At 39.9% G+C, this 144,179-nt stretch overlaps 5 protein-coding genes across 6 annotated transcripts; 2 read left to right on the top strand and 3 right to left on the bottom strand.

The window, feature by feature from the left end:
* Window positions 1–76,193: 76,193 nt before the first annotated feature.
* mrpl22 (mitochondrial ribosomal protein L22) lies at window positions 76,194–83,526 on the bottom strand. Its single transcript, XM_040032557.1, has 7 exons — window positions 83,457–83,526; window positions 83,306–83,348; window positions 79,036–79,168; window positions 78,890–78,955; window positions 77,336–77,413; window positions 77,051–77,120; window positions 76,194–76,503 (listed from the first exon to the last, which is right to left on the bottom strand). Exons 1-7 carry the CDS (start codon window positions 83,479–83,481, stop codon window positions 76,295–76,297), a joined length of 624 nt encoding a protein of 207 aa, XP_039888491.1. The 5' UTR covers window positions 83,482–83,526; the 3' UTR covers window positions 76,194–76,294.
* A 172-nt stretch (window positions 83,527–83,698) lies between these two features.
* Window positions 83,699–108,965, top strand: gemin5 (gem (nuclear organelle) associated protein 5). Its single transcript, XM_040032544.1, has 28 exons — window positions 83,699–84,007; window positions 85,830–85,984; window positions 86,661–86,842; window positions 87,298–87,449; window positions 87,647–87,739; window positions 88,062–88,194; window positions 88,765–88,930; window positions 89,374–89,586; window positions 90,032–90,117; window positions 91,354–91,436; window positions 98,305–98,441; window positions 99,647–99,720; window positions 100,567–100,748; window positions 100,919–101,058; window positions 101,207–101,378; window positions 101,455–101,673; window positions 101,758–101,814; window positions 101,889–102,014; window positions 102,198–102,293; window positions 102,439–102,576; window positions 104,118–104,265; window positions 104,410–104,529; window positions 104,636–104,846; window positions 104,931–105,185; window positions 105,397–105,559; window positions 106,248–106,752; window positions 106,994–107,081; window positions 107,606–108,965. The coding sequence occupies exons 1-28, from the start codon at window positions 83,866–83,868 to the stop codon at window positions 107,768–107,770; spliced, it is 4,401 nt and encodes a 1,466-aa protein (XP_039888478.1). The 5' UTR covers window positions 83,699–83,865; the 3' UTR covers window positions 107,771–108,965.
* Window positions 108,949–115,348, bottom strand: cnot8 (CCR4-NOT transcription complex, subunit 8). Its single transcript, XM_040032555.1, has 7 exons — window positions 115,269–115,348; window positions 112,506–112,737; window positions 111,897–112,090; window positions 111,142–111,303; window positions 110,390–110,534; window positions 110,132–110,242; window positions 108,949–109,765 (listed from the first exon to the last, which is right to left on the bottom strand). Exons 2-7 carry the CDS (start codon window positions 112,620–112,622, stop codon window positions 109,637–109,639), a joined length of 858 nt encoding a protein of 285 aa, XP_039888489.1. The 5' UTR covers window positions 112,623–112,737; window positions 115,269–115,348; the 3' UTR covers window positions 108,949–109,636.
* A 1,323-nt stretch (window positions 115,349–116,671) lies between these two features.
* fam114a2 (family with sequence similarity 114 member A2) lies at window positions 116,672–128,006 on the bottom strand. 2 transcript variants are annotated; one of them, XM_040032552.1, is made up of 14 exons: window positions 127,744–128,006; window positions 125,856–126,098; window positions 125,116–125,215; window positions 124,846–124,947; window positions 124,247–124,362; window positions 123,989–124,123; window positions 123,644–123,808; window positions 123,384–123,507; window positions 123,216–123,301; window positions 122,876–122,971; window positions 122,617–122,741; window positions 122,447–122,519; window positions 119,274–119,327; window positions 116,672–118,337 (listed from the first exon to the last, which is right to left on the bottom strand). In XM_040032552.1, the coding sequence occupies exons 2-14, from the start codon at window positions 126,072–126,074 to the stop codon at window positions 118,236–118,238; spliced, it is 1,497 nt and encodes a 498-aa protein (XP_039888486.1). In that variant the 5' UTR covers window positions 126,075–126,098; window positions 127,744–128,006; the 3' UTR covers window positions 116,672–118,235. The 2 variants fall into 2 exon arrangements, with proteins under 2 accessions (XP_039888486.1, XP_039888487.1); XM_040032553.1 differs by having other exon boundaries at window positions 124,247–124,347.
* Window positions 128,007–128,574: 568 nt separating this feature from the next.
* Window positions 128,575–132,267, top strand: LOC120734009 (microfibrillar-associated protein 3-like). The gene is made up of 3 exons (XM_040032556.1): window positions 128,575–128,677; window positions 129,657–129,942; window positions 131,324–132,267. The coding sequence occupies exons 2-3, from the start codon at window positions 129,702–129,704 to the stop codon at window positions 131,938–131,940; spliced, it is 858 nt and encodes a 285-aa protein (XP_039888490.1). The 5' UTR covers window positions 128,575–128,677; window positions 129,657–129,701; the 3' UTR covers window positions 131,941–132,267.
* The last annotated feature ends 11,912 nt before the right edge of the window (window positions 132,268–144,179 follow it).

Below are 144,179 nucleotides of genomic sequence, written 5' to 3'. Positions count from 1 at the left end.
GTCATTAGTGAGCTTCCGCTGAATGGTGTCTGGCTCTTTCTCAGAGATGGCTTGCTTAAAAACACCTCGGCGTGCCCCTGGAAAAGCTGAAAAAGGTGCATGTAAGGAAATGCTTATCCGGCTGTGATCCAGACCTGGGTAAGCAATAGAAAATGGGTTGAATGATGGATGGATGGATGGAATGGCTCACAGGACACCTCAAAGTTCAGAGAGCAGCTAGTAGTGATAACATATATACGCAGACATGGTAGTATCTGTTGTTACTTGCTCCTCTGAGTTATACTGACTACATTCTTTGTGTGCTGGGTGACCGGTGACTTACAGTAACAGTAACATCAGAGTCTCCCGTTTCACTGGTCTGGTGCTCTCCAGAGCTCCACATGTCGGAGATGTAATGGAATTTTCTGTATTTGCTTCGATCTTCATACTTCTGGCTGTTGTTGTTCATTTTATATTTGATCATTTTAAATTGTGTTTACATTAATCTCTTGAACTCTCTAAGACATTTCACATGAACTAGAATGCTGAAGGTTACGTTGATGGTGAAAGATGCATCAATCATTAAACCTAATTTTACAGTTAGTTAATTTTGTGGATATGGTATCATCATGGACAATTAATTTACAAAAGTCAATTCAAGTCAAAAGTCAGTTTATGTCAACATAAATGAATCAAAAATATTTTTCTTGGATTTAGCCATCATGAAAATGGTGCTGTAGTTAGTCGCTAACACCTCTGGTCATTTCAGCTGTCAATTCCCTTTCGCCACTTCAAAAGTTCATCAATTGGTTTTATAGATCATTAAGTTACAAAGCTGTCAGACCCACTTGAGCTTTCGCTGGCCTCAGGTTAAATCATGCTGAAACCCCTGCTGTCTCGCTAATTTTATTGCTGAGACAGAGTAGGTGGAATGAACTGACCAGAGACCTTTAAAATATATCACATCGGCTACACTCTGATGGCACGAAGACAAAAGCGACAGCTGGCGGCATAAATGTCAAGAGAAAAAGAAAAACTAGACGGAAATGTGATATTTAATTTACATTTTTTCCACTTTTGTTCTCTTTTTCTGCCCTCTGGTTTCCTCTCAATAAGAATAAACTGACAGAATGAATGAAATGTCACACAATCGGTGAATTGTCTCGCCTAGATCTTAAAGCCAGGTTTGGTAGAGATTTGTTTCATAATTTCATAGTCTTATAACTAGTATTGTTTTTGAATACATCACACCCATACAGATGAAAGGATTAATAAATGAGTGGAGAAACATAAACATATCCACATAAATGGACTTCATGCTACAATTAAGCAATTACCTTCCAAATCAGGCTCTGTGGTGTGTATTAACATGCTGAACAGGTCCAGTGGATTTAGTTTCTGATCAAACTGATATTGAAATGAGCTTACAGCTTCAGTCTAAAAGACTCCTCCACTGCCTTGAGTTTCAACAGTAGGAAAGACCCGGGTAAATAAGGTCAACCGCCCACATTTGATGACTATGATGCTCATGCATTAGCGCGATATGCAGTTGCAGAACGTGATCTGACTCTCTAATCTAAAACAATCTGTCCCCAACTGCATAGAGAGGGACATAATAGTAGGGTTGTTGTGCATAACCCATTATTACAAAGATGAATGCACATTTGAGAGTTGAGTGGAGCAAAAACCAGAAAAGGCACATGGCCTTCAGAGATGTGGATTTAAGCAACTTGGTCAGAAGAGCCATCCATCACAATTTTCTTGACAAGCATGAAAATACACATGTAGCTTATACCTAGATAACAGTAGAGTCCTGAAATACAGTAAGGTGGCTCTGTAGGGGTCCTTCGGCGATATTGTTTGGATTCACGTACAATAAAGTGCCTCTGCAAAACACTTCTGAGTTGTCCTGTTTGGTCCTGACCATCTATTTCAAAATGACAATGCCCCTACACATAAATGGTTTGGTGTGGATGAAATGTGTTTTTCACTAACCCTAGTAGACAAAATGAAGCTGTTCCTATTACGCCTTAAAAAGACACTTAATGTTATTAATTTTAACTTAATTGGTCATCTGCCTGTACATCAATCATTTATTCATGGAGGCTGAAGAAAAAAGTATCTCCTGGAATATAATTAAAGTTCTCTTCAAGGTGATTATCGTTGACCTTGTCTCTTGAAGGCAGTTTTGAGACAGAAGGTGAAATGTGAACAGAAAAAATAAAAGCAGAGCATCCCCTTCCATTCATGCTCTGCTTCCTCTGGCTTGACAAACACCTTACTAATGACTTCTTCCTGATGCAGACCAGCTGTTCATTTTTTTTCTCCTATATTTTAAGCTCTATATGTTTTTTTCTTTCAGATAATTCAAGGGAAATCAGGGCTAAGCAGAAAGACAAAGGCATATGGAGAAAACTAAATAATATAAATCCAGAAAATGTAAAAAGAAGGAATGAAGAAGAAAGAAAAGCAAAGGTCACAGAACAATCAACTGGCAATTACCTACTAATGACTCAGACTCCAGGAAAAATGCATGATCTAAATGAGCTGCTCAGATCCTAAGTCTACTGATGCTGCATATATATTCAGTGAAGACGCCCCTGAGGCAATCCAGCATGTAACAGCAGGGTGCAAGATGCTAGCAGGCAGGGCATACATGGAACGCCATAACAAAGTGGCCGGTATAGTACACAGAAACATCTTTGTACTACATTCCAGTATGGCCTGGAAGTCCTGAGGTCAAAATAATATAAGCTAAGGATGACCGAGAAAAAATCTTGTGGGAGCAGATGCAAACAGACAAACTGGTGAAGGCTAAGCAACCAGATTTAGTAGTTGTGGAAATGTAGAGGAAAATGGCCGTAGTGATCGATGTAGCGACACCGAGTGACAGCAACATCAGCAAGAAGGAACATGAGAAGCTCGAAAAATACCAAGAACTGAGAGAAGAATTCAAGTAGATGTGGAGATGAAGGCAGTAGTGCTCCCAGTGATAATCGGAGCCCTTGGTGCATTGATGCCCAAGCTAGGCAAGTGGCTCCAGCAGATCCCAGGAACAACATTCCAGATCTTTGTCCAGAAGAGCGCAGTCCTAGGAACAGCTAAGATACTGCACAGGACTCAGGTTGGTTGGTTCTGTGCTTTCCTTAAAGCAAAAACTCCAAATAAGTTATGTTTGGAATAGTCAAATTGGTTATTTTGATAAGGAGAACTGTTTGGTTTTTTTGTTTTTTTTTTATTATTTTCCAGTTTTTGTTGTTTTCACAAGAGCAAACCTCTACCTCAAGTCAAAGCAGAATTCTATACCACCAGGTATCATTGCACTCGTAGCAGGCGTGAGGCCAAGTGAAATGTCAATATATATTGATTTTAAAACGGCACATAGTTTTGCTTGACAGTATCTGCCAAAATAGAATTAAAGTAGACCGTCATAAATACAAGAAAAAGAACTGGTTACAAAAAGAAAACACAATGTATGGATCATATGATTTGCATACTAACCCCTAACCCTAAACCAAGTGTGAAACATTGGGAATGAGAACTATCACCTTCAGGTCCAAGCCAATTGTTCTCAGCTGAAACCACGGAGTTGCTGTCCCAAGTGGAGGGGTTTAAATAATCTTGGGGTTTTGTTTGTCAGTGAGGAGAGAGAGAGAAGCGGGAAGCATGAAAGTGAAGCTCCTGGATAGGCTGCTGACCCCCACATCCAGATAAGCAGCACAAAATGGACAGATCGATTTTTTTCTACTGACTCCTTTTTTATTAATGACATCCCATGTGAATAAAGCAATTTCAGATGTCATTTTAAAGATATTTGAATGAATAGCTACCGTCCAATGAGCAAACATATCAATATGAATCAAAGAGGCAGTTCCACTTCAATATTTTTAAAATCTTAATTTTTAAATGTAAAGAACATCAGTCTGTAGCTACTAAACATGTACAAAAATGTAGGTATAATACATTTAAGCATCCTTTTAGATATTTAGTGATGGGCTCTAGTATAAAAAACTGAATAGTTTTATAATAGATTTTTTAAGTGGGTTCAACTTTTTTGTGTTCGTGTGGTTTGTGGAGGCATCCAAAATCATAAAAAGGGCACCGTGACCCTATCAGCAGCGAGGCTTCCCAATGTTGATGTATGATCCAATGAATCACGAAGGAAGAACAGTTCCATTGGTTTTCTCATCAATACCTTTCCTCACCGTGCTGCTGCCTTTTCATCCACAAAATGCTCCATTACTACAAACAGCCTTCTGACCTCCAAAGGATAAACACTGGCAAATGACAGCTGGCACATACAACATGTGTCAGTAATGTGGTTTGCAGATAAACTGCCTATATTCTTTAACAGTGTTGAGCTTTTAATGGAATATGTGCATTGTATTCCATAACCTCATTGAACTTTATAAATATGAATGAATTCAGTGTGGCCACTAGAATGCATTGTAGCTTCTGAATACTCTGGCTGCTGCAAATCATCAGCTCCTGCAATTCATATGCAACCAATTTACAGTTAATGTTGAAGGGTAATGTTTGCCTACAAACTTACAGGGAGCAAATATGACGTCAAATGTTGGTAGAAGTGGTTTAGGGTGAATGGAAAGGGGAATTCTATAGAAAATAATGGTTACTCAAGTCATATCTTACCATTGTAATCTTTCCAAAAGCATGGCTAATGCTATATGAAATGCTGACAGTGAATGTTGAACTAAGACGTTGTATGCGGATGATTTCACAGTTTACATTTTTATGTCCAAATGCAAAACTATTGATCATATGCCAGCTGATAGTGGGTGAGAGGCAAGGTACACCCAAGATAGCCCAATCGCAGGGCTAACTGTTAGGATGCCTGGGTCGTCGACCCAGGGCTTTTGAGTTTATATTATTTATACTGTCTAGTTTTTGGTTTCTTTGAGTTCTGTCTTATGGCTTATGTCTCTGTCTTCTTTAGTTGCTCTGTCTCCCCTATCACCTGCATCCCCTTGTCTAGTTCGCGTCTATGTGTATCTTAAGTTCCTATATCCCCGTGTTCAGTGTCTGTGTCTGCCCTGTTCCCACGTCTCTGTTCCCTTTGTAGTGCCTGCATATGAGTCTGTGTCTTTGTTCAGTCTGTGTTATGTGTTTCCTGTTTTACTTTGAAAGTCCATGTCTGATGTTAATGTGTCTGGTTTTGCTTCCTCTTGTCTCGTTAGGCCTGATTTGCCCCAGCTGTGTTTCCCTCCTGTTACTCATTCCCTGATTGCTCCCTCTGTGTATTTAAGCCCTGTGTTTCTCTGTGTCCGTGTCGCGATCTACCGTTTACTTTGCTGTGTGTTCTGTCATTTCTCTGGTTTAAGTTTGTTTTGAGCCTTTTTCAGTTATGTTATATTTTGAGTACTTAATTAAAGCCTTTTTGAGTTCACGTCTGTCTCCGGAGTCTGCACCTTGGGTCCTATTCCTGCCTGCACACAGCTGCACCTAACACTAACAGAGAGACAGTGTGAGTCACACAAGTGAATGCAAACTCGACAAGGACGCTGCTGATTGTGAGATACGTGAGAAGGTTCTGTGTGCCGTCCATAAAAGGCTTTCCAGCGATTAAAGTTATTAATATTATTTAGATTAAATTAGTTACAGATTTTTTTTCAATGTATTAGTTATACTCGTGTCATTGTTGTTGTTATTTTACACAAATGCAGAAATGCCAGAAGCTGCACAAGCTGCAGTTTGGACTGGACTGGAAGTGGACCCAAAGTGCAGGGAAAATTCATAAAAGGAGATATGAAACCAAAAGGGGGGGATACAGGAAAAAAAAGGTGCATATGAACATGCTTGCATGTAAATTGGGGAATATTTGGTTAACTTAGCAGGATCATAACCAGCTTTTGTGTAACTCCTTATCCTAGTCACCTGTTAGGGTAATGAAGGCTGTGAATCGACATAATGTAATGATGGGTGTGCTGAAGTCCCTTCATAATACATATCACAGGAATATCGCAGTGCAATAAGGCAGGTTAAACAGACGGCATGACACAGAGAGGGACAGGACTATTTATACACAGGGAACTGATTTGGGACGGTGACGGGGAACAGATTAAGACAATTAAGACCATGATAGAGGGGAGGAAGTGAAACTCAACATAACTCAACAGAGCTGACCTACAATTACACTGTAAAAAAAATCCTAATATAAAAGTATTTTACTGTGTATTTTACAGTTTTGTACTGTTCTTCTAGAATATCATTAAACTTACATCAATAGACTGTGATTTCACATTTCAAATGTAAATTAACGTAAAATCACTGTAATGTAATAAAACAATTTTCTTGTTTTGTAAATGTATTTGTCTGTACATATGCATATTTAGATTGTTAAAATACATTCATAAATGTATCATGATTTCACAAATATTTGTCCGTTATTTGAAAGATTGAACTGTTAAATTCAAATGTAATGCTATGGAAAAATATATAAAATGATTCCTATAGACTTTTTTTTTTACATCAAATAATTATTATTATTATTGCTATTTAGGGCGATTGTGGTTCAAGAGTTGGCAGTTCGCATTGTAATCAGAAGGTTGCCGGTTCGAGCCCCGGCTCGGACACTTTCGGTCGTTGTGTCCTTGGGCGAGACACTTCACCTACCACCTACTGGTGATGGCCAGAGGGGAATTATAAAGTGGAATTGTAAAGCGCTTTGAGGGTCTCAAAAAGCGCGATATGAATGCAATGTTATTTAAACCAACTGTTAACTGTATATTCCTGTACATTTAAGTATTATTATTCATATTGTCGCATTCATTGATCTTGTTTACAGGTAATTTCATTGTTTAATCACATTAAATTGTTCCTAATTTAATGTTTAAAAGCACTTGAAAAAGGCAAAATCCCATGTAAAATTAGGGCAACAAATTGTATTTTCATTACTGGAAATAACCGTATTTTTATGAGTAAGTTATTTTCTGTTATTTTACGGTATTATTTTGGAGCCCCAGCTGCCAGAATATTACTGTTTTTTTAAGATTTTTTTTCTAACAGAGACACCAGAATCACATCAGATACTGAAAGAAATGGTTCGAATAGTTTTCCCCTCATGGTTAGTGAGTGTAGTATTAGAAGTTTTTCCTCAGTAAATACATAAAAAAGCCTTGAAAAAAAATCAATAAAAAAAATGCTTCTTTTTTAATGCCACACACCATTGTATCTGTCCAGGGCAGTGATATAATAACAATAAATAATAGAATAACAATAAATATAAGGGAGTGGCACTGAAGCAGTGTGCCAGTGTAGGTGCTTTCTGAGTGAATAGCGAATGTTTCATAAATTACTAATTTTCTGTCTTTTTTGCTTCAGGAATGAATTAGGCCTCATCGTGTCTTTCACCCATGTGTGAGCTCACGGTGTATTTTCAGGACCTGCTACACAAACACAAATCTCTACATGTACAGGCTCAAATGCACACATTCAACTTATCATCTTTAAAGATGCCGTTTCAGGGCAGCTGATGACTACGCAAACATTCTAGCTTTAAGACAGGCAGTTCGATGAAGCATGGTGGATCAAGGCTGAACCAGAGAGTTAAGACACTCTGCTGAAAAATTAATGACCAAACACAAACATCTACATCATGTAAACACTACAAATAAGATGTCTCTATCAGCAGAGAGCAGAAACAGAGCAGGTTAACGATCTTGTTTTTATGGGTGGTGCTGAACAAAGGCGGTGAGCCTGAATTATGCAGCAATCTCAGCAAAAGCCATGAGCTAGTTATAGCTTGCGTTGCTCCTAATTTGAGTTTCTTGTGAAAACAAACCCTGTGAGTACACACAACAACACTTGCACTTACATGAAGACTCGTTTCATAGACACACGGGCTGATAGACACACATATTTGTGCTTAACGCACGAAGCTGGCAAACCTATGGCATAACTTTCCTCAGGGGAAATATGGTGGAAGAAAGTTTCTGTGCAAAAGTAATTTAAACTTTGTGTGTATAAAATGATCATATCTCCAAATGCAAAGTCAAATAATGCAAAATAAAACTGATTAGTAAGGCTTACAAAGAAGACTTAATTAAGACATGAAAGGGTTTAAGCAATAAAAGATAACTGAAAATAAATAGAATGAAAAGTGAGGTTTCCTTTTTTTACGGCCAACAATCAGTAGGACTAAGCATGTTTGTATATGACAGCTGAATTAAATGCTGTCATAATCTGTTTTAAATATTAAACTATTGTACAGAAGTGACTAAATATGTTTCTGTAATGGCAGATATTTATGTGTGAGTTACTGTAAACCTGTTACTGTTCACATGTGAAACAGCACGCAGGTTTTTAACATCTGTTAAGCTCTCCTTTTGTCCACAATCTTGACAGACCTACTTATATCACATCCAGTCACTAATTTAATCAAATTTTCACCACACAACCACTCAATCTAAGTCAACAAACCACTCTAGCTTCCTATTGTTCTTGCAGAAAGTAAGAAGCTAAAATGCTAAAATTATCAGCAAATGCTAGAAAGCAAGGTTAGCAAGACTGTACGGGTGCATTGTACAGACAGAGATGCCCACTGAATAGGGTTGATGCCCAACATATTTGGATAACAGTCTCTTGTTAAAAGTAAACCATACTATTTTTTTTTTTAATTACATTAAAAATACTTCCCAAGGTACAAAAACAACACAAACATATCTAAAATTAAGCAGCTAGCAAGGTTAATGAAAGCTATCCACTAACTGCTGACCATGGTAGGATCTATTTGTTAGTCAGAACCACCACAGGAAAAATTATACATTTGTGTCATCAAAAGTAACCTCTTTACAGTTACTTTTGAGTTACTTTTTCAGAATCTACATGGATATTAAAATCACCCAGGATAATTATTTTACTTAAGCTTAGCACTAAATCAGATAAAATGTTGGAGAAATCAGATAGAAACTCTGAGTAAGGACCAGGTGGACAGGTAGGTAATAACAAATAGAACTGTTTTTGAGCTTTCCAGTTAGGGTAGACAAGGCTAAGCTTCTACAAAAGACGGGCATGTCAAGACATTTGAGGTGAATTCACTCATTTGAGTGGCCATTTGACTTCCAGATTGCACATTTCCAATTTGCAGCACACAAAAATGAGAAGAAGATTTACAGTGAGCCAAGTTCTGGATCATATTTTTGGTGAAAATGAAGGAGAGGACACAGAGCAGCATAATGATTCAGATGGGCAGGTTTCTGAGGGGGAAGACAATGTGGACTATCATCCAGAAGACACAGACACATCTGATCAGAGGTGGAGGTCGCTGGTGCTGAAGCTACTCCGGCTGAAAGATTCAAGTCCAAAAATGGTACAATCTTTTGGAGCTCAGTACCTCATTATGTTCATGACAGGCCAGCTGCTGCAAATGTCATCAAAATGACCCCTGGAATCACAAGGTTTGCTCTGACCAAAGTCAGTGACATCAAGAGATGTTTTGAGCTATTCATGCCATTGTCACTAAAAAGGATCATTATTACTATGATGAACCTTGAAGGAAAAAAAAAAGTCCATGGTGACATGTGGAAAGATAGTTATGAGGAATACCTGGATACTTTCATTGGTGTTCTTCTTCTTGCTGGAGTGTACAGATGCTGCAATGATGCCACTGATAGTCTATGGGACGCATTGACAGGCAGAAATATTTTCTGGGCAACGATGTCACTTCACACATTTGATATCATTTTGATTCAAGAGTCCTCAGATTTGACAGACCAGACCGAGGTCTGACAAGCTTGCTCCCATCAGGGATGTCTGGGAGAGATGGATGCAGCTTCTTCCACTGATGTTCATCCCAGGGCCAGAGTTGACAGTGGATGAACGTCTTGTCCACTTTTTGAGGAAAATGCCCCTTCCGGCAGTACATACCCAGTAAGCCAGGGATATATGGCAGGAAAATCTGGGAAGCCTGTGATGCAAAAACCAACTATGCCTGGAATGTACAGATTTTCACAGTCAAAGCTGTGAGTGGTATCCCTGAGAAGAACCAGTGAAAATGTGTGGTCTTCAATATGACCACTGGATTGCAGGGTCACAATATCAGTTGTGATATTTTATTTTATTTTATTTTTTTACCAGATATGACCTCGGACAAGAACTTCACAAAGGCACAGCTGTATCATCAGGACGTGATAAAAAGCCCAGATTTACCCATGACTATAACCAAAACAAAGGAGGAGTGGACTTTTCTTTGTTTTTTAGTTTATATTAAAGGTCTACTGCTGAAAAAAAACTTTTTTTTGGCTTTTCTTGATGTAAATATCAATGGGTCGAAATTGACCCGTAACACCATAGATGTCATTTTAGTTAATAATATTAAAATGAAAAAAATCAATAAAACAGATTTATTTAAGAGATGTGTCCTTTACCCCTCAATAATAGTCAGGTAACACAAAAACCTTTTATTTATTAATAGGATTCTCTTGAGGTTAATTTTACTATTTTTTTTTTTAATTGAAATCGAGGGGTATTGTGACAAAAAAAAGACCCAGAGGCGCACACCAAAAGTATTAAAACCAACATTTTCATGGATAAGGAAGCCTAACAAGGTAACCAAGAGATGAGAAACAAATTGGATGATAACTTATTGTTTTTAGTATATTTTATAGCTGATTTAATTCACGGTCAAAACCGGCCCGCTAACATAAGAGATGATAAAGCTAACACAAGAGGAAGGTTAATCACTTATTAACTCAAGTAATAACACTGAGAGAGACATAATGTTTAATAATCCACTTTTTACCGTTTTATTCTTTGGTGGAGTTTTGGATATTAAAATGTTCTTATAAATAAATAATGTTCTTTCTTTGTTATTTTTATGTTTCATTTCTTTCTTTCTTTCTTTCTTTCTTGCTTAGACTTTGGGGTTTGGGGGGGAAACAGGAGAAGAGAAGTTTAAGAGAGGCTGCAACTCAGTTGAGGTGTTTAATAAATTTGGCCAGATTTCTAAAAAAGACAGCTCCTCCATCCAAAGTAGCATGGATACTAACTCTCCAAATAAGAGAGGGTTTTCTCCAGAGTTTCCCAATTCTCTAAAAAGCCCACATTATTTTTGGACAACCAGCAATTTAAGGCAAACATGAGGTTGACTTGCTGTTGGAACCAGATTCAAGTGGACATTAGATGAACTGTAACTTTGCTGCAGTTAATCAAAACAAGGCGCTTTATATTGTAAGACAAAGACCCTACAATAACAGAGAGAAAACCCCAACAGTCAGATGAACCTCTGTGAGCAAGCCAGAGGGAGAGGGCAAATTATAAACACAGAGAGTTGCTTTTGCACATTTTGATCAACATTTGATTTGATCAATTCAGCTGAATTCAGTTGTATTTATATAGTGCCAAATCACAACAAATGTTGTCCCAAGGTGCTCACAGTTGCTTCAAGCTGCTTATTTTCATTAAGTCATGGACAACTTCCATCTTTTTGTGCCACCTACTGTAGATATGCCACTTCAGCTCAGGTGCATGTTTATTCTCGAGGTTAGGTTGATGCAATATCCAGACACGACCATGGTACATTCAATCTAATTAAAAATAAATAAATAAAAAGGTGAAGAGACTGACAGTGTCCAAGAGCTTTAAATCACCTCACTGTCAAAGTGACATAAGTCTGAACTCAGTCCCCAGTTTATAGCGCAGTCCCACAAACATAAAATATCATCCTATTTGGTACACCTGTGTGTCCTAATCATGGGAGCACCGTCCTCGTCCCCGACAGAAACCTCAGGAGAGCAGCTAGCACTGTCTGCTCTTGTTTTATACATAACCAGCAGGCTAATCTAATTACTCTGTGATGGAAGGCAGTCAATTTCACAGTCAGTCAGACACTTCTGCTGCCTAAAAATTGGGGCAACCCGAGTTTGATATATGAGGCAATAACCTGTAATGTAATGAAGTCACCTTCAGACCAAGACCTCTGTCATTGAAATAATAATGAATTATAACAAGTATAATAGTATTTGGGTTTGACACGCTGAGAGTCTCTATCTCTCACCTCTTCTTTGGTCTCTCGCTCCTGCTGAAATGAATGTGTTCTGTCTGTTTTTTTAAAGTTCATGGCAGAGCCTGTTGAGTGGACAGTTTGACTGTTGGTATTAAATGAGAGATGCATAAAGTGAAGTGTCAAATACCTCCAAGACACAAAGATCACGCTAATTTATTCAGGTAAAGTGGGGGGACATAAAAATGTAATCTTGAACTTGTCATTATAAAAGTGTCATTGGTGAAAAAAGGTGCTCGTGCTGTGGAGCAAAGGAGAACTGCTCAAATGCTTTTGGAGAAGCTAAAATGCTGCCTGAATGATGATCGGATGTGACTTTTGCTGAGAATAATTCAACAGGTGAACACCATGCATTCAAAATACACATGAAACATGCAGTTTGTGCAACAGTCACAACCTCAAATCCATGGACTGGTGTTCCTGGAGACACATTTTTTGCTTTGTTGTGAATCTGAAACAGATTTTTCATCTCTCTAGTCTCATATGAACTCATGAACATGCACTTGAAATACTTTTAAATGGGGAAAAAAGCCTGGACTCCAGGAGTTGGAAGGGATAAAAATGTATTTGCCTTTCAGGATCTCCTCCAAGACCTGGATCAGGGCATCAGTGAGCTCCTGGCCAGTCTGTGGTTCTATTTGGTGGCTTTTTGTGCACTGATTAATAGCCTGCCAGAGGTCCTCAGCTGGATTGCAGTGTGGGGGATCTGAAGGCCAGTCAGTGGTATCAATGCGTTTGTCACAGTGGAACTACCTACATACTCTGACCACATGTAGCTGGAACTGATCTGTACGAGGACAAACCCGGGTCTGTGTGACCCTCCAAGGTTAAGCCTTCCCAGACATTCACTGACAGATTACCAAACCGATCAATGTGGATGATATTTCACCCACATTTGCTTGGTGTGAACCTGCTCTCATCTGTGAAGAGAATGGGATAACATTGGTGGACTGGCCATTTCTGGTGTTCTCTGGCATATATCAGTCATGCTACAACTGCTGGAACCCAATTCTGCTCCTACTAAATCTGTTTCTGACAGTCTGATCAGAAAAATGCACAAGAGTGGTCCACTGGAGGTCATTTTCTAGGGCTCTAATAGTGTTCCTACTGCTCCACATCTCACAAAGGAGTAGATACTAGTATTGGTGCTGGGTTGATGCCTTTCTGCTGCTCTGTTGAGCTCTTCTTGTGTAATGGTGTATTCGTTTATGTCCTCCAAACTCTTGAGACTGTGCCAGGAGAAACAGCAAACCTTCTTGCTACGCCTCATCTGGACACGCTCTCCTGGAGGAGGTGGACTACCTGTGCAACCTTGATGAGCTCAAAGTACCATCTCATGCTAACAGTAGTGCCAAGGACACCAACAAGAAGCAAATTCAGAGAAAAATATACCAAGAAGGGATACAGGGAGTACAGTGGTCTATAGCCACCACCCACAAAACCGTTCATTTACACCAGAGCACATATAATGGATTAGCAATAGTTTCGGTCATCAGAGAATAACACACAAGCCATTTAAACTTCAGGTATCTGAGTGTTCCTTTAAATCGGTTAAGCAGTTGTGACATTAAGCAAACATTCTGTTTGTGACAATTGCACGCATAATTCTCATGTTTTTAAACAAACTTAACATCTTTCATCCCTTTTCAGTTTATTCTTGCTGCTCTCTTCAAGCATCAAATACACCGTTTCTCTGCAGCTGCAAACTGCCCACACAAATTTAGGAACTAACTGCTGTATTGACACAATTTGTCTTCCACTTGCAATAAAATATTATCTCCAAATAAATTCTGCACTTCTGTTTGGTATTCTCTGCTTTGTCCATGTCCAGGAAAACATTTGACAAGGTTTTGATCGAGTTATGCGCAGCATCTGTCAACATTTCAAAACATTCAGCCTCTTTTTTTTCATTTTTTAATATGAAATGTGAATGAGTGCATTAATGTATGTAAATGGCTGGTAATAGTTTTCCAGTAAGGGATGATAATTCACTTTACTCTTTTTCACATTTTTCATTTCAAAGATTAGATTTAATGAAATAGTTGGAAATCCAAAACCATACAGTTTCATTAAACAGCTGAACAGGCTACAGAATAACATAAAATAAGTTCTCCTATTGGGCTTTGGAGTGTCTTTTTACAAACAATTAAGAGCCTTTTCTTCCTTTTTTGGGGTTAACTTAAATTCTATTTGAATTTATTTATTTATACATGTTGTGCCATGTCATAACAACGGTCACATCAAGGCACTTGATATTGTAAGGTTAAAGAATCCCCAACAATCAGGTAAACCTCCTATGAGCAAACACTAAGCGAAAGTGAGAAGGAAAAACTTCCTGTAAACAGGTAGAAACCTTCGGTATAATCAGACTCAGGTAAAGGCAGCCATCTGTTTCTGCCAGTTTAGGAGAAAGGTAAGACAAATGAAAAGGGAGCAACAAAACATACTGTGGGAGAGAGAAGCCAAATATTTAATGATATGCAGCATTGTCTAAGTAAAGTGTAGTACAGCCTAGAAGTAATAAATGCGTGAACTAGATTTTTTTGTTCATTTTGAAACAGTTTACATTGTGGATTTAAAAGAAAGCTGTCCTACCAATTTGTTTAATTCATAGATGTCAAACATGAGGCCAGAATCGGCCTGGCAGACTCGAATTCGGGCCACTGAGACATGAAAGAGGACAATGATTTTGGAACCAGTCCATTTACCTAAGTAATAGATAAACAATTATATGACTGAAACATTTTTCTGCTAGATGTGTTTTTGGCTTTCAAAATGTGTCCACAGTAAAAAAAAAAAAAAAAAGAAATGAAAAGAGAAAATTTTTGATCAATTAGCAAAAAAAATCAGTTTGGAATTACAAGACAGTCTGGGCAATCTGTAACTATACACATTTTTTTTTTGTGCTGACAGATTTCTTTTATTTACTGGAGAAACGTTTCTCTGTCGTGCAGGAAAACTGAGAAATTCTGTTAAAATTGTTTTTCTTATATTAATGTGTCTCGGGGATTTTAAATGTGTAGTCAAACGTCTTTATACTCACAGAAAGAGACGTTTCACCCGTCTCTGGACACTTGAGACCAGAGTGGCCTGTATGTGGCCCATGATGTAAAATGATTTTGACATTCTTGGTTTAGTTGCTCAGGATATAGCCTGGGTAAAAATTACTCCAAGGTAATGTCTTCCAGAGTGAGTCTCAGCAATAACCTGAGTTATATAACGATCCAGGATGAAAGTGTGTAAAAAGAACAAGACTGCTGTGGTATAATACACTTATAGTTTCGTCTTTCAACTCATCCACCGTCAGTCTCATTGTGTGTGTTTCTTTTTTTTTTCCATGTATTTGTCAGTCATTTTCCATTTGTGAACTACATAAAACTACATTTGTTCATGAAACTAAATTAAGATACAAAGAAATCTGCATTTAGTGCACTGGTGCATTTTCAGTTTTGCCAGCAATCAAGGCAATACACACAGTCATGTTAAAGTTCTAACATTCAACACACTCGTGAAAGTTTTCTGTTTTTTTTGATGTGATTGTATTTGCCACATAATATTAGTTAAATTAGCTATATGAGTAGCCTTCTCATCTAACGCTACATATTACTTTGGCTAAAAACAAATAATGAAACTTAAATATGTGGAACTAAAAATAACTTGAACTTTTCCTCATCAGTGAACATGTGCAGTATGTCCGATTTCTGTGTGTTTGTTTCTGCATGAAGACATTCATATTATAGCTGGAGTATGCAGTATTGTCATCGCCCCGCGGGGCAGTGTGGACAGCCAAGTTTGTGAATGCATTAACTCGAGAGGCGAGTCTCCAACGTCTGGTCTGCAAAGAGTCAAAGAGTCCAGAGAGGAGGAAACAGAACATGGTGTGATTAGCTAAGACAAATGAGATGGAAAGCTAGGCAGACAGACAGACAGAGGGATGGAAGACCTACAAAAGGAGGACTCTCTATTTTCAAATATTTTTTTGTCTTTTATTTCTTTTGTTTTTTTTGGTTCTTCAAGAATTCTGACTGTGAAGTGAAGTTCAGCGTTGTGAAATCTAAGTGGACAGTCTCCTCAATCCAAAACAAAAAGAAGAAAAAGTTGAGATGGCAAAATTAAACATATGAGTAACTGTTTGCAAATTGGACACAGACTCTGTAAAATGACACAATTATGTTGCACTAACTGGTTTTATATTCAAAGCCACCAGATTCACTGGTGATGCAAGATATTTCCCAAATATCCAAGGCATGAATACTGAATAACTTTTTTAAACCCAGGTTGGAAAATGAAGGAGTGCCAGAAGCCAAATACTGGTAATTTCAGTATTCAGTATTTTTCCTGGGGATTTTTCATCTTTTTTTAATGAAATGGGGAAGCCACTGAGATGCATTGTGCCAAATTCAATTTCAAATGTTTGCATTCAATTCAAGTGTGGTAATTGACAACTGTTCATCACACTCACTTCAACTTGGAGAGTGATCGTATGAAAGTTCCAGTGATCAATTTCCACCAGTGAGAAGGTGCAGCTCTTTATTAGGATAAAGATGTGTGCTTGGTCACGTGTAGTTAGTCTTCATATTGTTACGTTCTTTGTCTAGACGTGTATTGAACGCAACAAGAAATTGGCCCACTCCCGCTCCACCAAAGCAAGAACCCAAACAATAGTATCTTCTAAAATGCTAAGCAGCCATTTATTTGCTTCAGCAGTGAGCAGTGCCAAAAATAACAAAACAAAACTCCCTAATGGTCCCTACGCTTTCCTACACAAAATGAAAACCAAACAAAAGACAATTCACTTACCTAACTTTCTACATGAAAAACAGGAGAAAACTTAATCAACAAAAATGGCTTCTCACGCCTACTAGGCTGCTGCAGTGAACAATATATACAAGGTGAACAAAATACTCAATTGCTACTTTACAAAATTAAGATAACAACACCAGACACATACACACGGTTATACTTGCAAATCGCTGGGCACTATATAATATAACAGATAGGTAAAAAAGAAGACTGACACCCTGCCTTTGAGCCCTTTCATGGATTAGTAGGCAACGTTAGATGCTGCAGTATCAACCAGGCTAACTAGCCGAAGCTACTTGGCTTTCTTTTGAAGGAAAGCATTTTTAACTGAAAGTTTTAAGGCAAAGGAAATCAGCGCCTGCCCTTTAGCATCTTCATCAAAGGACGGGACAGAAGATTGTTTTCACTTTTTGCAAGACTTTCATGTCTTTTATTGTTCTAGAAAGAGCGAGAGTTTTACCTTCATCAACATTTTTGTTAACAAAGACCAGCACGTGGACTTCATCTTTAATTAATGCAAGCCTAAATGTAGGTTAATAGCTTCCATTTTCACAGATAGTCCATTTGAGAATATTGAAGCTCTCATGCGCCTAAGAGAAGGCGCTTACTAAAACAGTGGCTAAGTGTCACTACAGAATTTGTTGGAAATATTCAATATAATCATGCAGAACCTAGAAGCTGAGTGGTGGAGGCATTATTAGTTTTTATTTCTTTTGATTGTATTTATGCTTCAAAATGGCATCAATCAAACTTTCTAAAGCTTCTTTTCTGCTATAATATGAAAGCTTTGTAAAAATGGCTTTTTGTCAAGGGAACCCGAAAAAAGTTTTTTTTGGCCTACGATAAGATCCCTGTGGCGCACAGTAACCAAGAATGTCAAAGTGGATCATAGTTTATTATATGTCAGAGAATTCAAATCTTTCTAACTGAATAAATCGTGCTGACAGTAGTTAAATCTAACGACTAACTGAAGGCATCTGTGTCTCTGTGCTGACATCAGAGTTTGAGCACTGATTTTGCTATCTATTTTATCTACATCTACTTTTGCTGATGTTACCATCACTAAAGATAGGCGTGCCAAGGAGAAGGGGATACAGGAAGCAAGGTTTAGTGTTGCAAAGTCCCCATAAACAGGACTGAGTCACAACTGTAGTTGTAGTAGACGTAGTTAGAGGAGATAGAAGAGGAGAGTAACGATACTGAAGGGAGTAACTGCATTTGTGTATTAACACATCAAACATAATGGCTTAGTTGAGATGACACATGATCTGTGTTTTGACATTACAAGTGCTGTGTGTGTGTCCTGAAACAATGTATCTACAGCTAAACCCTGTGAGCCAAAAGCTCAAGGTTAGCACTGCCATAAACACTCATTATGATGTCAAAGAGGGGGGAAACCACAGATGCACAAAGCATACAGAGCTCTGTGCATCTGTTCAAATCTGTTGTTTGCAAATGATAGGCAGTCAGACGTCAGACTTTTTAAAACAAGCTTCCTTCTGTGTTTTTAAGCTGAGAGGCTATTTCAAAGCACAGCATGAAATACATTTATAAATATGGAAATTGGGATAAAATGTTCCCCTTTGTTTGATTTTTTTGTTTTTGTTTTTATTCTGCAATCTTTTGTCAGATCTGCCTTCCCTTTCACCTTCATTTTACTTAATTTTAATTTACCATTATTGCTTCTTTATTCAGCAGCACTGAAGGAAATCACTGATTTTCATCAGCTTTTCATGTGATTATGGAAATAACTTCTGCTATAATATCGATGAATTCACTAGAAAGAGAGCCTCTTTTAAAGCCTTCAGACCATCACTGCCATGTTGCCGTTATTCATGTCTGATGGCAGATTGTTCATGAGCATGCCGTCCTTATCCATCGATATGATCAAGGCCCCAAACAAAAAAAGAATCAAAATGTTTGTGTGAACAAACCTTTCTGGCACTTTTCCCGGGCATTCCAGCGTTCTGTAGTCTGTTTGTTTTTTGCCTGCTCTCAAGGTGCCTGAATCTTGTAGTTTGATTTTCGTCTGATCCTTTTGTCGTGCCTGCTTTCCTTATTTTTGCACCCGTTAAAATCCTCTTTGATACAAGTAAACTGTGTGTTTTGCCTTTGTAGCAGTCATGCAAAAAACTGAGAAAATTAAACGTATTAACCTTCAAAGATGAGTTCAGAAATCTTTTAGTTCTGTTACCAGTTTTGTCACTAACAGCAGACTAAAGTAACAATATGAAAATTATTCCCCCAGTTCTTGGCAATCTGTTAAAAATACAATCCAACAATCACACACCTAATTATGTTTTTCCTGAAAGTTTAATTTTCTGACACAGATGACAGGATAGGGTACTCCACTCAGACCTTTTAAATATTTGCTGTTGTTTGGTTTCTTGTAGAAACTGTTTTTCTGAAATACATTTATCGTGAAAATAGTTGATTTCAAGGAGAAGAGAGATGAGGACACAGCGGTTTATCATTCCCTATTCTAGGCTTTATCCTTTCAGAGTTTCCTTTATACACTCTTCCAAATCTACTCCTTTCTTCTGAAAAGGGAACACAGTGAAATTATGCTCCATCCTGAATTTTACAAGCTGGCAGGCCGTCCCTGAGGCCTCCACAGAGGCAAAACAGAAGATAGTAAAGAGAAGATCAGATCATCATGATCGAAAAGGGCGCCTCTGAGCTTCACCCTTTCGGGCCTTTTTACCAAATGAAGGTTTTACCAAATAGAGGGAGCCACTCAAAAACATCCTTCACAGCTCCCAGTGGAAAACAACTTTTCAGGTTCCAAATCCATCTCTTTCTTTTTCAGAACAGCACTGGATGTACTTGTCACAAATGATCTGCATCAGTTAGAAGACACTGAATGTAAAAAGAAAAAAAATCCCTCTCGTCTGCAGACAGACAATGACGGAGATTATGCAGCCACTCGGCGATCAGTCACCATTATTTTGAATCTTTTAAATGCAGCGATGAAATGCATTATTCATGTTTACCTGACAGTGCCAATTACCGAGTACAAGTGAATCCAAAGAGCTTCTCCATTATTTATAATAAACAAGAGCTGGATTAATGCACTTTTAAATGCCTTATCTTAAAAAATGCTTTATTATCATCGTGTTGTCTGTAATTATTATTTTTTTCCCCTCACAATTCTCCCCCAAAAGTTCATAAGACCATTTATCTTTTAGAATTAAGTGACCTGGCTTCAAAATTAAAGGGAGCAAAATGCACATTTTTGTCAGCGTTTGTTACTTTGTGACAAACTCAGCATCGAACCGCAAAAAGTTTTCCAGGTACGCCCAACAACTGCCAGCTCTCTGCGTCCTTGATCATATGTGAAGAGAACAAATTGTGTATAATACGCCCGTGGACTGTTTTTACTTTGACGTTACAAGGCTTTTAGCTGGCAACGGCACTGCCCCTATTTCCCATAATGCCTCTGCACAAGGTCACTGAGTTATTGAATTCAGACAGTGAACAGAAACACAGTGGGTTTCCAGAGGCCCTCCAGCAAAGAGACAGATGAAACCGAGGCTCAGAAGCCAACTGACAGGTGTGTGTGTGTGTGTGTGTGTGCATAAAGACACATTCACTGTTTGCAGTTTCATAGTCATCTGTTTTGACCTTTAGCAAACCTAATTGTCATGTGCCATGTGTAGTCGTATGACCACGTTTATTTTTAGCAGGGGGATTAACGCTGGCAGGTGAGTGTTTTCTCCCACAGACAATTTTCCTTCACTTTACTGTAAATCCTGACTTCAACCCCCTTCTTGCCAGCTAATCAAACATACAGCAGCGATCAAATGTAACTACTTAAAAAATAAAGACAATGTCAAAATGACAATTTGTTTCCGCAAGCCCGTTAATACTGAATCCATGTTATGGCCTTGTGTGTAAAAAGAAAATATATACCTACATTGAATATGCATCTTTTGTCTCAATAAAAAAAATCCTTTTAACCAGATGAAGGACAAGATGGCAGTATCATTCATTATTTTCCTGGAAATCAATTGCTGGTATTTTCTTCACAGTAAACAACAGGAAGCCATCATACATGACCAAGCAGGGACCAGCAAGTAGGCAATTATCCAGTCTGGCATCAACAAAAACTGTTAGGTTAAGGTTAGAGATGAATCAATTCATGCATGGCTAACTCTTGTTTTAGCCTCGTTCTCCTTTGAAAATGTGTTGACCAAGAGGGCAAGCAGAATAACACGACTGAGTCAAGTCACCACAGACCAAAGACCTGCCATGAACCTGTGGCACCACAGCCACAAACACATCCACTTAATGGAAGAAGTTAGAGGGAAAAGCCAAAGAGAAGAGAAGGCTTTGGATAATTGAAGGGAAACAATTCGTTTCCAGTATAATTATTCTTGAACTTTATTAGAATTACTTTGCATTACACAGTATTTAAAAACATCCTTAGTAATTTTGTACTGGGCAGCCACTCTTCTGGACAGAGATCTCCGATGTTGTTCCCGGGTTCTGCTGGAGCCACTTGGCTAGCTTAGGGGTCACTGAGTGCTCTGATTACCACTGGGACCACTGTTACCTTCACTCTCTATCTTCTCGAGCTGTTCTCTGAGCCCTTGTTATTTCTGCAGCTTCTCGTGTTCCTTCCTCCTGATGCTGGTGTCATTCGGTATAGCTACATTTATCACTACGGCCGTCTTCCTCTGCTTGCTCATCACTACTACCTCCGGTTGGTTAGCCATCACCAGTTTGTCTGTTTGTATCTGGAAGTCCCACAGGATCTTTGCACAGCCTGCACCTGCGCTCTTGCCTGGTCCAGTATAAGACACTTCTTCTACCTGCTGGTGGTACATGTCATGCCTGTCCTTGCATCATGGTTCCTCCTCTTGTTCCTCTTCTTTCTTGGGTTTCTGCTGCACGAGGTATTCACTAAGTACATGATCAGTTTTGTGATGCACTCATGAGTGTTCGTTGTTTCATCCTGGAAAGTGGTTCTGACACAGAACAATCTCAGGGTTCTAGATTTGGGGTGAAACCCTGCATGCATGGTAAGAAGTTTTCTTGTCATGATGTCAGTGGCTTCTGTCTGCGCCCTTGCCCAGCTTATTATCCCAGCAGAGTATCTGATGAGAAAAAGAACAATAGCCCCCTTTAAGGACTCAAATAAGTTGTCTCTGAGTTTTTCTTCTCCTGGGACCATTTTGAATTCCTAGTGTTCTGTGAAAATGTCACTGCAAATAATTTCAGTACAGCTCCTCACCACTGGCATCTAACTCCTAAATCTTTAAGTCAAGCTCCTTAGCAGCTGCACACTGGCGTCTGGGGATTTACTCGTCTGAAATAGTGGAAACACGGATGTGAAGCAGGAAGAGGAGATGACATTCCCTGGATAAACAAAAGTTGATAAAAAGTGTGTGTGCATCCTTGACATTGTGTGATACATTGTGTTTGCAGTGCTGGTGATGAGTGGGATACAGAAGGCATGTGAACAAGCTGTTTGCGCTGCCTCTCAGACTGCCAGGTCTGTCAGGACGAATGAGGGGTCTGTCTGCGAGAAGCCCCAGTGTTAGTTTCTGCTGAGCTCTCTGGTGCCTGATCCACCTTCATCTGTTCTGCACCTACAGATAGAAAGGAAGAGAGTAGCAAGGAGCAGTGAGACCATGATTTACAGCCGAGTTGGAATGAGATAAAGGAAGGAAATATTTCAGTGTTTTTTTGTTTCTTTGTTTTGGAGTTACAGTGAAGTATGTCATTATCTTTTTGTTTTCTTTCTCTTTTAGCTTGTTACAGTGACTGGCAACATCGACCTGCCAATTATTTTATTGTTTTCAATGATCATCTGCTCTGGTCTCATTTGGTCGGTCATTGTTAGTCTGGTTCAGCCAGAATGTTTCTATTTGCACTGTGAGACGTTTTTATCCTCTCTATTTGAAACCCTGTTATGTTTACATTTAATGCCCTCAGGATAGAACATCAACACTTGATCTGTAACTGTATTCTTCTTTCAAACCATATGAAGCATGTATGATATCTAGGCTAAAAAGTATCTGGGTGCCTGTCATCAATTACACACATTTCACATCCTGATGGTTGGATAACAGACATGAAATGAGACAGCAGGCCAGCCTTTAATAGTATTGTATTGTCTTAAATCACAAGCCAGTGAGAATGTAGTCAAGCTATTTATAAGAGAAAAAGTGTGACGTGTAGAACATTCGAGCGTAACATTAGCTGCTATAATGTTAGCTCATAATCAGCTGCTGTAGTTGTTTGGTCAGCTCTTGTGAGCTGTCTAGAGACGAGAGTGTTGCATGTCTAATCTGCTAACAATACGTACATGCAACAATATTGTAACAAATAAACATTTTTATGCATGTTTTTCTGTATTAGAGCCCAGACTTCAGTTTAATGATGCTGCTAAGGTGAAGAGAGAGTGTGACATTTTATTTAGATGTCGGTCGTGTTGTTTTCACTTCCCTGTTGAGGGGACCCCTTCTCAGATGATAAAACAGAAGACGTCTGAAGATGCAGACACAAATTGAGATTTACCTCCATGACATGTGGATGAACTCGTGTTCTTTGTCCTCCGACTTTGGCGTACTACACATGTGGTCGCTCTGCAGCCACATACATGAAATGCAGTTAGGAGCAATGGTGATGTCCATCTCGGCCACTGTATTCAAGATGGCGGGACAATATGGCCACTTCCACAAAACGACTCCCATGTATTTTTACTGGATTAATTCTAAGTTAATGAGAATGCATCAAGTTGTTGGAAGACGTAATTACACACTTAAGGTATATTTATGAGCACAACATTTAGTTTTTCTATTAAATACACTTAAAAAATGACTTTACCTTTTAAATCGAGAAGTCCTGTGGGTCACGCTGAGGTGAAAGCTGTGCTGCTTCCTGTTTCACAGTTCATATATAAATGCACAGCTGAGGTTGAAAAACACTCCAGTTCTAGATGTGTCATGTTTTGAGGAAGGATTGTGGGCATTAATACATTTAACATGCGAAGTCTTAAAGCTATATTTCAGGAAATTCGATGGTGGAAGGAAAATGCAGTTTCTTTGAGAGGTGCTGCCGGGGTTGGTGCGATCTGTGCTTAAGGTCAAATGGAGAGACGAGGAATCAGCAGGGGCAGCAGTCGGAGCAAACACTGAGAAGCTGTGAGTCCTGCACTTTGTGTGGAGCAATAGGTAGGACCCACCACTACCGGCAGCAAATACACACACACTTACAAGCAACATAAGGGTTACTTTGTGTATGCAACTCGTCACAAACAAGCTGAATTGTTAGGATTGATAAAAAGTGCTGGAGGCAAAACTAATCCTTAGTGGGTGGGTTCAAAGAGTCAGTATAATTTCCTGGTGAAAACTCCACACAGGAAGCAGATTGATTAAGAATCCTGCATGTTAAAGCTACTTAACAAAACCCTTCTATATTAAAACACACTGATCAAAATGCAGATATGCTTATTCAATACACAAGCAATGAACTCTACTAAATGGCTCATGGTTTTCCTTCAATTAATAACGAAGCAACTTGATGTGTATAATGGGTAATTAATTAGCACATTCATCACTACATGAATGCAGAGCAGATTGAGGCAGCTGTGATAAACAGAACATTATTGAAGCTCAGACACATTTTTACGTTTTCATGATTTCAAATCAATCGTCCTTCCTGAGGTCTTCTGAAATTACACTTATCAATCAGAAAACTAAACATGTCGTGTCATACGTTGCGGCCGAGGCGGTCTGGTGGATAAGGCAGCGGGCAGTAGAAATGCAGCTGTGTTTTTCTAGAGAGAGCGATGGAGATATATTCAGGTCAGCTAATTAACAGATGGGTTTGAAGTAAAGATGTTCTTGAAGTGGACGAGCGATCCAATGAGGAATAACAAAAGGAGAACAAAAAGGCTGAAGGGAAGACAGACGGAGTGGAAGAACAGCAGGGGCTGAAGAAGAGAATAATAGGTTGAGATCCAAGGGGAAAAAAAGCAAACCTTACTTAACCTTGACTGACCTTCAACCTTATTAAGGTTCAGCTTTGCATTTTATCAAAACCACAAGTGCAGTAATTAATCTCACTCAAATGTTTGTGGTCACAATTAAAGGCTTCCGTTACCCTGGGAAATCATATTGCCAGACAAGATTTCTTTTTTCTTATCCCCACTGGATAATTTTGTAATTTCCTGTACAGGTCTTCTCGCTACTGAGCTTTTTATTCAACACATCATCATCTATTATCATCACTGTACAGTGCATACGTTGCACACAGCAGAGCTGTGGTTTATTTGTTATGTCCTTTAATCTGATTTATGTGAGTTTAATTCTTTTTTTATTTCTTATTGTTTTGTGTGGAAAGACTTTTATTCCTGACATTTCACCAAAGCATATAATTGTAAAAGATATAACGTTTTGTTGCATTGCTGTCTGATATACTGAAGGGAAACATTTTCTATATGACATAAACTTTCCTTTAGATAATATAACACAAACTAAGAAAGACATTCAGATAATCTGATGAAAAAAATAAGATATAAAGTGAGTGAGTGACAGGGAGTCGGAACAACCCAGATGACCGTGCAGGACCATCTTTGGTGAACGAGGGAGAGTGATGAAGATCAGACAGACATTCAAAGTGATTTCTGAAGTCATTCTGAAAATCACAGAAAAACACTGGAAGGTTGGCTGAGGTGGATTTCTTATGTTCCTGTTTGAAATATGTCCTTTTATGTCTTTTTTTCCTTTAGAGTCTATAAACTTTAAATATCAGCCCAACGGGAATCAATTGTTTCAAGTTTGAAGTACAAGCAATCATCTAAAATTTATGTAAAACAATTTTAGGTATAGATTGGGATCAAATAACCAGGAGAACAGCCGAAAGAAGGACTTTGGATTCATGGTTACGAATAAATTACTGTTTCTAAATATTATTTTGTGATATGTTTAAATCCTTCAAGAGCAGATCATTTGTTAAAGTACAAATGGAAAACAATGAAAGGTAAAACAGCATCATTAAGTTTAAACAATGCTTTCCTTGTTTAAATGTGGCCTTGTTTTCATCTGGTAAATGGTAATGCTAGGGTTATAATGCCATACAGCAAAGTATCCTGATGTAGAAAACAGTAGATTTAAGCTTCTGCTTAGTTTTTTCTGAGACATGTTGACTGGATCAATTACTGTAGTCCAGCTCAGCACTGCCAAAAAAATTCTACACTGTGTTGAGCTGCAGCATTTTCTAGTAAACAAATCTTGGGTTTATAATCTACACACTGGCTTCGTCAGGATGTTTGGGTTGGTTGGAGGGTGGACAGAGCTAAAGATCTTCCAAGGTCAACATTTGGACAAAGGTTGAGGTATCAGAATAATCCTGGTTTTAGTGAAATAGTTCTTGAGCATCCAATAAATTTTGAGTCTGTTCTTATCAAATAAAGGCTTCTATCTTTCTGTATTCCCACACATGTACTGTAATAAATATTTATCCAAGCTGATATAGAATTGCAACAACAGAAGAAAGTCTTCTCTGCTTTCATTATCTATCAGCCCCGGTGGACTAATGAATAAAGCCCTCAAGATTACTGCTTGGACTCACATCTGGAGTTGTGGTAAATTGGTGCACTGGAGATGTACAACGCTTAACAAAAAAAAAAAAACAATGCAAAGTTTCTTTTCCAGAGTGGCTGAAGCTCAGGAGCTCGACCACATCACTCATCCTGTGGAAGGTCGGTGTTTCAGTCAAGTCATGTCACTGGACAGCCATCGTTGCAAAACCTCTCAGCAGTAATTTAGGTACCTTTAAATTTCCTGTCTAAGGGGAAGGAGAGAGATCTGTGTCTAGATTTCAGTATTCACTGGGACTGCATGCACAGGTTCACCAGTCAAAAACACTCAAAAAGACTGGATTCAACAGTTCACTCCAGAGTGGCTCATTCCACCAGCACAATGAACAGATGGCATGCTCACCTGTACAACATGAGAAGACATGCCTGAAACAAAAGTCAGAATTTTTGTGACTCTCATCTGTCCTCAAGCATCCTTACAGCTACACGACTGACTCCTGTGTTTCTCTGCTTGGCTCTTTGACAGCGGAGTCAAAACGATGTTAGTGGTACACAGCGTGACCATGGATTTCTTGTGCTCACTGTGTGCTGTGTTTTGTCCTTGCAACATGAGAGGTTTGAGGCCCAACCTCCCAGTATCTTTCCTTCCCAGTGGTGCTTTGAGTGATAACGTTAAAACGAACATTTTACGATTTATTAAACAACAGCACTTGGTTTTATAAAATCAGGCTACGAATTGGCATCTATGCTCCTAGATGTATGATGCAGCCCAGAAAACAATTTCAATACTTATTAGATTGTTTTGTGTTAACTAATTAAAAATGTGTGATCTATGAACTGCTCTTCTTATCAGACAGTTGTTTCATTTTGTTGCTAATTTAACTCAAGTAAGTTTTGTAGTAATATGATTTTATCCTGAAGGACAAGTATTTTAAGAAGCAAACTAACCTAATCATGGCTTTTTTGGCTCTTTTTTCTGCCGCTACAAAATATGAGTTTTTTGCCCCAAGATAATAGCTGAATATCACTTTAAAGTATTTTTTTTCACAACAGATAACCTTGGCTGCTCTTCAGTTTTAAGGGAATGACACCAAAAACTGGCACGGTTGTTTGTGTTTTAGGCTGATGAAAAGGTGTTCTTGGGCACTGGCTGTGCCATTGTGGATTTCTCTGTGATTTTCCAGCTCACAACCAACGGAGACAATGAGTCATGAGTCATCAGAGGTGAGCAAGCAATTCAAAGTGCCTCGTTTGGTGCTCTGCAGAGAGGCTCCCTGCAAGCCAACAGTCTTTGTGCCGTTATTTTGTTCTCTGGGTCAAAGAGCCAATAATGGAGCCATGTAGCCACCTGCTGCTCGCCGGTGCTTTCCGTCCATCACGTTGTACAATAACAGCAGGACAGTCAAAGGACGGAGCCATTTATCTTAAAAATGTCTGTAAACAGGCTGAGAGGTTGATAGGTGACAGACACAACACACAGCATTAACGTGACAAAGAGAAACGAAGTTAATTACATTACGACACATTAACAATTAGTGCAGCTGATTCTTATTTTCACGACTGATTGATGCTATTATTGTTTTCCCATTATACTAATTAAATGCAATGTCAGGAAAGTTTTTAGTATTAATTTAAAACCTTGAAGTTTATAATATCAGCTGCTTGATATGGACCTGATAGATTAGTGTCTGTTACAATGTGTTTCTGTGATACTACCATAACAGGGATTTAGGGTCTGGCCTCAGTATTATATATGTCAGTAACATTGCAAATAGTATCTGTAAATAAATTCAGTTTCTCACCACAACTACTTACATTTAACCTTCACGAGAGCACAGTTTAATGCATCTAAAAATGAGAAAAATTTAAAAATTAGGCTTAGCAATGTTTAAATTTTGAACTTTTGTCACAGCTGTGTGTTTTTAACATATCGATGATTTTTTTCATACAAATTGTTTTCATTAAATATATACTGTTAATCATCTTCCAATACTTTTGAATTTCTTTATTGGAACCATAAAGATCCACAAAGCCATAAAACCTGATATTAATTTGGCCAACTTGTCATGTTGTGTGCTGCGCGACAGACAGGATGAAGGACCCTAATGTAGGACTCAAGACGGAGGAATAAACTCAAAACGGCAGCTTTTATTGCTGGAAAAAAATAAATACAAAACTCAACTAGAAAACAAACCAGAAATTGTAAACTTGGCTCTGACTAGAAACACAGAGGGAAATAATGAGGGTATGAGACACAGGAGGAGAGCACAGCTGGGAGTAATCAAACATGACCAGATGAAGAGGAAGGAAAACTGAAAACATTAACAAAGGACAAGGACTACCAAAGTAAAACAGGAAACATGAGACAGTTCACAAAGATGCAGACTAGACACTAAGACGTGGAAACATGACAGAACTAACCCTACACTAAACATGAGGGCGACAGGAACCCAAACCTAAGAACTAGAAATCACAAAACAAAGAAGAGCTAAAGAGCTAGAAATATAAAACAGAACCCAGGACCGTGACACAATTTCCCCTTCAAGGTTATCTTCCTATCTAGTCTGTCAGAACAGTCACCCTTTAACCTGAATTTAGTTCCAGGGAAGAAGATCAACAAATAATAAATGTCCTGGCAAAAACTCTAAGTGAGAATCAATAAATCTGTTGTGTTCATTTTCCTTGCCTGTTCTTACATTTGCTTGACATTTGAACTCAGTGTTGACACCTTTCCATTTAGCACTGGGGATGACTTCATCGTGCACAACAGAACCAAAATAATATCAAAATAAAATAGTAAGTATGGCCACAGTCATCGCTCCCGTTGTGCTTGAAGTTTAGACGCTTTCACTGAAAATGTGTGGTTGGTGTCTGTGTTGTAGCTGAAAACTCAGCTTTCATAACCAGCGAAGCTCCGCAAAGGTCAGGTCAGTTTGACACAAAAGTTAATATCTGCACTCTGCACAACTTTGCAGTCTGTTATGAGATCTCAAATTTACAAGTGTGAGGGGTCATAATGAGGACCAAAAATGTAGGCAGTGGAGAGCTGCACAAAAAACACGATTTTGAAGTGGAAATGAGCCAATTTTAAATCAGGCATGCACCTAATACTGTGATAGAATATTTGAAAATACAGCAGGATGGGTAAAAGTCACAGCGTCATTAAAATTTAATTCCCCAAGTGTAATATTTTCTGTTAATAACACATTTGGTCATGGCTTTTGCTTCAAACTTATTGCTTTTGCTTATAAGGATATTGTTTTTCAAACTCAAAGCCAGTATTTGCATTTTAATGACAATTATTTGTGCTTTCTGAAGCATGCTAAAGTTGTATTATATATTTGTTAGTTGTACTCAGTACTTTAATAAGTTTTTCATGCTTTTTTTTTTTTTAAATGGGATCTTTTAGTGAGACTTTTATATAAGGAAGTTAAATAAAGGAACTAAGACCAAGATTAAAAGGCAACCATAGCAAGAAAAATAAACCAAAATAAACCAAAGTAATAGCAAGCAGCAAAAGTTAATAGAGGGAAAGCATTGATATTTAGAATATTCCATAATAAATTTCTTTCCTGTCAGTCAGACAGTTACCTGATGCACTGTAATGTTTTACTGATGCTATGCTGCTGTGCTACAGTTTTAGTAGTATTTTCTTAAACATACAAAATTTAAAAAATATACTAAAATCTGCTAATACTTTACTGTGCACACAGAAAACTGTGTTATTAACTTTGTTATTAATTTTTAACTTGTTCATGCAATCTGTGCTGCCAAACAGACATGCGAAGACAAACTCCACAGGCCTTTTGTCTTCATGTTTATTAATCCAGCTGTTGTGACAAGCCTTGCATGTAATTTCTGCCTCACTATGTTCCCGCTCTTCATCGTCAAATGCAATTAGCCGCGACCTACTTTATGAGAAGGAGAAATACTGTTCTTTAATTGCCTCGCATCCTGGAGAGCAGCGAGTGGGGTACGTTTCATATAATACTGCCAGTCAAACTGCGGGAAAAGAACTGGGAGAAATGTTAATGATGCACGTTCGGGAACACTTATCAGGAGGTTAATGAGTAATTACTAACTTTCATTTGAAAAAAAATGAGAAAAGATCTCATTTCACTCACATTATGGTTAATCACGGGAAAATTTATGGGAGAAACATTAATTGAGCAGATATATGGTAGTTGCAAATAGAAACACAGCCCCCCAGTACTCCAGCTATTTATGGCTGTCCAGAGTTTCTCTTCTTTACACCAAACTCTGCATTTCTACAAACTTTGTTATGGTTTAAATGTGCCAAAACAAGGATATCTACAGATTATTTTATTCTACATGACAGCTTTACATTTTATATTAAAAGGAAACAACGGTGATCCGTAACAGAAAAGCTACTGAAATATCTGGATCAAGAATGCAATCTATGCAATAGCTGGACTCTCATTTTAAATGATGTATCAGCTGATGATGGCACCTCGAAAGCCAATCTCTGTCAGTGAGAAGGCATATCTTTAACATGGCTCAGGCACAAAACTCTGGCTGTGAGCACAGAAGCCCCACTCATCTGCTGAGGGGCAGCCAATCAGAAGAAGGTTGGTTAAAGGGATGGAACTGGAAGCTAGAAGATGAAAAATGCAAATGTTTGCTTTAGACAACATGAACTGAGTGGCTTAATGAAAGCCCAGCACTGAGGTTTTGCAGACACGTGACCACTAACTTGACGCTAATTTGTCCAACATTTTGGACATTAATAAGGTTCCAGCAGAAAAACAGGAAGAAGGTTTAAAGTGAAAAATATGCCGTTTAGAACATGCTGTGTGCAGCTTTTCCTTTGAGTAAAAGTTGTATTTGCATCACACTTTTTCAAGTCATAGTACCGCTGAGCTAGCAGAACGTCAGATAAGGGACAACAATAAAATAAATATGGATTATTTTGACTTTTGACGCAAAGCTACTCAGCTCTAAGAATAATTGATATTGAAAATATTGAGGTGGAAATGACCAAAACAGATCCCCTTCATTGATAATCAAAGAGTAAGTCAACTCCTTACGTCCAAGAAGGAACTGTTGATGAATCTGTAGGTGGAAGCTCCTGCAGAGCCTATCAGGATATATTGATATCTCTAAAGACAAAAATACTGTATTTACTTTGGAAACTGCAGTAGCCTGAGTCATTAGGGCAAAAGCAGTTATGATGAGGACGTCTGTAAACAGCATTATTAGATGTTGTGTGTGCATGTGAACACCAGATAATTAATCATAATTGCTGCTCCCTTTTTCTGCCCATTACTTTCACTTTTCTGCTCACTAATTGCTCTAAGTAAGAGCAAGTCAGGAGGAAATATAAACCTACACTCTCAACTTCGCTTTTCAGTCGTTACTTTGGAAAACTTCAGAAGGGAAATGTTTGGAAACCAAAATGACAGGCCGTACAAACCAACTGTGTTACAAGGAAGTGAAGCGAAGAATGGGGCTGAAATTAAAACTAAAACTGCAGAGATGTTTTTTTTATGAGCACCTCTACATCCACCCCAGAGGTGTTTGACAGTATCAAGAAAATAATGTCTCAAAATGGACAAAGGTGAGCTGCACCTTTCACTGCAAGGTGGATTAGAGCCAAATGAATCAATCAGAAGTTAATACCTTCCTGGCTAGTCCTAACCGTGTTTCTGACACACACACACACACACACACACACACACACGCGCACACTATTGCCCACACTACTGCCAGATAACCCTGGAGTGTAGACTGATTCATGAGGCGAGTGTCAAGTACAAACCAAGGACACCTGAGCACCTGCTTACAGCCAGTACAGTTGAAGAGGGTGACACACACACACACACACACACACACACACACACACACACACAAACCTAAGCTTATAATATAAACTTATATAAAACACACCTGGCCAGATATGTGCCTTTGGGCTCTGGTGGAGTAACAAACTAAGAGGCACTCACACAAACGCACACATACAAACATTTAATGAGAAGTAATGAGCAGGTCCTGAGGCACTGATCTCGTACAACAGAGGCAACCTTGTGTGAAAAGCACTGCCTTGATAGTCTTAATCTGTTGATTGGAAATACTTTACAGCAGAAAACACAACACATTGATTAAAAGGCGCGTCGTGTTATTGAAAGGGTGGTGATACTAATACTACTAACGTACTACTGTTTTACTTTATTATTATTATTATTATTATTAAAACAGCTACAGACAAAAATATATTAAAAATCCACTTTTGTATACAGGTTACACAAATCTACCCCCAGGACTAATTATTAGATGTTTTTATATATTTTAAGTGCAGTAAGAGGAGAAAGTCTATGTGCAGGAATCATATCAAATGTTAAATTCATACTAACAAATTAGCATTTATTTAAATGTGACAAGGTTAGCAGAGGTTGCAGAAGTTAGCAATGTCACTTAACAATAAGAAGGCTCTGGATTTAAACGGTTCGTGTGGCTTGGTCATTGGCTTGTAATTAAGATTTGAGATAAATAAATCTTTGAGTTCTGATTAAGTGTTGTAAATGAATAATAAAAGAAAGAGATTAACACATTTGCATCATTATACTGAGGAACAGATTTGTCAGAAGAGCTGTAAGAGCTGTATCCACAAACCACAATGGTCCAAACAAGTTCCCTTTCACGGGTATGCAGTACTTCAGAGGGTGCCGCTGCTGTACTCTTACAGGTACAACATGGCATTGTTTTAAAATGTGAAGTATAATCAATAGTATATTTCTAAAACTGTCTGGTTCGTTCACAAGTTGGTAGAAACCAAAGAGCTAAAAGGAAACACAAAACCTGACAACGTAATTGAACAATGACTCACAATTAACACCATAGTTACGCTGTAGCTTCTGAATTTTAGGAAACTGCTCGAGCTTACACACAGTGCATTAGGAACCTGATATAACTCATCCCAAATAACAAAGCACAGCACAGCATATACAGCCTCAGCCTGAGAACGGCCAATAGAGAGTCAAATGAATAAGAATACTACTTCCACATGTGGACCAGCTTTGACACGCACACACAAACACACACAAACACACACACACAGATTATCGGTGCAACTGCCAGATGACACTGGTGGATGAAATCCAGAATTGGCCCAGAACTGATTGCTTTCTGGGGTCCAAGTAACCAGATTTGCCATTTGAGGGTTTGTTTGTTTTTTCCATAAAAATATTTACTGAAATAATAATAATAATAATAATAATAATAATAATAATGTTAAAATGAAATCTCTAGTGAGTTGCAGTAACTCCTTTATTTTGTTAATATCAGAAGACCAAATCCCTTTATATCAGCAATGGATGGGTCACAATAATCTCTTCAGAATCGTCTGTTTTTAATTTTTTCAGGCGCCTGGTACCTGCTTACTCACTTAATCTGGGTGGCTGCATCTGTTTACTTGGTTAAACTGTGCAGAAACTGTAGAGAACTCTTGCTGGTGACGTTAACTGAATTAGTATGTGTGCATTCAGAGTCTAAATGTGATTTACAGTCAGTGGATTGACTCGTGATCCAGGCACCGAGAGTTCACTATTAAGCCTGGAACCACATTCATGACCAATATCACTCACACAAATACACAGCTTATCACACTGTTATCACTAATGCACACAAAAAAGTAACACGTTCTCTCCTGTCTCCCTGGTCGGATAGGAGAGGTCAGAAGTTGGCACTGCATGAAATTCATGACTGTCTCCTTCCTCACTGGAAAAAGGGCGAGCATCCAATGGCTTCACGGTGAGGAGACGATGCCTATATAGCAGCTTCGTACTGTCATCCGGATTAGCGTGTCATCAAACAGCATTAAGGTCGTTGATCGTCGCGTGACAGTCGGGAAGGGCAAGCCAATTATGTGAGGTGAAGCAATGAGAACAGAACATTCACCAGGTTCTGTACTGCAGGACAACTTCAATATCTCCACCTGCACTGTCACAGCTGTTCTCTTCACTTGTCCATAAATAATGTTGGATTTGTTTCTGTTCATTCATCATCAACACATGCAAGGTTCTGCAAAAATCTCCTTTTTGTGCTCTCGGACAGGTTAGTACGGTCCATGGCTGAGAGCGTACTGTAACTCCCCTGTAATTCAATGGAATTTTAATGTAAGTAAAAATAAATAAAATAGAATAAATAAAGATGTAAAAAGTGCAGTGTATCTTAATTAAGGAAATTACAATGAAATAATTCAATTCTTTATATTACTTATAGTATTATTAGTCTGCTTTAATGTAAAAGTTATAGCTGTGCAGGACTTTACTCACACATGATGTAAAATTACTCATGCATGAATTTAATGTACTTATAGTAGAACTAATTCTTTGTTTTGTGTAAAACCCAGACTTGTTCTAGTGTACTCTACTTTAAGTATTTATAGATAGATATAATTGCAAAATAATTTAAAATGAAATTACACTTAATTACATGGGAATAATGCCCATATTTGTGGTCTGTATTAAAAAGTGTCAATCTCTGTCTCCATTTTTCAACAGAGCCTATCACAGTTTGTCTATTTCAAAAAGACAATCTACATCACTGCACACAGACAAACAAACACAGTACTTAGAGGGCATGCAAATAACAAACATTAAAGAAGCAAAGTGATTGTTTAGATAAATAAATAAATAACACAGCTATAACATTAGTTAGCGAGGCAGCAGTTCGTCTTCGTGGGGTCTTTTTTTTTTTCTTACTCCCAAAATATAAACAGGAATTATGGTTTCATAACACCATAAATCTTTTGTGGTAGACTTATGAGACCTCCTTAAAATGATCCCGCTGCACAAGCGCACACACACACACACACACACACACACACACACACACACACACACACACACACACACACACACACACACACACACACACACACAGTGTTGTGTTCTCAGGTCAGCAGCGTCACAGCATCTCGTCCTTACCTGCAGGCAGGGAGGCTGTGGACAAGCCAGGAGGGAAACAAAGGATGTTTTTTTTTCCTCAAAAACTAAGTTGTAAGACACTTCCTAAAACTCCATTTGGGTCCAGACTCCCAGAGGCTTGGACCCAAGTGAAGGATGCCAGGATGTATCTATCTGGACTTACAAAGAGTACTGACACTGTTGAGCATAGCAGGATGGAGAAAACTGAAAAGTCATCACTAGGAAATCTAGTGTATGCACTTTTCTAGTCATAAAAGCACTTTAGACCTATAACTATAGTGTATATTCACATAGCAGTTTATTCTCTACATTGTAAATTGACCGTGTATGTGAGGTAGATGCAATGTATGTAATTAGACTGTGTCAGGAGGCCCATACAGGCACATGGAGAACTCTACATAGAAACACTTGAGCCAGGATTCAAGCCAGGAACCTTTTTTTCAGTGACAGGACAGCCCACTGCAGCAACCTGCTGAAACATGCAGAAGCTTAAAAGAATTCTAAATCAGAGAGCACGACCTGAATCAAGGACGCTAACTGAATTAGTATGTGTTCTCACATCGAACTTCACAGCCAGGAGTTTACATGATAACAGTCTGTTCCTAAAATGGAGCAAACAAATCATAAAGGGAAAAGAAACACAAAGAGAGAAGATGGAAAGACAGACGTGCTGAACAAAGAAAGGACGCAGGCTTGGAATCTGAGGAGTATCTGCAGGACAGGAACTTCAAACTGAAAAAAAGAGTCTAAATCTTCATCACTGCAAACAAACAAACTCAAACAGACTCATTGTTGCCACAGGCAAGCCAGGTTTCTAGCTGAGGTGGAAGTGAGTGGCTGCCTTGGGCCATGAGTAGATGTTTACCTGACTATTAATGAAGAGTGGACTCTCAGAGGCCAGGAGGTCACAGTTCCTCACTGCCAGTATCCACTGGGGTTAAACCATTTCATCTGACTCGTTGGTTTTCATGTGAAATCCTGGTGGATGTCATTAGAGGATTCCCTGAACTTCCCTTAAAACCGAAGAAAGAGAGAAGGTAGCTTTGTTCGGTTTCATCGCAGTACGTTAATTATGTGTGAATATATAAAATATTGAATATTAAGTACTTTCATGCTGGTGTAACCACAACTTCCATTAGTGGTAATCTGTGTTACATAAGAGGACCCGTAACATTAAGAATGATCTGAATGATCTCTCAGGATACTTGCAGCACACCTGCAGTAATACTGTGGTAGTGATGTTATTCGGCACCACCTGTTGGGCAAATTTCAAAGTAAAATGAATTGCTGAGATCAGGCTCAGTTCTAATGCACACCTGCTTTCACCCTGTGTGCTCCAGCGATGACATGGACACAGACTGTGCCGTTCTACATTTTATCTTGCTTGAATACAGGATTTGGTTTCTGCAACACAGGCAGGAAATATATGTTCAATAAGGTGATAGTGCATGTAAAGTGTGCTGTGGACAAACATTACTCTCGCCCTATGGTCACTGCAGTATGAGTTATTATGGGCACTTTGGAAATAAGGAATGCTGTGGTCACTACTATGAAGACTTGAAATTAATATAAGGGTTATATATACAGACAAGAAAGGTACACTGAAAAAAAAGCATCTGACATCACTAAGATGATGCACAACTTAGCTAAACATATAATCTAGTTTTCTGCTAGCTTAATTAGCACAGACTATCTTAATGTCTTCAACCATCATGCAAAAATTATTTGCTATAAAACTGCACAGTATGAAGTCTTCACTCTAAGACTGCAGAGCCTTCAGCCTTCGGGCTCCTCTTCTGTGGAACCAGCTCCCAGTTTGGATTTGGGAGAAAGAGACCCTCTCTGTGTTTAAGATTAGGGTTAAAGGCTGGATCCAGTGATCCTATATCATTCCTTAGGTCTAAGCTGCTGAGGGCTTCCCATCATGCACTGTGCTTCTCCTTCAGTCATCTTTTCACTCACTATCTGTTTATACAGCTCTCTGCATTTAATCATTGGTTGTTATTAATCTCTGCTTCTCTTCCACAGTGTGTCTTTGTCTGTCTTCCTCCCCCCTACTGATCATGGCAGATGGCCACCACTCCCTGAACCTGGTTGTTCCATAATCTTCTTCCTGTTAAAAGGGAGTTTTTCCTTCCCACTGTCACCAAAGCCTTTACCTTACAATATAAAGTTTCCCTGGCACGTGTGATGGGTTAGAAGAACACAAGGATCTTTTTTTGTTTCCTCCTGACAACAGATAGACAGGAAATAATGCACAATGATCTGAACTGATGCAAAGCAGTGCACCTTTTCTGTACACTGCGTCTACGTTTGTCACACTACTGCTAGACTTTGCAGTAAAACCATTCATAGTTCATTCCATCCACCAGTGTCGCACTGTTGTATAACAAACACTGCAGTCTGTAAGGGTCACCAGCAGGGATTAGACTTTCAGTGTTATTTCAGTGGTCAGCCTCCAGATGAGCCCACAGTCTCCAGAGCACCAGGAGGGTGATGAGATTCAGCTGAATATATATGAGCTCATCTGAAATTCAGGTTTGAGTTCAGGGAATGGTCAGGGAAAAGGTCAGTGTTGTCAAACCTGGACTGGACACATTTTGTTCTTAGACCTTTTGTCAGTGACAGCTGAGGGAAGGAGAAGTCTGTGATTCTGGCTCAGAAGCAACATCCATAGCTTTGTGTGAAATACAGAGGCGTGTGTAATTTTCACAATATGCTATTTTTGACATCCGTTGCTGTTTTCCTTATATTCAGCATGTTGTGCAACATTAGGCTATTATTGGGACGTGATTCATGCCTGAGAATGGTTCATCTTTAATTCACTTTTGTAAAGATGCATGCTTTTTTTCCCCCAAGCAGCTTCTTTTTTTTTTCTTTTGTTGTTGGTTTTTGCTTTTGTGAAAACAAAATTAAAATAGATTAAAATAGATACTCACTAATGTGTGAAGCATAGCTCCCACCGCCTCTGTGCTGCTGACAGACTCACACCAGCAGCTACTTTAAATTTCTTTTCATATTCTTATTATTTGCGTTCAGTGACAAATTAAAACTGATTTATAAACATAATTGCTGTTTCTGACCCCATTTTCAGGAGAGAATTAAAGTAATGGTGATTTGATGTCTATTTCATAAAGCATAAAAAACGGGTTTTTTTCCTGGTCATAAACAGAAAGTGCAACATTTATAGAAGATTTTAATTATCTTTAGAATTTTGTTTCAGCAGTGAAGTGAATTTTTATTGCTAAGAAATCAGTCTCTCTCTCTCTCTCTCTCTCTCTCTCTCTCTCTCATTGGATTTCTTAAAAGGTTTTAAGAGCTAAGCACACACCTATTTTTTCCAGGTGAAATGTAAAATAATATTCAGGAAGGAAAGTTACCTGATCCTTGAATTTGAATGTTTATAAGACATAAAAACACATGACACAAAAAAAGCTATTTAGCTCACAGGGATGTAATCACTCCGCCATTGCTGGTGCCAAGCCCGGATGAAAGAGGAGGAGGGTTGGGAGTGGAGTTAGCATTCCCACCCTGGAAAAACCTCAACCGCTACAGAAACGCCAAAAAAAAAAAAAAAAAAACAGGGACTAGAAATCTCTGGAGATCTCCTTGGCGGCCCCTACCCTGGGAGGGGCGACAGGCAGTAGTTGTAGTGATTTAATCAACCAGTGTTAAGTGTTCACACATTTCGATTGGCAGCAGTGCTGCACTTTGGCAGGAAATGTCATGTGGCGTTGACGCTTCTCCTGTTCTATCTTTCTATAAAAGTCTTTGGATTTGATAATGGCTGACATAACAATTTTCTTGACAAAGCACACACGAGGAGAACAAGACAACAAGTGAAAACAATCAGGAAATCAAGGGAGGACAGACAGGAAGTGAAATTAACACAGAATCAAAAGGAAACTAAGCTTCAAAGTAAAACAGGAAATGAAAGAGGCCAACCCAGACATGGATGTGAGCCAGAGGGAGGTACGAACAGTTACCAAAGGCACTGTTACAAACGGCAACAAAAATAATGACAGGCATGAACTAAACACAAACAGTAAACATATATGAATAAGAGCTGTGGGCCACTGCTTGCACTGTCATCTCATGTGTGGGCCACAAGTAGTACAAAAAAACCAAACAAACAAACAAGAAAACACGACAAATATTTCTGAAAATGTTTCGTTTTGTTTGTTTTTTTGCATTTCAAATATTGTATAATAAGACAAAGCTGCAAATGTGAACACATTTTTTGTTTTTCTCACTCTTAACTAACTGAACCTTTCATTGAACTACCAAATAAACACATTGGTACTCTTTTTCTGGCCAGACACGCGGCAGCACTTCTGCTACAATTTTGTTCATATTTAACAAAATAAAAATGCAGACATAAGTGTACACATTAGTTTTTGACTCTGACTGAACTAACACAACCAATCCCTTAACATGTTTGTGCTCTCTGCTCATATTGCCTTCATTTTAAATCATTTTTTGCCTTTTAAAGAACTTATTTTAACATTGCATTCAACAACAAAGAAATCCTCCCTAACAAGAAAAGTAGCTTCAAGGGTCAAATTGTATTATATTTCTTCACTACAACATACGTGGGGGTGACTTGGGCCACAAGTGGCCCCCGGGCTGTGAATTTGAGACCCCTGGTATAAATAAAGTAGACAGGTTCCCCTAGGGGAACCTACAACTTCACATCAATCTGACAACCAGACATGCTTGTGTTACTCACTCAGACTCTCATCAGAACAGGAAATAACACAAAATGTAACTAAGATTCAAATATGTTAATTAAGAATTAGAAGCCAGAAACCAACATCTTAGGGACCAAAACCAGAGACTAGCACTCAAGTTCCACTCAGTGTGTTCGTTTGGTTCTGACGTTCATCAGAGGGGAAAATGGGGTAAGCTGAGTCAGTGGTTCTGCTGACTGACCTTTATCTGTTATGTGCATTTTTAGTTTGAATGAGCTCGGAAAGAAGATGAATGCATGAAAATGTGTTTGTCCTTCAGCTCTTTTTTGGCCAAACAGTTTTTTTTAATCATATTGAACTGAATGAGTTTAAAATACTTTGAGCCCCCAAATTTGTTCTGTTTACATAACAACAACAAAAAAGTTTCTTTTCAAAACTTGTGGCCTTTAGAATAAACCATTGCTTAAATGTTTGTCTCCTTTCAACTAAGCCACAACCAGTGCTTGGTCACTAAATTAATTTCAAACTGAATCCTCACTATAAATATCAATAATAAATAACTTTATAAGCCTGTTCAGCTTTTAAATTTGATGGACAGGAGGAGTTGAGACTTTTTTCTTTGCAAAAATATATTAAAAAAATTCCATGACATTTTTTTTCTTAACACCTCCGTAACACTCCTTCATACATAAGAGCTGCTGTGATACATAATTACACAAGAAAAAGAAACAGTAAAATCTACAGTTTTCTTACTTCGAGCCCTGCATGCAGTTGCAGTGCAGATGTGTGTGCACCATGTTTACTTCCTTACAAAGAACATGTTAGTGTTTCTTTGCCAGTCATATACCAAACACCCAGCACGCCCCTGCGGGCGGTTTATCCTTCAAGCTCGGGTCCTCTACCAGAGGCCTGGGAGCTTGAGGGTCCTGCACAGTATCTTAGCTGTTCCCAGGACTAATATATATATATATATATATTTTATCACTTTTATGGAAAAATGCCTTGTTAGCTGACTCAAATATTAATCCAAGACTGATATAGCAGAGTATTTGTGAGGCAGTCTCAACTGTCAACATGGTTTGGTTACCATTGTGAGAAACAGAAGCACATACTATAGCAGGGGCCATATTTAATTTCCTTTCCTCAGCGATTCTGTCTAAATAAATGATGATAAAGATCATTGTTAGCGAGAGCTGGAAACTGGTAGCAAACCGGGAGCGTACAGGGTGCAAATGTCACTCAGATATCCTGGAGGGGACCACTGCCCTTTAATGATGGATTATCGTGAGCTTTATTATGATCTGTCGTGGCTTAACTGTGAGGAAGCATTCTTTCCATGGATTCATTTTCCTGCAGGAAGACAAATAAATGAGCATCGCATAAAGGAGGGAAAATAAGTAACACAAAAGTTGGATTAGGAAAATTGCAACTGGCTCCTGCCATACTGTATAAAACTTGGGGGAAATTTGTTAAGGGATGGTATTGAATTAAAATTGTTATTCCTTCAAAGTGATATGAGAGCCCTTGACAGTGTGTAATTGCAATCAGTTAAATTGCTTAATTGAAATGGAGAACCGTGGGGAGCTGCAATTTCCAGGCAGAGAGAGAGCAGAAACGGGTAAAGGGGCGAGAGAGCGAGAGGTTTTATTTATTTTATCCTAACCACTTCTAACTTTGTTTGCATCCATCTATTCAATTAATTAATATTGCATATTATGTTGTTTTTCATTGTGAGCAATGTGTCAGAGTGACTTATGAAACTGCCATAAAATCAGCTATTATAATTACAATTAATTGTTTCCACCTCACCTTCAGTAATTTTAATAAGCGTTCAGTAATATGCTTCCCGAACGAGCACAAAGGTACGTTTTTACGTTTAAAAAGCAGTAGTGCATGCCCAGGTCAGTGGGACTGTTATTTCCTAAAGAACCTGTGTCGATGATGCAGTATGCAACAGTCTGAGGAGCTTGGAAAGAAACGCGTCTGGACTTCTTTCAGTTTCTTGAAGACGTTTCACCTCTCATCCAACAAGCTACTTCAGTTCTAAGAGCAATTGGTGGAGAGTCCCAGACTTTAAACCCTATTGGGAGTGTCCCTAAGAGGGTCGTTGACTAACTATTGATCATGTGCCTCATGACATGAGCCAAGGAGTGAAAAGGTGCGTGGGTCATTATCAGCAGAGGTTTCGGGTGAACCCATTGTGAGTCCTTGTCTCAACCTATCTTGTGACCTGTTGAGATCAACTGATGCAAGATGTGAGTGGGTGTTAATGTATCTGGGAAGGGATCTCAAAACTGGATTGTAAATAGCAGTTGGTGTTGTAAGCCACCCCCTCTGTTCGAGGATGGTTGTTCACAGTGCACATAGACGGCTTCTTTCTTCTTCCTTGCCTTCTTTGTCCAATATGTAAACACTGGCATCTTCGAAAGAGTGACCTTTGTCCTTTAGATGCAGATGTACAGCTGAGTCTTCATGGGTTTATGGAGTGGCTATTAGGTTTCTTCAGTGAAGAAGAAACTCCTCGCTGCACTGCACAGCACTATGCTGTTTAATTTGTGTTTGGGAGTTTTGTCTTTGGGATGAACCAGTGTTTGTCTGAGTGTATGGCTGGGTCTGAAGTACACTGGCATGTCGTGCTTGGAGGAAACTCTCCTGAGTTTCTCTGATATACCTGCTACATAGGGGATGACAATGTTGTTCCATTTGTCCTTCTGTTTCTCCCTAGTTGATGTCTGTTCTTCTTTACTGTCTGTCTTTGCTAAATTTGATGAAAGCCCAGTAGGGATGACCACATGTTTTAAGAGCTTTCTTTACATGTGTGAAGAACTAAAGAAGGTCCTAGAACTAAAGCTTCTCAGATGAGAGGTGAACTGTCTTCAAGAAACTTAAAGAAATCCAGTCACGTGACTTCCCAAGCTCCTTTGAGTACCATGACCTGGAGAAACATAGAGAAAAGACAAGAAGAACAAAATGAAATTTACTGGCTTTTGAACTTCCATTCTGAAGTCTTGAATTTAGCATTTAGCACATACTGCTATTTTTGTTTGTTTGTTTAGGAATAAAAGTGCCCATATTTGTTGTGAGAGACTGTGATATCACCTAATGCTAGACGGAGATATAGGCTAACTAGCAGCACTGGGAACATCAGACCATCCTTCTGCTAAATAATTTTTCTTCCCCCTGGCAATGAACCAGGCTGCTGACTGCAACATCCTACAGAAATTACAGAGTCGCCTCCCACACTATATGGAGATTTGCAGATGTGAATTTGCAAAAAAGGGGGACCTGCTGCAAATGACGCAGTGAAAATCATCCTCAACACTTTTGTCTAAGTTTGATATGAAGGCATCTTTACCATTTCATATTAAAAGTCAAAGCACAATTAGCCAAATAGCAAATGGAAGGCGATTTAAATCTTGTGTTAAATATTTAGCATATGCGAGTTACCTTAAGCTCTCAATTAGATTCTGTATAAGTACCATTTACCATTGAGATAACAAAAAATGTAGGCTACCTGATGTGAGCAAAGTTTGCTGATTACTTCTTACAAAATGAAATAGTGTTAATGTCCATATCAAATGTTACTGATTGCGCTCCATTTTCTCCTCATCTTCTACATGAGGTCAGGTGATTGTGGCAGAAAGAGCTACAGAAAACTGGCACATTGGATTTTTTTCTTTCCACTTATAGTTCAGGAAATCAAACACTTCCAAAAAAATCAAAATCAAAAAACAGCCATATTATTTGTTAGTATTGTAAATTCTCAGAAATGTACCACCACAAACATTGTTGTATTTGCACTAATGTAATCTACTCCACTCTATAATCTACTCTCCTGACAGATGTTACAGGAAACTGGCTGTTGCATACGTTTCTTCTACCCGACTGTAAACATATATATATATTTTCTCTCAAGTTTAACTTTTCAAAATACATTTTAGGGTTGGGGTTTTTTTTAGCATTATGTTGGTAATACAGCGGAGAGAAGTCAGGAATGTTGGGAGACATAGCAGGGAAAGCCATGCAGTACATGACCCCAGGGCAGACTCAAACCTGGGGCTCTACATTAACATTGTGGCATTTGTCTCGCCTGCTCAACTCAGTGAACTAAACCAGGATCCCAAGTTGAACTTTTTAACACGAGGGTATGTGGGCGCTGACACGCGTTTGAAGCCAGACTCAAGTAACCATCTAAGAAAATGTAGTTTTGGCACTTCAATGTTTTCTTAATCCTGAAGGTTGCTGCTTGGTTTACATATGATTAAATCATTTTATCGAATTTGTTTGCTGCTACGCTGATTTAGAAATACACATGGGATTCAGTGGATAAAAACCATTAATGTGTTTTATTGCAAAAAAGCTGCATTAAGGAGGTTGTTTTTGTTCCCCTCGACTATAGCTGTTTCTCTAAACTCATCAAGCATTTGAATAAAAATCTGCACTTTTACTGTATTTTTATCATTCAAGCAGCCTCACTGAAGGAGAAACAAAAAGATGTTGAAGGGGTTGAGTTTCGCTACATGCGCAATAGTGCATAATCAGGCTTTAAAACAACGTGACTTGTGATATTTCACAGGCCACAAAGAGGCCTGTGAAAGTGAGTGTTAATGTAATAAGTAGATAAAGGCAGCAAATGGAAATCTGAAATAAGAGAGGAAGAAAGAAGAAATGTAGGAAAAGAAAAGCAAGAGTTTCATCAGAGTTTTGGGCAAATCGGTAAAAGAATAAATGGAGAAAATGAGGGAGGAGGAACAAAAAGGATAGCCCCCCTCTATTAGTTCATCCAGTTTCCAGTTAGGATAGAGTCCTCTGATTGAAATAATACATTTGGAGTGTTAGTAATGCCACCTTAAGTGCTGCTTGAGGAGCAGGGCGAATTAATCGCCTCCCTGACTCGATCTCAGCCAATTACATTATCCCCTGATTTATGAAACAACAGGCCTGTATGCCACCATAACCTTGAGGGGAATAGACACTGAATAAAACAGGTTTTTTTCCAAAGGGATTCCAGAAGGAGAATAAAAGAAATGTTGAACATTAATTGTTAATGAAGTTTTATGTTAATAATCTAGCAGTGTCTCCGTGTTGTTTTTGAAGGTCCTGTTTTAAATTCTCGTCCTTGGTTTGGTGTTATGCAGGCATGATGTGAAAGCATATGCACAGGGCCACTGTTATGTATATTGATAAACAAAAGAGCGAATGCATTTGCCAAATGTAACAGTGGTATCCTGCACAATTAAATTGATCAATTGAAATCATTCCTTTAAGGTCAAAATGGAAATGATCTAGAATATAGTGCGTTTATGGTCTTACTGACTATAAAAACTACTAAAAGTTCTTTAGATTACAACCTACCATTCATTCACTCATTCATACACTCTACAAACTCTACAAACTTAAAACATCTTAATTGCCTCACATCCATTGCTAACCTTGTTGTTGTGAGGTGTTCACCACTGCACCACCATGCCACCCAAATGTGGATATACTTTTACATTATGTGAGAGAGAGACAGGAATCTGGGAATAAATTAAAAGAGCGGGCATAGAAAAACAGCTACAGTGATATAACAGGTGGATATACCAGAGGGAAATATCAGAAACTAAAACCTAGTAAGCAAGTATGCCCTATGACTAAACACCTTGTTGAACCGCATTTAGCAGCAATACATCACTGTGGAGTGATATCACGATATTGTGATTTGCAGGTATTTGTTTATGCACAGCTGCCTTAAGGTCCCACTGAGGTCTGGATGTCAACTACATCTTCCCAACGTCTTGATTCTTTTCTTTTTCAGCTGTTCCATTGGATATTTGCTGGTGTGCATGGGATCATGCATGGGTTTGTTTTTTTCTCAATTTTCTGTGGCACTAAAAGCAACATAAACTGCACTATGGCGGCTGCTGCTGCTCTTCCACATGTTACAATGACCTGTGATGCACTTAATGCTCTGTATTTCATGCATCACACAAATTGTTAACACCCTGCGTAGAAAAAAAAATGATGTTTTCTAAATGAATCCATCCATGCTGATGAAGTGTAGCTGACTTCATCAGCTCAATCTGTATATACCTCATTTTCTTTGAGACAGGAAGCAAGTTAGTCTGTATATATTTTTCTCTTAATTAAAACTCTGGGTAAAAACCTTGGCTCCAACACATACTGACATTTGGCCACTCACACCTTCTCTAAGCACATTTGAACATTTTTCCCGTCAGCACTTGGCTCGTTCTCCTCCAAATGTGTTTAAAACAAAGGGTGGTAACCGCACGCACAGAATTTTGATATATTTTGATAAGCTGGTAGTTTTAAAATGCTCAGTGAAAACCAAAGAAGGGGTAAAACTGGTTTTGAGTCTTAGTATCACTTTTGAATGAGACAAGATTTCCTTGAAAATCAATAAGATGGTAAATTTTCTCTAATTTGGTTTCAAAAGTATTTTCCAATGCAGAGGTTATGAAAAATGTGGTTATGAAAATAAAAACACATGCCACATAATGGTTCTTGTCTGCCATCGAAAACATACTTGTTTAACTCTCATCACTGCATTTTTAAACTAGTCCTCTAGATGCTTAATTGTTTGAGTGCACAACAAACTTCTATTACATCAGCATTATGCTATGAAATGCAGCCCTGATGTTCACAATCTTGACTTTACCAAGTGGTATTTGAGGAAAAGGCTATTTTTCTTTGTGCTTTTCTTTTTTCCAGTAGCACTGTGATTTGTATAGATTTATTGCACTTTTAAACTTTTTTGGTGAAACTTTTTCTCATATCTTTAATTGTCCAATTTTTCCAACCGTTGCTTGTGTTTAATTGGTTTTGACCATGTGGTATTTAAAGCTGCTTTTTTCATTGATTTTAAGCTTTTTCTCTTGATTGCTGAACTCTTCAGGTCATCCATTAAAGCCATCATGACTTTGTAACTTCTATAAAGTCAAACTGGGGCAGGGGGATCTGACTTTCAGCCTCACTGTTGGAACTTCAAACATCCAACTCATACCCAACACATGTACGTAGACAAATGTGTCAAACATTTCCTTCAGCTCCTTTTGTAAGACGACAGATTTCACTTGTAATGGCATGAGGGTTCCACGTGGAGACTTTCTATGGGGAGTTTTGATGAATTACAGAGCTCTTTTTTTTAAAGCATTTCTATACAGGAAGTTGAAAGAGATGTATGTAAAGAGATGATGCTCTTTAAACCTTTTAGTTTTCTTCACTTTTATTGTCCATTGGTTCTGCTATCATCGCCACAACTTTATTTATGGGTGCCTCTAAAGAAGAAAACCAGAAAAGTCCACGATGGCACCAGCACTTTGTCTTTTGATGGGCATTATGGGTGATTGGATTGTCTGTATCAGCGTGTTGGCGGCTGAGGCAATGGAGACCCTGAAGCTGATTAAAGGTTGGCGCCATCCGCCGCCTCCTAAACAGCTTGTGACAGGCTGGAGTCCAGCAGGCTCCACGGAGGCTCCTGCTGCAGCGAGGCGGAGGTGCCATCGCTACTTAGACTGCGTGTGACAGGAGCAGCTTCACAGAAGGATGAACAAAACCCCCAGAAATCAATGGGCGCAGGTTTGCTGCAGTCTGAGAGCTGATCTGATTACTGTTGCTTGTGGATTCATGAGAGAGAATAAAAGCTAGCTCCCCAGAACGTCCTTTTCAACCACTGAAGACGAGGCTATCTGGGTTTTTGAATGGCAGACCCACAAACAGCCACCTAAACAGCTGCACGCAACAGTAAACACACAGCATGGAGCGAACATAATGGCCCGCTACAACACAAAGTCCCTCTGAAAACAAGTTAATGGCTGCTAAAGGCATACAGAGATGGAAAGGACAAGTATCCTCACAGAATCGGGGAGAAAAGAGCTGTTAACAATAAGTCTTTAATTGTTTGACCTTTTTGTTGGGTTCTTTAAGCTCTAATGACATTGATTATTTCTATAGGTATCCAAGTGAAGCCACACAACATTTTACATTCTTTGGCCACATTAAATGAAAGAAAAATATTTAAAAAAAAAAAAAAAAAAGGGCCTTGTCATAGTTTTTCCTTTCTGTTCAGTCTTAACGATGCTTGTTTTGAGCTGACAGCTTTACATGAGCCAGTTTTGTTGTTTCATAAAAAAAAAAAGGTTTTAATAATAAAACATAATAAAAGATTAAATGCTTTGTCTTTTAATGACTCTTAGCATTTTTTTATCACATGAATGCTGGACAATGGGAGAATCTACAAAAAGTATATTAAAGATGCATGCTGCCAATTTAAAAGCGAAGCCAACATTGAAGAAACTATGAAAGACTTCTTTACACCTCACATTAACTGGCTTAGTTTGAACCGTGGTAAAAATCAGTAAAGTATGAGATACTCGTGAGCTCTTCTGTCAAGTTGAAAGAACACACCGTTGCCCATAAACCAGTATCTGCTAACTGTCCACTTGTTTTTACAACTTTACAGTTAACTGAACATGCTCACAATGAAGAGCATGTAGAGTATATGTTAGGTCTGAAGAACACAAATGTGCTGAAACTAATGTGTGTACTGTATTTAGCACAGCTGTTTCATTCTGTCTGCAATGCATGATTGCAAAGGGAGCACTGAGACATAACTTGCATAGATGATTTCTTGAAATGGAAATAGGAAATGGAAATAGGAAATAGCAATTTGAAATTTATAAGGTAGAGAAAATAGGGTGGCCCTGCTATAACCCCAACCTAGCAAACATGCACTAATGCTGCAAAACACATCGCCTGTGCTGACTCCTCTCACACAGTGAATCATTAGCAAAGACAAAAGCTTGCAGTCCAGACAGTATATGTCCAAATGAACTAATAGCATCAGTGTTTCCAACTAGTACTCTGCAGATATGCAGGTGAATCAGCTCAGTGTGAGACTTTAACAATGGCTGCCCCTGTACAGGGACTCCTTGCATTCCCCCCTGCTAAGAATGGCTGAGTTGACAGTGCAGGCCACATTAGGCAAACGACCGTTTTCACATACACAGAGACTTACACTCAGGGTCAAGTGTTGGAGTCCATTATCGAGATCAGCCTGTAGAGGATCCAGGTGTCTAGACACAGAGTGCATTACATGATTAAGGGGAGTTAAGCTGCCGCGCAGGTCGAGTGTGTATGTGCAGACCTGTTTGTGTGTACTGTGCGAGTGTGGCGAAGATGAGGAGTTAAATTTTGTCCAGCTGCATAGAGCTCTCTTTGGACCAATCCCTGGTCATCCAATTTAGGTAGTTTCCAAAAAGACTGACAACAGCTACTGCAGCATATTTTACATATGCAAAATATATATATATATATAAAACAATCTTACATGGTTATTAAATCTGGGAAAAAACAGAAGTGGAAGCAAATAAGCACAAATTGACTGTAGGCTGCACAGTCTGCTGCAAAGATGTACCTGTGCAAGATGGAAATATTTCAGTTCTAGTGAAAAATTAATACTTTTCCTGAGGCTGTATGACTACACTGCAGGAATGTACAGTGACAAGACGAAATGAGAGAGAAATTTTTCGAGAAATGGCACACCAAAGTGCAATTTATTTAGTTATATATGTTTTGTCTTAACTCTTCCTCATGCACACATAAAGCTTGCTTGCTCTTCTCTATAGAAGATGGAATATTTCAATACATTAATCCATGCAAGTTCAAATAAAATGTACTTTTATATTAAAGTGAATCAAATTAATTTCAGCCTGAGGCAGCTCATTTTCATGAGGTATTGGGGAGACTAAGAAATTACTATGTACCTGTTTAGACCAGTAGAGGGCAATATCTATAAAAAGTCTTGGCTGGTAGATGGCAGAAGATAACCTTCAGCAATAAAAATATACTCCCAATGTATCATAAGGAGTAATGCAGTACTGTGACAACAACCATTGTTTTAAAAGATATGACTTCATATTTTGGCTCTAGTGATCTGGGCCTGTTGATGCCAGAAGCTAGCATGCTAAATAATCAGCAAATGCTAGGAAATCTGATTAGCTTCAAAGTGAATGCAATAATTGACGAAACAGGTGTACTTCCGAATTCTTCAACTTCACTTCAAACAGCTTTATAGTTAAAACTAGGACAGTGATCCCAAATACACATCAAAACTGGTTTTGGAATAGATAAAGCAGGCTAGCATTTAGCTTCTCGCGTCTTTGTCTTTCCAACTTTCTAAGGGACAATTAACCAAATTTTAGTATTTATGCATGTATATATTTAAGCCTGCCTGTATAATTAGACCCTGTGTGCATTAGAGAACGTTCAAAATGAAGTAAATCTTGTGGCTTAGTTCTTTTTTTTAAAAAGTAATTATGGATGCATGTTGTAAAATCATTCCACCCCCCGGAAAAAGAATAGTGCAAAGAATTCATTAAAAGCTCAAACTTACTATGAGATTCATGGTCATGATGGGATTATGCAAACTTCTGCACAACTGTATATTTCTTTTCATCTTCCATCCTGGACAACTGAAGCATTTTCCACTGCGAGTGCAGTGCAGATAGTTGGAGCATTTTAACCTCCAAGACCCAAACTCTTTCATGGCATGCAATTATAATTTCTCTTTGTTTTTAAATTCATCAGGTCCCAATCAGCCCAAATAGCAAAGAATTACCAGATTATTTTTTTTAACCTGATTTTTGTTTCTGAGAAAAATGAGATCCACATATGAGGACATTCATTTTAAATGTTGATAGAACAGTGTCAGTACAATGTCCTCGTAAGTGGCCATCAGGACACCAGGTCCTAGGAGGATAATCTAAACACTACATGAACCCTAGTGCTAAGGCGCTAGTTAACCTCATGGGTGCAGAAAGCATAATCAAGCCTTCACAACTACCTGCATAATAGTGCAAACTTTAAGGCTCAATAAAATTTAAGCAGGTGGTTTGTTAAAAATTATAATAATTGTAAAACATTACTGTTACCCTTAAGTTTTTATGAATGAAATTAGCTTTAGAGACTAACACAGGCTACACCATATGTTTATTTGCGCCCTAAATTTGGGCAAATTAACATAGTAGGGATTGACTCTCTTTTTCAAGTCAACCCCAAGTGGCCAGTTGAAGAACAGCAACTTTTGATATCATACATTTATCAGACTTGAAGGTTGAATTTCACTGCTTATGAACAAGAACCAGTGTAGCTGCAATCTTTTTATTTGTACATTTTAGTTTGCAACTAACTGGAAGAATTGAGAATGACGAATCTGCATTATTGTGCTTTGTAGTTGTGCAGATAATCATGGTTTTGTCTGCTGATTTCTGCTACTGTCCCAGGGTCAATAACAGTTAAATGGATTTGTTTATGTTCTGTTAAACACCAAAAGGTCCCTCCCACAGGCAATTACAAGATCATGCTTGATTTACTGGATGTGATACGTATCACATTTTCACTCAATGAATCATTTTAAGAATGTAGTCACATGCTTGTTTGGCAACTCGGATGATGGGTTAAAGAAGAAATGAGATGCAACCATGAAGAGAGAAGTAAAACCAATGAAATTTAGAGGAAACTTAGAGGGGAGAGAAGCAGAAGGACAAAGGGAAGTAAAGGAGAACAGACAGATACCTGTAAACAGATTTGAATGACCCAACCTTCCTTGTTGAGATGCTCCACATGCCTAGACAAATAACGCACATCAAAATTCTCCCTGGCTATGAAATCACACATAAACCTTTATCACTCTCAAGCTCTGACATTTAAAAACACCTCAGAGTAAACAGTCCCTCATATAACCAATACAGCCAAAGCTCTGTTTACGAGTATAACCAATATAAGCAAGCCTCCGTTTACGAGCCTGTCGGTTGTTGTGCATCTGACATGCTCATCGTTGTCAAGACTGTGTCTGAAAAATCAATCTCAATCTGAGCCTTCTGAAGTCACCTGAATTTACTCAAAGTCATTGGTCCATTTTACAGTCACCAGCAAAAGGTCTGGACCATCGATCACGTCCATCTGTGGCTTTACTGCGTGTATGACAACAAGCCTGAGTGACCATCGTCTGTCTGATGATTTTTGTTCCACTAGACTAACTGCAGGAAGGAATGGTGTGAACTCTGCCAGGTCAAATTTAAGCACTTCTGCTGTTATTGCAGCAACTTGTAGTTTATCCCACCAGACAGAATGATTTCTGAAAGAGTCCCTTCAGCCGAACCACTAAAAAAATAAATTCCTCTAACAGTGTTTAGACTTTTGGGTGATGTAGAAAACAAAATCGGCCTTTAATCTCATAACCCTTGGACAACACTCCTTTGGGAATGACTTTCTTCAGATTTACTAAAGAACACAGCATTGAAAATAAAACGCCAGTAAGAACACCAATCATGTAATTACCAGTTACAACACGAGGGTGCCCTCATGTATCCTTGTGATCACTGGTTTGACCCCAGGATGTTTGCTTTTACATCAAAGATGAAATGATGTTAATAACACAGCTTAACATGATTTTTACAATAATAAGAAATAGTTAAGCGGGGTGATCCTGTTTATCCTTGTACGTACGACTCATGTAGACTTTGTGAAATTTCAGGTTTCATCTCCTCACTTGCCAGTTTGTTTGATGTTTGTTTTTTTATAATGCTTCTTCGAGTCCCCACCCAACGTCCAGCCCGGTCTCACGGCTGTTTTTGAAAGAGTTTCGTGATTATTTCACAAACTTTTCACAAATCTTTTTTTTTTTTCATGTTTAAAAGCACAGGGAGTTAAAAGTTTAACAAAGTTGGCAACTGTTATATTTTAACAAGCAACACATTTGTGAATAATAACATATTTAAAATTCATGTGAAGAACTGAGTCAACTTGGGCATGAAAGGTAAAGTAGCTCTCTACTGTAGCACTCATCCAGTGTTAAAATGCTATGCTTTTACTGGCCTTTTAATGATTACATATGAGGATGGACTGATGAAAAATACAAAATAAATGTTGTATTCAGGAACTTAACTCAAGTCCAGCAACCTGAATCAGTAGATTAAAGGTCTGACCACATCAAAATCACTGTCACTGTGCTCTGAGTAATTCTGTCAGGCAAAGTCAATGGAAACTGTGCAGAAAGGGCTCAAAAAGGGCTGATAAGCAGAAGCACACCTCAGCATCTGTGAGTCTCTGAGTGTGGATGTTGGTAATGGCTCAGTGTTTGCTCTGCATTTGCTAATTTCATCTGTGTTTCTTCCAGTTGTTCTACTTTTCCCATTTTGAATTTACCCTAATTGTTGTCTGGCCTCATTTTTTTTTTTTTTTCTCCCTTTGTTTGTTTCACTATGAGCTCTCTTAACACCTTTAGTAACTGAAAGACCAAAAGTGTTCAAAGGATTTTATTGCAAATTATATTCACAAGATCTTGATGAAAAAAAGCTAAAAGGCTAACAGTACCAAACACAAATATGCTGAGAAGAATATTTAAATTTTCCTAACTAAGTCTTGCACTATCACAGACTTGGCACTAGTGGTGGCAAGTTTCTGCACTGGAACTTTAGCTCTTTAATGCTGATGTCAAATTTGAATATCAAGTGCCAAAATGTAAACATGAAACTCGTTTGCAATTACTTACAAGCATAGGTTTTTTTGTTGTTTTTGGTTTTTTTACAGGGAAGCACTGGAACAATCCCACTTCCCACCCTTGGTCATGCCTCTCTGTGTTGCTGTATAGTGTAGAGTTTCCTCAGAGCAGATCTAGGAGAGCTATTCCCATCAGTCCCTCTCTACAGTCTACAGAAACTGCCTGCAATTCATCTACAGATGCACCAGAGGGCACTTTTGATGTAATCTTCTATATACAATAACAAAAAAGTTCACTAAATGTATATATTTTTGCACTATTTTGCAAATACATCATATGTATTTTAGGAGATCTCTGGGGTAGTTGCCATCTAGGCCTCACACTATGGACAGTATAGACAGTGAAATGGATGTAGCTTCTTTGTGTGAATGCCAAAGGCTAGGAATGCTGCAGAGTGAGTGGACTGAGACCGTTTTCACAGTTCAGTCTTTATTGTACACAAAGGAATTACTCGCACAGAGATTTTAACAGGAGTTCACTGAAAGAGGGGGAGAGCGATTAGTCCAGGTGATACATTCGGGGGAGAGTTCAGAATATTGCTCAGGAGGTGGGAGAGCTGGCTTGTGTTCACAGACAGAGTGACCGCAGGGAGGGGCATTGGTTTGCTCACAGTGGGTGCTGGAGGTCACAGGAAGGAGGCTAGGCAGGTAACAAAGGCAGAGAGTGTACCATTGAGAGTTTTCAGCACTGAATTACACCTTGGTTTTGGCAGGTGATATGATCCATGAAAGGGGGACGCTCCTCGGCCATGTGGAGAACACTCAAATACATCAACACAAAGATGTTAAACTAGCGAACTCAAGGGGATGCAGGAAAAGCATGGAGCCTGATTATTACACAAGGTGTGCAGACAATCTGGAAGAGACTGGATGTAGGAGCTGGGTGTTAAGGGGTTGAAGGATGAAGTGGATGGGCAACAGGTACAGAGTGGGAGATCACAGCTCCAACCAGAGGTGGACCCATGCCTGCCCAACCAATTCTTGACCTCAGTGAGAGACCAAAACACAAAACACAAGCGCAAACCAGTGAAGACAACAACATTTAAAAGGGAAACTGGAGCAGAAATGACATAAACATGCTTTCTTTGTAATGGCCAGTAAATGCCAATTCTGGATTTATTTACTTTTTGAATCCTGATTGTACAGAAATGCTCCTACTTTCCCTGTGATCCATACTTTTTCCAGACATACTACTAAGGATATTGTCTCAGTCAGTAGTGTGAAGCATTACAGAGTTAAATAGGACGTTCGTTTTGTAAATTGTGGCCCTCAAAACGGCTGATAAAGCAGTCAGATCTACCCTCTTCTCAGGTTTTTAAAACGCTAAGATGACAAAAATACTCAGGTTGTAGAATCAAGAACAAGACTTTATACTTCAGTGGGTCATGTGACATGGCTATGTCCATTTTTATGTACAGTTTATGCTCTAAACATATTACGGTAGGCCGTTCAAACAAACCACGACAATCTCATTGCAAATTTGATGGAGTAGAGCCTACATCTGGAAAACATGTTCAGGTGCTAATTGTACATTAACTCTCATAACTAATAGGCAGTCATGCTTGCTTATACTTAGCCTTCAGCAAAAGGAAAGGAAATAAGAGCGTGTACTTTTTCCACAGCTTCTCCAGCCACACCAACAACTTGTCGTCCTTGAGTTTCGAGCCTCCTGGAATCTTCACCGCAATCTGCTAAAAGATGAGGTTCATTTATCTTAAGTAGCAGAGACACACAAATTGCTCTGTGAGGTTTCGCTGCTCACAACAAACCGCAACCTCCCCCCAAAACAAACTTGCATGCAACATTTCCAAACCAATTACGGGCATAATTAATGAAACCCAGCACCTGTAGTGCCACGACAATCACAAGAGAGGGGACAGTGAAAAATGTAGCAATCAAATTAATCAAGCAAAAGGCACAGACCAATTACTCAGAAATCAGAGAGAGTATGGTGCCTCGCTAGGAGAACAGGTGATAGTTATCATTAAATTAGAGGGAGATCAGCAGCTCGTGTTTCTTCATCATGTGGGACCTTGATGCACCGCAGGGCGGGTGCCGCTTTTGTTGTGGCCTCTGTGGCAGACAAGGCAGCCCATATGCTCAATTGTTTAAGAGGAGGGGAGGTGTTGAGATAGTGATTAATGAAAATGTTCGTCACTCTGCAGCAGAGGCAACACAACAACATGTGGTCTTGTATCAAGACCTCGTGTACTTCTGGGCTCAGTGGTGGTCCCGTACGAAGGGAGTGGGGAAAATACTCGATCATTTCTTAGAATAAAGGGTTTTCTGTTTAGCAAATGACTCTGCAGTTTTAGATGATCAGCACACTCAAATGCATCAGCGCTTACTGCCACACTCCGACACGGCTCTGTGTGAGAGATGATTTTATACCAGAATTAAACAAACAAAAGAGAGACAATCGCTCTAAAGCTGTCTAACGCGCATAATAGACAATGAATCGTATCCTCCTTCTATAAAACGGAAACTTTTTCTTGTGCTTGGGACTTTTAAGGCAGTAGTGGGGAACAGTTTGGGCACTAGTCATGCATTAGATGTAGGCTGCTTTGTCTGGCCTAACCAAGAGACCCACCACGACTAAGGCCACCAAGGAACATGCTTGCAGTATATGTACCATTAGGTAGCCATATTCTGAGCTTTAATCATTCCAGATTGTTCTTTGGCACTAGCTACAGTAGGTCCTGGTGTTTGATATGAATGCTAAACCAAACAGTATTTCTTCCAGGCTAAATGAGTTGGTTTAGCTCATTAGCTGATAGCCTGGGGCTTGATGTTTACCCCAGAGGTATGTTATACGATTTAGTAAATCAGCCAGTGCTTCATTTATACTTCAGTTTTTGAATTTTTCTTGATTAGACTAGTAACAGAACATTTTCTCAGACACAAACCTGCAACTGCTGGGTTTGTAAAATTTATTGAGTATGAACAAGATACAGATTTAATCATTCTAGATTATGTTATGTTTGAGTTTAATGGTTCATTGCCACTTAAGTGCCAATTATTTTCCACTTGAATTTTATTTTTTTCTAATGTTGGTTGACTATCTAATTTGTTGGGGTGAGGGTCTTATGTCTTAAGAAAATGTGCTAGTCCACACTCAGGACTGTGGTTTATGGTGGCACCTGGCGTTGTAGTGGTCGTGGGCTGTGTTCAGTAAAGATGTGCTGTGTTAAGCACGATTATCCCTTCTTGACCAACCTTCACTGGCTCAGTTAACCATTCATCCCCCAGTTTACCTAAGCAACAGCTCCCTCTCCATCAAATTGTCTCTCTAAGTGTTAAATTATAAACAGTTGCTCACTCGGTGATGTTCTTTTTCTAACTTGTTACTTAGCAGAACCACTTGATCCTTTAATCCACTAATTTATTGCCATATTTTGTTTTATATAATAGAACTGCTTGTAACAGCTCTTGTTCTAGACATCTTGGCTTCATAAATTAAGCATAGTGCTAAAAAGAGTTTGGTGTAAAGCGTTACTTTGTAACATTACTTTTCAAAGTAATGTACTACAGAAATCACATTACCTTTTTGGTAATGCTGTAATGTAACCCACTATTGTACTAAATGTAGCAATTACATTACAGTTGCAATTATTACCCTTCATTTCAGGTCATTATATGGAGAAAAAGTAATGTAATGAGTAGAGTTACAAATTACTTTTTCCATAATGTGTTTTAAAAAGAATGAATAATATTTAATATATTTAGTATTTTGTTTTTGTGAATGTAGATATCAGTGTATTTATCTGAAAATGGGTTGTTTGCACCAGATCGCCATTTACAAATAAAATCTGGTTTATAATCCAAATTTTTCAAAGGAACAAAAAACATCATCTTTAACCCAATCTAGAAGATAAAGGTCCAAAGAAAGTGTCGACTGTGTGAATATGAACAATAAAATCGGGTTAATAATAACATTATGTAAGTAAATCTGCTTCTGCTGCTGTCCAGAGCTGTGGAAAATACTCACATGTTAAACTTATACTGCTCATACGAACATGTAGAAATCTTTCCAGAGGAAAAAAAAAAACACAACTGAAAAAATGCTAATCCTGCAGGGGAGTGATCTATATATCTAAATGTCATCTAATGGATTATTGGAACTCATGTGTAAAGTTAAACATGACATTTAATATAGAAAGTTTAAATATATTAAAAGAAAATCTTACTCTGCAGCACAGATTTCACAGTGATGATAGGTTCTACAGTAGCTGACCTCAGGGTGTGTAAAGACTTCTCTTTGGTACTTAAAACACAGCATTGTTGAAAACTGTCAGCAGTCCACCTGTGAATGTTTTCTGACTGCAGTGACACGCAGCATTTCAAAGGGTCAAAGACAGCAAAGAAACAAACTTGTCTGTGTGGTACGAATCTGATTAAAGCTCATATTGCAATGGTTAATAAACGGTGGATGGCTTCTGCAGCACGGAGTGAAAACAAAGGCAGAGCTGAGAGCACAGGAGTGTGAATGCTGCTGTGCATTTTAATGGTGTGAAGTGGCGGTTCAGCAGAGTAAAGTGTAAGAGGTGCTGTCCGCGCTGCTGATTAGTCTGGACGCGTGTTACAAGTCAGCTGAGTGGAAATGGCTCTGATGGACTCGGTGTAATAAACCATGATGACCTCCTGCTAATTCACACACTGCAGCACAGACCCTCTAAAGCACCAATGAAATAGATGAAATCCTGTCCAGCAGCTACTCTCTACCTACTTTGAACATGTGAAGTTCAAGATTTTTCTAATGGATGGAACAATGAAAATCCGTTTTGTGTCAAAGTCACTCACCCAAATTATTGCAGTGCATTTGACAGTTAATCCTCTTGTCATAGGTAATGGAATGACTTAAAGGTGTCGATTTTTAAAGTACACAGATCCTTATTTTTATAGAAGTCATATTTTTGGTGATAAAATTCAGAACAAAGTAGAAACTGGGTTTACATGCAGTTTAAACGCACCTTCGGGGTATACTATGGGTCAAGTTCCTCATTTTCGCTAAATCTTAACTACTGCAACAATCATAAATGCTAAAACATACATGTGCAAAGGTAAACAGGTTTATAGCCCAAATTTCTCGCATGAACAAAAGAAACTATCATTGTCAACCAATTCTAAGAGATAAAAGGTACAAAGGTGTCCACTGTGTGAATATGAATATTGACAGGGTTAATAATTATGAAAGTAAATGTGGCTGTAATTAGCCTGCAGTTGTGTATTTAATTTAATTGTGCTGCACACAGCTGCAACTCTATTGTTGTTAAATGGTCTTGGGAGCGAGGACACAACAGATATATTTTAAAAAATATTGTTTAGTTCAGTCGGTGGTTCTCTTGCAAATCATATGAGCTCAACAAATAAAAGGTTTTAGTACATTAATCATTCTCTCTTTTAGTAATATATTGCTATATTATATTTAAAGATCGAGGATTGCAGTTCCCTGTAGAGGGAATATGCACACTTCATAAACAATATACACACTTTATTAGTTGCAGCTGGCTAATTCAGGGTTGGACTCCCTTTACCTTCAGAGCTGCTTTAATTTCTCATGGTATTGATTCAACAAGGTGCTGAAACATTCCCCACAGATTTCGGTCCATATTGACATGATAGTATAACACAGCATCCCAAAGGTGATCAACTGGATTGAGATCTGGTAACTGTGGAGGCCACTGAAGTAAAGCAAACACACTGTCATGTTCAAGACATGTTCTTCTAATCCAGTCTGAGATGATTTGAGCTTTGTGATATGCTGGAAGCAGCCATAAGAAGGTGGGTGCACTGTGGTCATAGAGGGATGAACATGGCTAGCAACAACACTCAAGTAGGCTGCGTCATTTAAATGATGTTCAATTAGTGCTAAGGGGTGCAAAGTGTGCCAAGAAAACCATTGCGTGGTGTTTACAGTAAATGCTTACTCTACCATCTAAATGTCACAGCAGAAATTGAGACTCTTCACACCAGACACATTTCTCTAATCTCCCATTGTCCAGTTTTGGTGACTCCATGTGAACTGTAGCCTCAGTTTCTGTTCTTAGCTGACAGGAGTGGTACCAAGTGTGATCTTCTGCTGCTGTGGCCCATCTGCTTCAAGGTTTATCATGTTATGTATTCAGAGATGCTCTTCTGCATACCTTGGTTGTAACAACTGGTTGTTTGAGTTATTGTTGCCTTCCTGGCAGCTCAAAGCAGTCTGGCCATCTTCTGTTGTTCAATTTGCCGTTTTCACTTCACCTGTCTTTCTGATGGTGATGTTTAATTTGAACTTCAGCAGATTTTCTTCACCATGTAAACATGTTTAATGCACTGAGTTGCTCCCATGTCATTGATGTGACTGGCTGATTAGACATATCTATTAACAAGTAATTCAACAGATGTAGCTAACAATGTAGCCAGTGAATGTATATCTTCATATGATCATCTAACTCCCACTTTGCAACCAGGTTCCAGGTCAAGATTTCCAGGAATGGTGAAGCTGTTTTCTATGAGAACTGGTTTGTAGTAAATATCTATTGCTTAGTAAGCAAACCCTGATCTTGACTTTACACATTGGTTTCTTCTAATGTACTCTGAGCACCAAAATCATTATTAAGGTCGGACAGTGGTTGGACAATAGTTGGCTAAAGCAGGTTCCAAACCTTTTTTGCGCCACAGACCGGTTTACGTTCGACAATATTCCGACCGGCCTTAAAGGTGTCGCAGATAAATACAACAAAATAAAACTAGTACCAGTACAAAAAAAAAAAGAAGATTTATTCATAACACAGGGGAAAAGACCCAGGGAAACTGAGTTAACGATAAAACCGATAAAAAAAAAATAAAATATAACGCTGAAAACCATAAATTTCACACCCGAGCCTCAACTCTCACTGCCCAGTACCAAACGACTCACGGACCACTACCGGTCTGTGGCCCGGGGGTTGGGGACCGCTGGGCTAAAGTGTTAAACTGCATGAAGCCTCACCCCCCGCCCCCATATTGTTTTACATACAGTATAGATGTGACCAATGCACTAATGTATCAATATAGCCATTTCCAGAGTCTGCCAGTTTGTATTTCCACTTACCTGTATGGAAGATTTCATTAAACTTAGTGAGCACGAGCTCAGTGTGAATCCATTAAAATTTGGAGGTGATCCAAATCACTTTCTTTAAAACTGTTACATACAGGAGGTCATTGGCCTTGATGAAGCACGCACTTTCTTAGTGGCCTTTTATTCTGATATAATTCGACTGAGTTTTGCTATAAGTGAGATGAGTTTCAACTTATACCATTTAATTGCCCTACAAAAAAAAAAAATTGTCCGCTGAAATCTGTTCGGCCAAAAAGGTATTTTGCTCTTTAACGTTTGTAATTCAAATGCATTTGCATCAGGCAGTATTTCAAAAACCAAACAAAATAAACCCAAAAGTGACAAACCTGTCTTCTTGTGACTTGGGTCATTTGTGTTGCAGTGTTTTATACTGCTGAAGCGCAGTCAAAGGCAAATATTCAGGTAAGCTCGCTAAAAAAAGTACTGCTATTTTTTAAGGTTCTGCACAGAGTTTGATCACTCGGAGTAGTCGGTAGAAGCAGGCATATATTCTCAGCAGTGAACCGGGCAGGAGAGGGATAGAGTTCATCGCTGGTTCTTAAATCAATCCAGGCTAGAGGCAGTTTTAATCTACCAAATATCTGGGTGGATTAAAACATAAATACTTAATCCATGCTTGCAGGTGCTCATCAAGGTAGCTATAAGTCTGCTTAGTGCCAGTTGTGCACTGTTTGTGTGATATATCACTGTTTGCTTTGCAAACATGAAGTACAGAAATGTGAAGTAAAAAACCAGTTAGGTCAGTTTAATGGTTTATCATCACCCAGTTACAATTATATATTTTTTAAGCATTTTAGTCATATAGATATTTTGTAGTTTGGTTCAATAAAATCCTTCAAACAGTGTTTGCTTTGGGTTGTTTCTTATTCATGAACAGAACATACAGTAAATATTTTCAGCTTTTATTCATACTGGTAGTTGTTAGTTTTATATGATACTTTGAGTGTTTGAAATTCACCAAAATTTGCTGCTCAGCACAGATACCAAAATAACCATATGTAAACACCAAGTGGATTCCATTTGGTTGGGATTAGTTTGTTATCTGTACTGTACAGCTGGGTTCAACTGTGCAGACACATTCAATTTTGTGCCAATCTTTGATTCACGCTTCAGAACTGGCCCAGCTTTGACACCAGGGGCACACCATCTCATTATACTGAATCACTGATTGTGAACTACATTTGGAAATGTGACTAATTCGTTGTGCTTTTAAAATTTCTCTTTTAACTTATTCTCAACTGGAACAGGAATAAATTCATCATTAAACGAGCAGTGTACAAATGTCATCATCATTATAAAACTCTGATGACAAGAGCTTTCATTAAAAAAAACACGTTCCCTTGGTACAAAAATATGACACTAATCACAGACATGATGCACAGTCAGCCCAGGGAAATCTGCTTTTTGCTTTAGGAGCGTTTTTAAATAATAACATACCATTAAAAAAAAAAAAAAAATTGATGAAATTGGCTCTGTGCAAATGCACCAAGCACTTTAAAAGCTTCTACCTTATGATACAACGTCCAAATCAATTTTTTATTAACGTGATAGAGAAGGACAAAAGTGGAATTCAGATGATGTTATGAAAGTTGGCCAGTGAGGAGCTCAGGCTGGATGGATGGGTAAGCAAAACAGTGGAAGTGATCCTGTTACTGGAGCTCAGCTTTTCCTAGCCATGTTCACTGTCTATGATATGAAAGATTCGAAGACTTCCTAGATAGATCCTCTTCAAACCCCAGCTTTATTGCTGAGCTCTTACAAAATACAAAGAAAAGAAGGTTAAGCGCAAATAATCAAACTGAGAATCTTTTAGGAAAACATACTATGAGGATGGACACAGCCATGAGGGAGAATGCAACAATATACACACACACAAGACAACGAGCGAACAGGCAACAGGTGGGAGGACAGTTGAAACCAATCGCAGATAATGAGACAGAGGAAGCGGAATTTAATACAAAGCACGAGAGACAAGAGACTATCAAAATAAAACAGCAAATTACTAACACTGAGACCAGGATGGGGACATATGCACTTGACACAGAGACAGAAGATAAACAAACACAGAGACAAGGTTGGGGGACAGAATAGGAACACAAAAGAGAAAAATAAAACTAACAATTAAAGCATCCATGCAACTAAAGGCACAGATAACAGGAACAGAACCATTACACAAGGCCATCTGAAAACCAAAAACACAGACTAAACCTAAAGAACTTCAGAGCAGGAGCACAGAGCAGCATTAAATTACACCAGAGGGAACTTTTATATGAGATAAAGGGGGGGACAAGACATGTAAACCCTAAGAAATAACACAAAGACAAATATCAAGAATGCAGAACCATAATACAGATGTCAAAATAAAAATGACCAAGTTAGAGAAAATGTAAACATCCCAAAACTCAAAACCATGGGAACCATGACCTAAACACAATAATGTTTTTCTTTATTTTAATTTTATTTCTTCTGGGAGGGGGTTAAGTGGCAGGTGATTTCAAAAGAAACGAAGAAAATTGCTTAACAGAAAACCAACTATGTGTCTGCAAGTTGAAGCTGCAGTTGCTCCCAGAGAGAGGAAATAAAGCATCAAAGAGAGGCTTAATATTGGTTTTTTTCCCTTATATTAATATGGCGTGCAGTTCAGTTAGCTTTGCACAAAAATAACTGGTAGTAAAAATCATCCAAAAAGCTGCTTTTACTTTTGGTACATAGAGTCTTCAGAATCTGCACTTTCCTACCTAAAGAAGTTGACTCTGTATTTCTGTTTTTACCAGAATACTTTTTATCTGTACTTCTTCTATTTAAGTTACGTGCAACCACATCCCAGCCAGTTGGGGGACTGCACATTGTTGCCCAGTGACCAGGCTGTCAGCTGCAGGCCTCTAGTCAGGCTTAAAGTGAAAAGCCTGACTGTAACAGTCGGCCAAACTAAAGTCAAGATCAGGTTTTCTCAAAAATTTAATAATCATCACATCAGAAACTGACTGTGTGCTCTTATTAATTATGTTAATGTTATTTTATATGTTGTGGTCACTAATATCACAAACATAAATACAAATGATTTGTTTTTCCCAATGTAACATTAGTATTTTTACTTCTATTCAGAGAGATCTGGCATATTTTCATCTGGTTTAGGTCATTTTTTGGAAGAGATTTGTTTAATATTATTATCTGCATTCAGTCAAAAGCAGGACAAGTTTTTTAGAGCTACCAGAACTTTTTCTGTAATTTTACACTTTTATCATGTAGAAGAACTTTCAGCTTCTTTATCTTATATTAGCACATCTCAAGTATTAAATGTGTCATTAAATGTCCTTTCACTGATATAAAGTGGAGTTTCACTCATCCGGCCCACTCAAGGTCAAAGTGGGCTGTATGTGGCCCTCGGTGTAAAATGAGTTAGACGTCCCTGCTCTGCCAGGACTTTTGCCTCAACTGCCGTTATGCTCAATTTTGTACTCTGAACGTTTTTACTGACTAAACTGAACCAGCATTTGTTTTGAGTTGTTTGGTATTCATGTGCACATTTTTATGTATTTCCAGCTTTAAAAATAAAAAAATCAATGCTCTGATGCTTTTATCGCACAGTTTGAATTGTAAGGTTCACCAAAGTCAGCTGCTCAACACAGATACCAAAATAACTAAATTCTGGCACCAAGTAGATTCCATTTGGTTTGGATTATTTTGTTATCTGTAATGTACAGATGGATTCAACATTTTTGCCATTTTTTTGATTCGTGAGGTTCGTAAAATTGGCCCAGCTCGGACACCGGGGACACACAATCCCATTAAACTGAGTCGTTGATTGCGGAAAGCATTTGGAAATGTGATTAATTCCCATCTTTTTTCTTTTTTGTCTTTTAACAGCTTGACTGGAATAGGAACAAACACATCATTAAATCAGCAATGTCCCACTGTCATCGTTATGAAACTCAGTTTGACGCCAACATCTTTCATTAAAAAAACATGCAGCCTTTCAGGGTCCCGTGTTCCCTCTGTATGGAAACATGACGCTAATCATGGACACGGTGCACGCAAAGCCTGGGGAAAACTGCTCTCGTCTTTAGGAGCGTTTTTCAAATAATACCATTAAAAAATAATAATTGATGAAGTTGGCTGAGAGCAAAGGCACTAAGCCCTTTAAAAGCTTTCCGTCGTCTTACAATACAATTTCCAAATCAATATTTCATTAACTGGATAGAGGTGCAATGTTCCTTGTTAATAAAGAAGGTTTGGCTCAGCACAGAGTTCATGTTTAGCTTTAGTGAATTTTAGGAAGGAGGCACTGTAGCTTCTGATGTTTCACCAGGCCTCCCACACTTTCAGTATATTCGCTACCCCTCCAGTACACAGTCTCACACATGCATCATCCTCCCTCTTATGGTTTCTGCACTTATGGGCCTTTTTATGACTGGTGTCTGATGTCCAGCATCGCCAGGCATCCGGTGACTTTCCTAGTGGCAAGTCAGAAAACAAATATGAGCTATTTACTTGTCAGAGAAAATGCAACACTGTAGCTACAGAGTTACGTTTAGAACAGCATTAGCTTAAGACACTGCATTCATTGCACTACATTAGCGTACTTAGAATTTTGGTAAACTTAGTCAGATTTATGACCACAGCTAATAATCATCTCTAACTGGTAAGAGGGGCTGCATCGCATAAACACACCGCTGTGATAGCTACATCGGCATTCAGATTCACCCTTCTATCCATTTTCTTAACCACCAACAACAGGGCTGCAGTGGGGCTGAAGCCTGTCCCAGCTGACAGTGGGTGAGAGGCGAGAAACACCCAGCACAGGCTGCAAGTCCATTACCAGGATAACACAGAGAGACAGGCCACAGTTCATGCCAACACCCACACCTACTGACAATTTAGAATCACCAGTTTAACCTAATATGCAGCGAAAACCTAAGCAGGCACAGGGAGAATGTGCCTGATGATTTGACTGCTGATTTAATGAAACTGTACGAGTTGGCAAGTCAATCCCATTTAAACTGGCTTCTTTATGAACTATTTGACCGCAGGTTATGTCTTTAAATTTCTGCTTTTAAAAATGTTATTGAGGTGTGTTTAAGGTCATATGATGATATGCTTGATCCACCATGTACATCTGCTGAACGATCCATACACCCATCTTCTTATCAGGCCTAATGTCAGGGCTGGGTCTCTGGCTCCATCTGCCATTTCCTTCAGCTCTGCTGGGAGATACAGAGGTGTTCCCAAGTCAGCTGAGAGTCATAATCTCTCCAGCGTGTCCTGTGTCTGCCCTGGGGTCTCTTCTGAATTTTATCTTCCTGAGACGTCATACTTAGGCAGGTTCCATGAGGCATCCTAATGCCCGAACCACTTCAACTGGCTTCTTTCAGCGTGGAGGAGCAGCCGCTTTGCTCTGAGCTCCTCCCAAATACCCGAGCTGCTCAGCGTATCTTTTACGATAACCACAAATTACCACTTTGGATGAAGCTGAATCTCACTGCTTGTATCTGCTGTCTTAATTAGACAACAGTATTGTCTTGTTAACTGAATCTTTAGTCACGTGGGTCTAGAGACTGGCCAGTGAGCCCTGAGGCAACCACCAGGTGCAAAGTCAAACTGTGTATTCTCCAACTGGTTGACAAGTGTCGCTGGGTGAAATCAATCCACCAAACAGGCTCCTGCAAAAAAAATCTCCTTGTGATTACTTTGATAAATAGCAAACTGCCACAGTTCAGTTAGTAGTTTGTAGGTTGTATAGAAGCAGGTGAATGCTTGCAGGCAAACTTGTACTTTCTATGCAAAATACAATCTGCTAAAAAACAAAACCATACTAAGGAGGTTTTCAGTGCAGCACCTCAGTAGGTTGTGGTCAAGGTCAAGCATCCAGCTAGCACTACTGAAGAGTGTACATTGTTGGGGTTGGCTGTGTGGCCCCAAAACGCAAAACTAGAAAGATGAGAAACAAAAATTAAAAGCAGCTTTACTGCTGAGCTCTTACAAAATACAAAGAAAAGAAGGTTAAGAGCAAATAATCAAACAACTGAGAGTCTTTTAGGAAAACATACTATGAGGATGGACACAGCCATGAGGGAGAATGCAACAATATACACACACACAAGACAACGAGCGAACAGGCAACAGGTGGGAGGACAGTTGAAACCAATCGCAGATAATGAGACAGAGGAAGCGGAATTTAATACAAAGCACGAGAGACAAGAGACTATCAAAATAAAACAGCAAATTACTAACACTGAGACCAGGATGAGGACATATGCACTTGACACAGAGACAGAAGATAAACAAACACAGAGACAAGGTTGGGGGACAGAATAGGAACACAAAAGAGAAAAATAAAACATCCATGCAACTAAAGGCACAGATAACAGGAACAGAACCATTACACCAGGCCATCTGAAAACCTAAAGAACTTCAGAGCAGGAGCACAGAGCAGCATTAAATTACACCAGAGGGAACTTGTATAAGATAAGGGGGGGGACAAGACATGTAAACCCTAAGAAATAACACAAAGACAAATATCAAGAATGCAGAACCATAATACAGATGTCAAAATAAAAATAACCAAGTTAGAGAAAATGTAAACATCCCAAAACTCAAAACCATGGGAACCATGACCTAAACACAATAATGTTTTTCTTTATTTTTACTTTATTTCTTCTGGAGGGGGTTAAGTGGCAGGTGATTTCAAAAGAAACAAAGAGCAAAGAACAAGAAACAAAGATGCACTGCTTGTATCTGCTGTCTTAATTCTTTGTTCACTAGGAACAGTTTAAAGCTTAGGTGAGAGAATAAGAACGTAGGTGGGCTTGTAAATCCACAGTTCTGCCTTGGTGCTCAGCTTTCTCTTTGCCAGAGCAGATCAGCACAGCGTCCACATTACTGCACCAGTTCATCTTTCAAATTCCTGAATTACTCTTGTTACTCTTGTTCCCAAGACCCACAGATATTTCACCTTCTACACTTTGGAGGGACAGCAACTCATCCATAGCCCAGAGTGGGCACTCCACCCTTTTTCAGCTGAGAACTATAGCCTCAGACTTAAAGGTGCTAATTCTCATTCCTGCCGTTTCAGCTGGTGCTGCACACTATTGAGGTATGAGTTGGAGGATATCACTCAATCAAGCCAGAAATGTGCAGACTACTTCCTTGCACCATCCTCTGATCTTTGGCTGTGCCTCCAAATTCTGTCCTCATAAAAATTATGAGCAGAACTGGTGACAAAGTGCAGCTTTGGTGAAGTTCAAAAACAAGTCTGACTTATTACCAGATGCTCTGAGCACAGTCTGAATAGTACATGGTCTGAATAGCATTTAACAAAAGGCTCAATGCCAAATACCCCATACTCTGAAAGCATCTTCCATTGGACACCGCATGGGTTGTATATGAATATTCCAATACACAAAACACATCATGTAGACGGGAAAACTCCCACATATCATGAAGTCTCCTCAAGAGGGTAAAGAATCAGTGCAGTATTCCCAGACCAGGATCTATCCAATAAGAGGAAAAACTGTAGTAGAGAAATGAGAACCAGTAGCAGACATGTAAATTTCTCCTTCTGTTTGTGACAGTGTTGATGAATTGCTTGTTGCTGTGGAAATACCTTCTTAGACAAGGGTAGATTGGAAGAAAAAGTAAACACATTATGACTCACCACCACGCGTTTATAGCGTTATTATTTTCCACAAGCATTAATTATAGTTTCTGAGACGTGTTTCCAAAAGCTCTATCACCAAGATTTCAAATAAATACTGTCATGTTCTGGGGGTCTGTAAATAATCAAACCACTGCATTCCTGCTGCTGCCCAGGGACCTCCTGCAAATGACTTGCTTTCATTCCCTTCCATCAGCTATCAAAGCATAGAAAGACAGAAAACACAGCAGATGCACACTTTGACTGTTCTCCTGTAGAGAAAGTCAAATGTTACAAAAAAAAAAACCCAAAAAAACCAGCAGAACGACTTCTCATCACATTTTTACACCAACGTTTGACAGATAATTAACACGTTTCACAAGTACAATAGAAAAAGAAACAAACTGACTGTCATGCATTAAATGAATCAACAACACTGTGCGTGCATGCCAAGTTCTTGCATGTGGAAATACATGCGAGTTTCTGTTCAGTAAAGGAGAAAACAATGAAGTGTAGAGCATCTGTGTGGACATTTGATTAAGTATTGTGGAGCTGTAATGAAATCTTCCAGTGCACATGCACACTATTTGAATTACCTCAAAGTCAATTTTACTGTAACAGTCTTTAATAGTATGTTCTCTGTCTCTGCCTGATGCTCATCGTCTCTGTATTGTACCACTTTGTGCTGAGAGCTGCAGCACGGGTGACAAATTGAAATATTGAAATTCATCTTGATGAATTGAAAGACATGCAGTGCGCACAGCCAGTAGGATTCTGTCAGATTGGTTTCTGTGTGTCGCTCGGTGGGTGTGTCATGTGGGATGCGATCGCTCGAAGAAGCCTGAAAACACACGGAGGGAAGCTGTCCTCTGCCCCATGTGAAGCGTGACTCTCAGGCCTTGAGTTGCAATATGCAGGTGAAGTCAGTCATGATGCAACAGTGACACCCAGTGCAAGGAAAATACTGGAGGAAACACATCAAGTATTTACTGGTCATTGTGGATTATGGAAATTATTGATAATGTTAAAGTTATCTCATGTTTTAAATCATATAGTAATTTAAACATCCAATGCTTGAGCACTTTAAGCATGAGGGGGGGTGACTAGATTTTATAATGAAAATAAAAAGTGGGCCATACATTTTATCACCATAATGAATCATTGTAGGGTTATTTTAAAGGACCGGAAAGCAGAGGGGTTACTTATGTTGGCCCGACTAGGTTTTTAATGATATTCAAACAGTAGATCACTGACACTGTGGACAAAGTTGGAAATCAATGCGATCACTTCTAAAACACTTAAAGAAAAGAGAAGACTGCAATATAGCTCTCATTTGCTGTTCCTTTGCATCATGTGTAAAAACAAATACCTTTAAATAGCCAGAGTGCTTATGCTGAAGGCAGATATAATATGATTTAAACTGGGATCAGACTCATAATAATCCAAATACACATGCTGGCTCAATGGGAGAATAAAGGAGGAAATAGTGATATAGAATAGAACGGGAATGAAGTTTTTGACTGTCCCTGACTCAGGAACACACTGTACTCCCACATCTGCATTATATACTAAACTATTCTATATAGTTCACTATACTGCAAAACTGTTAATATTTCATTTCTCAAAAGCAACAAGTATTGAAGTATTGCAATGACCTCATAATTCATCAGCACAAAATCACTTTATTTAGTACTGTGAACTCAAGTGAGGCACATTTTCCCTGACGAGTGCAAAGACTGAATATAAATGTGTAAGATGAGAAATGTTATGCTGGTTATTTATAACCAGCATAACATTTCTCATCTCATCTTTCTCATCACACACCAACAGCAATCATGGTCTAAAGTTTAGACCATGATTGCTGTTGGTGTGTGATATGGTTTTATACAGTTTAGCCTGTATGACATTGCAACCACAGATGCATAAGTGCGCTAAACTTGTATTCTCTCCGAGGGTCAGTAGGACAAGACGCAGATATCTGTATAACCAGCAACAGGACAGCTGATTGTACAGATACTAAAATGCCTTCCCTGCAATGTGTTAATTGCAATTAGCAATTTTCCTGCTGACATTATGAGCTTATTCGCTAGTCTCAAGTGACATTGAACATAACACATATTCATTTTGTAAATCATGGCACATTTTAAATGTATAAAACCAGGATATGCTCTACTGTGCAACTGACAAGTCGCTAGCCTTTGACTGTGCATGCTAGCCTTTCACTATTTCACACCTGCCATGTGGTTGTGATGTCTCTCACTGCCATCATTTACATACAGTCTGTGGTACTTATTAAGTAAATCTGTTCACCGTTTATCTTCCACATGGCTGTGAAATGACAAACTCAGAGGCATCACCAATATTATTTTTGTGGATGCAGATTTATTGTATTTCATGTGTTTTTAGAGTAAAAAAGTCTACAGGAACATAAAAAAAACTACAATTAGAAAAAAATGATGGCAGTATACTTTTTCAACGGTGGAAAACACCAGAGTGCGCTCTAGCCGACAAGAATTCAAGGTGACCACACTCACGGTGCAGTTTTTCAGCCCGCTCCTAACCTGCTGGGAATATTTAATGTTCAAAAGATCATAAGATTGTAAGTAGAGTATCCCTCATGTTGAAGAGTGAGGAGACTGTGTTGGTAGCTTCCTATTCATTCCAAAAACAAATAAGCTGTAACAACAGAACAGATGAGGACTTAAGTACTTCACTTTCTGCTTCCTCTCTTTACTCTAAGAACAGATGCGTCCCTGTCACAGAATCACAGAGATAAAGACTATAAGGTAAGGATGTTGTTGCTGTTTTTGTCTTCTTCTTCTTCTAGGGGAAAAGAGGTGAACGTCGTTTCATTGGAGGCTGTCCAGAGAGCTAACAAAGTGTTCCATGTCTGGATTTGTTTCTCAAGGGCAAAGCATCCAGCGCCGGCCAGCAGGCAGCCTGCTCTGCCGCTTTTATGCCGAAGATTTCATTTGGGAGCTAACACTATTTTGCGGCTGTCGTTCTCTGCACACTGCCACCGCAGAGAGGCTGGGAAAAAAACATAAAATGGAAAAGTTAAAAGGAAATGAATAACACCCTCAGGCACTCCCCACACAACTGGCTTCTGATTTCTATTTGTTTCTCAATCCGAGCCTCTGCTGAGCCGCCCAGCACACTGACCGACAACAGACATTAAAAACAAATGAAAGAAAGCATCATGGCATCTCATTCTTTCATCAAGGTGTGTGTGTGTGTGTGCGTGTGTGTGTGTGTGTGTGTGTGTGTGTGTGTGTGTGTGTGTGTGTGTGTGTGTGTGTGTGTGTGTGTGTGTGTGTGCGTGCGCGCGTGCATGTGAGGTGGTCTGGGTTGTGTAGCGCATACGCCTGTGTACAGAAGTGTTTTCAATGCACAATTTCACCCGTCATGAATAATGAACTCCAGACAACTTAAATCTCTCCTCAACTTAATTCCCAGTGCTGGCAGCACGTTTGCTTGTCTTGTTGCAAGATGAGTTCATGCTTGGAAAGATATGATACATAATTCACCCCATGTAACCACCGAACTCCAACATGGCATCCCTGTGGAGGGGTGACGGGAGAGGTGTTGCTGTATGGAATCATAGTTCCTCATTTTTGATCATTTATTTATGCGACGTGTGAAAACCACAGCACACAAAAAAACCCTCATAAATATTTCATCATATCAGTCACTTTGGACAAAAGGTATTAGGATTCTGGAAACCGTGCATAACTTTTGCATTGACTTACCCTGCGTGCTGTTGTGGTTATTGGAGACTAGCCTGAACTGATTCACATGCAGTTTAGTTCAAACATTATTTAAATCACCAAACCAAGCAGAGTCCACTCACTGCTGTTACTGATGAGCCTGGTATGCTGCGTAATCCTGCACCACCACCTTTCCACACGTTAGTCTTCACGATCATAAATACTGATTAGAAGTTTATTTCTGGGAGCTAGGGGAAGAAATTCTGTCATGCTCGTGGGAAATCAGAAAACTCTATCAGGAATGGGGAAAAAGAAAGACAAACTAAGGCAAACTTCCTGGTTCAATAAAAAAACTCATTTTTGTATCTTAGCATTTCCTTAATCTCAATCCTACTTGCACATTGACATCAGTAAGATGAATTTTTTATTTCATTTATTTTTTACTTTTTATTTGTATTTTTTGATGACCCTCGCAGTAACATGCGCATTTCCCCAGCGTGGGATTAAAAGTCTTTGTCTGTTGGTTTATTTACCCATAGTCTAAATCTAATGTATGTATGGAAGTGTGTATGTTGGAATGAATGTAAGACTGTACGTGTGGCTCATGTGTTTTAAAATCTACCCCAACAATATGGGGGGGGGGGCATTGAAGCTCAAGATTTAACAGTGAGGTAATGGAGCAGATAAAAAATGGCCTGGTTAAATGTGTTTTGTTTTACTGAGTGGTAGAAGCAAATAGCAGTGCCTCACAAATCCTGAAAGAAGTCCACTACCTGTGCAAACACAGTCAGTGGACCAAACCACTGTGAGGTACATGAGAGGGGTGCGGCGCCACCCCAGCTGCACTTTCAGCTCCACCCCTGCAAAGATGTAGCTTTTTATAAGGTTTTTTAAACAGATCTACATTTATATACTATGACTTTGACATAGTGGAAGAAGTATCGTCCCCAGCATCCATTTCCAGAATGTTTAACAGTAACAGAAACAGGATCAGCTGATTCAGTTCTGGTTCACAGGGACCCCAGACAGGTCGCCAGTCTGCTGCAAGGCCAACACACAGAGACAGACAAGCATTCCCACTCATATAATAATTATAAGTGATGATATTGCTAAATCCACTTGTTTGTCATGCAAATGAAAGTCACCGGTTGTTACCTGTTACCTCTAATGAGGGATTTATGGTCTCCTGTTTGTGTCTGTTTGACTAAGCAAACAGAGGAATTGTGGGAATTCAACAAATCTCCAGAGTCCCTGTGACAGCCAACAGCTAATGCATGTAGATCTGGCCAAGGCACTACTGCACCAGGACACTGAGAAAGCTCAGAAGAACCAGAGGATCTTCTCCGGGTCACCAGGCGAAATCTTATCAAATATTTTGTACTCCTGAAGCGACTCTAATGATCGCTGCTTAATTAACTGACTGTGTGGATAAATTCAATCACCGAACTTTCTTCAGTGTATTTAAAACATAAATAATCATTAAAACAACTCCTTGCTTAGATGGTACTTCTGTTTTGACTCTTTACATTCATGCACTGCTCGAGGACCAGCTTCTCCAGAGACTGTGATCTGCTCTCTGCATCATCCTTCTGGGTCATTAAAGCCCTCACGTCTCCTCCTCAAATGAAACAGCTTAGCCTCTTTTATGTACTGCTGACCTGGGCTGTAGAACACCTCGCTGGCTTCCTACTTGCAAATGGACAGGTGAATTCCTCAGAGCTAAAGTGAGAGCTGCTGATACTGGGAGGTGCTGAAAGGTCTTTGCGGGGCAGTAAATGGTAAACAATGTATTTATCAGCTTATCTAAGAAATGCAAATTTGATTATAACATGTTTAGATGCATTGATGCTGTCTGGGTGTTTGTCACCACCTGGAATAGGCTCCTGTAACCTGTCATAAGATGCATCAGCAGTAAGGTTTATTGATGGATGGATAACGTCATTGATTAGTGTCAAAAATGAATATTGTCTGATATTGTAAAAAATCAAAGATGAATGTTGGTTTCCATCACAAAAACTCAGTATGACTATATTGATAGACTTAAACTAGATGCCTACTTGTTCTAAACTGTAAATAAAATCCAAACATGTATTTCTTGTCTCTCTGTGTGTGTGTGTGTGTGTGTGTGTGTGTGTGTGTGTGTGTGTGTGTGTGTGTGTGTGTACACTGTAACAAAAGAACATTCAGGTTGTAACCTCAGCTGAGAGAGAATGAAGAGAAAAAAAAGGAGATAAAGCCTGTTGCTGTTTGCTGAAGTCAGTGCTTTTGTGTATGTGTGCTGTGGGACCAAGACAGCCTCCAACCTGAGATTGAGGGCACTTGTCTGCCGAAATTGGGGCCAGCAAATGGCATTTTATTTGAAAATGCACTCAGAACTGCTCAGACCTGATGCGGGCTTTGGAGGGACGGTGACAGGCAAATACACAAACTCACATCACGGACAGGAACATAAAAGCCAATTAGGAACAGCAGAGACCAAGGCTCTGGGCTTCGACAAAACACTGCGACCTTTCGAAAGTACAAATTCCCAATGAGGAAACACTTTGATGTCTCCTCCTGAGCGTCATTTCCAACGCATTCAATTCAATTTATTTTGGAGAATAACAGACATTAATGACGAGCTTGCGTCTGAGAAATCCAAAAGAAAAAGGCAAGCAATAAATAGATGAACACATGAAAGACACCGCATTAAGCAAACATAATTGCATTCCTTGGGAGCTTTAGATAAGAAAGCAAAGGCAGCAGAGGAGTGGATTCAAGTAGCAAATTGAGGTTGAACAGTTAACAACGAGGCCGAGCTTTATAAAGACGCCTGTTGCTACCTGTGAAATCTCATTGTAAACACTGAATATTTTTCCTCCATTCTTCAGACGAGGCTTCCCAGCCAAGCAACTTACTTTCAGCTTATGGATTCCTGCAGCTCTGAGTGTCTGCGAGTCAGACTCTCACAGAGCTGGCATCGAAGTGAAGGGATGAAGACCAGCAATGCTGGCAGATTTGCTTCAGGGGAGGAGCCGTAGCAACTGCTGTCACCCAAACATGCTTACCAGATACAGAGGAGGAAGGCTGTGACAGGGTGACACTTGGGGTCTGTTTTCACCTGGGCATGCACTGCAGGGACTATGAGATTTTCTTGAGGTGCTGTAGGATGCTTTTTCCACACATGCAGCTATTTCGTGGCTCACTGTGCGCAGCAGTGGGATGAAAGGCACAGCTGAGGGAGTGTCACTGCTACATCAGAGGCAAATTGCAGTGTTCATGTCAGACGTTGCTGTGGTGTGTGCAAAGCTGTTAAAAGTAAAAAAAATCCTCTTTGTTTTCTTACATCTACTCAAAAATACTTTTATTTACATAAAATATTTGGGGTTAATCAGGTATTTTAGTAATTTAAACCCTACTGGAATATATCATCAATATGTTTGATGATATGTCCCTACCCTCACCTATGGCCACGAGCTGTGGGTAGTGACCGAAAGAACGAGATCGCGGATACAAGCGGCGGAAATGAGCTTCCTCCGAAGGGTGGCTGGCCTCTCCCTTAGAGATAGGGTGAGAAGTTCGGCCATCCGGGAGGGGCTCAGAGTAGAGCAGCTGCTGCTCCACATCGAAAGGAGCCAGCTGAGGTGGTTCGGGCATCTGGCAAGGATGCCCCCTGGGCGCCTCCTGGGCGAGGTGTTCCAGGCATGTCCCACCGGGAGGAGGCCCCGGGGCAGACCCAGGACACGCTGGAGAGATTATATCTCTCGGCTGGCCTGGGAACGCCTTGGTATTCCCCCGGACAAGCTGGAGGAGGTGGCTGGGAGAGGGAGGTCTGGACCTCTTTGCTTAGGCTGCCTACCCCTCGAACCCGGAAACCTCGGATAAGCGGATGAAGATGGATGGATGGATGGATGTTTGATGTTATATTGAAACTTCTGACTGTATCAGCCCACATTTCACTGAACTCTTTGACTTTATAAGCAGATGTTGAAGATGTGGGAATTCTTAATATGTAATGGCAGGAACTGAGAAGTACTCCCCTTCAGTTATATAATACACACTTGTATAAATTCAGCCCTTTCTTTCTACAAAATAAAAGCTTGTTTTTCCTGATAATACTTGATTACTTTAGGCAGATTATGAAACATAATAAAAAATAATAATAATTTAAGTCTCTTCTTATTTCTGCACGCTAATTGTATTTTTCATCAAAATATTGTTGTAAAAATAAGGCTCAGAAATTCTCATGTATTTATTTACAGAAAAAAAAAAAGATACATACACATAAAAATGGTTACAGTGAGATTGAAATGGTGTCAGATGTCTGCTCTACAGACTGTGGATGATGGTTCGGTTCTTCAGGGACTGGACGTACTCTTTGGCCTGGTCAAAGCTCGTCGTATTCTCAATTTTGGGTGGTGCGCCCTCCACCAGCTTGACGAAGTAGTGACAATAAACTTTGTCCATTATGCCAAACATACCCCTGCCGTGGTAACGGATCCGTTTCAGGTACTTCCCTTTGCCGGAATACGACTCGGCTGCAGGAGCGAAGAAAGGATGGGAACAGAGTGAAGTTGAAAGAGGGCGAAAGATTTGGAGGAAGAGGAAGATAAGGGATAAGTTTTAATTTGGAAGAGTGCCCCGCGACGAAAACAGGCCAAAGTAATGAAGGCTGTGCCGGTGGACTTCAGGCTTCTCTGTAATAATGTTTGCAACTCCACATGAATTACTCTGCACAGCATCTCATCTTAAACAAGGCAACAAGCTACCTGCTTTCCATTACTAAAGGTCATTTGCTCACTTTTAAAGGCATCTTCTTGCCTTTGATGAGAGTGTGTGAATTGATTTGACATTTTCAAGTTGTTTCAGAAAAAAAAAAAAAAAAAAATCTTTGAAAAATGTCCCAAAAATAATAATAAATATTTAAACAATATTGCAGCTTTAACTTAAAAGCATGCATATTTAGTGCATGTTTTTATTCTTGACTACTTTATGTTAAGACACGGTTAGCACACTGCATTTACACAGCAGACCATCTACCTAGAGGCTTTGCTCTGGTACTAATGTGCAGACGTTCACACTCACCTACAAACAGGTTGGATTTGTACTCTACATTGTGATTCTTCACTGCCATCTCCTGAGCTTCAAGAAGGACCTGAAACACACAGGCAAACATTTATTCATAAACTTCAAGCTCATAAAGGATGATGTTAGAATGATGTGTGAACACAGCTCTAACATCTGTAGCATAAGCAGTGAAACCAGGAACGCTTTAATCCAACAGGAATTTGATTAATCTTCACTCTGAGATTGTGCGCACACAAACACACGGTAACAACCAGTTAAAAGGGTGAACATGCAGCTCCAAACCTCTTTCACTATTTTTGCCCCTTTCTTGTCATTAAACTCCAGCTGTGCAATGGCCTCATCGATGCTCATCCCTCTGATCTGGAAAAAAATTAAAAAGCAGCTGGACTAAATAATGAAATCAAAGTTTCTGAACAGCTGTTAGGACAGCAGGATGCTGGACTGCTTTTTAACTCCGGCATTGAGCTTAAGCCTACAAACCAGAGCAAGTCTATGAGCACACGTGCCACAAACACAGTGGAATGTGTGCACATACACAGTCTAGCGTTTTGAGATAGAACATATTTAACAGAATCCGATTGTCTAGGACTAACTAGAGCTGGGCGATATGAGATTTTTTTTCATATCAGGCAATAACGATATATATCACGATATAAGCCAAATAACTATATTTGTAAGATTTAAATGTGCCGTTGCTCACAAGTAAAATGTGAAATAATCAGCAGCTTGTTTTGATTTAAATATTTATTTCCCATAATAAGTTCAACAGGGTAGATGTACTTAACAAACATGAGACTTTTTCAGATAAATAAAAGGCAAATATTGCAAACTACACAAAAGGCAGCTGCTAAAGCGTTTAAGTTTCAAAATAGAACAAACAAAACGGGCTACTAAATTGTCAATTCCACTTAGAAACAAAATATTAATTCTAAAAATAAATCTTAGTTTGTTTTACAGAAGAACAGACAAAACTGACTAACTTTTGTCAATATCAAATAAACTGAGAACTAAAAGGAAATTCTCAATCTCTCCTTGTTGTATAGCTGAGCTTTTCAAACTGTTTTAACAGTTACTTTATTCTGACAAAAGCCGAATGACGAATTAGCGCTTCCAGTCAGAGATTGAGCATGCACCGCTTTATTGTATTTCCAGACTTGCTTTCGGCACAATTTACAGTGAGCGCTACTCTGTTTTTTGTCAGACTTGAAATAGCCGAAATACCTTCACACTACGGAACTTCTATGGCTCTTCCGTTCGACAATCTCTCCGGCGTTGAAACCATCATCGGTTTTCTCTTCGGTAACGCTCTCTGTTGATTTTTCTCTAGTCGGCACACTCATTTCCTCCATTACCCGGGCGGCACGGCGGGTGGCTGCTTCCCAAAACAAATACACATGTGCGGCTTGGCACTTGTGCTGTACGTAACAAGTCACGTGACGTGACGCTGCGGCTGTGATTGGTTCGGCTCTGCACTACTTAATTTGGATTGGCTGTTTTTTTTGTAAGAGGACAAGAGCGGCGAGGTCTATCGCAATAGTTTAATTTTTCTGTCGAGAAAAAGTTATTTCGCAATACATATCGTTATCGTTCTATCGCCCAGCTCTAGGACTAAGTATGAAGAACACACTGAATATATGATGATCATGACACAAGAAAAGTGATTTTTCAAAATTACAATGTTTTAAATAAAGAAGCTGAAATAGCTCCTTGAGCATTTCTGATCAGATGACAACTTTAAAATATGATGCTAACTCTAAGTTCACGTTATTACTTATGGCTGTGCACTACAGATCAGGATGGAGCTGTTGAATGATTTGAATATATAGTACGTCTTACCATTTTAGCCAAATACCACATTTTGTCTTTGCTGTACTTAATCTGCCTCCTACTGTGGTGAATCTCCTGTGGGAAGAAAAAACTTCTATCAGCTCCTGTTCAGGACATCTTTTCACTCTGCATCATACACTGGCAGAAAGACTCACTGCTGGTCTGCGAGGCTCATCAGGCAGCTGAGGTGGATACACTTTCAGGTTGCTCCTCTCCCAGTTTTTGGATTCCAGGGATGTGCTGGTGTGGAGACATGAGAGCTGCTGGGAGCCACCTAGAATCTGTAACCTGGGAACATGGAGAAAATGTTTCTGAGGTGGGTTCAGTCCAGTAGTGTGAGGCAGGTGTACACCACATCTGTCCATCTGTTATTTTCCACTTATTTAAAGTCAAGTCATTGTGGCAGCAGGCCAAGCAGGGTAGTCCTGACATCGTTCTCCCCAGGAAGAGAGATGAGGAGGATAGGAGAGGGGGAAGGAACACTCCACTTATCACTTACTCCCCCTGGAGGAACTGGAAAGTGATGCTTTGTAATAAAGACTTTCTGGTGTTGTTAATATTGTTTCCACTATTGAGCCGGTAAGAGATGGATCCTGTCTTTGGTGCTTTGGGGTTTTCTTTTATTAAACTCATGTATGCTATTTACTTTTCTCCCCCCCTTTCCTTCCCTTTGGTAACTGCACTCAACTTCACTCAGATCAAATCCCAGTCAGACAATTACAGGAGGCTTAAGAATGGATTTTTTTTTTTTTTTTTTTTTTTTTTTTTAAAATAGCCTGCAGTTCATTAGCCTTCACAGTAATTTTTTAACCTCTCCCTGTCTAAGTGCATTATTCCGACATGCTTCAGAAAGACAATAATAGTCCTTGTTCCCAAGAAACCCCAGCCCAGCTGCTTAAATGACTTTTGCCCCATAGCACTGATGTCTGTGGTCATGAAAGGTGCTGAGAAACTGATCATAACTTCCATCACTTCTTCCCTGGCTGCCACTCTGGACCCTCTAAAATATGCGCAGATCTGATGTCAAAGAATGACAAATCTGATTGCCAGGATGAGATTAACCACCTGTTGACTGCTGTAAGGAGAACAATCTCAAGATTAATGCCGGTAAGACCAATGAGATGATAGTGGACATTAGAGCAGGGTGATATAACCAAAAATATTTATCGCGATATAAATCTGAAAATACTTTACAACTCAACAACTTTATTAGTGCAAAAAAACCCAAAAAAACCCAAACCCATCAATGTATGTAACAGTGCAAATGCAAATTCCTTGCTGACAGTTTAACCAAAAGGCATTTCCAGTGGAAACTGGCCGACATATCCTCAGCATAACCATGTATAAAATCCACAAAACTTAAAAAGAGGTTATACACACACAATACGGTAATATTATGTTGAAGCCCAGTACGTATCACTCCGCGAGGCTCCTGCCTACTAGGGGGGGGGGAAAAAAATCGATACTGTGTAGTATCGTGATATTTTGTTTGCTAATAATGTATCGATACAGGGACAGCAGAAATCGATATTTTGTTACTAAAAAGGTTTTTGTGCTCCGACTTCAGAGCATGTTGATCTTTTTTCTGAGCAAGAATCCTGACATTCCTTCACTGTCCAAATGTGTTTAACTTTTTTTTTGGCAGCAATAAACATGACAGTTCACTTATTTTAATTTAGACATGTTTTATTATTAATTAAGTTTAAAAACTTTTTATTTAATGTAAATAATATTTTTTTAATTTACTTTCAAATTCTTCAGTTGCTGAAGGGGCTGCATAGTTTTCACAAATTGCATAGTTTAGAATAGCTATAATTGTACCAGATGGTTGCATTCAGTTAAGTTGGACTAGACTGTAATACAAACCATTCAGTTTGTCAACAATAAAACTGACTGAAATGAGAGAAAGACTGAGTGCGAGACTTTGATATTAGATAAAATGAATATTGCTAAAGTTTACCTTTATGTACAGAATCTGAATATCGCAAAATATTTTAAAAAAAATTGCAATAATATTGTATCGTGGATGTATGGTGATTCCCACCTCTACTGCCTATAGCCGTAATGCTCCGACAATCCATCAAGCGGTGCGGCTTCGTAGCTCAGCAAAGTCGCACTAAAACATTTGACAGATTTTCGAGCGCCGTGTACATAAAATAGTTTCGAGGTCAGTAAACACAATCAGAATTCAAACATAAGGCACACGGGATTATACGGGGCACTGTTGATTTTCAGAAAAATCAAAGGATTGATTGTAAGTGCGCCGTATTTTCCAAAAAACAGTAATAACGACAGCCCGCTAGCATGCTCTACCAAAAATAGTGCTTTGTTGTGTATCTGACGGACGAAAGCTAAACCAGTTCCACACCATTGAAGTTGCAGCATTTTTACAAACTGGTTCATCAGTTTCATTCAACGATCCACTTTCGCCCTTCTCATTCTCTGTCGCCGCCATGCTTTTTCCGCCATGTGCGTATGAAAACAAAGGCACTGTGCATGCGCATTTTACCCATATTCTATCGCAATATTTCATTTTCTTATCGTTGCCCAACATTATACCGGTATTACCGTGAACGGTATGATATGACCCAGCCCCAGTGGACATTAACATGAAACAGCAGAAAGGTTTCTACCCTCTAAGCATTAAAGGAGCCCTGGTGGATAACTGGATAACTTCAAATACCTTGATGTTTACATCATCCTAGACACCCCACTGGTAAAGAAAGCCCATCAATGCCTCTACCAACTCAGATGATTAAAGAACTTCAAACTTCCACCCAGGAAAAACTTCAATAGAGAGCATCACTCCCAAGATAGGGAGGTGCACCCAACGGGACATATACATCAAATGCTGCAGATCTGAGCCAATAGGATCTCACCAGATCCCAGCCACCCGAAAAGACTGTCCACCAAACTTACATCGATGAGATGCTACCATGTGTTACTGCCAGGACAGAAGAAACTGAGGAGGTGCTTTAACCCTGAAGCTGAACCATGTTGGGGGGGGTTTACCACTATGGAATTCCAAAAAAAAAAAATGCAATAATTTATCTATGACTATCAAATATACAATAAACATAACAACATGAAATATAAAATATTAGAAAATATCAGGAGAAAGTAACGGACCCCTGGAGTTGTGTCACTGGTGTTACACTGTAAGAATTTCCTAAAGTTCTATAAGGAATTGCTCGTGGGAAGAACAGAGTCTCTTCATTCATCAGAATTCTTCTTTGTTGTTTCATAATTTCATATGAAGGTTTTAGCTAAACTCGATGGTGTTGCTGTGTGTTTGCCATATTCAGCTTGTTAATAATTTTACATCCATCAAATTTCCAACAAATATTTTAACTGTTAAGCAAATAAATTGTGGCACAAATATCATACAATCACAATTACAACAAACCTGACTGAAAAATAATACGTCATAATGAATCCTAATAAAAGATCCTTATTTGTTGCATCATTATTATTATCATCATTATCATCATCATTAATAATAATAATAAGTCAGCACATGCAGTCTGTAAGCAAATGTACAAAAACATTTTTTTTTTCAAATCATTAAGCTGACATTTTTGTGAACACATAAATTCAATATGCTAATTAAAGGTTTAAAGGTTATTAAGATTTTTGTTTTCCATATCCTCTAAATCAGACATTTCAGTTTAATGACCCTGTTCCACATTAACTGCATTATATTGCACGCTAGAGTTGAGTGGGGAGTAAATAGTAAGGGTGTTGCTGGTTCTGAAGAGCACTGGGATGTCCTATTTGTAGAAAATATAGTAGAAAATATTTGTGACTTTCTCTGAGACAAAAACTGGTTTATCTCAACTGTCACACAAGCTAAGCCACATAGTGCATGCAGTACAGCAAGGAGTGCTCAGATCTGCACACAGGAGAAACCCAACAGTCGGTTCACAACAGGACAAGACCCAACTGTACATGTGCACCAAAAGCACGAAGGTCACTCTTTCAGTGATGCCAGTGTTCACATAATAGTCATGGTCTCATGATGGGTGATCAAAAATGGATCAACGACCCTCAGGACTACCTTCAAAGGATATAAACCCAACTAGAAAATTAAATAAGCGGGACTATACATCATTTCTTTTCTTTTTTTTTATAAACTGAAGCAGCATCTTGGATGAGAGATGAAACGTCTTTACAAACCTAAAGAAATCCAATAGCCTTCTTTTTCTCCTAAGACTAACTATGCTGAGTTTCTTGGTTACCTAAACTTGAAGAAATAGCGGCTGTAAAATTAAGATAACTTCCTACACTGTCTTCAATTGATACCCGGAATCCCCACTCTAATGATGCAGGACTGGGTAACATAAAAAGCCAATCTGAGCTGGATTTGTCCTTCTGCAGAGAGCGTTAGCGGTACAGCTAACCTGCCACTCGTATTGATGCACTTACCGTGAGAGTAACACCGAAGGTATACTCCTAATAAAAGAGACACCTGAAAACGAGAAGACATCACTTTACTTAAACTGTAGACGAGGTTTATTATAAATACAAATACAACGAAACGGTCAACTATTGGCTAATATATCTGCATTTCTCTCACCACGTCCTGTCATTGCAGTCGCCATGTTGGTTTTTTACGACATTCATGCCTTCGCTTTATGGCAGTGTCAATATTAGTCTATTGCGTTTTCACAACGCATGTAATTCCTTTACTTTAGTTATTTATCGTCATTTAAATGTCGTATTAAAAGGGAAATTAATAAATAGCTTTTGTTTTTGTTCAAAATAAATGTCGGAAATTATTGCTTTTAACTCGACAACCTGGGATTTTAGATTGTCCCAGCTAGGCTTCCGTCGTAAGCACCGGTAGGATTTACGACACCACGCTGTGTGTACGGTCATAAGTGTTGTAGCTACGATAGTGCAGGTAACATGTGAGAAGTTTGGATTAGGTTTCTAGGACTTTATTAAAGAAAAAAAATATATATTTTTAAAGTATCCAGGGCGTCATGCGGGAACGGTCGCTTCCCGCCTCTCCCAACTGGTACTGCTCACGCTGCAGTGATGTCAGCAGCAGCGGTTTGCTGGGCGTCGGGGCCAAAAACATCATCTACTTGATAGATGTGTCTGCATCTTCGTGCAGAGTGGCAGGTGAGTGAGCAGTCACCGCTGGACACCACACATAGCACAGACTTGATCGTGGCATTCATGTTTGAGTCCCTGCAGCCAGAAACACCGCGTTAAACTCGAGTACAACGTATCTGCCTGACCAAATCGGAGAGATTAGAGGATCTCGGGCTGTGATGGGCTGCAGTGACCAATGAAAGGATTTTACAACATTCGATGGAAATAAAAATGATGAACTTACCAAAAACACCCCAAAAGTCAGTGTGAAAAAAATGCAGTGACAGGCTAATCCATTGTGGTAGTTTGTATGGCCCTCATGTGCTTGTATTAATTTCTAAGAATGTCAGGGCATGCTCCTAATGAGACGATGGATATCCTTTGGGATCTTTTCTGTGATCTGTACCAGGAGCTTGTCCTGGTGCTAGTCTGTACACCCAGGTAGCGTCAGGTTGAAGAAAACATAATGGCAAAAATGTGTTTTATTGGATTTAGGTGCGGGCCAATCAGTGTGGTTTCTTCATTCTCCAGGAACTGCCTGTATACTCTTACCACAAGAGGCCGAGCATTGTGTCCAGCTCTCCTACAGTATCTTTGTGTGTCCTATAATCTCCTCCACGTTCTTGAGACAGTGCTGGGAGACACTACAAACCTCCTGGCAGTGAAACTTAGTGATGTGCCATCCTGGAGAAGTTGGAGTACTTGCCCAGGTTCTATAGGGTCCACTGTTTTCTACTGACACTGACCCCAGCCAAATGCAATGCTAGTAAAAAAAAAAAAACCCAAAACAGTCAAAAAAGATGAAGCGGGAAAAATGTAATTGGCCTCCACTTGTACAACCACTCAAATTCAAATTCAAATTTTATTTGTCACGTACACAGTCATACACAGTACGATATGTAGTGAAATGCTTGGACAACTGCTCGTGACCTAAAGAAAACAAAAAAGGAAAAGGCTATGAATAAGATAGGAAATAAATATGAAAAATTAAAAAGGGTAAATTTAACTAGGAAGGAGTAAAATATAAATTAAGGTTAAAAATGAAATAACTGTACAACACAAATTAGAATGAAGGGTAAATTTAACTGGGGAAGAATAAGATAAAATATATAAATTAAAGTTGAAAATAAAATAACTGTACAACAAAATACACAATATTGTCCTGTTTTGAGTTTGTCTCATTGTTGCCTCACCTTTTGTTGTTGTTAAATGAGGGTGTGCAGGATGATGAAGGACACAGGGTGGTCAGGCAGGCTCAGAATACTGGCTGTTTTTCACCACAAAGCCCTCACTAAAATAGACCTATTGTATATTTTATTTTCTTATTGAAATACCAGTAAAAGTCCTTCATCAAATCATCTATTTGGATCACTTAAATGTGAAGAAAATCAATCTTTTCCACTTCTCCCACTCACCACTGATTTACGAAAGTGCCAGCACAACTAAATTAAGAAGAAGCCAAAAATAAAGGCACGTGTATGCAGATGGACTGTTTATTTAGATTGGCACTTTAAATCCAGCACAAGTCTGTGCTCTCTTTCTAGCAGTGATACTTTTAGCATGCAGGGGTGAGTCTAAAGGGGGCACAGAGGGCATCAAGTTCAGAGCTTTAGTAGCTGTTTACTGTATTTTATACATTTCTAATGTAAAGTTTGTATCTAGTAAAACCTCATGATTTACTATTATAGATTAAGTTAGAAGCTGAAAGCAAAAAAGTAATAATTATTAGTATATTTTCTCCAGTTTGTCTTGGGTTTATAACTGTTGGAAGCTAAAATCATAATTGAAATTAACCAGATTAATCCTCCAGTCGCAGTGAAATCAGTGTCCTTTTCTGTGTGTTTTTCAGGTGAGCTCGTGGGCCATAAGGACTTGGTGTCAGGCTTCTCGTTTTGCCAGCATGCAGGGCAGAGTCACATCTGTGTCAGCTCCTCCAGCGATGGCAGTGTCCGTTTCTGGGACTCCAGCAGCAAGACTCTTATTAGGGAGCACGCAGCTCATCAGGTGAGTGTCCTGTCCTGTGTCCACTAACACAGAAAGAGGTTTTGTGTCGTGCTTGCGCCCCCTACAGGATGTTGTGTGCTCTACACCAACTTGGAAGCAGCTTGTATGTGTGTTGTGCCGTCTCACGTTGTTTTTTTCACATTTATATGAAATGGTCCAATCTCCTTGATGAGACTGGACCCCTGACCAGGTCTGGAGAAAGAAAGTTAAGCATCAGAGCTCGACAGGACTCAGTGGGATGCGCAGCAAAAACATCGTCTGCAGCAGCTCTGTGATTCTCTCTCGAGGGCATTTTTAAAACAGTCGTCAAGGTTACTGAGGGCATTGCATATTTATTTTCCATTATTTGCTTGAGCAGATGCCTTAAAGCAGTATTTTGTCTGTGGATTCATCTGAATAATAAACTGCATGTAATGACATGTTGGTTAAATATCATTGGGAAGATGTTTAAACCCAGAAAGGATATTTATTTGACAAATCATGAAACACCTAAAAAACGTTAGTATGTTTATTCATCATGCCAAAATGTTAACACAGGGTTTTACATTTAGATAATAGTATCTGGTGTTTAGTATTTGCTATAAATGTCTTTGGAAGCAGCTCACTGCCCGTCAGCACACACCTGACTAAGAAGAACTCGTGACACGCACTCACTCGGGTCTCTTTTTGTGCACAGAGCTCCGTATCAGCGCTGCACTGGTCCCCTGTGGATAAAAACCTGGTGGTGTCCGGGGATGAGAAAGGCGTGGTGGTCTGTCACTGGTACCACACGGGTGACACGACCAGCTTCTTCCCTGAGCCCAGAACCATCTTCTGCCTCACCTGCTCTCCTCATACCTGGAACTATGTGGCTGTTGGGTAAGGATACCAAGAAAGACGACCGCTGGACAGATTAGTCTGCTGGATCATGAACATTAAAGCGCTTTGCATGAACGAGGGTAGTTTTTCTGCATTTTACCAAACTGACTGTCAAAGGTTACCTTAACATTATAAAGTGAGTGAAGTGGGTCTACTACTAAGTGTTTCAAAGTAGTTTTTATCCATAAAAGAGAGAACTCGCTTTAAATTTTACTCGTGTGAAGGGCAACTTTCTGAGCTCAGGTTTGTTTGAGGGAAAAAAATGTCTGAAGAAACCTTTTTAACCAGTCGAGCATCTAGATTACAGTTCTTTTAAAGTCTTTCACAAAGCTGTAGGTAACAGACAAAAATCTCAATAAACGTGTTTTCATGATCATTTGAAGTCTTGATTGTAAATGAATCAAAATTTAAATTCAGTGAACATGATGTCGGTAACTGTGACAATGCTGCTGTAGGTACAAAGATGGGATGATCGTGCTGATTGATGTGAGTAAGAAAGGCGAGGTGATTCACCGTCTCCGTGGACACGACGATGAGATCCATGCGCTGGCGTGGTCACCTTTGGCCCATGAAGATGCCCTCTACACCAGACCTGAAGACGGTGAAGGTAACGTTGTGTTTCTTTGTATTATTGTCGGGTCTTTAGCTTACAATATAAAGCACCCTGAGGCAACCGCTGTTGTGATTTGGGCAGTATTTAAATTATCCTCTTTATTTTTCTTTTTAAAATATGTTCGTTGTGCACGAAGAAGCCAATTCAACACAAGTATATGAGGCTTTTTTTCTTTCCCTCTCATGTAATAGCAACCAATGGAGTGTCTGGAGGAGGTGGCTGCTATCTCGCATCTGGGAGCAAAGACCAGACTGTAAGGCTCTGGAGTACAGCCAAGGGAAAAGGTGGATTTATGTTCATTTTTAAGATTTATTTTTTAATTGATGCTGCAGAAATCAGCCTTGAAGAAGAAAATGTTTCATTCACTATGAGTGTTTAAAATTTCACTTAAACATGAGGGTTAGAGTTTAGGGAAAAAAAGCACAGTGTATACAAATTCTGATCACCTCTGAAGCTCGTGTTAGATTTTATTTCCCTCCCCACACGCAGCATAAAAAGCTTTTTTTTTTTGATAACTCCATGATATGACAGAGGTTTACCGCAGGTGATTAGATCATACCTGGTGTAAGACGTAATCCTTTTAGCATCTTCTCCTTCACCTTGCAGGTGTCATGACTCTGAAGCTGCCCTACCTGAAGAGGAGAGGCACCGCAGTCGACCCCGGGGTGAAAGAGCGTCTCTGGCTCAGCGTTCATTGGCCGAAGGGACAGCCGACGCAGCTCGTGTCCAGTTGCTTCAGGTACAGTGTGTGTGCAATCAGTCAAACTGGTTAAAGAAGATTTTTTTCGGTTGTTGACTGAGTAACAACATGATCACGACAAGAAGTGATTGTAAAACTGTGGCCCGTTTTGAATTTTTCCTCATCACTTTAACATTTACATAACTTGCCTGCTTTAATATTTTTTCCTTCAGTATAAAAAACACAGACTTTAAAACTGACAGTTTTTTCCCTCTGTGTCAATGAAACTGTGATGTAGCTGCAAGCAGCAGAAATTGAAGATTGTTATTTCAGGATTGTAACAATTGGGAGCAAAATCACTTGTAATTGCTTTTTAGACCTTTTTATTTGGCCTCTTAATTTTCAGGATATTGTCTGGAGGTGTGTTTGTCGAAAGTCTCTTGGCAAAATGTCAGGAACAAAGCAAAATAGAACATAAAACAGACCCATTAAAATGTAAAACGGTAAAGTGCTTTGTCAATGCTGGATTTAGTACTCGCGTTAGTTTCCTTTTTTTGGGCTCCTTCATTAGCTGTATCCAAGAGCTTGGCTGATAATTGAGTTGATAGGCTTATTTTGGTGTCTCCCCAGTGGTGAGTTGGTCATGTGGGATTTAACCAAGACAGGGAAGCAGAGGTGGACCCTGTTCGGCACATCCTCAGAGGGTCAGAACCACAGCAGGATCGTCTTTAACATGAGTTCGGTTCACCTGCAGGATGGCAGAGAGCTGCTCATCAGCACCTCCATGGACAGAGAGGTGAGTGACCTTTGAACTTACAGTACATGGCCTGTGCCAGTATGGAATTCAGTACAGGCCAGTGGGTGTTTTTTAACTGTAAAGCTCTTGCGAGGACAGCTGCTGCTGCCAGCCCGTATCCTCCTCTGTGGAAAGTAATCGAGCAACAAAACCCAATTGGCAGTGGGCTCACGCGAATCAGGAGACCTCCTTGTTGGCCAGAGGGAGAACGAAAGCCAAAGGCAACAACCGTCTGACACCACGGTCTGATTAATCTCCCAGCACTAGTTAAGATTCACTCGAAGAAGCTTTTTTAGCCATGAGTGCACTGCTGTGTTCCAGCGTTCATCTGGCCTGTTTTTTAAAGTGGGAATTTTGCATGAAAGCAAATAAGGATTTCTGACATTTATTATTAAACTGCCTTTAAAGAGGGAAGTTCATTGAAAGCTGGTTCATTCTTCCAGGTTAAGTGCTGGGACCTGGCCTCTCTGGAGTGCTGCTGGACTCTGCCCACCCTGGGCGGTTTCGTCTACGCCCTGACCTTCTCCCCCGTGGGTACTGGATGTCTGGCGCTCGGTGTCGGTGACAACATGATCCGGGTGTGGAACACGCTGACCACTCAGAACAAGTACGACGTCAGGTCCTTCTGGCAGGGGATCAAGTCCAAAGTCACAGCGGTAAGGAGTTTCTTTTTGCAAAGCGCAGCTGATTTATGGTTAACCATTAGTGACAATAAGGGACATGATCAGTTTATACCCAGGAAGAATATTAATGGTTTACTTCACTTTAAAGTCTGTGTGTGTGTGAGGAAGTTTTCTGAAAGACGTTTAAAGGATGAGATCTCAGATCAGTAAAGAAACAACTTCTCGGATGAAAAAACAATTTGTCGGCTGTCCGAGTGTCTGCTTTAAAAATGATCCAGCGGAGCTGCTGATGAGACTTTGAGAGGACATTAAAGTCAGACTTATGTTATCGGCTTTAAGCAGCCTTTAAATTTTATTTTGTTCTTCAAGCTTCCATCATGTCTGAGGCTGATGATAGTGGCTAAATTATTACAGGCTTGTTGCTGTTCGCTGACACAAAAGATGAAGTGCATAAAAAAAAGGGTTTCATTTGTTGTAGCTGGCGTGGCATCCGACAAAAGAGGGATCTTTGTCTTTTGGAACAGATGATGGGAAAGTTGGTATCTATGACGTCTTCTCCAACAAGTAAGGTTCATTTCTCTAAGATTAGCTGTCTGACCCCGCCCCCATGCTTATCGTGTTTATTGCTTGTGCTTGTTTCATGCTGTTGCCTTGATAGACGATCGGTGACAGCACGTACAGAAGCATATATCAGTGTGTGTCGTGGTATTCAAAACACTTTCATTGTTTAATGAAGAAGCGTATGTGTTAAACTTTGGTGATCCATGCTGTGTTTTTCCACAGAGGATCATTTATGTTCATTTGTAAAATATGATCTTTGCTTGATTCCCTTTTCAAAACATCATTATGTATCTCACTTTCTTTTAATTGGCTGCCCCTCGTCTGGCTTCCACAACCGGAACTGAGGGCTTGTATGGAACACCACCTCCCCTTTCTTTTCCCGAGATTCCCAAAACAAACTTCAAGCCTTTCCTTTGAAAGCAAAACAAAATAAAACTGTTACTGTGATCTACAAACTGCATTAGACTTGCCTAATTGTTAATCAAATTTGCACATATTAAAGAGCTTATACTCCTAAGAAGTAATTTCAGAAGTGTTTTGATTTTGGCACTGGTACCAATCTCTGGGGCATCATTTAGTGGATTACAGGGCTTTACCAGTGTCTGAAATGACCATACAGTGAAATCCCATCAACCAAAAGACCCAAAGCATAAGTAAAACACCTATTTAAAATGTGGCAGCTGTAGTTCAGGAGGTACAGCGGGTTGTCTGCTGATCCGATGGTCGGTCTGGCTCCTCCGACCTGCATCTCAGAGTGTCTGCGGGCAAAAAGCCGAACTCCAAACGTTTCCTGTGATGCATCTCTCCAAGAGCAAGTGCATGAATGCTATGCTTAGAAAAAAGCACCTATAAAAATGAGTGTGAATGAGGTTTGTGGTGATCTCATTATTTGAATCTTTGGTGTTGCTAACTTTCATCCACCAGTATTATACCAGCATTTGATCGAAAAATAAGGAAATGCAGAATAAATCAACTTGAAGAAACAAACAGAACTTTAAATAATTTGTAAGAAAATTGCTTTCTTATTTATTTATTTTTATGCAAAACGTCAGAACTGTTGTGATTTCAGTTGGAGTTTGACTTTGTGACTTTCAGAAAACTTTTCAAAGTCCATCTTTGGCTTGTTTTCTGGTGCGAGTCTTGTGGTTTCTTCTTATACTCCCTTGAGGCCTGTTTTCCTGCAGCTATACACATCACACATCCCTAACCGAGCGTTTGTTCTGCTTCATCTCCTCCCAGGCCTCCTCAGATATCGAGCTCCTATCACAGAAAAACGGTGTACACGTTGGCCTGGGGGCCCCCGGTCCCCCCAATGTCATTTGGTAAGGTCTTAATGAACTCTTAGCAACTGCTGTTGTTTGCTCTGAACGCTCTGACCCAGCAAAAAGCCTGGCAGTGGGACACCAAATAAGCAGAGAGTCAGCGAAAAAGCCCAACCATCTCTGCACGCCTTTTCGTAATCGACCCTGTAATTGAGTGAGCTGAGAAAACACTTACTCCTCACCTCCTTCCTCTTGAGCCGCATGTGGGGAAATCAAGACGTAGGAAGTTAATTTTACCAGCTGTCGGCAGATGACATTTTGATTAGCGTATCAGTCACTGGGCTTCAAAGCCATAAATGTAATTGTTGCACTGCCAAAAATTCTGCTGATGGCTCCTAAACAAACAAAAGTAGCTGCTAATTAGTTTACCCACAGCATTGGCACCAGTTCAGCTCCATTCGTGGACTTGTGATTGGTTCAAATTGTCAGGATGACTTACAATAGGTGTGCAGAGTAAATCAGGACCAGCTGCTTCTCAGGGCTGTCAGCCGCCATGCTTCCTTTGCTCTTTACATTAAGGCTTCTACATACCTGGTGTTCACAGATTAGTCTATCTTATCTATATTACCTATAATAATGCCTGTGTATATATTGAATGGGTAGTTATTAGGGGTGCAACGATACACAAAATTCACAGTTCGGTTCGATACTTTGGTGTCACGGTTCGATATTTTTTCGATACAAAAAAAATGTTCATGCCTTTTTAATTTGTCATTTATTAAACTTATAAATATATATTTTAACTCAAAAGTACAGTTTTTAAATTTAATGTTGCTGAAACAAAAGTAATTAAAAAAATAAATATGTCTCAGGGCTCTCAAAATTTCTAAAATCCCTGGTAGCCCTTCGGGCAGGGACTCTTCAGTTTTTGGTAGCCCAAAATAAATGTAAGTAGCCCGAATAAAAAAGAGAGCAATTTGTTGATTGATGTTTTGTTTCCTTTACAATATTATACATTAAAGTATAATATTGTAAAGGAAACAAAACATTAATCAAAAAATTGTTGAAAAACAAATTACAACATTGTATAAAAATTACAATCATCAACTCAAATACTTGGTTCTAATTGAACAGAAATTTCTATGAACTTGTAAGAACTGTGTAGGACATGAATCAGTCTGTGTCAGATCCTGAATTTGAAATTTCCACTGAAGTCACGGGTAAGAGACAAGTGGAACCAAGATCGAGGCCATTTGCTTTTTGAAGTTTGCAAAGACTGCTAAATTTTGCCAGTGGTGGTTCACTCTTTGCAACATAGTACGCTGTTCTAAACAGATTTTTTTCAGGTTTATTTTTAGTATGGTATTTGCAATTGGTGTTTGTTCTGGGAAAGATATTGCAGACTGAGCAATAATGCATTTCTTGCATTTCTCATGGGTTCTAATGGGGGCCTTTCTTAAAATGACTGGTCCCAGTAACAAAGGCGCTTGTCGACTCAGAAATCGAGAGAAAACCAACAACACAGCCGGCAGAACATTATGTTATTTACACGGGTGCACATAAGTGGTCCGCATGTGCGCATTCGCTGTCAAAATAAAAGACGCGCACCAGATAAGAAGTTGCAACGCGCGTTTGCGTCCATATAAAAAGCACTGTTTTTGTCCGCTAGAGTGGGATTTTCACGGCACATTCTGCACCACATCTCTGTGCGTTCATCATTTGTTTGAAGCCAGCTCACCTCCTGCAACCACTTTTCCGAGAATACGCGCTTCTTTTGTGGTTCGGACTCCTTCTGACATTTGTTTGGAGGTGGAGGAACACCAAAGTAATTGCTTAAAGGAGCTTCTTCGACATCTTTAAGAGTTCTAAACAAATGTCTGTCCTCCTCCAGAAAATCTTATGTATGCAAACACGCGTTGCAACTTCATATCTTGTGCGCGTTTTTTTTTTTTTTTTTTGACAGCGAATGCGCACCTGCGGACCACTTATGTGCAGCCCCGGTTATATAGCTCCTCATATTGCAGCCACAGAAATTCTTTTGTCCATGAAACCATAAAGCTGCACTTTCTTTTTGCCTTATAGTCTGATTTGTCATAACTTTTCCGTTTTGTGGTAAGCTTTTCTTTGGCTGTCACTTCTTCACCCTGACCTGTCTTATTTGGCTCAGCAGAACTAAAATATATATCCTGCTGCTTTTACACACACACACACATAACGGTCAGCGATTCTCTGCGCGATCAACCTCTCATATGTTTAAGCTGCGGGAGATTTCACTTGTCATGTTTGCATAGTAAGCTAACGATTAATAAGACGATGTCAGAGGAATTGGTGCGCAAATTATCATCACTCACCAATCAGTGCTGTCGCTCTCTAGCGATTTTGCAAGCCCTGTATCTGATTGAGGAATCACTCATCTTTGGAAAAGAGAGTTTATTACAGAGAAATGGCTCTTTCCAAAATAAAAGCTATACTTTACGCTTCTTCTGGGCTATATTCTCAGCAGCATATTGTAGCGGCTCAGGGCTGTTCGGGGTTCTGTTTGTACAGTTATGTTTTGTTTATGTTGCCATAGTGACGGGTGACGCCCTCTCGCTGCGACGGTGTGTCCTTCCGGGGTCAGAGGGCGCCTTGTGTGTTGTTGTTGTTGTTGCTGTGCGGTTGCCGCGCTGAGCAGTTAGCTAGCGGCAGTGTTCTTCTGCAGATGTCAATAAACGGCTGTGCTCCCTGGCTAGCTCACGGGAAGCAAGACCAAACGATACCTCTGTCTCCTCCTTGTCTGAGCTCGCCACATTGGTGTCAGAAGTGGGATGATGGTGGCACCCCATGTTCTGACCCAAGTGACTTTTCCCCCGCCGGTCGTGACCGGCCGGTGCGCCAAAAGAAGGCACCTGGACATTTGCAAAGTCAAAGCAAAAAACAAGCGCAAATTCAAACGCGATTTCAATATGTCACATATTGACAGTGGCTCACCGATGCCAATGACATAATTACCCAGCTACATTTCCGAAAGAATGCAAAAGCATTGACATATATTTTTCCTTCCTACAATAGCCCGATGGGCAGGGCAGAGATAGATTTTGGTAGTACGACTGGAAAACTCGCTAGCCCCGGGACGTCGGGCTAGCGATTTTGCAAGCCCTGTGTTACAGGCATGGCCCTTTAAGGATGAAGCCTGATGGGAAATGTATTCGGGATGTGTGTAGCGGGACTGCCTGGTGTGTGTGTGAAGAGAGAGAGCGGAGAAGGGGAAAAGGTAACGGTTAGCTACAGAAGAGACGAAAAGAAAATAAATAAAAGGAATATAATAACTCCCTCGACAGCCAGAGTTGTGTCGGCGATGCTCGCTGTGAGTAAACTGTTTCAGCCCACTGTACGCGGTGTTCGTGCCTTAGAGAAGAAATAAAGTTCGGTGAAGCAGTTTCCTAGGCCTCCTTCGATCTTTTTGCTAGCGGAGTTGACCTGTATAGTAAGCTGTTGCCGGCTACGAGTCAGTTACGGAACCTTCAAGTAACTGCCAGAGGTTTCCTTACTATGGTTCGGGGCCGCGGATCTGGCGCGGTAACACCTGTATCTGATTGAGGAATCACTCATCTTTGGAAAAGAGAGTTTATTACAGAGAAATGGCTCTTTCCAAAATAAAAGCTATACTATACGCTTCTTCTGGGCTATATTCTCAGCAGCATATTGTAGAGGGTCAGGGCTGTTCGGGGTTCTGTTTGTACAGTTATGTTTTGTTTATGTTGCCATAGTGACGGGTGACGCCCTCTCGCTGCGACGGTGTGTCCTTCCGGGGTCAGAGGGCGCCTTGTGTGTTGTTGTTGTTGTTGCTGTGCGGTTGCCGCGCTGAGCAGTTAGCTAGCGGCAGTGTTCTTCTGCAGATGTCAATAAACGGCTGTGCTCCCTGGCTAGCTCACGGGAAGCAAGACCAAACGATACCTCTGTCTCCTCCTTGTCTGAGCTCGCCACATTGGTGTCAGAAGTGGGATGATGGTGGCACCCCATGTTCTGACCCAAGTGACTTTTCCCCTGCCGGTCGTGACCGGCCGGTGCGCCAAAAGAAGGCACCTGGACATTTGCAAAGTCAAAGCAAAAAACAAGCGCAAATTCAAACGCGATTTCAATATGTCACATATTGACAGTGGCTCACCGATGCCAATGACATAATTACCCAGCTACATTTCCGAAAGAATGCAAAAGCATTGACATATATTTTTCCTTCCTACAATAGCCCGATGGGCAGGGCAGAGATAGATTTTGGTAGTACGACTGGAAAACTCGCTAGCCCCGGGACGTCGGGCTAGCGATTTTGCAAGCCCTGTGTTACAGGCATGGCCCTTTAAGGATGAAGCCTGATGGGAAATGTATTCGGGATGTGTGTAGCGGGACTGCCTGGTGTGTGTGTGAAGAGAGAGAGCGGAGAAGGGGAAAAGGTAACGGTTAGCTACAGAAGAGACGAAAAGAAAATAAATAAAAGGAATATAATAACTCCCTCGACAGCCAGAGTTGTGTCGGCGATGCTCGCTGTGAGTAAACTGTTTCAGCCCACTGTACGCGGTGTTCGTGCCTTAGAGAAGAAATAAAGTTCGGTGAAGCAGTTTCCTACGCCTCCTTCGATCTTTTTGCTAGCGGAGTTGACCTGTATAGTAAGCTGTTGCCGGCTACGAGTCAGTTACGGAACCTTCAAGTAACTGCCAGAGGTTTCCTTACTACGGTTCGGGGCCGCGGATCTGGCGCGGTAACACCTGTATCTGATTGAGGAATCACTCATCTTTGGAAAAGAGAGTTTATTACAGAGAAATGGCTCTTTCCAAAATAAAAGCTATACTATACGCTTCTTCTGGGCTATATTCTCAGCAGCATATTGTAGAGGGTCAGGGCTGTTCGGGGTTCTGTTTGTACAGTTATGTTTTGTTTATGTTGCCATAGTGACGGGTGACGCCCTCTCGCTGCGACGGTGTGTCCTTCCGGGGTCAGAGGGCGCCCTGTGGTTTTTTTTTTTTTTTTTTTTTTAACTTTATTTAACAAACAATGAGTATACAACATACGAACAGATGAAGTATACAAAACAACAGAACATGAACACAAAAAGCCAAGGGTAAAAGAAAAAGGTAACAATTATAGGAATACACGCAAAAATTCACATACATATATTGTTTTGAGAGCCTTTTTGTTGGTGGAGTCTGATATTGATTGTATGTACATTTCCACATGGGCGCCCTGTGTGTTGTTGTTGTTGCTGTGCGGTTGCCGCGCTGTGAGCAGTTAGCTAGCGGCAGTGTTCTTCTGCAGATGTCAATAAACGGCTGTGCTCCCTGGCTAGCTCACGGGAAGCAAGACCAAACGACACCTCCGTCTCCTCCTTGTCTGAGCTCGCCACATTGGTGTCAGAAGTGGGATGATGGTGGCACCCCATGTTCTGACCCGAGTGACTTTTCCCCCGCCGGTCGTGACCGGTCGGTGCGCCAAAAGAAGGCACCTGGACATTTGCAGGACTTTGTGTGGGGTAATGGGGTCGTCGGGGACGACTGACCCCTTAGGTGGGGGCTATGTAGCGGGTCAGGGCTGTTCGGGGTTCTGTTTGTACAGTTATGTTTTGTTTATGTTGCCATAGTGACGGGTGACGCCCTCTCGCTGCGACGGTGTGTCCTTCCGGGGTCAGAGGGCGCCCTGTGTGGTGGTGTTGTTGTTGTTGTTGTTGCTGTGCGGTTGTCGCGCTGAGCAGTTAGCTAGCGGCAGTGTTCTTCTGCAGATGTCAATAAACGGCTGTGCTCCCTGGCTAGCTCACGGGAAGCAAGACCAAACGACACCTCCGTCTCCACCTTGTCTGAGCTCACCACAATATTAAACATATCAGGTCCCCATAAGGAGAATCATGTGCTAACGGCTGTCTAAATGACTCGGCTAAAGTTAGTAGCATGCTTGTTGTTTTTGTCTGCTTCCACTTGTCTTTGCACTAGGATGATGTCGGAGTAAATGTGCAGTCATATTCGTTGTGTTCCCACTAGTGCTGTCAGCGTTAATCTCGTTGAAATGACGTTAACGCCACAACACGGCAAATCTCCGTTAACGAACTACCCCTGATCGCCCCATGCGTGGGGCTAGACGGCCAACACGTTAACGAGCTAACTGCGCTAACACACTAGTTCCCACCCATGTAATTGAGCATTGCGTGGCACATCCAACATACTGTTTTACTTTAGTCCATGACTTCAGGGTCATACGTCACATGAAAACCAAAATAATTCCAAACGCCAGATCTGAATGAGGGTAGGGGAGGTTCAATTTGCCATGTTGCAAGGAGAGCTTAACTTCTGTCTCGCTAGCTTGCCCTGCGCTCTTCCTTCTGGCAATGCTGTCTGTGTTGAACGCTCAGTGGATCTGCACTTCACAGTGCAGCCTAGGCGGAGTAGTCGAACGCAGATTCACTGAGCGCTCAACACAGACAGCATTGTCAGAAGAAAAGTTGATAAAATAAATTACAAATTTTGTATTGTTCGATACATATGCGTACCGAACCGAAAGCACTGTATCGAACGGTTCAATATCGATACGAGTATCGTTGCACCCCTAGTAGTTATAGTAACCATGTCTTTAATTCATTTATATCTTTGAGACTTGTGGTCCTTAAAATGTTTAAGTTCGGCTCTCCTGTGTGAAGATTGCAGTTGTGAAGTCATTTCAAGTTAAAGATGCCATTACAAATTTACGATTTGCTCGAATTAATGAGGTGTCCAATTAACTAATCATTTAAGTTCTAGTTAAACTAAAAGTATTTACTGTAATGCAGTAAAATGTCTTTAAGTAATTGGCTTTAACACACTGTTATGTAGCGGTAAACGCTATCAAAAAACACTTGAAACCCACAGTTTGTCCACAGTAGACCCTCCGTCATGAAGACACTGAGTTTTATGTTCTGTGTGGCGTTCAGGGACAGCAGGAGGAAAACCTTCCTTTAGTCTGTACAGCTGTGCCGGCGAGGGCGTCATACTCCAGCACGATCCATACAAGCTGAACGGAGAGGCGTCGGACATCGACAAGCTCATCAGAGATACTAACGACATCAAGGTGGGAGGGGCTTTGATGTGATGATGATGATGATGATGATGTAATTATTCAGGCCCTTTATCCTCAGATAAATAACTCAGAAGTATTACTCACTGATCCTTTTTGATCCTAACGATTCTTTCTTTAACACGTAGTTACCCATAATGCAGTGGTGGAAACCACTGTCACGCACATGAACGGATCATATTTGTAAGGGGTGGGGTAAAAAAATTGATATAGGATTATGTGGTGATATTGTATGGATCCAGGGATGACAAATACCAATATTTTATTAATTAAATTAAAATATTCTGGAAATATTATGCACATGAGGGCTCATCTCATTCACCACCTCCCTGAGATAATGCTAGCTTGTAACACTGGTTAACACTGGACACACTTAGAGCTAATTGCAGGATCATAGCACATTCCTGGTTCTACAAACTTGTTTAATCTGTTTTTATATGCACAACATTGCTCACCTCTCTCTCCTCCACTCTTTGTCGTGTGCTCCCAATACGATGAAATCCTTCACTGACAAACGTGGACGCCCTGTGAAACAAAAACTAGCCTTTCTGCAAAAGCGCCGTTAATTTAACCTCTAGTTTTAAATCAGGATGATAAATCAGGATGATTTAAAACTAGAATTTCCCTCTTTCTTTTTTCTTTTCTTTTTTTTTTTCCATGTTTCGAGAGGATGGTGAATAAGTGCTGCTGAGATTAAAATATAATAAAGCAAATCTTCAGCAATCTATTGCTAATCACTTTGGTGGTCACTGATTCCTGATGTAATTCCCAACAACCTAACTTTGTACTGAAATAAGATCAGTTATCAAACAGGACTCTGTTATAGGCTGCATTGCAGATAAAGGCACAAATAACCCAGCCTGACACCCTCCTCACCATCATCTCACTTCCAGCACCAAGCAAAGAGAGCTTTGTGTGCAGTTGGTAAGATGCACAGTAAAGCAGTCACATGTATAGAGACGTGTTTTTGTTGCTTTGTAGTCTGGTAGCAGGACTTTTATCTGTGCAGAGATTTCATTAAGCCCTCAGTGAACCAGCAACATGTCAGGCAAAATAAAACCTGACACACTAAGAAAGCTGACAGCACAAGTTCACTCTGCAGGTCCTTCGTGCCTGCAACAGTTTGTTTCATGTCTGCTGCTGAATGTAAATAAAGGAGATTTGAATAAGTTACAAAGGTAAAATTTGCTTCCCAACAGCACAAGCTGTCTCCACACACCGACCTCAGCTGGAAGCCAGATGGGAAAGTTGTTGCCATCGGCAACGAGGATGGGTGAGTGAACGGTCGGGCGTGACCCATCTTGTAACACACCATCAGCAGCCGGCGGGAGTCCTCTGAGGGTCCAACTGTCTGCTGACAGTGTCTGGACTCGAGGCTACAGAATAATGAATTTTGTTCTGTTTGAACTGTTGCCCCCTCTTATCTAGGTCGCTCTCAGGGATTATGATTGGGTGCCACACTGACACATGTAGATGTCTACACTTCCTGAACCAGCCAGGTTCAAAGCAAACCACATTTGATTTATTAGATGCAATAGAAAATGGCTCGCAGCTTGTTTGTTTCACTTTGTGGATCGTCATACGTCTTCACAAGCAACTGGATTCATGAACCTACAGAGTTATTACACAACTCTGCACAAAGTTCTCACAGGTCATTAAAAAGTCCAAAGGATGAGGTCATAAAATGTGTTTTCTGTAGGTGTTAGAATGTATGGATGGTGTGTTTTAAGATAATAAACATTCAGGAGGGCACTCCTGAAGTAAGGAGATGCACTTTAGCATTTTTTTCATTAGCTGTAATGTAACTAATAATGGTCAATATTCAGCTGTAAAAATGTAATTTTTTGCAGATATCTGGGCTACGTTGAAGTAGCTGATGTCTAAAAAAAGCATATCAACAGCTGGTAAACCCACTGTACACAACCTGCCAATAGATGAAAAGCACAGCTGGTAGCTGGTTGGTGAACAAAGTCAGATATTTCTTCTGTAATCTCATACGTTGCATCCCGTACTGCCTTCTTTGTTTCCTTGTCGTCTCGGGACTACAGTTGCTTTTCATTTCTGCTTGAAGTGTTTTTGTGCTTTTTGCGACCAGCTGACCAGCTGCTCTGTGCTGCAGGTGTATCGACGTATATCAGGCTCCCAGTCTGAAGTTGCTGTGCAGCATCCAGCAGCACCACAAGATCATTAACACGTTACGGTGGCATCACGACCACAGCTCTGCGCTTGAGCTGCACTGCCTCCTGGCCTCGGGCTCCAGCAACGCCATCGTTTACGTGCACGATCTCCGCTCTGTTATAGGTGAGTCCTCTTTAACATGTAGTATGTCAACCGAACTGTACTGCAATCCTCATTATGTCAATTTGGAAGAATCTAAACTGTCAGTAAAGAGCGAGTAAAAAGGTAAATGACATATTTAAGGCTTTGATGGCTGTGTTTGTATTTACATCAGTGTTTTGTTTGTTGTGCAGAAAATCCTCCAGAAAGCCCCGTGGTGCTGACGGAGCCCTATCGGAGGTTGTGTGGCCATACGGCTAAAATCACCGGCATGGCCTGGAGTCCGCATCACAACGCTCGGCTCGTCACTGTCTCATATGATGGCACAGCGCAGGTCAGTGGATGGGTGTAAACCTGTAAATGATGGTGGTAGATGCATAAGAATCTCTACCTGGCTTTTCAGTTGGCAGACGTGTTTTTATGTTGCTCTCAGCATGTCGACACATCTTTGGGTTTTATTGTTGAATATTCTTGTTCTTTAGGTGTGGGATGTTCTGGAGGAAGCAGCTGTCTCTAACTACAGAGGACACGTTGGTTATCTGCTGTGTGTGGACTGGTCCCCTGTGGATCCAGATGTGATCTGGACTGGAGGGAAGGACTTCACCTTGCAGGAGTGGAGCGTCTCCAAACAAGAGTTCACAAAGCCGCCTAAAGGTAACGCCAGAACCGTAACCAGCACAAAACGGCCTTTCTGTCTGACCAGCAGGCCGTGACACGCATATGCTTTCAGGGAAAAAGATGGTCGACCTGAAAGAGAAGATGAAGGCCAATACGAAGCAGAAGAAGAAGAACAAGAAGGCTGGGCCATCGGGGGCCGAGGGAGCTGCACAGCCAGAGGTCAATGGAGCGCCGGTGACAATCGGAGAGAGGGCAGTGACGGGACAAGGGGTGTCAGGTGAAGATGACGAAGATGAAGCCAGCTCAACAAGCAGCCCAGCACCTTCACCAGGTAGCAGTTCAGAAAACAGCAGTTGTCATTTCAAGATTTTCTGCTACTTTTGCGTTGAAGCTCAAAATATTTTCTGTCTTTCAGCCACATTTGAGATGCAGAGAAAATCCTCGGCTGCTGTAAAGAGTAAAGACAAGCCAGGTATGCACAGATGTCCTTTTGAAACGGGTGTTTGGCACATTTCTGTGTGTAACCGTGTGTGTGTCTATCTTAAGACTTAACTGGGCTGAAGAAGAAAAAGCCTCGCTCCATGTTGCCTCTCAGTACATCCATGGACCACCGGCCCAAAGACGAGCTGCTGCAGGACTGCATCACTCTGGCTTATGTCAGACACGACAACAGTAAGACCACCATGCAGTTTATCGTTTTAGACAGTGATTACTGTAAAGACCATACTTTTAATAAAGTTTTATTTAAAAATGTAACCCTTTTAACCTTTTTTTTCTGCTTACATGAAAGCAAAATGAGGCTGATAAGCAAATATCATCTGGACTGTTCAATGAGCGTGTGCATTTATATTCCAGCACCTCCCACAGGCTGTGTCCCAGGCCAGGGAGATCATATCCATCTGGGCCTGTTTGCTGACAGACAGGCTCTGTACCGCATGTTTGATGCAGAAGGTGCGCTTTAGTTTTTCATCTGAGTCTTTAAAGTTAAAGTGGTGAATGCGTGTTCAGCTCTCGGAACAAGCTTTAAATGGAGAGGAGTTCTTTTACATGATGTGTTGGATGACTCATCCGTTGTGACGTTGATGTTGCCCTTCAGAGGAGGGCCACGTGGAGGCGGGTCACTTCGACTCCGTAGTGTACCTGCGGCTGTGGAGCGGCGACCTGGAGGGGGCGCTGCAGCTCGCCACAGAGAAGGGAGAGCTGAACGACCACCTGCTCTCCATCGCTCCCATGGGTAAATGCAAGAATATTGACTTAACCTGAGACTGAGCCTTTGCAGAGTGTGTGACACTGGCACAGATGTAGGCAGAGAAAAAAATGTATTGGTCCTCAGGTGTATCATCAAAGTGTTTATACTATATCTGGGACCCATAACGTCGTAACAAAAGGACTAACATATTTTATTATTTTATGTTTGTTCATTTATATTTTTTTAACCTTCTCTATTCTTTTCAACTGTGACCACTTCCACAGTGTCAGTGACTTTGATCAACAGAAGCCCACTAAAAGAAAAATGTTAAAAATGGAGAGTGTCCTCTTCATGCCACCTGCAGCTGGGCCCTCTCTGTGCTGTGTTTTTATTTATTTATTTATTTATTTATTTATTTATTTTTGGCGGGGGGGGAAGTAATTTTCTTATTTTAGACTCTGAGGAAAGTCTTCATTCACACCATCGTTTGTTTGCTTTCTTGACTCTGGTAGTTGTTCCCTGGTTCCTCCTTCCTACTGAAGGCTCAGTGACTCATATGTAGTCTCAGTTATACAACTGATGCTAATATTTATTTCAGTCTTATTTTTCTTTTGTTTTTATTTTTCTGAAGAAACTAAGAAAAAAAAATTCATTTCAAGTCTGTTTTATTTATATAGCGCCAGTTCACAACAATAGTCACCTCAAGGCGATGTAGTATAATACAATAATACAGGGCAAACCCAACAATCCAATAACTCTTTATGAGCAAGAACTTGGTGGCAATAGGAAGGAAAAACTCCCTTTTAGCGGGAGAGAAATATAATAATAACTAAAGATTAAAAGCAGAGCGGGGGTATAAACACAGAGTGAGTGAAAAGGGTGAGTGCAGAATAAACAGTGCATTATGGGATGCCCCCAGCAGCCTAGACCCTATTGCAGCATAACTAAATGAAGATTCCAGGTCACCTGATCCAGCCCTAACTGTATACTATATTAAAAAGGAAAGTTTTTAAGCCTAATTTTAAAAGTAGAGATGGTGTCTGTCTCCTGAATCCCAGCTGGGAGCTGGTTTCACAGACGAGGGGCCTGAAAGCTGAAGGCTCTGCCTCCCATTCTACTTTTAAATACTCTGGGAACCACAAGTAAACCCGTAGTCTGAGAGCGAAGTGTTCTGTTAGGATCGTACGGTACTATGAGGTCTTTTATAAATGACACGGTTTGATTATAAGATTTTGTATGTGAGGAGAAGCATTTGATTTGACATAAATTTGATTGTGACTTCCAGAGGGAGGAAGAGAAGCCAGTGTGGGGGGAAATATGCTCTCTCTTTGTTGTCCCTGTTAACGCACTCGCTGCAGCTTTCTGGATCAGCTGAAGGGTTCGTTTTTGAACATTTAGTCAGTGCAAAATGTATGTAAGCCAAGGGATAAATATCAGCTGCTGACAGGGTAAATGTCATCCTATGGCCATGTCAACAAATGGGGTCGATATTTGCTAAAAATATAAACGGCTTTATTTCTTTATTCAGCTCTCGATCGACTTCTCTGCTTTTGGTGTGATGGGAAGTGTTTTATTTGCTCCTACAGCTGGGTTCGTGGTGTGGAGCCGGACAGTGGAGGCCTTCGTCAAGCAGCTGTGTCTGCAGGAGCAGTACCTGAAAGCGGCGTCCCACCTGCTGTCCATCAACAAACTCTACGAGGCAGTCGACTTGCTGCGCACCCACAAGCTTTACAGGTTTGCTTTATTTACTGTTGCTTTGTTTTGTTCCTCTAAATAAAAAAAGTTCTGTTCCAGGTTTGTTTGCTACAAAAATACAGCAAAAGTAAAAGTTTTCCGGCCATATTCTGGTGATATGTTTTGTTCATCTGTTATTATCAGGGAGGCCATAGCGCTGGTTAAAGCCCGGCTGCCAGCAGACGAACCTCTCCTGAAGGAGCTGTACACGTGTTGGGCTGCAGTGCTGGAGAAAGATGGGCATTTTTCTGCAGCAGCTAAGTGGTGAGAAGTGTTTAGAAAGTTTAAAGTTGCTCTTAATGATTATTTAAATTGCTTTGCAAACATTGTTAAATGGGTCCTCTCTCATTGGTTTGACATCATCTCCCAGCTACCTCGCTGCCGATGCCAGCTTTGACGCAGCCAAGGTCATCGCCAGGAAGAATGACGTCTTGTCACTGAGGACCGCGGCCAGTCTAGCAAGAATCTCAGGAGAGGCCTCTCTGGCTCAGTCTCTGTCGCTGAGATGTGCCAAAGACCTGGCAGCCGCTCGAGACTGGGTCGGAGCACAGGAGGTCCTGAGTTTGCAAGACAGCCTCCTGGTTAGTAGTCGGAGTGTGAATTTGGGTTTAGAAGATGAACTGAAAGTCTGTGAAGTCTGTGAAACCTGTTCCAACCCTCTGCAGGTCCACAGGCTGCATCTCTGTGTGGCTGAGCTGCTCTCTGAGATGCTGGGAGACTCTGAAGTTAGTCCTGCAGCATCCTGCGCCTCCCGTCACCCGTGGGCGTCACCGGGTGAGCGTCACATTAGCATCATGGATCGAGTGAGAGATGTGTGGGAGGAGCAGTTTGCTGTTTCACATCAGAGCGTCGGGGCTCTTCTGCAGGAGCTCAAGTCTGCAGAGAGCCCAATGCCCACTGCTAACAGTCCTCTCAGACAGGTACAGACACAAACTAGGTACATAATTGATGATACGGCTGGAAACAAATGTATTATGTATAGAAGAACTGAAGCATGCACAACAGAAGATATAAAAAACAGCTTAAATATGACGTAGAAGCATATTTGAAGCAGAGAACTGAAAGAAAACTAAAGGAAGTCTTTTAATGAATTTAGACTAAAATCTTGTCCATGTGCCTTTCCATCTGCAGGTCCTGCTGCATTCATCCCTCCACCTGACCTGTGCTGTGCTCAGCTGGTTACTGGCTGATGATGATCAGCTGGTGACGGAGCTGTGGCATGCGGTGGCTTGGCCGAGAGAGGCCGGACACTTCTGTGTCTCTGCAGAGCTCTGCAGGCTGCTGTTCCCAGATGGTACGTCCTATTAACAGAACAGTGAAGTCATCTGTCCATCAGGGTACATCATATCAATCCTAAATGTGGTGGCTGCACTACTGAGACAGAATAAGGGCAAACTGACATTTTAGCCAGAAGATGAGCATTTCTTAAGTTCTGTCGCAGTCGTTTTGGCGACACCTTGTGGTGATAAGTGTTGTAACATCTGAGCTTAGATTCTTGAGTCTTTTATGCATGAATTTAAATGTTAGGACAATGTAAAATAACTGTGTTTGACAGGCATTAGCAGCTTTACCTTGCAGTGTCTCTCACAGGAGTAGACTGTATTTTTGGTGGTAGCAGAGGGAGGAGCCTCTGTATATATGTGAACAGGGTGACCACACTGAGCTCAGCGGCCTTTCTGGGCGTGTAGCAGTTGTAGCCTTTTGCATTGCTCTGTAGCTGTTGCAGATACTGCAAAGCCACCCAGTTCAATTTTATTTATATAGCACTAAATCGTAGCAGTCACCTCAGGGCACTTAAATATTGTAATGTTAAAAGACCCTGAAAGAATACAGAGAAACAATCAGACGAGCCCCTGTGAGCAGTTTGTATGTTTTACTCTTTTCTGCTTTTAAGTAAATAAATAAATAAAAGGAATAAACAGGTTAATCTGCATTAATAATGAATACATTTCCTGAAAATTGCTTTTCTCTCTGTTGGTCAGGTGATGTCAGTGTTAGTTTTCGGAAACATCCCAAAGTGCTTCATCACACGGAAGAAGCAGCCAAAGCTGCTGCCAGCAGTCTTCAGGCTTTTGTCCTTTACCACCGCCTGTATGAATGCTGGTGGAGGACCTCGGGAGGCAGCCAGGAGATCCAGAACGGCCTCTCCCTGTCGTTGGCTGACTCGTCTCCTGAAGATGAAGTGAAGGATGAGGTGTCAAACGGAGGGCTGTTGGAGTCGGCAGAGACCCACCGTCCTGTGAGTGGGAGTTTTCATAAACTGGGCTTAGATCCATCACTCCTTCTGTGTGAGCCTCACGCTGCCTGCCAGGCCACCCAGAGAGCTGTGAGACAGATCCAGCAGCAGCTCGCCGCCATGGTGCAGCAGCACAGCCAGACCCAGGGAGGGCAGCTCGACTCTGGGGAGAAACGGGATGACAGCCCTGCAGTGATTTCCACCACCAGGGAATCCTCAGACAGTCAGGACTCTGCTGAGGCTGAGCAGGGGTGAGAGCTTTGTGCCAGCTTCTTATGTTTTTATTGTTTATATGGGATTATCAGACCCATGATCATAGCACTATAGCCATGATTATAAAACTAGTTTTACTGCGCATCACTTTTTCTTTGAAATCTGGTAGGGCCATGTCTAAAACTAACCTCATTCCCATCAGTCTCAGCCATCTCGTGGTCTTATTTTCTTTGTGATTAACTTTGATTGCTGAATCACGCGGCTGTTTCTTCTCCCCAGTTCTGAGGACCCGGAGACTCTGCTGTCATTATCCTCGAAGATGTCCAAGCATCAGAAAGAGCTGGCTGAGCTGCCAAACACACTCAAGGTACAACCAAAGCTTACAAGAGAGAGTCGTCTCTCCCAAAGTATCCTGAAGGCAGTCGTGGAAGTAAACCTTTCAGAGAGGATGTTAATGTTGATTCTGTGCATGCAGTATTTGTCATTTCAACATGACAGTCAAGTAGTAAGATATACCAAGTGCTCCCTCTATGATCTCCCGCCTACAGAGAGAGATCAGAGGGAGAGGGGAGCAGTTTCATGTGTCAGTTTTGACCTGTTTCTCTGCTCACAGCTCTACCCTCAGGGTACCTGCTGGCTATCCCATCATGCTCCTTGTAAAGCATTTCTGATTAGCACAACCAGACAGTTTGACATGTTAACAGCAAGAAGTGCTTAGTATGAAGAGTTTGAGTTGCACAAATAGTTCACTATGTTGCAGATTTCTCTTCACGTGTCAAAGGAACTCTTTATTGTGATGTAAGATGCTCTTCAGTTTTTAGATGTTTTAATATATTATTAGGATGAAACACTGATCCCCAGGGCTACAGAAGGAATGCTTTTGTCTTTCAGGTGTACCCTCACCCAGATGTTGTGGAATGCTGTCTGGTTCTTCTGCATCTCAGCAAATCTTCAATGTCTTTCTCGGACTCGCTCCTACAAGAAGCTAAAGATCTGCTTCGTAAATATGGGACAAGTCCCTCTGTCCTGAAAGCCTCGCAGCGATTCCTCATCTGATTCATTTGCTGGCAGTTTGGGGACCCGCCTGATGGTCTGACTTCATGTCTCCGCTGCTACACTGACTGTTTACCTGCATCCACACAAAGCATGCTCAGGTGTGTTCAGTCAGAGACCTCAAAAAGCACGTGGTTCCAAACTGCAGACTTTACACACTCAGATATGTTTCTTTGAGTTTTCTGATACACTCAAAGCAGCATTTCTGCAGTTTTTTTCTACAATAAAAACAAACTTAATAAAAAGTCCTGAGTCAGCTTGATTCCACATTTAAAAAGTGCCTGAAGGAGTCTCACGGATTCTGAAGCCGGACAAAGTCAAATTATTTCTATAATAGTTACAATCACCGATTGATGGATCTACTGTATATTGATAAGAACTGGGCTGGATGGAGTAATATCTGTTATCTTTGAAAGCATAAGAACATAAATGTCCAGCCGGACTGAACAAGAGCCCTGAGTTTAAACCCAGTGGAGAATTCACCAAAAGAGACGATGGCAGAGGTGACTGTGTGGGGAAAGTTTTTAAAGCCTTATTTTGGAGCAAAATAACCAAACACTGTTCTCAGTTTCACTGGTGTTTCTACATATTTAGTCCTAACTGTAAAAACCGATGCATAAAATATCTGCCGCTTCTAGAGACTGAAGTCTTAAAAAAAAGAAAAGAAACAGATTTAAAATGATCATGGAAAGCTTTTCAGGAGTAACCTCAGAACTGTGTGTGCATCAGAAGGTAGTGAAGGTGGTCTCTCACTACACAGCTTCCCTTGGAAAAACTCGAAATACTAATGGTCGTCTTAGCACACCTTTGATATACACACTGACATGTCAAATTTCGTTTTCAATGAACATCTTCAAAAGAACATGATCACAGAAGTCTTTGTTGTATCGTACAGGCTGCTTGGACTTATTTCTTTCAAAAACCATCAGTATTTTCTCTGCAGCACCGAATGGTTTAGGAGTTGAAGCAAAATTTCGGAGGAGATGATTTTCCTGTTTTCAGAAAGCTGTACATTTGTGCTAAATGCTCATCTTCTCTCTCCAAAATTATCAGAATTTTCTCTATGAGCACAAACTGTGATGGAATCCATCTATATATCATTAAGCCATCTACACACAGACACACACTGTGTTTCTGTAAATCTACTTAATAAAGAAAAGAGCAAATGCTTTTTGCTTGCATTGAAAATACAAAACAATTTAATGTACAACTGTTTAAAACAATGAAGAATGTAAAAAAAAAAAAGAAAAGTGACCACAACACCTGCACAAGTGACCGTGGACAGTTTGATCTGAGGGTGAATGTACAGAAGGACAGCAGTTTGGCCAGTGAAGCATGTGAGTACCCAAGCACAATTATACACTCCAACTCCCACTGTTAAAAGTTTCTCAAAGTGGAAAAGAGCTAAAACATTTATTTGCATCAAAATTATACATTTTAATTTACAGGCCCTTCCAGCATTAACTTAAAAAGAAAGAAGGAAAGAAAAAAAATCCCTGCAACAAGAGAAGAGTCCGGCTGATGAAAAAGACCCGACCTTTCGTGTCAATGTTTGGTCTAAAAATCACAGTAAGATCGAGCAGCTGGTCCCATGCTGTAAAGAAAGATGTCACTGATGCTGTGAGAGAGAAGAAAACAAAAAAAGCTTTTTTAAAAAAGTCTTATGAATATATGGCCATATATTCATAAAAGTGACTAAAAAGAAAGCGGTGAAGGAGCCACTGTCACCGAGTCACTTGGCAGGGCGACGCTCAAACAAATATGCATTTAGTAAAGTCTTGCCGAGGGACGTCTGAGAGCATGTGGTGGGGGTCTGCTGGTTGGGTTTTAAAACAAGTGCATGTTCCACTTGGAGGGTCGAGCGCTCGGTCAGTGCTTGTTGTTGGTCTCCTCCTGGCCCGAGCTGGAGATGGCGTTCTGGGGTTGGGTGGAGCCCGAGCCCAGGCCGTACAATCTCCCACAATACTTTGCGTCGTCGATGTTGTCTTCGAAGAAAAGCTGCAGACAAAATATAAAGTCACTGACATGCCTCAAACACTGTCTCAGGTGTGCAAACAGGAATGTTGTTTGATCAAAACTTGCTTAATTTGTATCCGATTTCCATTAGTTTAAATTCATATTTATTTTCAAAGAAAGGACGTTTGGATTCACAAACATGCTAAATAAGTCCAGTTTGAGTTTAGTGAATAACATTAAATATTTAAAGTGGTAAATTACATTAAACTGCTGTAATATCTGATCTTTTGACTCAGATCTCCAAAGTAACTCAAAGTTCGGATAAAGAGCAAACATGAGCATTTAATAATGCTGCAGATGCCATCGTGAGTTCTACCAGAGATCAAACCGGTATCTGTGAGAGCGTACCTCCTTCATCCTGAAGAACGCCATGCCTGTGAGCAGTGAGTCGGACCCAGCCTGATGTTGCCGTCCAATCCTCTTCAGCTCCAGTTGGTCTGCCACTTCCTGTAGCCCTCCCTGCAAACACACCGCGGTCAGATATCTGTCAAAACTCATCCTGATCTGATCCGACAGATGTCTTCTATTTAAAAGCGAAGCCATTAACAGCTTCAAGTCTAGCCGAAGCACCAACTCAGATGTAGTGACTCAATTATCCAGGTTTACCTTCAGGTTCTTGCAGCTTTTCATCAAGTACTTGACGTCATAGATCGCTGGGAAAAACAAGTTGAGGATCTGAAAGAAGTCGTGCTCCTCCTCGGGAAGACGTGCATCCGTCAGGAGCTTCACCAGGTAGCCAAAGTCATACCCACTGAGGACCAAAGGACAAGAGGACAGCTGGGTTACACTGATGACGTCTAAAGAATTACTTACAGTCTTCTCTGCAGGAACGAGACTGTTATTTAAAATTATTTCCCGAAATGAAATTGAGAATTTAGGTGGACTGTGTCTTGGAGAATGTAACAGATGTCTAAACTGATCAGGTTCAGCCTTTTCATTTCTACCAGTATCCACAACTTTTAGTCCCAGGAGCTTTAAAGGAAGTCAGATGTTCCCTTCTTTCAGCTTATTGCTTCTTTGGGACACTAAAATTATTTCTCAGAGTTTAATTTAGATCCCGGTGGCCATGGAATCCATTTCCTTCAAACCTCCTGCTCTTTGGTTAAAGTTCCTGGGATAGAAACAACGCTAAAAGAAACAGATTCAGAAACTCGTTCAACACCTCAAAGATGCAGAAATATCACAGAAATACCTCTAAGAAAACGGTTCAGTTTGCTTTAACACTACACATGCTGAGCTTCATTCGTGGTTTTAGAAAGGTCTGCAGAGAGCAACGTTACACCATTTATTTGTTGCTAAAATCATTTTTTTATTGTATACAACTAAAAGGTGGTGTAGGGTGCAAACACACGACTGACCTGTGGAAGGAGAGCCACTTGACGTTTTCACACAGCACCAGGCCGGACGTCATGAGGAGCTCAGCAAAGTAGAGCGTGTCGATTCCCTCCTCTTCGTGTTTTTTAAACTGGAGGCCAGAGTTCTGAAGCAGGTCTATGGAGTCTTGCGAGTACATGTCTTCTCTGGAAGGAGAACCGGAGAAAAACACATTTAGACAGTAAATCCACACTGTTTAAAAAAGCTTCAGGCTTTGAAATGTGCCTTTTTAAACAGCCAGCAGGTGGCGAATCCCGCAGCTGCAAAAAGACCTGCGGTTGTATAGACATCTACGGGAAAAAAAACAACCCTTTGGCTCTTTTGATCTCATCAGGAAGTCACAGAGCAAATTGTCAGTTACTATTTCAAAACTTACTAAGTATGACATAATGCTCATTTTGTATTGTCAAAGAGGGCAGCAAAGCAGGGTATGTCTGAAACTGTCAGTGTGCAGTTTGACCCTTAACTACAGGACTTTAACCAGAAGGTGCTGTAAAAGCCAGCTGTGTCCATCTTTTACATACAGTCTATGAATGCAACAATCAATTTACAATTGCTCTAACATGATTTCAACTTAGTTCCAAAGACATGTAGACATATGGTGGAGATAAAGTTATATAATGCAGCAGGTGATTAAGTCAGCCCTTCTTCTCTACATTCAGTCACAGTCAGTACACTAAAACGTTCAGATGGCTGCAACACAATGAAAAGAACGAGGATTTAAAGAGAGTCGACTCACGTAAGGTTAAACTTGAAGTTAAACTGCCACGTTGTTGTGCCAGGGGGATAATCTCCTTCCTCATTCATGAACGTGAGCCCGAGCTGGATGATCTTCAGGAGGTCGACATTGCACCTCAGCAGCTGGTACTGGTAATCCACTGTGCTCCGAAACTCTCCAATCGGTCTGACAACAACTCCGGGGAACTCTGTGTCCTGGTGAACAATATCAACAAGTGTTTGTTTACAGTTTTTCTTCAGTCAGAAATCTGTCATTACTCACTGAAATAAGAGCCTGAGAGCAGTGAAAGCTAAGGAAATGAGTAGTCATGAGTCTTTTAAGGACATTTAGGTAAATTTTATGATTAAATATGAAAATAATATTTGAGATCAACTGTCCCCCCCCACAGAAAACATCAATAAAGGGAGATTTTAAAAATAAATAAATGAATGGGAGCAGGAAAAAAAAAAAAAAGATACCAATAGGGCAGGTATCTAGCGCAGAGACATAAATGTCATTTGTAAAACCACATCTACTAAATTAAAAAAGACTATATCACAAAATTCACCTCAAATTCAACTGTGTAAAAACATTGGACAAAGAAATTAAGCCATCACGCCAGAGACTCACCATTGCAATGTAATTGTAGCTTTGAATAATCTGCCGAATCTTCCTCATTTCGTCCTCAACATTGCTCGCCCAGACCTCACAGATTATCTGACTGGAATCTGTAAGTGCGGCTGGCATGTTGGCAGGTCAGGTGAAAAAAGCCCAACAAAAGCACTCGTTACCGAGGCGGCGGGCGGCAGTACACCGAAAAAGGAAAAAAAAAAAAAAAAAGAAAAAAGAAAAAAAAACAACTCTGGGGGAAGATGAAAAGAAAACTGGTATCAGAAGAGAAGGCAAATTAATGCTTGTAACACGAGAAAAGAACACACATATGGGAATACTTTTCATTTTCACATTAATAGAGAGGTTTGTAGTCAAGTCACTTAATTATCTGTATTCTGGTGAATTTTATTCATCAATTTGTACATCAGTTCATGATCGTAGGGTTGCCAGACAGTCAGACACCTGAGGTCTGTCTTATAAAGCAGGATTGGGGCTTATTAACACAACTTCAGGGTTAACTCTTTCCAGTGTTATGAGGCTAGTCCAGTGCTAAAGAACTCACGGCCAAATTTGTTCAACAGGGTATGTTTGAGATATGAAATCCACGCCTACTGACAGTTCAACCAATTCAATCAGTTCTCTGGAAAAATCTTTGGGAAAACCAAAATAAACAAACAGAAAAAAAAAGGTTTAAAGATCCACCAGACCTCAGTGCATGAAGAGTAAAGTTTTTGTGTTTCCGTGATGAGAAATTTGGGTTCTCTTGATTTTTCCTTGACAGCTATGCAAAATTTTGACACAACTTTATTGCAAATTACAAATTTGCACATAGGTTTGAGTCTACGTGTGAACTCTGTTTTCATAATTATCATTTACCTATAAAAACCAGAAGTGAAACAATGAAACCGTCGCTTTCAGCTTGTAGTAAGTTTTTACGGTGTTCACATTTTCTAATAGTATAGTTATGACCTCCATTGGAAAATTAGTTGTTCTCTTGCTTATTCATCAGTATGATTGGTTATATGCTGCCTCCACCAGCTTTTTTATGTAAACATGCTTTTAACTAGATAGAGAAACCCTGGGTAAACTTGTCGGGTTGATAACTACCTCCGACCACTTAGTTAGATTGCTTATATTAGATAAATTAATCCAGACAACAGAGATAAACTGGGTACGATGGTTATACCATATCCGATGAAGCCAGTACAAATTTTTTGTGTGATAAAAACATTGTGACATCAAGCACAGGATGATCCCATGCGTTTAGTGCGCATACGCTGTTGTATACAACCAGGATATGAAGGCACATGAGAGAAACTAGCAGCTGGAAATGTGTGACCCAAAAATAAACAAATGACTTCTTCATCAAGCACAGCTTGAGCTCTTCCATATGACAGGAAGAGCAAACAGTGGATGGAAATTAGTGATACGGTTACATGGTGACAGAGGGGCACCTATTCCTCTATTTTTCAAGTTGCAGGTGAATCTCTAAAAACATTGTGCAACTGCTGAAAAAAATATGGTTACTTTATTTTACTAAAAACTTAAAAGTGTTCAGCAGTTATACTTCCTCTTACAATTTAAATAGTGAAATAAATACTATAAACGGTGCTTCAGCTAGTCATATGTCGTCACAAACTTCGTTTTGAGGCAATCTAGATATATATGTGCGAGGTGTCCAACATCTATGCACACAGGTTTTCATGCGATTGCACGCACAATCATGACTGGTCTGCATTTAGTTAAGGCCAAAAAAAAAAATCTGTGTGATTTTATGTGCCACAAATCTTATGCCTTTCCATAAATATGTAAAACGTTAGTAAATTAAACCCACTTTAAAAAAAATGTTTAAAATCAGTGGGGTTTTTTTTTTTGTTTGTTTGTTTTTTTTTTTTTTAGCAAATTCCTGGTCAAAATCTCACTGGTGGACTTAAAGAGAATAAATAGATACATATATAGATAAGTACGTAAATAAAATCCTGAACTTTACTACAAAGACTACGGTATACAACGTAACGTAAAAAAATTAATATAACCACTAAAAACAGTAATCAGTACTATAGTCATATGGGTGTGAAACACGAAAAAACAACCGAGGATGTGCCGTTTAGACACGCAGCACTAAGAACAAATCAAAGATATTTTAAGTGAAGGCTCTTTCAGCCCACACTACCCGTTTTAAGTGTGGGTTATTCTACACATCCAGTTTTTAGAAGTATCGAGCTCATGAACTTAGACAATGCTCCAAAATAACTACCCATATAAGTACCCTGTGCTGACCACCGAGCGGCGACACTTTGTTCTTGAAGGACTTGAACCTGTTACTGAAAGGTGTCCCCTTATAGTGATGCCTGCTGTTACAGTGACAGGTATAAAGCGCCTTTGTGTTACCATGACATCATGAAGAACTCACATTGGCTTTTGTTTACGATACTAGACTAGCTAACCCAAATGCTAAATGCTAAAATGAAAAAAGCACAAGGGTCTTTTTTGGGGGGAAATTGTCGCTAAAAGTTTGAGAGCTTTTAATAACGTGCAGTTTAATTTTTTTTTTAATAAAACTGACGACACTGCAAAAAAAATATTGAAGCTAGCACGGCGTTTAGCACGAATGGCTAACGTTTACGAGCTAAGCCTCGCGTTGTCGGGAAAGCTACCATCACGGGAACGGAGATTACATAAAAGCAGCTCTGCTTTTCTACATCTCATAGTCTCACTATAGTTGAACGCACTTCAACTACACCACAGCACTGCTGTGGAAGAATAAAGAAAATAATTTACCTGAGAATTTCTTCAACGTACCCTTCCAAGCTAGGTGATAGCACCCCTATCTTCTTCTTCGCTTTCTTTCTGCTGTTGCTGCTCCTTCCTCTTTGCGTTTATTAGGTGAGAACCTTCAAATGGGCACAGCGCCACCCATCGAACCGGAGAATATAAAGTGATAAGATGACATGCTGGGGTACATTTGTTTCCATTTTTGGATATTTTCATCTTTATTTATTTTTTTGCTTTCAAATATATTTTTACTTTGAATTCCCTAACATCTAGATGGTTTCACTTCAGACACTTCAGGATTACCTTTTAAAATTTTTGTTGTGCTTTAACTCAGATATTCATATATCAGTTTCAGTTTTATTTGTCATATGCAAGTTAGCACAGGGTCAACATTGCAATGAAATGTGTTTGACGAGCAGCAATCACTCAGCAGCATGATACAGTAGAAGAAAATATAATAAAATAAAATAAAATAATAAAGAAAATAGAAAAATAGTAAGGAGCAAATATTAGAGAGACATGGTAAAAGAGAAAAGATGACTAAATATATATGTATCTATAAATATAAATATATGTATCTATAAATATAAATATATGTACACTAGTGATTAAATAAGAAAATCTTGAAAAGAAATATGACGGGAGGGCAGATGGGATATTGCACAGGAATGAGCAGCAGAAAATTACAGTATCGCACTTTTAAATATAAATATCAATGACAATAAAGTGGAGTGACCAGTGCAGATTAAACAGAGTACTTGTGAAGCTGCAGGGTAGCTTCTGAGTGCTGTGTTGTGTGTGTTTAAGTGTTGTGGTTGAGGTGTGGTATGGCTTGGTGGTAAAAACTGTTTTTGAGTCTTGTAGTCACAAGGAGAACAGCTGATGTGCTGGGTGGCTGTGGTCCTTGATGATGCTGTGTGCTTTACGGAGGCATCACTGGAGATAAATGTCCTGAATGGCAGGAAGCCTCGTGCCAGTGATGTGCTCTGCTGCCTTCACCACCCTCTGTAGTGATTTACGGCTGCTGGCAGAGCAGCTTCCGTACCAAACTGTATATCAAACCAAGCATATATCTACTTCCTATAACATATACATTAATAAATTTCACTGGTAATCTAATTGTAATGTTGTAAACTGTGAAAGAGGTGCTTTTACATTGATCTGGATAATCCCTCCACCATAAGAACTATTTTCTACCAAAGACACAACCACAGTGAAAACAGTCAATTAGCCAGACTGAAAAATTGAAATGATAACTTCTATAAAGGATTAACAAAAAACACGTCTGGTTTCTCATCAGACCAAGGATTCTGGTAATTTAGTCACGAGAAGCCAAAGAAAGTATGTGCACACAAAAAAAGTCAAAAACCACTGACAACATGTAACCCTGCAATTTAAACACAAAAAGCTTGAAGGAAGCACATTTATTTGAATCTCATCTCAGTAATATGCCATAGCGTACAGTATATTGCTCCATATTACTCCGAAACCATAAATTTACATGCCCACAACACTCAGCTGTTAGCAGTCCTCTATCTTCTTGGCAGACAGAAGCTTTCGTGTTGGATATATGACAAAAGGGGAAAGCAGGCTTATAACACTGACACTTACAATCATCATGTTTGTATACCTCACTAATGAGTTTTATTCTGCTGTGCACTGCTTTTTTATTTCATTGATTGAAAAAAATTGATGAAACAATGGTTTTCTACATGGTACCTACAGGCTTTGGGGATGGACAGTAAGGACAAAGCAGACATGGAGTAAATTATAAGCTGTGGCAGGACAGGATGTTCAAACTTTTTTGATTGTCAACATTTGAGCTTGTACATTTTTGTACAAGAGGTAACCAATCAATATAAAGTTGGTTCAAAGGGAGTTTCAAGTTAAATGATAAACTGTACAGTATAAGAAAAATGAGGTTCATTTTGAATTTGTGAACAAAGCTGCTTAAAAAGAGACCAAAAATATAGAGCAGGAAATGAAAATAATACGTCCCTTTCAAGATTTATTATTCCATTTCTCCTAAACAAACTGCAACTCTGAATCTCAACTCAGCATCGCTTAAACATTTGGACGATTTCTTAAAGGTTTATTTAAAATGCTCTTACAGAATGCAAGGGCATTAATGTAAAATATTCAAGCTATGTGACCAGCTTGTTGGTCTTTTTTTTTTTTAAATGCTCCACAATTTTTCTATCAAATCTAGTAAAAGTGGTGCAGTGGTAAAAGAAATGTTGGCTCAAAGTCTTCTTTAAAAAAGAGACGTTTGATAGAACGAGTGCTGACATGTGATGGTGCAAAAGTTAAAATTGATATTGGCTGTAAATCTAGAAGGATGTGGGTTTAAAACAAAGGGAAAGAAAACTCCAAATATCATCCTTCAGTTGGCCACAGAGCAACAGAACTGTAGGCTTATCACATTCAGTCTGCCCCTGATTTAAGGACAAGTTGCCAAAAACTAAAATTATTGTGCGTCTTGAAGATTTTAGCAAACACACTTAGAGTCCAGCTGCTCCAGGACCAGCAATGATTTGCTTTGCAGTAAGAGTGAAGCCTCATGTCTACATCTTACCATTTATTTTGTTAAGATGTTCTTTTGGAAACAAGTTATCACTGGTTGGTATCCTGTATGAGATGCCTGAACTAAGTGAATGAATAACACCCAAGAAAAGGTAGTGTATTTTGTGCAATGAAAGTAAAAATTGTTCTGCGTTCATTATAAATCCACACTGTTCTTCTTCTTCTGTACGCCAATGACTTCATATAACATACAGTCCAAATAAACCAGCAATGCGCAGAAAGGTAACACTGTTTGACAAGAAAACATTTTCTCTCCTAATCTCAAAGTAGATTTTGTCTTGAGCTGAAAAACCAGACAACTTAAACATTTTAAAGATATGTCAGTTCTCTGCTGAGACTCTGAGCCCCAGCTTAGTGGCTGTAGTGGAGGTCAGAGGTCAGGTTAGCGGGTCACTGCTGCGTAAGCTGAACTCTCCTCTCGATGTGAGATATCTCCAGTATCGGCATAAGGAGCTGGAAGGCATCCTGGATGTAAGATGCACTGTTGGATGCCTGTGTGGGATTTAAAAAACAAAGAACACGTTAGTATCAATATCAATCTCCAAATGTCCATACTAATGTCTGTTAATCTATATGGGGTGCAATCATAAAGTTTTAAAACTCAAACTTCTACAAGCAGAGATCCTGATGAAGCAGGATGAAGTGGTGTGGAGGAACTAGCCAACCAATTTTAAATCAGCTTTTGCTTTTGGTCACACTTTGTATAAAACACCATAAAATCAAGTCTCAGCACAGTTTTCTCTGACTATTAGAACGTAGCTTTCGTGTTGAATAGCTGTTAATCTTCTCCTGACATCTAGTCATGTTTCAGTCATGAGCTGAAATAATGTTTCTTTGACAAAAGTCTTAATTTACTCTAATATCATTGTAGCACAGTCCTTGTCAAGACAACTAAAAGTTAAAGTGCTCTGAGCAGCAGATAAATAAATTGTTTTGTTTATTTTAGCTATAGTAAATATTTTTGATATACTTTTCTTACAATTAAGTAACAACGACAGTCAGATAACTGATTCTGTTCTGTTCTTCTGCTGAAGCAATGAGCTGATACGACTTCTTAGTTTTAAATTACAGCAAATGATTATATTGAGGTTTCTCCATAACCCTACTGGCTGGAAAAATCAGACATCTAAAGTAAGTCATCAGGAATTTTACAGACAACACAACTAAGATACAGACTAAATGAAGAAGGTTCGAGAATTGACCCCTGTGGGACACCAAATCAAATTTAAAAGGAAAGACGAGAACGCTTCTTGTTTTACACGAACGGACCTTTAACTGACATACTGAACTGCGAAGAATCCCAAAAGATGAGGATCTCTATAAAGTAGACAGTGCCAGAACCCCTGGTGTGTTGTATGTATTCGAAAAACAAAAACATTTTGGACAATTCATTAATGAACATATGTTGGCTGCAGTAATATGACAAACCTCTAAAAATACTCCTGTTATCAGGGGGTTGAGGACTTCTCCCTTTTCGTTTGACTGTAAAACAGAAAAAAATTAAATTAAAATGATCTCTCTGTGGAACAAAGAATTAGTGGTTTGGAAGAGAAAACACTGCAAAGAGAAGCATAAATTAGAGTTTGACATAAAAACAGAAAAATGTGGATGGAAACAAAATGATGAAGTTTGTGGCTAATGCAGATCTCCTTCTAAAATGATATTTATAATATAATAACTGTGAGACATCAGCTGAACTGCTTACTATGATTCCTTATCAACAGTGTGATAATATGAAGAAATAATAAACACGTGGAGGTCAGATTAACAATAAATGACATCAGTGAAAAATAAAACATCTGTTACTTTTAAGACTTTAAATTTACATAGTAAATATGAAAATCTAAGTGTGGTGGGACTAGGGATGGGTATCGTTTAGGTTTTATCCGATACCAGTGCCAAACCGGTACTTTTGAAACGGTGCTGGTGCTTAAACGGTGCTCGAACTGGTGCTTAAAGAATGGAGAACACAAAATTGGTCCAAAAACCTCTCATGTTCAGCTGTTTTTTTTGTAAAAAGATAACAGTGTTAGCCTTTTCTGCAGCTGTGGGGCATATACAGTGGGGCAAAAAAGTATTTAGTCAGCCACCGATTGTGCAAGTTCCCCCACTTAAAATGATGACAGAGGTCAGTAATTTGCACCAGAGGTACACTTCAACTGTGAGAGACAGAATGTGAAAAAAAAATCCATGAATTCACATGGTAGGATTTGTAAAGAATTTATTCGTAAATTAGGGTGGAAATAAGTATTTGGTCACCTCAAACAAGGAAAATCTCTGGCTCTCACAGACCTGTAACGTCTTCTGTAAGAAGCTTTTCTGTCCCCCACTCGTTACCTGTATGAATGGCACCTGTTTGAACTCATCATCTGTATAAAAGACACCTGTCCACAGCCTCAAACAGTCAGACTCCAAACTCTGCCATGGCCAAGACCAAAGAGCTTTCGAAGGACACCAGGAAAAGTATTGTAGACCTGCACCAGACTGGGAAGAGTGAATCTACAATAGGCAAGCAGCTTGGTGTGAAAAAATCAACTGTGGGAGCAATCATCAGAAAATGGAAGACATACAAGACCACTGATAATCTCCCTCGATCTGGGGCTCCACGCAAGATCTCATCCCGTGGGGTCAAAATGATCATGAGAACGGTGAGCAAAGATCCCAGAACCACACGGGGGGACCTGGTGAATGACCTGCAGAGAGCTGGGACCAAAGTAACAAAGGTCACCATCAGTAACACACTACAACGGCAGGGAATCAAATCCCGCAGTGCCAGACGTGTTCCGCTGCTGAAGCCAGTGCATGTCCAGGCCCGTCTGAAGTTTGCCAGAGAGCACATGGATGATACAGCAGAGGATTGGGAGAATGTCATGTGGTCAGATGAAACCAAAGTAGAACTTTTTGGTATAAACTCAACTCGTCGTGTTTGGAGGAAGACGAATACTGAGTTGCATCCCAAGAACACCATACCTACTGTGAAGCATGGGGGTGGAAACATCATGCTATGGGGCTGTTTTTCTGCCAAGGGGACAGGACGACTGATCCGTGTTAAGGACAGAATGATTGGGGCCATGTATCGTGAGATTTTGAGCCAAAACCTCCTTCCATCAGTGAGAACTTTGAAGATGAAACGAGGCTGGGTCTTCCAACATGACAATGATCCAAAACACACCGCCCGGGCAACAAAGGAGTGGCTCCGTAAGAAGCATTTGAAAGTCCTGGAGTGGCCTAGCCAGTCTCCAGACCTCAACCCCATAGAAAATCTGTGGCGGGAGTTGAAAGTCCGTGTTGCTCGGCAACAGCCCCAAAACATCACTGCTCTCGAGAAGATCTGCATGGAGGAATGGGCCAAAATACCAGCTACTGTGTGTGCAAACCTGGTAAAGACCTATAGTAAACGTTTGACCTCTGTTATTGCCAACAAAGGTTATGTTACAAAGTATTGAGTTGTATTTTTGTTATTGACCAAATACTTATTTTCCACCCTGATTTACGAATAAATTCTTTACAAATCCTACCATGTGGATTCATGGATTTTTTTTTCACATTCTGTCTCTCACAGTTGAAGTGTACCTCTGGTGCAAATTACTGACCTCTGTCATCATTTTAGGTGGGGGAACTTGCACAATCAGTGGCTGACTAAATACTTTTTTGCCCCACTGTATGGCATCACTCTTGGCTGGAAGCAGTGCTTAAACAACGGAAAAAACACAAACTTTGTCCAAAACCTCTCATGTTTAACTGTTTTCCACTTTTTCTTTGGTCATTTTAGCCTTTTTGGCCAGGGTGAAGGGAGTACCTGCCATCAAACAAGAGGACAGCCGCATGTAGCTATGATGATGTTTGCTAGTTCACCTTACGTGCATTAATGTAATAACGTGGTTAGCCTACTCAACGTAAATTACACTGGAACAACATTAAGCTACTCACGCAGAGAAGAACGGCTGCTGCTGCTGCCATCATCATCCGTCATCATTTTTGCTATACTGCCAGGGCTAGGGGCCAGGACTCTCCTCTTCGGGTTTTTGGGGGACGTTGCTAACTCCGGGTCCGATAACAGGCAACCCACCCGCAGTAGATGCGCTCGGTGTGAGGTCTCGCAGCAAGCTATCAAATACGGCGCATTTCTCGGCTTTTAAAAAGAAAACAACTCTATGCGTCGCCAGGTGTTTCATCGGATTTGAGGTGTTACCTCCTTTGCACTGTATCACAGTATCAGCTTAAAGCACTTGTTGCAGGCTGCTGAGTTTGCATATTTTGCTGTGAAGTACAGCCAGACTTTTGACCGCTTCGCCTTGGGCGTTTTTAATCTGTAGCTCTGCTCTAAAAGAACGTACGTACCTGGACCCGCCTACTATCCTCAGAAACGTAACATGATTGGCTAGAATCTAAAGTGTATCACAGCTCAGGAAAAAAAAGCACTGAATAAGCACCGAAATGTGCGCTGCTTTTCGGTCTGGTTACTACCGTTTATGTCAGAAACGGTGCCATCATGGCACCGGATACCAGTACCCATCCCTAGGTGGGACAAATGCTTTACAAGCATCAGGTATCGGTGACGCACTGACGTTAAAACAGATGGATAGGATCTTGAAACCTACCCCTGCTGCTGTCAGGCAGGAAGTAAACTTCTTGGACAGCAGTGAGATTTCTTTACACAGGACAACAGTTAACCTGAGAACAGACAGCATGACAAAGGTATACAGTTAATTAAAGTGCACAGAAAAAGTGAAATATCCCCACCCCTGAGTCCCCGCTCATGGTGTCTTACTGTGACAGGACGCTGGCCTCTGCACTGCCATTGGAGAAAAGGATCATCTCAGCCAGTTTGTGGAAAAGCTCGATGGATCTGGCCGTCAGCTCGGCCAGACTCCTGATAGCTGCAGCATGAACCTCCTGACAAGATTCAACACACACACCATTGCTACTTGGTCAAATCCTGCAGTCAAGTATTACCCTCAAACGTCCAATACTTGCAATGTCGGACACTGAAAAAAAAAAATTATGTTGATGATGTCAGTAAGACATACCTCCACACTATGCTTCTTCACATCCTCCTCATTTACATCTGTTTCCACATGCTGTTTGGTCAGCTCATTAATCAGGCTGGAGGAGCTCTTACAGGCCTGTTGGATGTTAGCAATCATACTTTAACAGGAAATTGGCGAGTTGAGAATTAGCAGTTACTGTAAATCAGAAAGTGCCCAGTCTAATAGATTTAAAAGCTGTGAGTGTATCTGACATATTTCTGTTACTTTTCCCATCAAATTAACGACAAGGGAGACAAGTTAAGGTCCTTGTAACATTTCGAATAATGAGTCAGAAACTGGCAGGAATATGATTCTGCACAGTGAATTGTTTGAGCTGTACCTTGCTGAGTTTGTCTGCAGTTGCAGAAACACTGAGGCCCTCCATGGCCTCCTTTAACTCCCTCTCAAACTCTAATCCGTCTTCATCTGCAATTAGAAATGCACCATCGTTTATTTCAGGTTCTTCTTGCAGCTGTGAAACTTTTATAGCTGATTTAAAAGACATTACCTTTACTCTCATCAACTTCCTCATCATCGAACTCCACCAGGGAGAAGGAGCTTTTGATTTGGTCGAGCTCATCTCTGAGCTCAACCAGCTCGTCTCCTGATAGAGTCAAGAGCACTGACTTCACCTACAGCACACGCAAGAGAAAATACACACAATGACGCCTTTACTAGATTCCCCTGAAATGTAAAGCATAGAAACAGTGTCTTTGTATGTTTTTAGCTACAGCAGAAGTGATATTTTGGCAGAGACTTTCATTGTACCTTTGACTCACTCTCTCGAGACAGAATCTCCAGAGCTTCAAGGTGTGACAGACCCTGAAATTCATCAAACAGCATCCCGTAGTGAGCGACCACCTTCTTGTCTGAATTTGCCGAGTCTTTGTCTGCTGACTGCAGCTCCTCTCGCTCCTTCGCCTCCCTCAGCACCTGAGAAACAAAGAGTGACAGAGTTGAGAGAGTGTGACACATGAAAGGGACACGGCTCCAGAAATCTATGTCAGCCACTAAGCTTTGAAGTCTTCATATATATATATATATGTTCCCTCTTGTCCATTAAGTTTGAGTGAGATTTTAGGATTTTAGCTTGTTTTTGTATTTACTACCTACCTGAGAGAGAGTGGCGTTCCGTCTCATCAGTCCTTTGGTCTTTTTAAAGCCAGGATCACCTTCTGCTATCACATCCATCGTCTTCTTCCCGATGAACTCAAGAGCATCTAGACCTCCTGTTATCACCGTCTTACCCTGTGAGGAAGCCCAGTTTAAACTTTTCTTTAAAATGTGAGCTAAAATAAATTCCTAACTTTTGTCAGGTGAGAACAGTCGCACCAACACACAGGTGCTCTCTGGTTTTAAGCATCAGCTTACCGTGCTCTGGACGACGCTACTGAGTGACGACAACATTCCCATCGCACTTCCCACTGCTGACGATTCATCTACTGCTTTGTCGGGCTCCATGCTGGTGCCATCTACAGGAGAAGACACTAACGACATAAAAATCCACGTCCAAGGATTACACGAGAGAAAAAAAAAGATAATTAAAATGGGTCAATTCAATTAATTTCATTTTCATTTGGACAAATCTTTCCTTCACAAAGCTATGGGACTTGAAGGAACTCAGTAGCCTAAAGATGTTTAAATCAAAATAAAAGTAAAACTCTTAATTTGCTGCTGTAACATCAGAAACGGAGTACTAAAGCAAATATATCCACTTAACAATCTACAGGATCAACAATTTCCTGCCAGCTCTCGTCTTATCTGAAGTACCGGTGTTGCATTTTGCTTTTATATTAATTGTTGATGTGATCAACATCTGATTGGTTCATTAGCAGCAGATGAAAAGTCAAATCAAATGTGCCCATTAAAGTGTTTTGATACATCTTGATCATCTTGACTGGAGAGCCTGGCTTTATTGATCCTCCAGGTTCTAACAAACATTTTTCATATTCACAATAATGTGGCCTTACCCTTCTGTTTCTCTTCTTCCTCCACCTGAGCTGACAGTTCGGTTGGACTGGGGATTCCCAGTGATGTCTCAGCCTTCTCGATCACCTGAGTGATACCTTGGCCTAAACAGACAGAAGACATCAGTACATATAGCCGAAGCTTTAACAGTAACAGACTGAAAAAGGCCAAAGCAAGACTACGTTTAAACAACAAATGGCTTGGTGTTGTACTATTTTTCAGAGGAGCAAACTGTGTACTTCTAAAGACTGAGTGATGTGTTGGATACTCACCCACAGTGGTCACAGTAGCTGTTGCTGTGGATAAGATGGATTTGCCCCAGCTGCCCCAGTAACCCCAGCCACCCTGAGACACGGTCGACTGATTGGATGTCTGAGAATGAGGACAGAAGGATAAAGAAGAAAAGACACAAAACAGATGTTGCGAATGAGTAAAACAGAAAGATGACTTCAACAAATGCCTTTTAGTGGTTTCACAGAAAACCATTAAAGATTATGACAAACGCAGCTTGTTTAAAACTTACATTTCACACAAGAATAACTATCCAACACATCAGACCATTTAGTCTAAGCCCATTAGGTTGTTAAATGATCCAATAGATAATTTGATGACATCGCACATCAGCAGGGTCATTAAGAATCTCATGTGAAAGTGTTATTGCACCCACGCTCATCAGGTATCACACTTCCCTGTGAGATAGCTTTACAGTGTCAACGACCAAACACACAAGCTTCTTTTGAAGATGTTTATGTGACATGATATGTTCTGGGAGGCAGAAATATACTTTTATTCAAGTGGGAAATTTCAGTGTGTTTGTGTTTTTTTTAAGTGCACTTTAATGAGTAAGGTGAGATTACTTTTGTTGACGTTTGCACAAAATCTTAACACAAATATCAGGCTATTGACATGCAGGATGAAAAAGAAGTCATGATGGAAATTATGGCTTCAGCTCTTCTCTTTTTGCAATCATCTTTAGTTCTTCGAGTATGAGCAGTACTTCAATTTCTACTACCTCTGCTGGCTGCTCATCCTCTTTTGGAGTCTCCTGAACTTTGTCCGCAGCCTGGGTTTCTGGCCTCCTCCTGGCTTTTCTCGTCGGAGCTACATCAGTGGAGATGTCAGGTGTGGATGGAGAGGAGCTGTCAGGGGTTCGAGCGGGAGAGACATTCTGCTTTTCCGGCGCTGCCTCTGCACCCTCGGCTGCTGCACAAGAAGCTTCACTGTCTGACATGTTACCAAATGTCTCAGTGCATACCTGGAAAGAAAGAGGAGAAAAAAAAGGCACTGCATAAACTCTGGCAATAAACAAAATGATTTGCTTGTTGCTTTGGATAGTAGCGGAAATGCCAGGTACTGGTTTGTAGTCAACTCTCTTGTGCACTTCTCACCTCATCACGTGTCAGTCAACCTTTCAACTGAGTCAGTCAACTTCACTTGTCAGTTTAATTTTTTTGTTTAATTATTATTATTATTATTATTATTATTAATAGTAGTAGTAGTAGTAGTAGTAGTAATGATAGCAGTAGTAGTATTCAGTTTCAATCATGAGTAAATTCAGTTCACCTCCCAGAGGAGTCCGGGTTCTTTTCTTTTTTTCCACACTAACTTAAGCACATTAAAAAAGTACTGAAAATTTTACCTTCATATTATGAATATTTTCAAATTAAAAGTCCCTTGATGTACATGGGCTGGGATTTCAATTTGTGTTACTTTTTCAGAATTTTTAAACCTTCATAACTTTATAAGTTTTTACAGTTAAAAAGAAAAAAACAAAACAAAAAACCCAACGACACTTAAACTTGGATAAGATCTGCAATCGAAACATTTCAACAAAATCACAGCTTCAAATTCAGGATTTTATCAAAATGTGCGTACAAAAGAAATGAAAAAAGAAAAGAAAGGTAGAAAAAAAGAGAGACCTTTTATATGAAATTAACTGTTTTAAGCAACCATCTATCCCACATAGTGATACAACCCAGATAATTTCACCCAAAATGCAGTTCTACCAACTTTTACCCAAATGATAAGATAATGAGAAAACATTTCAAACGTCCAGGATACCGATAACATTTCAATTTCTCTATGTCACGAAAACGAAATATGGGGGGGGGGGTGATACATTCTAATGTCAGGGAGATAATCACTAATTTCAAAAGACTTACTCTTAAAACAGTGACTCCAGTAAATCAAACTTGTGAGGGAATCTCTGCGTCTTTTCATAAAAGCAGAAATATTTTGACTGGGGCTTCACAAGAGGAAGAAACACTACATACCGCTCTGTTCATAAACTGTTCTACTCATAAAAACGAGGTGCACTAAATGTTTCTTTAGCTTAGCCCTTAACCAAGGCTTTAACCAAGTCTAAAGAGATGTATTTTCTTATGGGTTTGAAGCAGAAGCTTTTCACATCTCCAAGCGTTAAATCGTGGAGCTGTCAGGACAAATCTAATTATTCTTACAATATGAGATTAATGCATTAATCCGACTTTGCATTGCTTTTAGCTATCCATGGGAGCTGGAGGTAGTGATGCTGAATCATATATAAGTACATAGAAAGTCCAAAGTGGCAAAGAAAACAATCATCGCACAGAAGAAAAAGTAGGAGTCTGTACAAGTATAAAGATAAACCATAAAAATGTGTGTGTCACGTTTTCTTGTAGTCCGTGGTAATAGTTTAGCGCTGGGATCAATACGTACTGGATGTTTACTGGATTTACTGTTAAGTTCTCCCTTTCAAAACGCTTGCTAACAGTTTAGGAGAACATCTAGTTCGTGTCTTGCAAGTATCCTTTACACGAGCGTCAGCTGTTTTTCTAGCATCGACTGCTGGTTCAACTATAATAAACTAATAATTTAATGAGAAAAAACAAGCTAACTTAAGTTCCTTGCTATTAACTCACCTTTTCTCCTGCTCAGCTGTCAAAGTCGTAATGTTAGCAGGTGACGTTAGCTCAATCAGCTAATAGTTCCAGTAGTTTCCGCTTCCAAATTAAAAATAAGAACCGCCTTTTATTGTTTCGGTTTGCACTTTAATATCTACACCTTTAGCAACTTCTAGTTTTCTGACAAACACTTTAATGGCTCAGGTTTTCGTGCTGTGGTTTTTCCACCCGGATTAGCCACGTCATATTTTGTTTTCAAAGTCTAGCTGTTAGCCACAATGAAAAACACGAATTCCTGTTATTCTCTTCAAAATAAAAGTATGTAGCACATTGATGCTCACAAATTGACTGTAACGTCAAACGTATTAATCTTTATAGAAGAGAAAAAAACAAATGTGCTCAAAGTTTAATTTACAAAAAGTACAAACTCGAACCGAAAAGTTAGGTTAGTAGTTTAGGGTTCAGTTTTTGCAATATTATTTTGAAATGAATCAGTCCCATTAGGGGGTCTGTCGTCCTGGATTAAAAAAAGAAAACAAGACTTCCGGAAACGTCAAAATAAAATGCGCTTAGTTAATGTATTGCTACTTTAATAATAATAATAATAATAATAATAATAATAATGTTTAATTCTAACAACAATATATAAATACAAATGACTATTATATCCCTTGTTATTACTTATTGAAAAAAAATTGAGAAACACGATTAAAGATAAAAACTGCTAATGAATCATTGAATAAATAACAAAACGTTCAGTACATAAACTGTTTGACTTAGATTATTTCTTATAAATCGTGTAAAAATGTAAAATAAATAAATAGGCGACAGTGACGTGATCTCATCTACCTGCATGGAAGAGTTGACAGAAAACCACGCCCAGTCACTCATACCTGTACTAGGAAGTGAATGGATCGGATGGATTGTGCTTCCTTGGCTGTCACACTTCAAGGTAAATTACTAAAATAATTGTAAAACTTCACACTGCAGGCGAAAGCGCATCAAATCCGACTTTTTTGACCCTATGCGACCCATATCCGATCATGGTATGACGGTGTGAACAGCACAAATCCGATATTTTCACATCCGACCCGGGTCACTTTCGTATGTGGTACTGAATCCCATACATATCTGATGTTTTTTGCCACTTGCTGATGGTGGATTTGGCTGCCTTGGTTTCTGTGGGCAACAGGTGGGAATTTGAATGGTTTTAGTTCGAAAACCATTATCGTGCCTGGGACGCTAGTGCGGTAACAAGAACCAGTTTGTTATTTAATCAAGCTGTGTCTGACCTATGTTATATTTCTGTTTAAAACTCGGTGTATTATAGCACCACAGTACCTTTTACTGATACTTTCAGTCTGTAAACGAATTAAGGAATTGCCCACTTTTCTGATAATTTATTCTGAATTGTTAGTTTAGCGCACTCATTAAGCATCACTGTAAATGTGCCTCACGCCTGTCCCGTTCGCCGTATACTTAATGTAATAACTGAGATTTCTTTTCAGTACACTTACACAGGGTTCAGAAAAGATAGATTAAAAAAAAAATGAGCTAAAAGTGACGTCAGAACAAAATTATAATGTTATTCAAATAAAAGGGTGATGATTTTGTAATTTAAATGTTGGGACATGGAGAAAAATGAGATCAAGAATTCAACAAAGTGCTCTGAAAAAAAAAAAGATTAAGAAACAAACAACCAAAAAAAAAAAACCTCACTGGAAGAAGAGCTTAAACACAACATTTAAACTCAAATGATTTCCTTTTAATTAAAATTGTCCTGTAAAGGTTTTATGTCCTGATGATTACTGCATAAAATACTAATATACTAAACATTCAAATTTATGAAATGCAGACATTATAAAGACACTAAAGAGCTAAGTCATATGACGCTACATCAGATTTGACCGTTGACTTTTCCTGTTTTGCAGGTTTGTCTCGTCCCAATGTGAGCTGAACCTGTGGCTCTTTTCAACATGTTTTTGCCTCCTAATCCTCACCTCTCTCACTGGCTCGCCACATTCTTACTGCTCAATTGCTGGAAAGCAGGTGGAGCTCACAATGGGTCAGAGGTGGTGACCTCAATGCAGCGGGCTAGCATCCCACTCATCGTGGTGAAGGAGGGGTCGAGCATGCTGATTACGTGTAACGTGACCGGGACCCATGATAACATCAGCTGGTACAACTCTAAAGGACCCCTGCAGGGTGACGATGCAGGTAGGACGAGGAAATGAAGCAGCGAGCTTTTGATCAGCTTCGAGTTCTTTTCGTCCTGCATGGCTTTTTTTTTATTTTTATCTGAAAGCAATCAAATGAACTGAAAAACATACTTTCAGAGTTAGTGCTCATGCTGATATTTCAGTGGCATTTAATTCTGAAAGTGGAAAAAAAGGTTTTATGTAAAGTAAGACACATAAGCACTGCCTTTCAACCAGCATATCAATCACTTAGTCAATCATTGTTACTGTTTTTACCATGAATAATACTTTAGTCACAAACAGTATGTGGAAAAAGGAAGTATGCTTCATTTCATATATAACATTTTGTGTGTTCAGACACTGAAAACTACGGAAGAGGATTAGGGCCACTGGAAAAAAAATCTGAGATTAAAGTCAGAATTCTGAGAAAAAAGTCAGAATTCTGACTTTTTTCTCAGAATTCAGGAAAAGAAGAAAAAAAAAGACGTACCCACTTAGTGGCCCTAATCCTCTTCCGTAGAAACCCCCCTGCTGGCCTACACTATGTGACACACTGTATCATTATTTATCTAACACAAACTGCAGAAGCAGTGTGTGATGAATTAAGTACATCTCATGATTCAGTAGTTTGCTGAACCACCTTTAACAGAAATAAATTGAAGGTCCGTTCATAGCAGTTTAGTCCGGTTGAGGTCCGGGCTTTGGCCGGGCCTGTGCAACTTGTGGATTTGCTGCTGTGCTTAGGATCATTGTCCTGTTGCATGAGCCAGTTTTGGCCTAGTTTTAGCTGTCAAACAGTTGGCCTTTAGCAAACAGTTAGTGTGAGGTGTTTAACAAAAATCAAATACAGCTTATCAGCACAAACATGATGCTGGGTATTATTGCCAAACACCTCCACGTTGGCCTCGTCTGTCTAAAGGACATTGTTCCCGAAGTCTTTGAGTCTGTTCAGATGTAACTTTGCAAACCTAACTCGTGCTGCCATTTTAATAATTGGACTTCCATGAATTTTAACATAATATCCCGATGTGCTATAATGTGTTACACGATGTTGTATTTAAATAATTGTAGACCCAGGACACTGGCATTGAATAAAACCACCTTCTGTATTTGTACACTTGTTACCATGTCACCAAAAGGTCTCTGTAGGTATTTTAATTTTCAAATACTAAAGAAATCCAGAAATTGTCATTCTGGTTGACTTGCTGAACTATTTGTCAGCAGGTGACAGAGATGTGTACTGATTAGAGTTTGGAGAAAAAGAATGACTGCCTTCTATTTCTTGTCTTTGACAAATTGCCTTAGGTAATGCTGCTGATTAAGGAGATGAAGGAGATTTGAACGTTTTAATGAGAAACTTTGTGGTAAAAGTAAAAATGTGTTGTGCGTTATTGCCACAGGTGGAAGGTGGCAGATTCAAGAAGAAGGCATCCTGAACATCACCGAGGTCTTGTTTGAGGACCGTGGCAGCTACACCTGCGTTGCCTCGAGCGCCAGCGGCGGCACCCAAAACTACACGGTGACTCTTCGCGTTGCCTACTCTGACAGTGGCTTGGGGCTGCATTTCGTCGTTGTGTGCCTGGTGGCCTTCACCATCACCATGATCCTCAACGTGGCCCGCCTGTGCATGGTCAGCAGCCACCTCAAGGAGATGGAGAGGGTCATCAATGAGTTCTTCCGGACAGAGGGCACAGAGAAGCTGCAGAAGGCATTCGAGGTTGCCAAGAGCATCCCCATTGTCACTTCAGCCAAGACGGTGGAGCTCGCCAAGGTCACGCAGTTCAAAACTATGGAGTTTGCCCGTCACATCGAGGAGCTGGCCCGCAGCGTGCCTTTGCCGCCACTCATCCTAAACTGCCGGGCGGTGGTAGAGGAGACGGGGGAGACCAGGAGCCCTGCGTCAGAACACATAGAGTCGGCTGTGGCGAAAGGGAACAGACAGATTACTGCCCCCCCCCAACCCCGACAAGGATGGAGAGGAGCAGGCACTGCTTTCAAGCAAAGGGCAAAGGAATGATGGAGGTGGTGACTACGTCAAAGTGTCTGTCCATACAGCTTCTGAGAAGACCGTCAGTGAGGATAGAGGACCCGCTGATGTGCTCCCACCAGGCACACTAACATCTGTGTGATATAAGTAATGTGAATCCCATCAAAAACTAATTTCTGATTGCAAATTAGTGATCAAGAAATTGTTAAATTGTGCAGCTGATTATTAGATAACATTCTTATCTCCTTCCTTTCTTATTTAATTGTGTCACCAAGTCTTGTATTGAAACATCTTGTTTATGATAAGTTATGAATTCATCTGTGGACATTAAAATACTGTTTTCCTTCCTGCTTAAAACTGAATTTCCTTCATTTTGCACATCTATTCCTACGTTATGCTTGCAGTAATCTCCCTTTTTGCACATGATGCAACACACACACACAAACACACACTAACGTTTGTTTAATTAGTGATGATGAGGAAAGTGCAAAAGGTGCAGCTTTGTTCTCAAGAATCAAAAGCTGTTTCCTAACAGTTCCTCGGTCTCATTTTGCCTCAGTTTGATACAGCAGAGAATAGTATTTTTTTTTCCTCCTTTACCCTCCTGAATATATTGTATTCCTATTTTTTTCAACCCTGCGTGTTGGCTCACCTTTAACTTTGCCTTCTTTGAGTTTTTCTGCACACAGCCGATGAAGCAGCAAGCGCTCATTATCCTCTTTCAGATATCATTTGCTGCTCTTCACTTGCGTTCGCTTTGACAGTCAGTGAGCTTCCACAGAGCAAAATGCTGCAATGAAATGTTCTCGTATCGCCGTGTCGATTGTTTTCATGTCAGCGCTTCCTGTCACTCACTTGAAACTCGAAGGCAGATGTAAAAGCCGGAGAAATAATCATCCCAAGACTTATTCCTGTGTCACATATGTGTTTGTGTAGTCATTTGTGAGTAAGGATAGCGGCTAATTACAGGTTGGGTTTTTTCAAAATTGAACAAGTAATATGAAGCATTAAAGGGAACGTAGCATAAATGATTCTTTAAAAAAAAAATGTTGTTTTTTTTTTAGAATAAGCTGCAAATCTAGGATGCAATCATCGTGGCTGTGATGAAAAATTCCTGATTGTTTAATGGTCATATATATATAAATCATTTCCCGATCTCTCTATGCCAGCAAACATTTTTATTATGAAGTCAGTTTATATTTATTATAACTTTCTGTGGCATAGTGACATTCAGCATCTGCAGAGTCATTTATTTCATTGTGACACTTCAGATTAATCAAGTATAGAAGGGAAGCACTGATATGTCTGGTACAAGATGTTCACTGACATACATAGCCCGTGTATGTAGAAATATGTATATATTTTTTCCATTTGAAAAACAATTCAACTTAAAGATGTTTTCACTATTTTAGCCTTTTCCATAGAATCTGTTTTATAGTTCTGAGATTTCACACCCTGAAACTAAATCAGCTGTTGAGAAAATGTTGAAAACCCTTCACATAGAGCTTCTTACATGTCTGTAACACATGTCTGTGTCGTGTGAGTAAATAGTGAGTCATAGTGACACCCATACTGATTTAAGGAGTGTGACATGTTGACAGATTAATGAAGTACAAAAGGTAAATAATGACTCCTGGCACAATTCATTGTTTTCATTAAAGCTTTATTAACAGCACATAAATGTGTTTGGCAGTGTGCCTCCAACACCAGTATTAGTATTTGTTTCCATGGTATCTGTGAAAATATTTACAGCTTTGCAGGCTTCTTTACTGCGTATGTTTAAAAAAAAAAAAAGGAAAAGAAAGACAAAAGCCTGTATTATATAGTATGAATCAGCAGTGAGTCAGTGGCAGAACCTGAATTGTGTTTGCACATAATACTACTGCAGTTCATAAAGGGAGAGCAAAAGCCTGTAATTCACAATTAAAATGTGTAAATGTCTCATAGTTATTTACAGGCAATGCTCCAAATGAGCCACACAGTGGAGCTGTTGGGTTAAGCATCTCCAACCCTGCTACTTTCACAAGCTGTAACACTCCTGAAGGAAGCTTGTGCTTGCTAACAGATGTCAATGAAGACTTGATACCAGCAGAGAGAGATTTACTGCTGGTAGCTGAACTGTCACATCTCATGGGCAAAGTGTTGATTTGAGGCCCATATGTCAGTGTCTTGCTTGGATTAAACACCGGATCCAGTTTAGAAAGCTGTTGTTCTTGTTGCAGACACTGTCATTTTGCAGGAACTTTAGGTGAAAATCTTTACATCTGGGTGAAGCTGGAAGATCTGGTAAAATCATCCAGACACATGTAAATTAATAAGGCTGGATTGTTATCCATTTTTATTTAAATGGAGCTGAGCTGGTGTGTTAGCTTGACTTAAGGCCTTGAATTCAAATGTTCCCCAGGCAGTGATGCCTACTTTAATCTCACGATTTTAAAATCTTTAGAATAACTGGAATATCCTCAGACTTTAAAATAAATGAGACTGTACAGGGGTGTGCAGGTTGACAAGGGAAGACGTATGAACATTTATCCATGCTCGTTTTTGTGATATCAGCACTTTTAAGGAACCAAATCCACCCAGATACATCATGGACAGATGAATGGATCTGTAAAACATGGTGGAGGCCCTGTCATCAGCTGGATTTCAGCCAGTGGTCTTGGGATCTTGTCAAAATTGTAATAATTTTGAATACAGAAAAAGTACCATAACTTTTTTATGAACCATCTGGAAAGCGTCTGATTGGCAACAGCTTCATTTTTCAGCATCACAATGATCCCGAACACACTCCCAATGCAGTAAAATAATGCCAGAATGGAAGTGCTATCAGCCGTGGACTGGCCTCTCCAGAGCCCACACCTCAACATTACTTAAAGTCATTACAGTACTGACTTTCAAGCTCAGTAGAACTACACAAACTCTGTTTTTGCTTCATATGCTGTATTTCCATGTTTCATGTTCCTAGCAACATATAAAGAAATAAAGGATGGCTCAAGACTTTTGCATTGAACTCTATATTTTGTGGAGGTGCACAGTCAAGTACAGTTTTAAAGCAATTATCACAGCTTATATAAAAGATCAACATATATGTGGGTAAAGGGGAAGTAAAGAAATACGTTTTTCACCATAGAAAGTACTTTTGCAAATTATTTGAATAAACTTTTTATTCTTTTAAGAACAAATGTGTATAAAGATAAAGGTGTAGGTGTTCTCAGGTCACATAAAAACACAATGACACCCCTACGTTAATCAAATCCTCACAAACACAGAATTAGAATGGGTCTGGTAATGACAATTCTTCCAGGACAGGCAGGCCACTGAATTCAGAGAGTGGCCTGAAAACAAAAAAGCCATCAGAGGATCTGCAGATTCTTCAGGTACAAAGAGATCTGACATACATTTGACCTGCATGAGCTGCAGGTCCAGGAAAAAGCTTTAAAATTCCAGAAAGAACATTTAAAGAAAACTAAGGTTTGCCAGTTTCGTGACAGTTGTTTGACCACAATAACAGCAGGCATATTTGGCACCTACCAAAGACAGCTTTTCGGGAAATGAACCTCACACCGGCCATGAAGCATGACAGGGGAAATGCTGCCTGAGGGACTGGGCAGCTTGCAGTCACTGATTCAGCTATGAGTTCTGTCTCATATCAAAAAACCTGATTGAAAGAAATGTGAGGCCATCTGTCCAAAGGTTGCATTTGAACCATAGGTTTGTGTTTTCAATAGTAAAATGATGATGATGATGATGATGAAGCATATCTACCGATGAATGGCTCAGGAAAACAATTTGCAGGAAAACCTAACTTTTTGCAGTAACTTTGGAAAACTGGTTAAAGGTTTTGAAAAGCCAACACCAGAGTGGACAGTTGTGAAAATTAAAGATTGTTAAGACAAAGACAACACCGCGTCTATCCTTTTAGATCCGCAGTCCGGTTATCACAGAAAAGCGAACGCCATTTTTCTGCACCTCGATCATCTTTGTGAGACTCCTCAAGCTCGCACAGTTACCAAGTCCGCCCTACCCGTGAAATATCAGTTTGGCGGACATCCCAAATAACAATAACCTTGGGCCTCCGTGTTGAATAACTCAAAAAAATCCATCCTTCTTCCTTTTCCTGTCCTATCTGGAGGCGAGCTTATCTAAATAGAATTGATTGGCCCGAGCGATCATTCATCATGTCGGGCCAAAGCAGACGTTTAAGGAGGGGGGAAGGAAGATTTTAAGGACAGGATATTTCCAGCAGGCTCCGGTGTCATTGAGGTAAACTAAATGAATCGATTGGACCCAAAAGGATGGCACTTTCTGCGTGTGCGCGTGTGTGTGAGGGAAATACAAAAGAAAAAAAATTCCTCCACATACTTGAGCATGTGTATTTGATTATGTATACACACTTAAATGAATGAAGCCGGTGCATGCAGTAAATCTGGGTCTCTTGAAATTAAATTGCTCATTAAATCGGGTTAGAAGAAAATGATTGCTAATTCTATTTTATTTGCAATCAGCCTGAAGGAGCTTGACAGAAAAAAGGAGCGCAGGACAATAGCTGATAAATTAGATGACACAATGAGAGAAGTGCTTATTATATCTGTTCATTAGATGCAGCAGGCATGATTATCTCTACTATTTGCTCTGTGTATGTGTGCTTTCCCTTCATCTTGCATCCTCTCAGATTTGAGCTGCTTGTACACTGAAGGACAAAGGATACTCAAAACTTTTTTGCTCTGCTGTACTTTTATAACAGCATGTTAAGGATATCTGCCATTCCAGATCTGCCTCAATCAAAGCTTCACTACCTGCATTACACCCGTTAATATCAATGGCTGGTGAGGTAAGGGTTCTGTGGATCCCAGTCAAGTTAATTGTTACCAACATGGATAAAAAAATATTTGTAATGCTTCATGCTGTGAGGATATCGCCGTGTTTAAAAGCTCTGTTCTCTAAAATGTCACCGTGTGCTTTTGCATTTGTGTTTTTCAGCAGATTAGATGGAGTAGAACAGACCTTTAAAAGCAAAATATTAACCACATTTGTGTGGTCTATAGCATCGTTTTTGACCATGTGGTGCTAATTTATAGTAGCTGGTATAAATGATCTATTATATATCTGTATATTATTATAAAAAATGTGACCTCATTGACCTGAAAATGAGAGCGTAAAGCAAAATCCAGAGATTTCTTTTTAAAGTTTTATTAAACATGAGCAGATGATCTTTGTAGATTATCTACAGTATAGCGGCACACTGTTGGGTGTTTCTAATAAACATAGTCAAAGTTTTAAATGATGAGGTAAACATATGAAAAAGTGATCCTTGTGTAGCAAAGATGTGGCTTCAGAGTGTTCTGAATGTAAGACAGAAACAGTTTTTCCGATGAATGGATGGATGGATGGATGGATGGATAATGAACACAGCAGGATGCTGGGCTGGAAAGACAGAGAAATGTAAGCCAGGAACACTGTAGGAGTCTCTCTCCAGTTTGCACATTTGGTAAATACTGCACATTTGTGGAAATAAATGTGGCTTCCCTATTGTTACTAAGGTGATGCTACCACAGTATAATTAATTCTTGTGGTAGAGATTCAACAAGGTGCTGGAAACATTCCTCACAGTTTTTGGTGCGTATTGGCATGACAGTATCACACAGTTGTAGATTTACTGGCTGCACATCTATGATTTAACTCACTTGTTCTATCACATCCCAAAAGTGAACTCCTTGCCATGTTGAAGAAACCAGCTTTGAGATCTCTTAATGCTGTTCTCATTAAGAGATGGACAACAGAACTAGAGCAGGCTGTGGTGTTTGAACGATGCCCAGTTGGCACTAAAGGAGCCCAGAGTGTGCCAAGAAACATCCCCTACATGATCACACCCCCACCAACTATCGACACAAGGCAGGATGGATCCATGTTTTCATGTTGTTTACACCAAGTCCTAGGCAACATTTTTCTAGTCTTCTATTTCCCAATTTTAGCTGTCTGGAGTGGCACCATGTGTAGTATTCTGATGCCCATCTGCTTCAAGCCTTGACCTGTTGTGTGTTTAGAGATGCTCTTGTGCATACCTTGGTTGTATTGAGTGGTTTTTTCAGTTACAGTTGAATTCCTATCAGCTCGAAGAAGTCTGGCTATTCTCTGCTGACCTCTGGCATCAACAAAGCCTTTTCTCCCAGGGAACAGCTGCTCATTGGATGTTTTTCTTTTTCTTTTTTGTCCCATCCTTTGTAAACCCTAGAGATGTGTGGGAAATTCCCAGTAGACCAGCAGTTTATAATACTCAGAATAGCCTACTGCTAAAAAAACACAACATGTTAAAAGTCACTAAAATCACCTTTATCCCCCTTTCTGATGCTCGGCTTGAACTTCAGCAGGTCATCCTGACCTTTTCTAAATGACTAAATCCAACAAACCCCTGCCAATCGGATTGGCTGATTAGATATTTGAACGGGTGCAACTACATGTATAAAGTTTTACTGTGTAAATTTTGAACAAGAAAGGTTGCTAACAATTTATGAACATTTGCATTTTATTGAATTTCTGACCACAGTGATTCAAGAGCATTCAACAGACATGAATGGCAACAAAATTAAATAAGACCCCAACATATCATGTCAATGCCTAAATCAATCAAACAAACAAACAACACTGTCAGCTAAACTTAAATGTCTTTCTCCCTATAACATCATCATTTCCAATACCAATGTTAGCTGCATGATGATGTTATAGGGAGAAAGACATTTAAGTTTGGTTATTTGGTGAGTTTCCAAATAACCAAACATGCCATAAGAGTTTTATTCAAACACTATTCCAATTCCAGTCCATTTACCTCCTACCATTGCTTTGGTGGCACCTCGCATGACCAATGAGGGTGAGAAGTGTGCATCACTCCACACTCAGACTGTTTTGCACCATGGAGAAAGCTACTTCTTGTACTTTCTGTCAGTCCTGCTTTTTTATTTATTTATTTTAACAAAGGGCTGCATAAAGGAAGCTTTTATACTTAGGCTACTTTTAAACTGTATTCCTGTTTTTGCATTTACACAAAGCATCCCAAATGCAGGTTAGACATCCTTATTTTCAGATATAATAATAAAAAAAAAGCCAGCGTGTTGAAGCCTGGCAATGGAGCCAAGCAAACGTGGTAACAAAGGGAAGGGGGACTGATATCTGACCCGAATCTCTGCAGGGTCTCACTGCAACAAACCACACAGCTGTCAAGGGCTAATGGGAAATAATGGCAGAAGCAACATCATAGCAGCTCAATGGGGACTGGGGTGAAGGTATTGGGGTCACGTCTTCCAATGTCTCCTTGTATTCTTTGACAGATACAATCTGCAGAAAGTGAAAACATCTCGAGGGAAAACATGAAAGTGGCGAGTGATGACGTTGGCCAAATGAAGGTCACACTGAGAGAAGTCAGTGGGAGTGATTGTGTGCGCATGAAACTTTTAGGGAGTTGTAGATCAGTCTGGGCTACGCACACTGCGCCTTAAGACTGTCACAGTAGAAACTTCTGGGCTTGTCCGAGAGGTCATTTCTCTGATATTTTTCCTTCCTTGATACAAAACTAAATGTCCCAAGGGATGGATAGAAAGTAGCGCACCTTTATTTGAGCTATAATTTCCAAAGCATTTTCTAGAAACTTGCAAAAAGAATGAAAGAAACAAATACAATCACCCACTTTTGTAATGAGGGGTTGTATATAAGTACACTTGCTAAACATTGTATCCATTTTCTCTGTATGAAGTACAAAACTTTATCAAATGGTTGGTGCATAAGGAAATGATGCAAAAAGAAAACCAAACATATATTCTGACCTCACTTGTGCTTTTTAGGTATTAATAATGACACATACTGTAACTTGAAAAAGAGCAATGAAAAAAACAAAACAGAACAAAAGCCAAGAAATTTGCTTGTTTTTTTTCCTTCCTTTTGCACCGAGAGCAATTTGAATCCCAAAAGTAGCAAACATGGCTGCTTGCAGGCTATAATTTCTTGCATTATGTGAGCTTTACCAAGTCAATACTTAAGAGCATTAAATCACAGCTCTGGTGTAGAAATCACCACAGAGGCCCGTTCCTTTCCATTATCATTCTTCAAATCTGCAAAGGTAATTTTAGTAATTTTTGTAACGTTTGTTCAAGCCTACAATTTAAAGCCTAAAAGCAGCCAACGGCGATACTTTATGCGTCATGTGGCTATTTTTGCATTCATCCAGCAGGCAAAAATCAACAGGCTTCACGTCCACAAAGTTGCAGTTTTAAGTGTATTCATATTTCATACTTATTCGATCTTTGCTTCCATTCACGTCGCCATTATTTTTCTTTTTTGAATGAAAAAAATCCCAATAAAATTCCAGATTGTTTAGAAATGCAAAGACGTTGTTTCAGCACAAATACATTTTATTGTAGTAAAGTGGTTGTAGAGTTAGCCATCAGTGAGCTGTCGCTGTTTTTTTCTTTTTGAGTACTCTTGACCCAAAACAAAAATGACCTGGATTAGGTTTAGTCTGTCACATACCAGTCCTTCATTTCCTGGAAAATCACCCACCAAATGGGCTTCTATGTTGTTTTTCATGCTCTTCTCATCACACACACAAATATATATATATGTTTGAACGGTGTCTGACACATAAACTGAATTTCACAGGACATTTCGACATTTTCACACAGACATTACATAGCTTTTTAAAATTCTTTAGTAGTAAATTCTAGTTTTGAATAACTTTGTACTGATAACTGACATGTGTAACCGACTGAGACGAACTATTGTCCTTCAAGTGACAGCTGTGATGTTAATGGCTAGATTTTTATTTTAGTTTCATTTAGCAAACAACCTCCGGCGTGTAATTTGGAATTTAGACAGTCGGTTTTGTGTTGCAGCTTTTGTTGTTGCTTTTGCACATATTGTGCTCTCACATACAAACTTCACACCACACTAGCTCAGCTAACAACATTCTGGCCTTGTAGTTATCAGGCCTGCAGTGACGACTCTCTGGGCTTCACTTGGCAGGGCAGGTAAATTAGATGACTCGGCCTTCCTCGCTCCGCACGTCTCGACTATGTGGCTGTTGGGCTAAAGATCGTTCCTCGGCACAGACTCAGGCAGATTTACTGAGTGCCACACACCCTATAAATATGCAATAATGAAACTTATGAAATATTTATTGACCATCTTTTTGTCAGACAGGTGGGATATGCTCCTCTGTGAAATAAGACTCTGGAATCTACTGGATAACATTACTGTAATGACTGCAAGTTACTATTCAAGCCACTGTTCAAATGGAGGGTTTTAGCTTGGGTTATATTAGCATAAATCAGCCTAAACCAAGCCTTCAGAGGCAGTCTCAGGCTGCAGAGTGTTCATTCAGGGCTTGCCAACATGGGCTCCATATGAGCTGCATGGCAATATCGTTCTGTCATATTTAGGTCATAATAAATGGCAAGTCAATTATACAGCCTGTGCTCAGTCTTCAAAGACATCACACATTACTATCACAATATACGGTGTGATGTTTCACGATTTCAGTAGGCTTTAAGGGAGTGATGGAGAAGTAAAGTCAGTAAAGTTTTTGAACAGTAATGTGTTTTGTTTCCTTTCTGTAATGTAGAGAAGTCTATTATATATTATTACACAATTTAAACTGACCAAAACAATGAAAAAAACAAAATGCATTTATGCTTTGATTTCATTTGCCTTTATTTTAGTTACATTATATATTATAGTTACTCTTTCTCTTTTATTCTCTTTAGTTACTTTCTCCCTGTATTCTTTTTAAACTTTGCATTTCCCCACTATGATCTTTCACTAAACTTTTCTTAATGCATTTCTATTCTATGCAGCCTGTCATTCACAGTGTGTCAGGGTCAAATTAATGTGGATAAAGACAAAGGCAAACTGATTTGAATTAATTCATTTCTCCCTTTATTTTTATTTATTTTTAAATAAATTGTATTTTTCTTGTAGTTTCAGTGCTCCACAGTACTGCAGCATATTACAGTTTAAAATAAACAATAGCTTTGAGATTTAAGGGGGTGATTTTTGTGTTTTAGTTTGCTTTGATTTAGATAAACTGTGATAAAAAATATCCTAAACATACAGACTAGGCAAAGAGTGGGACTTGGTTTCCTGGCCAAATAAGTCACATGATCGCAATCGCATCACGTGTTTCATGGCAACAGACCAAACTGAAGGCGGAGCCAGTGAAACAAGCACAACACATGAATATGCCTGTTACAACAAGCCTGATGGAGCTACAGCAGGGAAGATATTCTGTGTCTGCTGATATGTGTGTGTCACTGAATTCACATGTTGACTACAAAAGATCTCACACTGAAGCTCTACATTTATAATTTCATCAGCAACTGTTTTTTCTTTGTCTCTTATGCTTTGGTCCCCTGTGGCTGTTTACTACATTTCTACTCAGGTCATATTTGCTCAGGTACATCTGAGCTGAACATAAACAAATAAATTGCAGCTAATGGTCAACACATAATTACTTTTATTTTGTTGTAATCTGAAGGGCTGTGGGGGCTTAAACGAGACAAAAATGTCAAAAATAATTACTACTATAATCACTACCACATGTGTGAAATTAAATCATACTTAGTTTAAGAAATCTTGAGTTATGGCAAAAAAAACCCAAGTGTTGGGAAGCTTTTAACATCTAAAATCTAATCAGTCCATCATGCACTTCTATCCTTGGCTTTTGCTTCCTGGCTCATTAATCTTTGAAATCTTTGCTCTGAAGGATTTAAGCCATGTCTGAAGTTTGTAGTTTTTATGCTTTGTTTTTATGAATCCTTTTTTCTCCGGTTTCCTTCTTTGTTGTTTATTTGGCCTTGGGTTTTCAGACAGACAGCAAACAGAAACATGGAGAGTTTACTTCCTGTCTGAAAAGCCAGGCTTCACTGACTGACTGGTCAGGCTGATAATGACAGTGGTTGATTTCTCCTGCATATAGCAGTTTTGTCCCTTTCCTCTCTGTAGCGCCACAATGAGATGCACCAGAGAAAGGCTGCTGATACCAAGGTCAACTTGTGCTTTGTACTCTGACGATGAGAAACAGCCATGTCTTTTGTTTTGTGAAAAAAATGCAAAGAGAGGGGTATCTGATCAATTTCATTGTATCTAAACACGGGATCTAAGGGACCGACACTACTCTAGTCCATTTCCATTAAACATAAAAAATATGCCATTTCCCCCAAAACTTTGCGTTGCAGAAATCTGTCAAAAAAATCTCTTTCTTTATAAAGGAAAGGCTTTCTGTAGCCTTTCAGGGCCGTTAGAGTGGATTCATGCAGTGAAGATGGCTGCAGATGAGGAGGAAACGAAGGTTGAGTTTTTAGGATTAAAGCAGCGTGCCCTTGCGTCATTCAGCGAGCACAAAGAAAGCCTTCTTGTCCTCGTCAGTCCCACGAGAAGTCCTATCGCTTTAATGGCCCATTTCTCCACCCTCCACAGCCTCATGCTTATTTCTCTGATGTTCTTATTAAGCTCCCCTGAGTGGCTGCTCTTGTATGACACTGACAATTTCTGTAACGTCTTATTTCATGTCCAACTGCAAACCTAGGAGGCCACTGTCTGTTAGTGTCAATTAATTTATGTGGCAGAAGTCAGAACTGATTCACATGAATCATGCTGAAAAGACCAGAACCGCTCGCTTGTGCAGAAAAATATCAGCCCATTTTTCTTTCACGCGGCGTGTCGGATTTCTAGCAGTTAGGACGTCATTTTTTTTTCTCGAGGTTTTCGTGTGACTCAGAGCTCCATTGACTCCCCGAATGAGGAAAAATCATACCCTCAAAACTCAAATGGATCTTGGCAAGGATGGAACGACCATCTCATCTGCTGTAATGGTTTTATTTTATCGTTTTGCGTCTCGCAGCTGAATGGTGCCGCAGACAAATGCTGTCAGTGTGTGTTTGTTCATTTGGCAGCACTTTTAACACATTGAGTTTTTCAGGAAGCTTTTATACGAGAAGAAACGCCACATGGGAGCAACAGCTTGTGTAAACAAAATCTTAAGCAAAACTACCCACCCGTAAACAACAGACAGCCTCAAACTCATTCACACACACACACACACACACACAAACCCATGCATATTCCCAACACAAACACGTCTCCTTTGCCCTCCACCTCCCACGGCGCTTCACAAGAAAAGCACTTTCTTAAAAAAAAACCCTCCTACAGGAGGTCTCTTGCATCTTCACACCACAGGTTTCGATATCATTAACAGACGACTAAGCTGCTGAGACAGGAAAACCAAT

The sequence above is a fragment of the Simochromis diagramma genome, unplaced genomic scaffold (assembly GCF_900408965.1).
Source record: "Simochromis diagramma unplaced genomic scaffold, fSimDia1.1 OVJJ01000216.1, whole genome shotgun sequence".
Lineage (NCBI taxonomy): Eukaryota > Metazoa > Chordata > Actinopteri > Cichliformes > Cichlidae > Simochromis > Simochromis diagramma.
The sequence above is the reverse complement of the archived record's forward strand: the minus strand, read 5'-3'. Positions and strand labels throughout refer to the sequence as shown.

Excerpts from the sequence above, each read along its gene's own strand:
- mrpl22 (XM_040032557.1), bottom strand. The coding sequence starts at position 83,481 with ATGGCGACTGCAATGACAGGACGTG. Across the intron at positions 78,956-79,035 it reads ATGAGCCTCGCAGACCAGCA|GAGATTCACCACAGTAGGAG; the intron begins GTGAGTCTTTCT and ends TTCTTCCCACAG. Across the intron at positions 77,414-78,889 it reads TGTGGTATTTGGCTAAAATG|ATCAGAGGGATGAGCATCGA; the intron begins GTAAGACGTACT and ends ATTTTTTTCCAG.
- gemin5 (XM_040032544.1), top strand. The coding sequence starts at position 83,866 with ATGCGGGAACGGTCGCTTCCCGCCTCTCCCAACTGGTACTGCTCACGC. Across the intron at positions 91,437-98,304 it reads GGTCCCCCCAATGTCATTTG|GGACAGCAGGAGGAAAACCT; the intron begins GTAAGGTCTTAA and ends TGTGGCGTTCAG. Across the intron at positions 105,186-105,396 it reads CTAACAGTCCTCTCAGACAG|GTCCTGCTGCATTCATCCCT; the intron begins GTACAGACACAA and ends TTCCATCTGCAG.
- cnot8 (XM_040032555.1), bottom strand. The coding sequence starts at position 112,622 with ATGCCAGCCGCACTTACAGATTCCAGTCAGATAATCTGTGAGGTCTGG. Across the intron at positions 111,304-111,896 it reads AACTTCAAGTTTAACCTTAC|AGAAGACATGTACTCGCAAG; the intron begins GTGAGTCGACTC and ends TTCTCCTTCCAG. Across the intron at positions 110,243-110,389 it reads AAAGCTGCAAGAACCTGAAG|GGAGGGCTACAGGAAGTGGC; the intron begins GTAAACCTGGAT and ends GTGTGTTTGCAG.
- fam114a2 (XM_040032552.1), bottom strand. The coding sequence starts at position 126,074 with ATGTCAGACAGTGAAGCTTCTTGTGCAGCAGCCGAGGGTGCAGAGGCA. Across the intron at positions 124,948-125,115 it reads AGCTACTGTGACCACTGTGG|GCCAAGGTATCACTCAGGTG; the intron begins GTGAGTATCCAA and ends CTGTCTGTTTAG. Across the intron at positions 123,809-123,988 it reads GGAACGCCACTCTCTCTCAG|GTGCTGAGGGAGGCGAAGGA; the intron begins GTAGGTAGTAAA and ends TTTGTTTCTCAG.
- LOC120734009 (XM_040032556.1), top strand. The coding sequence starts at position 129,702 with ATGTTTTTGCCTCCTAATCCTCACCTCTCTCACTGGCTCGCCACATTC. Across the intron at positions 129,943-131,323 it reads CCTGCAGGGTGACGATGCAG|GTGGAAGGTGGCAGATTCAA; the intron begins GTAGGACGAGGA and ends TTATTGCCACAG.